Source organism: Pristiophorus japonicus, chromosome 22 (assembly GCF_044704955.1).
Source record: "Pristiophorus japonicus isolate sPriJap1 chromosome 22, sPriJap1.hap1, whole genome shotgun sequence".
Taxonomy (NCBI): domain Eukaryota; kingdom Metazoa; phylum Chordata; class Chondrichthyes; family Pristiophoridae; genus Pristiophorus; species Pristiophorus japonicus.
Genome location: NC_091998.1, coordinates 60,229,553 through 60,373,731, shown reverse-complemented (window position 1 = coordinate 60,373,731; position 144,179 = coordinate 60,229,553). Strand labels below are relative to the sequence as shown.

The window sequence follows — 144,179 nt, the reverse complement described above, 5'->3', positions numbered from 1 at the left end:
AGAGAGAGAAAGATAGAGAGAGAAATAATCTAGTGTGGTTGACAAACCAGTGTACCACTAAAAGGAATGGAGACAGAGAGATCACGCAACAACAATAGGAAGACTGAGACAGACAGCATCAAGCAGACAGGGTGATAAGAGAGGATTAAAGTGCTGGAGGCACTCAGGATAGAGGTATACAACCGATAGAGGCATTTCAGGGAAAGTTCAAGGAGGTACAAAAAGTGGGTAAGTCATTTCAGGGGTTTTCTCTTCGCACAGACATAAAAAAAGTTTATGAGAAAGATAAACTGTGATCAGAGGGCGAATGGGATGAGAGAATATTGCAGAACAATAGAATCTAACAGGTGTGTTGTCTGTTTTACTTCATTTCTTTGAAACAGACCTGGAGTAGAAGGACTCCCCCTGTTCCATTCACCATCATGTTTCTGAACTCCTAGACATGCAGTAGTAGCAGTCCCTCTGCTCTATGTGCAGGATTAATGACCAAGTTATGAGGCTGATTTCGGGCATAAATGCGAACCCCTTTCACGGTGGCAGAACTCAGGGTAACAGCAGACGAACGGAGAGGTGAAATCAATCCCAAGGTGAGATCATCAACATCATCATAGGCAGTGCCTCCGAATCGAGGAAGACTTGCTTCCATTCTAAAAATGAGTGCTTATGTGGCTGAACAGGCCAATATGAGAGCCACAGTCCCTGTCACATATGGGACAGACCATCGTTGAGGGAAAGGGTGGGTAAGACAATTTGCCACATGCTCGTTCCGCTGCCTGCACTTCATTTCTTCATGCTCTCGGCGATGAGACTCGAGATGCTCAGCACTCTCCTTGATGCACTTTCTCCACTAGCGGCAATCTTTGGCCAGGGACTCCCAGGTGTCAGTGCGGATGTTGTATTTTTTCAGGGAGACTTTGAGAGTGTCCCTGTAACATTTCCTCTGCCTACTTTTGGCGCGTTTTCCGTGAAGGAGTTCCGAGCAGAGTGCTTGCTTTGGAAGTCTCATGTCTGGCATTCGAATTATGTGGCCTGGCCAGCGGAGCTGATCAAGTGTGGTCAGTGCTTCAACTACTGGGGATGTTGGCCTGGTCGAAGATTCTAATGTTGGTGCCTCAGTCCTCGCAGGGGATTTGTAGCATCTCGCGGAGGCATCGTTGGTGATATTTCTCCAGTGACTTGAGGTGTCTACTGTACATGGTCCATGCCTCGGAGCCATACAGGAGGGCAAATATTACCATAGCTCTGTAGACCATGAGCTTGGTGGCAGTTTTGAGGGCCTTATATTCAAAAACTCTTTTCCTCAGGTGGCCGAAGGCTATTTTGGCGCACTGGAGGCAGTGTTGAATCTTGTCGTCAATGTCTGCTCTTGTTAATAAGAAGTTCCCGAGGTATGGGAAATGGTCCATGTTGTCCAGGGCCGCGTCATGGATCTTGATGATTGGGGGGGGCAGTGCTGTGCGGCGAGGACAGGCTGGTGGAGGACCTTTGTCTTATGGGTGTTTTGCATAAGGCCCATGCTTTTGTACGCCTCAGTAAATACGTGGCATATGTCTTGGATTTCAGCCTCTGAATATCCACAGGCACAGGCATCATCCACATACTGTAGCTCGACAACAGAGGTTGGGGTAGTCTTGGTCCTGGCCTGGAGACAGCAAAGTTTGAACAGGTTTCCACTGGTTCTGAGGTTTGTTCCACTCCAGTGGGGAGCTTGTTGACTGTGAGGTGGAACATTGCAGCAAGGAAGATTGAGAAGATTGTTGTGGCAATGATGCAGCCCGGTTTGACCCCGACCCCGAGTCTGGATGCAAGGTGAGAACACCGCTGTTAAACGCCTGAAATGGGGCCATGTATTTTCAATTTCATAGCTGCTGGTGCGTGACTCATAGAAACATAGAAAATATGTGCAGGAGTAGAAACATAGAAACATAGAAAATAGGTGCAGGAGTAGGCCATTCGGCCCTTCTAGCCTGCACCGCCATTCAATGAGTTCATGGCTGAACTTGCAACTTCAGTACCCCATTCCTGCTTTCTCGCCATACCCCTTGATCCCGCTAGTAGTAAGGACTACATCTAACTCCTTTTTGAATATATTTAATGAATTGGCCTCAACAACTTTCTGTGGCAGAGAATTCCACAGCTTCACCACTCTCTGGGTGAAGAAGTTTCTCCTCATCTCGGTCCTAAATGGCTTACCCCTTATCCTTAGACTGTGACCCCTGGTTCTGGACTTCCCTAACATTGGGAATATTCTTCCTGCATCTAACCTGTCTAAACCCATCAGAATTTTAATCGTTTCTATGAGATCCCCTCTCATTCTTCTGAACTCCAGTGAATACAAGCCCAGTTGATCCAATCTTTCTTGATATGTCAGTCCCGTCATCCCGGGAATCAGTCTAGTGACTCAGTACTGTAAATAATTTTCTCGAACATTGGGATGGATGACACTCTGGCAGCGGCTCTCTGCAGCCCCATCCACTGCACTGAATGCAGTCCCAACTTGTGGCGAAAGGGCAAACTCGAAGACTCAGGAAGGCAGCAGCATTACCTGGAGGATGAACTGCAAGAAGCATCCCAGTTTTGGGATACGGTCCCAGTCCTCTGGATAATCCCCAGTAGGAAACTTGGACACATGGCGATCCATAATCCTTGGTTCTATCAAGCTGCATCTAAACTCTCCGCGTTAAGGAAAATAGAATACGTATATTAGTGACAGCGTGAGTACTGAAAGCGCAAGATAGTGCAAATGACTGCGTGGCTGGAGTAGTGATGCAGGATGGAAGTCTTCAGATTCCTGGGACATTGGCACCTGTTATGGGAATGGAGGCACCTGCACAAGCTGGACAGGTTGCACCTGAACAGGAATGGGTCCAATGACACAGCCACGGGAGGGTGTAAACTCAGTTGGCAGAGGGAGGGGCACCAGGACGAACCAGAAGAGAAAAGAGACAATGTATATAGAAAACTATGAGTAACAAACAGCAACAGAACAAGGATCATGCAGTAAGAGCAGGAAGTAAAGGTAGTAAAATTGCAATGCCGACTAGCAGGCGCAAGTTGCCACATGGGGTTATGGTATAAAATGGCAATAACGGAGATCTGGCTTAAACATCGGCAAAAATAGGAACTAATCATTCCTGGCTAACATGAATCAATGAGGGATAGGGAAGCGGAAAGGAAAGGATGGATGTGGCAGTATTGATCAAGGATAATATTAAAGTTCTACAGAGGGACGATGTACTAAATGGCTGAAAGGCCAAATCTATTTGATAAGCGCTAAGGAACATAAAAGGTGCTGTTACATTACTGGGTGTTTTATATAGAGCCCCAAGTAGTGAGTAGAAGATTGAGGAGCAAATCTGGAGGCAAAAGTCAGAGGAATTTAAAAATAATAGAGCAGTGATGATGGGGGATTTCAGTTACCCCAACTGCGGAAAACTTACTAAAGGGCAAGGAGGGTGAAGAATTCCGAAAGTATGTGGAACAGAACTTTCCTAATCGATAGTTCCCAGCAGAACGAGGAATGTAACTGTGCTGGATCTAACTCGGTCGAGTGAAATACATGTATCAGGCCGAGAAATCTACGTAATAGTGATAAGAATATAAATTAGCCTAATTTGATTTTGAAAGGGAAAAACAAGCATCAAATGTGAAACAAGCCAATTCCAGTAATTTGAGAAGCTATCTAGCACAGGTGGACTTAAAAAAGATTGGACAGGAAATGACAATGACAGGCCTTCAAAGCAGAAATCGTTCCTGTACAAACTAAGCATATACCCATAACGAGGAAAGACGGGATGTCCAAAGCTAGAGCTCCCGAAATGACGAAGGAAGTAAAGGATAAAATAAAACAGAAAACGGAGATTCATGACAAATGTGAGGTGAAGAATTCAATCGAAAACCAGGCCAAATTGAAAGAGTGCCGAGGGCATTTGTGAAAACCATACAAAAAGGCACAGAGAAAGTATGAGAAAAGATTAGCATGTAACATGAAGGGTAACCCTAAAGTTTTTTATAGGAATGTAGGACAGCTAATTCAAAGAACCGACTCAGGCATATTGAACCGATAGGCCTAAGTCTGTGCTGTAATATTCTCTGATTCTCCGATTCTGAGATCCAGTTGCAATTCGGTGACTCATTTCCATTTCAGACTCTTACAGGTCATTGGCCACTCAAGTGAAGGCGTTGGATGCAACTTGGGCTCATTGCATATATTATTGTGCAAGGTCCTTCTCATTGGTGTATTTTACCAAACTGCAATTCACGGTTTATATCTTTCAAAATCTATTGGTTGTTTGGAAGGAACCACTTGTTTCTGTTTAAATTTGTGTCAAAGAATTAACTCCCAGTTCAATCGGGGTGTCAGAATTTGCTGGCGGGAGAGCTCGGTATCTGCGAACAGCTTTCGGTTCATGTTCAGATCCCATCGCTGTAACTGGCTCCCGGGATGATGCTGCGGTCCTTCCTGATCCTTTTTCTACCGCAGCTTCTGAACTGTGAGTTATTGATCATTGACAGTATTCGGTTATCTGTAGATACGCATATTATTATTAAAACATGTACCTCGTTGATACAATTATTGGTATTTACTGTGAACACATTGAGGTTTTGTGGAAAGTAAAAGCTGTTTGGTTTAACAGTGTCATGCAGAGTTTTTAGGAGGTTTCAGGACTGGTTCCTCCATCGCATTCCGCCTGCGGCTCTTGTACAGAGCAGACTGGACTTGAAAATCTTACGGGATTTTTTTTTAATGAGTCGGTTAGAAGTCGAACGCCTTCACTGATAGAATATAGAGTATCGGAGCGTGCGGTCAATTTATAGAATACTGGTATATTTTATTCAAATTTCTCATTCACTGGGATCGTATGAAGTTAACATTGAAATTGTGTATTTAATTTATAGAAGTTTAATGTAATACATATTTCGGGTTGTTTGATTCATTTTAAGTTTCATAGAGTTCAAATAGGCAATTAATTCGCCATTTTTCTTGGTGTCAGTGAACGCGTTCAAACACTTTTACATATTTTACGATGAGAATTGTATCAATCTTACATTTCGAACACAAATACCGAGACAGTTTTGTGTCATTGTGTCCCCTGCTTCTCTTGTACAGACAGAGCTGGTTTGAGTTGAAATTCTAACCGGATTATTTAAACCGAGATTGCTGGAAATAGAGCGCTGTCGCTTTTAGAATAGAGTTTGTCGGAGTCTGGGATGTAAGTTAACTCACTCAGTGTAGAACACCAGTCAATGCTGCACCTACTGTTCATTGAATCCACATACAAATTTCTGTCACAGATATTTCTCAGTAGAAGTGCTGCCTAACCACCGTGTGATACAATGAACTGAACTACTTCATACAGTACATTGAGCATTAGAATGTTGGATAAGGTTAATCAATATTGCCTAATAAAATATTCACCAGTGGTGGAATCAATATTGTTTCAATTAGCATTCATCATTTGTAAAATTATTATTAAATCGACTCTCCACATAATGATGTTAATAAAATGTCCGAGAACTTTGGCGAATTTGCTGTTGGTGTGTTGTTTAGTTCGTGAATATCTTCAAAATTATGAGCATTTGATATCAAATTAAGTTTTCTATTTCATACCTTTATTGAGGCATGCAATTATTAAGCTTGCTCAATCTCCTTCCGCTTGCCCCATACTTTTTACACAATGGCATGTAGTATATAATGTGATATCGAGACTTGTTTCTCAATCTCCTTCCACTTGCTGCGTTTTTCGGTCGGTGACTGCTTTCCGTTTCTTTCTGTGTCTGTGGATTCAGTCGGCGGCAGGTGCAGCCTTGACTGGTGTTCTAGACTCAGTGAGTTAACTTACACCCAAGACTGCGATACACTCTGTTCTAACAGTGAACGCGCTTTATTTTTCTCGGATCTATTGAAATAATTGGATTTGAATTTCAACCCCAGTCTGCAATATCTGAACAAGAAGCGCAGGGGACAAAATAAATCAAAAGTGCCGCGGTATTTGTGTCCGAGTTAGGGATAAACATAGAAAATGAAAGACAAGCAGGCACATTGCAAATTGAAGAAGCGCATGAATGTATTTTGAAGAGTTTGTTCTTGGTCGGAAGTCTTGGCTTCCAAGCCGCCTTTTCATAATTTTTAGATGAAGCTTCCTCCTTTATATCCTTGGTGTGTCCTCTTTCTCCCGCTATTCATTGTCCCCGAGCAGCCTTAATTCATCTAAGTTTCTGGGTGACTCTTCCTGATTACTCGTGTTATTATTGAGACAGTTTTCTATACCTGTATGTCCCTGAGCAACTTCAGTTACAGGTCACTCTTTGTTCCTAAACCTTTTGGCACTTGCTATGTGAGCGTTGTTTTTTTAGTTCGTGATTAACTTCAAAATTATGACCACTTTATATCAAATTAATTTTCTAATTGACACATATATATATATCTTCATGATCATCATAGGCAGTCCCTCGGAATCGAGGAAGACTTGTTCCACTCTTAAAAAGAGTCCTTAGGTGGCTGAACAGTCCAATACGAGAGTCACAGTGCCTGTCACAGGTATAAACACCGTGCCATATAATAATGAAATTTTCTCTGTCTCCTTAGACATGCCCCATATATTGATATAGAGTCAGGTAGAATTTATTGAGGCATTGGGACTTGTTTTTTTAATTCTTTCCACACGCTCAGACATGTTATACAATGTCATAAGATATCGGGACGTATTTCTCCGTCTCCTTTCAACTGCTCGATAGTTTTTGCTGAGGTTTTCGGTCGATGGCTCCGTTCAATTTCTCACTGTTTGTTTGGTTATATTTATTAATCTCGATCAATAACTGATGCTGTTTTACTGACATGCGCAGGTTCTCGCACTGTTATCAGACACATCATTTGTTTAATGAAAGATATTTCCGCGAATCTTTTTATTTTACCAAACTGATTGGATACTAAAATCCTGTTTTGTGGATAATTTAAAGAACATTTTCTGCAATTCATTGAACACAAAAAACAGGAGATATATATTAATCCTTAACACATTTTCACAAACGGCATGCTGATCATAATCAAGTTACAGCAAACCGGCTTATTTTATTCAAATGTCTGTACACGAAGCGCAGGGGCAAAATAAATCAAAACTGCCGCGGTATTTGTGTCTGAGTTCGGTTTCAACATAGAAAATGAAAGGCAATCATACTAACTGAATATTGAACTGGATAACGTCATTTGTAGGAGTTGCTTTTAATACTTATTTTGGTTTGTTTTATTTTAAATTCATCAACTTCTTATAGGCTTTCAAATCTCCATTTCTATCGTTAATAGCAAACCCGCTCGAATATTTTACATTGGATTAACACTTATTTTAAATTCCCAGTTGAGATTTCTGTCAAACTTAGATTTAAAGCCGAAACCGAAAACAAATATCGCGGCAGATTTCTTTATTTTTGTCTTTTGCGGCTCTTGTACAGACAGAGCAGGCTGGAGTTGATGGAATTATTTAATGGAATTATTTACACTGAGACTGTTGGAAATAAAGCGTTGTTACTGTTGGAATATCGTGTATCGGAGCTTGGGTGTAAGTGAAAAGACTGAGTGCAGAACACCCGCCAAATTCGCACCGACTGCCGACTGAACCCACACAGACATTTCTGTCAGAGATATTTCTCATTAGAATTGATTTCTGGCCCCTGTGTAGAAGTAAAATAAAGTTTGTACAACATTGATGTGCTGGACAATGTCTACAAATATTTTATAATAAAACACTGATCAGAGTTAGACCCAATATTGTTTCAATTAGCAATAATTATTAATGCAATTATTTTGAAATACACGCTCAAAAATTATGTTACTGAAATTTCCTAAATCTGGCAGAATCTGCCGTGTGAGTATTGTTGTTTAGTTAGTGATGATGTTTAAAATAATGAATTTTAATATTAAATTAATATTTCTATTATTTTAAGATGGAGTTAGATTTTTGAACGATAAGGGAGTTATGGAAATGGAATGGAGGACAAGAGCAGATCAGCCATGGTCTTATTGAATGGTGGAGTAGGCTTGAGGCGCCAGATGGCCTACACCTGCTCTAAATTCTTATGTTCTTATGTAGGATAAAGAGTCGGCCATTTGGAACTGAGATGAGGAGGAATTTCTTCACTTAGAGGGTTGTGAATCCTTGAAATTCTCCACACAAAGGATTGTGGATGTTGAGTCCTTGAATGTATTCAAGGCTGAGAGCGATAGATTTTTGGACTCTAGAGGAATCAAGGGCTATGAGGATGAGGCGGAAAAGTGGAGTTGAGATCGAAGATCAGCCATGATCTAATTGAATGGCAGAGCAGGTTCGTGGGGCCATACGGCCTACTCCCGCTCCTAATTCTTATTTCATGTAGATATAAGTAGAGTTTATTGTAATAATTACCTTTTCGCATTCACCTTCCACATTCCATACATTTTACACAATGGCATGTATGGTTAATGAGATTTCGGAGCATGTTTCTCTAGCTCCTTTCATTTGGTCGTTGTTTTTTGCTGAGAATGTCGTTCGATGACTCTGCTTATTTTCCGCTGTGTGTTTCTTTATATTTATTAATCCCTGTCAGTAACAAAACTGGTTCACTTACTTGGAAATATACCAGCTTGGTTACTTTATGTATCGAGGGAAATATATTTACGTGAATGATCGTCTTGTATTAATAAAACTGATTGGATGCTAAAATCCAATTTATGTAGATAATTTAATGGGCATTTTCTGCAAATCGTAGAACTGAGAAAAAAAAAACATGAACGGTGCATTACTCCCTGAAACATTTTCATCAATCGTGCGCTTTTTCAATGTCAATTTACAGGAAAATGGTATATGTTATTCAAATTTCTCATCTATTGCGATTTATGAAGTGAATACTGAAATGGATTTTGCCATTTACAGAATTCTCTTTTAATACATAATTTGGGTAGTTTGTTTGACTTTATATTTATGTCGATAATTTAATGGGCATTTTCTGCAAATCATAGAACTGAGAAAAAAGTATATTCCATCAACTTCAAATGGGAAATTATTTCTCAAATTCTGTCAGCGACAGTGAACGTGTTTGTATTATTTTCAACTTATTAACACTTACTTAAAATTCCCAGTTGAGAATTGTGTCAAACTGAAATGGACTCACTGAGTGCAGAACACCAGACAAAGCTGCATCCACTGCCGACTGATCCCGCACAATATTACTGTGACCGATATTTCTCAGGTCTTGTGCTCTCTGACCGAAGTGTGATACAGAGAAATGAAGTAAAATATTTAAATAATTGGTTCAAGTTTAGACTGTTGGAGAAATACTCTAAAAACATTCAGTTATAGACTAATTAGAGGTGAAACCAATATTGTTTCAACTGAATTAATTATTACAATAATTATTGATAATTACACTCTCCAAAAATGATGTTACTGGAAGTTCCAAAAGCTCTGGTGGATTTGCGTGGTGCGTGTTGTTGTTTAGTAAGTGAAGTTCTTCAAAATTATTGATTTTTAACTGAAATTAATGTCATACATTAAATGAACAATATCATTTAGAGGTTACTGCATAAGATAAAAGCTCGCGGAGTTGGGGGTAAGATATTAGCATTGATAGAGGATTGGTTAACTAACAATAAACAGAGAGTCGGAATAAATGGGTAATGATCCGGTTGGCGAACAGTGAAACAGTGATTAATGGGGTGCCGCAGGGATCGGTGCTGGGTCCTCAACTATTTACAATCTGATTTGAACAAGGGACCGAGTGTAATGTAGCCAAGTTTGCTGATGGTACAAAGATAGGCGGCAAAGCAAATTGTTAGGAGGAGACACAAAATATGCAAGGGGATATAGACAGGCTAATTAGTGGGAAACAATTTGGCACATGGAGTATAATGTGGCAACATGTGAGGTTATCCACTTTGGCAGAAACAATAGAAAAGCAAATTATAATTTAAATGGAGAAGAATTGCAAAACGCTTGTGCATGGAACAGGAAAAGTTACAGCAGGAACAGCAATTCATCAGGAAGGCAAATGGAATATTGGACTGTATTGCAAGGGGGATAGAGTATAAAAGCAGAGAAGTCCTGCTACACCTGTACAGGATATTGGTGAGGTCACACCTGGAGTACTAGTACAGTTTTTGCCTCCGCATTTGAAGAAGGATATACTGGCAATGGAGGCTGTTCAGAGAAGGTTCGCTAGGTTCATTCCAGAGATGAGCGAATTGACTTATGAGAATAGGTTGCATAAGTTAGGACTATACACATTTGAGTTCAGAAGAATGAGATGTGATCTTATTGAAACCTATAAGATAATGAGGCAGCTTGACAATATGGATGCAGAGAGGGTATTTCCACTCATAGCGGAAAATAAAACTAAAGGACATAGAATAAGGGGCCACTTATTTAAAACTGAGATAAGAAGAAATTTATTCTTCCAGAGGGTTGTGAATCTATGGAATTATCTGCCCCAGAAAGCTGTGGAGGCTGGGTCATTCAATATATTTAAGGCAGAGATAGACAGATTTTAGAGTTATAAGGGAGTAAAGAGTTAAGGGAATGGGACATGGAAGTGGAGCTGAGTCCATGATCAGATCAGCCATGATCTTATTGAATGGTGGAACAGGCTCGAGGTGCCAAATGGCCGACTCCTGCTCCTATTTCTTATTTTTTTTAAGTAATGATGAACGTTTCAAAATCTCGTTCCACATTCTCCATGTTTTATATTATTCATGTAGCATTTAATGAGATATGCGGATTTGTTTCTCTAACCTCTTTCAAATGCTCAATAGATTTTTTGCTGAATTTGTTGGTGGATGACTCCATTCACTTTCTCAATGTTTCCACTTTGTGCTTGGTTATAGTCATTAATTTATATCAATAAAAATCTGGTTCTCACATATTCATCAAATACATTATTCGTTGAATGAGATATATTTCACAGTTATTTATTTTATTTTATGTTATAAAACTAATTGGATACTAAAATGTTGTTTTTATAGTTAATTTAAAGAACATTTTCTGTAAAGTGTAGAACGGAGAAAAAATATTTAATTATCACAAACCGCACGCTGATCACAATCAATTTACAGAAAACGGGTATATTTTATTCAAATTTGTCATTCTTTGGGATCGTATGAAGTCAATATTCAAATTGTTTATTTAAGTTCTAACATTTTACATTTCGTTTATATTTTGAATTCTTTGTTTGATTTTAAATTCAATCAACTTCAAATAGGGAACCACATCTGATTAAAACTTTGATTTTCAAAGGAGGTTTGTGTTTCATTTAGATTTAAAGCCTAAATCGAACACAAATACTGCGCCAGTTTGTTTTATTTTGCTCCCTGCGGCTGTCGTACAGACGAGGCAGACAGGAGCTGATATTCCAGTCGGTGTTTTAAACCGAGCCTATTGGAAGTAGAGCGCGGTCACGGTTAGAATAGAAGGTCTCGGAGCTCGGCATTTAATTTCCCTCACTGAGTGTAGAACACCAGTCAAAGCTGCACACACTGCCGACTGATCCCACACATAGATTTATTTTCTCAATAGTTCTCAGTAGAAGTGCTGTCTGACCCCCATGTGAGACAATGAATGGAATTAAAATATTTTAAATAGTGTGTTCAGCGTTACAGTGTTGCAAAGGATTAAAAATATTGTACATTTAAATATTAGCTAGAACTTGAACGTCTATTGCTTCAATTATTAATATCACTCTTATCAAGTACACTCTCCAAAAAGTGATGCTATTGAAACATCCTCAATCTCTCGCGGATTTGCTGTAGGAGTATTTTGTTCAGCTACCGACGATCGTCAAAACAATGACTTTTTATATAAAATTAAGCATTCTGATTCATATATTCATAAGTAGCGTGCCATATAATAATCATGCTTCTCAGTCTTTTTCTACATGCTCCATCATTTTTATGTAGTGCGATGTATTGTTTAATGAGATATCGGGACTTGTTTCCCGATCTCCTTCCGCCCGCTCCATGCTTGGTCGCTTTGTGTAACAAATCCTGAATTGGTTTGTATATTTATCTTCGGCAGATGGCGATCAGAGTCATTTATCCTGGTCTTATAAATAGTCGGTGCGTATTTGGTATTTCTGACCGAGGTAACGTTTATTCAGGCAACTGTTAAGCGATATAGAGATACTCTTGAAATTACTGTTATCGCGTTTAACGCACAATCTGGATTGTTTGGTGTGAGTTCCCTCTGATGTTTTAATGGAAGTTTTAACCTATAATTAATGTGTTTAAAAGTCATTTGCTTCCTAAATCGAACAGGAACTCATTTAAGTGTGAAAGCTGTTCACATCGACCTGAAATATTCATGTAAAATAATATTTCAATTCTTGATACATCTAATAATCTGTAATGATAAGAATGTCCATATATACTCTGTATTGACTGTATTTTTAAATCCCTAAATCAGCCCTGTAGTCAACTTCAAGGAACTGAAAATTTCGCGGCTTTGCATCCAATTCAGGAAGTTAAATTCGCGGCAGAGAATATCGCTAAATTCTCACATTTTAGTTCTCGTCCTTTGAGTACTGGAGGAGTTCTCAGATATGAGGAGCCGTGTAAATAAATGGGAAAAGAGTACCGACTGAGAAAGGACAGGATGGCCAGTTATCCCTGATAATATGAGAAAAACTCGACAAATGGAGGACCATGCGAGTCTCGGTTGTAGATTGATTTTTAATTATTCTGGGGTCAGGGTTACACGATGGGATCTGTGGTTGGGGAAATATTGGAGTCCATTATTAAAGAAGCAGTAGCAGGACATTTGGAAAAACAATATTCGGTCAGGCAGAGTCAGCATGGATTTATGAAGGGAAGTCATGTTTGACAAATTTGCTGGAATTCTTTGTGGATGTAATGAACAGGGTGGATGAAGGGAAACCAGTGGATGTGGTATATTTGGACTTCCAGAAGGCATTTGACAAGGTGCCACGTAAAAGGTTATTGCACAAGATAAAATTCACGGGGTTGGAGGTAATATATTAGCAAGGATAGAGGATTGGCTAATGAACAGAAAACAGAGAGCCGGGATAAATGGTTCATTCTCGGGTTGGCAATCAGTAGCCAGCGGGGTGCCACAGGGACCAGTTAAGGGATCCCAACTATTTACAATCGACATTAATGAATTGGAAGAACCAAGTTTGCTGATGATACAAAGATGGAAGGAAAAGCAATTTGAGAGGAGGACGCAAAAATCTGCAAAAGGATATACACAGGCTAATTGAGTGTGCAAACATTTGGCAGATGGAGTATTAAGTTGGAATGTGTGAGGTCACTTTGGAAGAAAAAAATAAAAGAGCAAGTTATTATTTAAATGGAGAAAGATTGCAAATTACAACGGGACCTGGGGGTACTTGTGCATAAAACATAAAAGGTTAGTTTGCAGGTACAGCAAGTGATCAGGAAGGCCAATGGCATCTTGGCCTTTATTGCAAAGGGGATGGAGTACAAAAGCAAGGAAGTCATCAGGGTCATCAGTATTCGTGAGGAATACTGTGTGCAGTTTTGGTTTCCATATTTATGAAAGGATATACTTGCTTTGCAGGCAGTTCAGAGAAAGTTTAAAAGGTTGATTCCGGAGATGAGGGGGTTGACCTATGAGGGAAGTTTGAGTAGGTTGGGCCTCTACTCATTGGAATTCAGAAGAATGAGAGGTGATCTTATCGAAACGTATAAGATTATGAGGGGGCTTGACAAGGTGGATGCAGAGTGGATGTTTCCACTGATAGGGGAGACTAGAACTAGAGGGCCTAATCTTAGAATAAGCGGCGACCTGTTTAAAGCTGAGATGAGGAGAAATTTCTTCTCTCAGAAGGTTGTGGATCTGTGGAATTCGCAGCCTCAGAGAACTGTGGAAGCTGTGACGTTGAATACATTAAAGACTGTTTCTTAAACGATAAGGGAATAAGAGGTTATATAGAGCGGGCAGTGAAGTGGAGCTGCGTCCATGATCGGATCAGCCATGATCATGTTAAATGGCGGAAAGCTCGAGGGGCCATATGGCCTACTCCTGCTTCTATTTCTTATCTTCTTATGATCAGGCCGGCGTTTATTCCCCACCCTAGTTGCTCTGAGAAGATGGTTCTTATATTTAAACCACTGCAGTCCCTGTGCTGATAGTGTTCTGGGACTCCACAGTTCATTGTATTCGTGATTTTTCTTTCTAACAGTTTCATTCATTTCTTGTCCCAGTGAATTCTGATTCTCAATGTTTCATTTCAGGCGCACCTGCGGACAGTCAGGCTGACCCGGCAGGTAATCGCCGTTATATTGACATTATCTGGTATCTCTCTGCTCTAATTCATCTCATTGAATATTAAGGCTGGGTGACAACCTCAGGGCATTTTTCATCACCGATTAGCCTCAGAGGGGAAAGGAGCCTCCCGCGGTCCGTTACTAAAGATCTTTAATTGCAGTTGAGATGCGGCTGCTGACTTTACGCGGGCCGATAATAAACGGGATCCCTGAAGGGCAGGGAGTGAAGGTCCGGTTCCACTGACACTACTGCCGGTCCCAAAGGGCGGCTCACTTTCCAACTCACCAATCAGAGCTGACATGAATATCACATGGCTATCAAGGCCCATCTCTTTTTCTATTGGCTCCGGGGGTCTTCCAATCCTGACCTGGTCTGGGCTCGCGTTATCTTCGGCGCATCCGCACTAAGCAGGACGGTCAGCTGACCTTTGCAGCCACGCCCATCTCCCGAGGTGTGAAGGCTGCAATATATTCTGCGCCAATATCCCAACCCTTCCCCGTGGGAGACGCTTCGGTGCTGGGAACTTCCCGCCGACACCAGGTCCCCTGCTCGCTTACACCGTTAATTGTTATGTTCCTCTCCCTTTTGCCATGTTTAATGTTGACTCCGGATTTTATTCGGGGTCTGGGCACAATCTGATGTTCCCACTGATTCCTCACATGACCCCCGCCTTGCCCGTCGAATGGGGGGCGGGGGGTCCGCGAGCTGGGAGACTGCGGGTTTAATACACTGCAACCGCTTGATGTTATTGCTGATATTTTACAGAGCCGGTGAAGCTGAGACTGGTGAATGGGGGCGGCCCGTGCGCTGGGAGACTGGAGGTTTACTACAGGAGAAAGTGGGGGACTGTGGATGATGATCTCTGGGACCTGCGGGACGCCGCTGTTGTGTGTCGGGAGCTGGGCTGCGGGACCGCGCTGTCAGCACCGGGCCGGGCTCACTTTGGGGAAGGGTCCGGACCCATTGTGACGACATATGTTAAGTGCGGCGGGACCGAGGCCGCTCTGCGGGAATGTGAGTCATATTCATGGGATCACTATTCCTGGTCACACTCCTATGATGCCGGCGTCATCTGCTCAGGTAAACATCTTTCTCAGGACTCTCATCTCCCGTCGCGTTTGATGATTTCCGGGAAAAAAACGGATATAAAGTTACCTGCGACTGTCCGTCCCCGGAAAGTGAGATTTTATAATTCCTGCATTGTCCGGTTATTATTGTTATATTATTAATATTAGGATCACTGTTTGGCTTGTGGTAACATCACTATTATTATATGTGATACACATCCCCCACAGCGAGCAGTAATTACCTGAAACGCGGCACATTTACAATGCAGACAGAACAAGCTCCCATTGAGATTTGACCCAAAGCCGCAGTGAATGAGCGGAACCGCTGGAAATGTCACAATCTCCAGCCAACTCTCCATTCTCAACCCGGCAGCTATCGGGCATGCGCCGTGAGTCCGCCTGTGCGCCTGCGCTCATCGCTTGATGTGCGATGTGATATTTTGCACAGACTGTGAATCTGAGACTGGGAAGGGAGGTTTCTCAGCCTCGGGGAGCCTGGGCAATGGGTCCGCGGGTACTGTGGGCAGCACGGGAGGAAACTAAACAGTAAGATTCCACAGCTGCCTAAGTTTCCAATTAGTTTGCTATTTAGAAGGGTATTGAAACACCAAGGAGGACAGAATCTTAGACGAGAATAGTTAGCTGTTCGAATAAATGAATACATTCTCGTGGAACTGCTGGAAATAACGGATAATTCCCTTGCAAACCTGACCCATAGTTCTCGTGATCGCTATCTAAACAGATAAAATAGCTATTTACCAATGAGCTAATTACGTCATTTCCTGGTTGTGGGAACTTGCTGTGCGCAACATGGATGTTTTAGAAAAAAGATCGTCTGGTCTTGTTGATGGAGGTTCAATTTACCCATGTACTACTTTAGAACAAGTCTCCCTACCAGTAAGAATAAATAAATAAATGTATGTATGTACAGGACCGGAGAATCCTGGTTATTTGATACATTTGCAGCTCCCCCTTGCAATTGCCGCATCTCATTATTTCATGTCACACGATTCAGTTGAAGCTCATATTCTTAATGATCCCGTCTGTGTGAGTGAGTTAAACGCCTAACCTTCCCACAATAATTAGACATGTTCGCTCGTTTGTGACAGAAGCATTTTGATTTAAATTAATTCAAATTTGACCATCTCCGTGCGAATTATGTTTCGGTTCCTGGATTACATTTTCAACGTTCAAATGAAAACACAAAATAGAAGGGGCTATCTAAAAGAACGTTCATAAGATACACGGCGATAAGATAGAAACTGATAACATCAATACTTCCTCTAACATATTTATACAATATGATCCCAGTGTATACGATGCCTCTCACCTGACTGTAAATAAACGGCAATCGGATTATTGATGAGATAACAGAATCTCTGACAGCATTTTAATACAAAGCGCTTTACAATGCTATCTGTTTATTTAAATATAATTCTCAGGAAGCGCTAAGCCCAGACTGGTGAATGGAAGCAGTGCCTGTGCGGGGAGACTGGAGATTTATGGGAATGGAATCTGGAGGACAGTTTGCGGCGATCGGTCCTGGGACTTAGCGACTGCGGAAGCTGTTTGTAATGAGCTGGGCTGTGGCTCAGTGGCAGCACCGCTTGATGCTCACTTTGGAGAAGGTTCAGGGCCTGTTATTGGTCCAGCTGGCTGCGGACACCAGCGGGATGTTGGAGTTATCTGTTCAGGTACAAATTGATCTTCATGTGAACATACGGATTACAGTGCGGCCACATCTGGATAGATAGTGACGGATTAGAAACATTCACATGTTCTGCTTGATGAAGGGGCGGATTTTAAACATGGTTTAGTATTACATTTCTTCACTTTCGGGTGAAATTGGCTGGTTTGTCCAATCAGAAGTTCGAAGCTAATTTTCAATCCTGTTAGTTTGACTGGACACTGCGTACTGATAGGTCAGTTAAATGAGATTGAGAAACGAATGTTCAATTCAGTCCCACCTGCAAAGTAAAATGACTTGACCGGTGCAAAGAATAGAGCAGTTCCAGAGCATTTGCTGCCCCTACTGCTGAGCGGTCTCTCACTGTGCCTGCTATTTTTGCACCTTGCGCTGAGCGGTCTCAGTGCCTTTCAGTAAAGCTACTGTTGGCTGGACTAGTATAGTAACTATTGTTCAATGGGCTCTAACAGTATCTCCTATTTACTGGCCTTCCATTGTACGTCCTCTTGTCTGGGCTTTCACGGTATCACTTGTTGGGGTTTTCACTGTTCTTATATCGACGAGGATTTCACTACGCCAGCTATTGACTGGGTGACAAACCTGCACATTTGATTATTTGGTTCTGGGTTTTCATGCACCAACTGTTTAGTGGGCAGTTACTGCTCCAGCGGATAATTGTGTTCTCACCTCACGCTCTAATTAAAATTATAATGTTAGAAATGAACGTAAGAATAATACATGTAAGTGATGTTGTTAACGATGTTAATGAGTAACCAATTCCTGTAATATAATCAGTCAATACTGATCTTGGCCAGGTTGGTCGATATTTTTGCACTTGGGGAATTAATTGATTCCATTATACATCAAACTTCATGGTTTTCTACGCCACAACAATGACCTCCTTTCAATCCATTTCGTCCAGAAGCAGACTTCAGTTTATCTTTAATTAATTGTGCTCACCTTTCATTCATACATATTTCTACAGCAGTCTAATTGTTTCAGGCGTCTCTGTTCTTTTCTAATTATAAAACGTCTGAATCAGTGAACACTACTCACCTACTAAAGTTCAGAGACTACAAGGTTGCCCGGCCCAGTACCTGATTTCTGTGACATGGACAGTGATCAATGCCGAGCATTTCAAGATAGTAAATTAAACAAATAAACTATTCATGTTAAAGAATGCAAATATTTGAACCGTTACACATAATCACTGTAGCATTTTCTGTTCTTAGTAAACAGTTCCCATTCTGCCAATAGATTAGGAAAAATATCTGTATCCTTAGAAAAAGCAGAAAACCAGCACGGTTTGATCATTTTATTATTTTAAAACCATCTCACTTCCATTAAAAGGAGCAGTAGAAATGCAGCAACGTTTGACTATTTTAATATATTTAACATCCATCTCAAATTCCGCTACAAGAGCTCTGAAATCATATATTAAATAATTGTTACCCTTGTTATATCCCATGAAAGGAGCATTAAACTAAACAGAGTTTGATTATTTATTAATGTTTGATGTCCACCTCACATTCCAGTAATGGAGCATGAATAACCTGCAGTGTTTGATTATTTTGTTCTATTTAACATTCAATGTATAACCCTGCAACGGAAAACGACACGGCTGAATTGATTTATGTTTAATTATATATGAACAGCAAGCTGGTTATAAATAAGAAATCAGAGGGTCGGGGTTAAAGACAGTTACTTATATTGACAAATGGTGGAAGAGGTGTTCCAGAAGAATCGGTGCTGGGACCACTTTTGTTCATCTTTTACATAAATGATTTGGACTTGGCGAATGAAATTACAATTTCAAAATTTGCGGATTACACACAATTATGAGTTGTAGTTCATATGGAAGAGGACTGCGACTAAATACAGCAATACATTAATAAACTTCTATAATGCGCGTGGAATTGACAAATGTAATTCAGTATAGATAAGTGTGAGCTAGTTCATTTTAGTAGGAGGAATAAGGAGACCACATATCCCTTAGAAAGTAAGTGTCGAACTGGTAATGAGGAACAGTGGGATCTGGGCATAAAGATACACAGATGCATAAAAGTGGCGACGCAGGTTAATAACACCATTAAAAGACCAAACAAAGCACTGGGGTTCATTTCTGGAGGGCTGTAACTGAAAATAGAGAAGCTATGTCAAAATTGTATAGAACTTTGGTTAGATCGCACTTGGACTACGATGAACAGGTCTGGTCTCCATATTATAAAATGATAGAGGCATGAGAGAATAATAAAAGATTAAATAGAGTATCAGAACTGAGAGGTTAAAGCTATCAGGAAATATTTGAACATATTGGGGCTATTTTCTCCACAAAAGAGAAGACTGTGGTTTCAATGCCCCTCCGCCCCCCCCCCTCCACCACCATGCTTGAAGTGGGTGTTGCCACTCTGCACCACCTCTGATTGGCTTCACTGGGCGAGAAGCGCATCATGATTTTGGGGCTGCGAAACCAAAACTGAGTACGGCGCTGTACGATAGCAGCCTGGACCACACAAAGGGGCATGAATTGGGCAGACTGGTAAATCGGCAAAACCGCCAAGATGGTGGACCGTGTCACTCGTGACCTCCACTTTATCTTCCGTCCCGCGAGTGGAAGTCTGCACGCTTCATGACCCACGAGGCTGGAGCTGACACCCACATGCGCCAGCATCATGGGGCATGAGGCATATCTGCCGTGGGTTGTCAAATGTCGGTGCATGCCACATACTGGGATGACTTTATCACCTGGTGCACAATAGTCCGTGGGGCCTCTGCAATCTCCTGGGTAATTTTGTGGTAGCTGGTAACCCCACACTGACAGTGTTTCATGCCCCGTTAGCGTCCTGCGGAGGTGCTAATGGACATCGCCAAGAGCGGCAATTTCGAACCCAATAATCTGCAACAAAATGCATTGACATTTGGAATAATATGGGTCAATCAATAAAAGCCTATATGAAGTTGTTACATAAGAACATAAGAACACAACAAATAGGAGCAGAAGTAGGCTATACAGTCCCTCGAGCCTGCTCCGCCATTCAATAAGAAAATGGCTGATCTGATCATGGACTCAGCTCCACTTCCCCGCCCGCTCCCCATAACTCCTTATCCCCTTATCAGTCTATTTCTGTCACATTTAATCAATGTCCCAGCTTCCACTGCTCTCCGAGACAGCAAATTCCACAGACTGGGAACCCTCTGAGAGAAGAAATTCCTCTTCATCTCTGTTTTAAATGGGCGGCCCCTTATTCAAAGACCATCGAATTCTCATCTCCCCCATCAGTGGAAACATCCTCTCTGCATCCACCTTGTCAAGCAACCTCATAATCATACTTTTCGAAAAGATCACCTCTCATTCTTCTGAATTCCAATGAATAGAGGCCCAACCTACTCAATCTTTCCTCATAATTCAAAACCCTCATCCCCGGAATCAACCTAGTGAACCTTCTCTGAACTGCCTCCAATGCAAGTATATCTTTTCCTAAATATGGAAACCAAAACTGCATGCAGTGTTCCAGGTGTGGACTCACCAATACCTTGTAAAGTTGTAGCAAGACTTCCCTGCCTTTATACTCCATCCCCTTTGCAATAAAGGCCAAGACACCATTGGCCTTCCTGATCACTTGCTGTACCTGCATACAATCTTTCTGTGTTTCATGCACAAGTAGCCCAGGTCCCGCTGTACTGCGGCACTTTTCAATCTTTCTCCATTTAAATAATAACTTGCTGTTTGATTTTTTTCTGCCAATATGCATGACCTCACACTGTATTCCTCATATAATGCTCCATCTGCCAAATTCTTGCCCACTCACTGAGCCTGTCTGAGTCCTTTTTCAGATTTTTTGTGTGTTCACACATTCCTGTTCCTCCCATCTTATATGCCAGCAAACTTGGCTACGTTACACTGTGTCCCTTCTTCCAAGTCGTTAATATAGATTGTAAATAGTTGGGGTCCAAGCACTGATCCCTGCGGCACCCAACTAGTTACTGGTTGCCAACCAGAGAATGAAGCATTTATCCCGATTCTCTGTTTTCTGTTTGTTAGCCAATCCTCTATCCATGCTAATGTATTAACCCCAACCCCGTGAAATGTTATCTTGTGCAGAGCCTTTTATGTGGCATCTTTTCAAATGCCTTCTGCAAGTCCAAATGCACAACATCCACTGGTTCCCCTTTATCCATCCTGTTCGTTACATCCTCAAAGAACTCCAGCATATTTGTCAAACATGACTTCTCCTTCATAAATCAATGCTGACTTTGCCTGACCGAATTTTTCTAATCCAAATATCCTGCTACTGCTTCTTTAATAATGGATTCCAACATTTTCCTAACCATAGATGTTAGGCTAACTGGTCTATAGTTTCCTGCTTTTTGTCTGTCTCCTTTTTTTAAATCGGGCCATTACATTTGCATTTATCCAATTTGCTGGGATCTCCCCAGAATCCAGGGATTTTTGGTAAATTACAACCAATGCATCCACAATCCCTACCGCTACTTCTCTCAAGACACTAGGATGCAATTCATCAGGTCAAGGTATTTTTCTACCTTTAGTCCAATCATCTTACTGAGTACCACCTCCTTAGTGATTGTGATTGTGTTAAGTTCCTCCCCCCTATAGCCCCTTGACTATCCGCTGTTGGAATATTGTTAGTGTCCTCCAACATAAAGCCTGATACAAAATATTGGTTCAGAGTTTCTGCCATCTCCGTGTTCCCCTTTACTAGTTCCCCGGTCTCGTCCTCTAAGGGACCAACATTTACTTTAGCCACTAATTTCCTTTTTGTATACCTGTAGAAACTCTAGCTATCTGCTTTTATATTTTGTGCACGTTTACTTTCATAATCTATCTTCCCTTTCTTAATCATTTTTTTAGACGTACTTTGCTGGCTTTTTCAAACTTCCCAGTCTTCTGTCCTCCCAGTAGTTTTGGCCACTTTGTATGCCCTTGTTTTTAATTGGATACCGTCTTTTATTTCTTTAGTTAGCCACGGATGGCTATCTTTTCTCTTACACCCTTTCCTCCTCACTGGAATATATTTTTTTGAGAGTTGTGAAATATCTCCTTAAATGTACACCACTATTCATCAACCTTCCTACACATTAATCTATTTTCCGAGTCCACTTTACCCAACTCTGCCCTCATACCTTCAGTTTCATTAATTTAAGCTGGTTAGAGATCCAACTTCCTCACCTTCCATCTGAATCTGAAATTCAATTTCAATTGATCACTCATTCCGAGAGGATCCTTTATTAGCAGATTGTTTATTAATCCTGTCTCATTACACAGGACCACATCTAAAATAGCATGCCCCCTGGTTGGTTCCATTACATACTGCTCAAGGAACCTGTCCCTTAAGCACTCTATGAATTCTTCCTCAAGGCTACCCTGACCAATTTGATTTGTCCAAATAATATGGAGCATAAAATCACCCATGATTATTGCTGTTCCCTTTTTATAAGCCCCCACTATTTCCTGGTTTATGCTCCGGCCAACAGAGTTGTTACTGTTAGGGAACTACGGCCACCAATGACTTTTTCCCCTTATTGTTCCTTATCTCCACCCAAACTGTTTCAACACCCTTATCATTTGAGCCAATATCACTTCGTAATATTGCAGTGAGTCCATCCTTTATCAATAGAGCTACCCCACCTCCTTTTCCTTTCTGTCTGTCCTTGCGTATTGTCAAGTAGCCCTGAATATTTACCTTGCATCCACGTCTCTGTCATGGCTATCAGATCATACCCGTTTGTCTCAATTTGTGCGGTCAACTCATCTATTTTGTTACAAATGCTACATGCATTTAGACAAAGTGCCTTTAAGATTGTTTTTTTTACCCTTTGTTCCTGCTTATTTCCTCTCTCCTTCAAATTCACTTTCTTTATTTTTGCTTGCTAATTTCAGCTTTTCTCATCTCCCTACTGCATCTATTTTCACTTTCCCATCCCTCTGCCAAGCTAGTTTAAAGCCTCCCCAAAAGCACTAGCAACCCCCGCCGCCCTGGCACCCGCGAGGATATTGCTCCCGGCTCTGTTGATGTGCAACCCGTCTGGCTTGTACAGATCCCACCTCCCCCAGAAGCGATCCCAAAGCCTCAGCAAACTAAAGACCTCACGCCTGCACCATCTCTCCAACCACGTATTCATCTGCTCCATCCTCCTATTTCTGTGCTCACTAGCTCGGGCACTGGGAATAATCCGGGGATTACTACCTTTTACGGCCTGCTTTTTAATCTCTCTCCTAGCTCCCTAAACTCTGCCTGCAGGACCTCATCCCTCTTCCTGCCTATGTCATTGGTACCGATGTGGACCACGACCTCTGGCTGTTCACCCTCACCCCCCAGAATTCCCTGCAGCCGCTCAGTGACATCCTTGACCCTGGCACCAGGGGGACAATATACTATCCCTGAGTCATGTCTGCAGACGAATAAACACCTGTCTGCTTTCCTGACTATTGACTCCCCTACCACTTCCATTCTTCTTCCTCCTCTCCCCCCCCTCCCCCCCGCCCCTGCACAGCTGAGCCACCCATGGTGCTGTGGACTTGTCTCTGGCTGCACTCCCCAGAGCCACCATACCCCCACCGGTACTCAGAACAGAATACTGGTTGGAGAGCGAGAAGGACTCAGGGGATTCCTGCACTACCTGCCTAGTCTTCCTCTTCTGTCCGGTGGTCACCCACTCCCTCTCTGCCTGCACACTCTTAAGCTGTGTGGTGAACGCATCTAGAAATGTGCTATCCACGTTGCTCTCAATCTCGCGCATGCACCGCAGTGACCCCAGCTGCCGCTCAAGCTCCAAAACACGGAGCTCCAGTTGTTGCAGCCGGAGACAATTCCCGCAGACGTGGTCGCCCTGGCAACGAGAAGCACCCGGGACTTCCCACATGCCACAGGATTTGCAATCCACGGGACTGAGCTGCCCTGCCATCCCTCTAGTTGTACTTGCAACTATCGAGTAGAACTAAACTCTAAACCTTTGCACAGCCGCTACTCAGCAAACAGTGATTTAATTAACTCGCTCTCCTTAGATAATAAATATCACATACATTTACTGGCAGATCCTACTTACCACAATGCCAAAGATTTCCTACTGAAAAGAAAAAGAACAAGAAAAGAAAAATACTCACCAGTCCACCAGCCAATCACTTACCTGCTCGGCTGTGACATCACAGTTCGATTTTGATTTTTCTTTTAACTTTTTGTCCCTGCACCAGTTGGCTCCTCCGACCGCTGCTGGCCTTTTTGCAGGCCTCAACCTCCCGTTCGCGCTCCTATAGCTCCTCCGACTGCTGCTGGCCTTTTTATAGGCCTCGACCTCCCATTATTTTACTCTTTGATGAATTACCTGAGAGGGTTGATGATGATAGTTCGGTTCATGTTGTGTACATGGACTTTCAAAATACGCTTGATAAAGTACCACATATTAGACGTGTTAGAAAAATAATGCCCATGGGATTAAAGTGGCAGTGGCTGCGTGGATACGCAAATGGCTAAGGGACAAAACCGCAGAGCATCGTGGTGAATTTATGTTTTTTCAGACTGGATGGAGGGGCGCAGTTGTGTCCCGCAGGGGTTGGTGTTTATTCTACTATTCTGTTAGTTATATATTAATCACCTGCACTTGTTTATACAGCATATAATTTCAAACTTTGCAACTGACACAAAACTTGGAAATGCATTAATCATTTTACGAGGCATAGTAATAGAATTCAGCGGGACATAGGCAGACTGGTGAAATTGGCAGACACTTGGCATATGACAATTATTACAGAGAAGTGTGACGTGATTCATTTTAGTAGTAAGAAGAAGCAAAGGCAATATGTATTAAATGTCACAATGTTAAAGATGCGGACAGGAGCATAGGGATCCGGAGGGTTACGTATTTTATGGTGGCAGGAGAAGTTGAATATTAAAGTATGGGGATGCTTGGCTTTATAAGTGGAGGCCCAAAGTATAAAAGAAAGGAAGTTATGCTAATTCTGCATAAAACTCTGTGTAGGCCGCAGATGGAGCGTTTTGGCCAACTCACTTCACCATATTTAGTTAATATTTTGAGGCCTTGGAGAGGGTGCCAAGGAGATTGATTTGAATAGTACCATGGATTAAAAAAATCAGTTATGTGGAGAGAATAGATGAACTGTAATTATTCTCTTTCGAGAAGGAAAGATGAAGAGGTGATTTGTTAAGATGTTCGAAATCATGAAATTTTTTATAAAGTAAAGAAAAATATTTTCTAGTTGTAGAAAGTTTAGTAACTAGGGGAGACAGATTTAGACCCAGACGTAGCATCAGGAAAAACACTTTATACAGGGAGCTGTTTTGATCTGGAAAGCATGACTGGAAAGGCTGGTGGAAGCAGAGCCAATAATATCTTTCAAGTGAGAATTTCAGAAATATTTGGTGAGAAAGCAAATTGCTGGGCTATGCAGAAAGAGCAGGAGTGTGGTACTAATCAAATATCACTTTAAAGGAGCTGGCACAGGCACGGTGGCTGACTGGTCTCCTTCTGTACTGTATTATTCTATGATTCTAGGTACTTGTTTTTTTATGTGGTCCCAAAAAAGAAAAATGTCTTTGGATGTTGTCTCTATGGTTTTCCAGAAAAGAGTAGATAAGGTTCCGCAAAGAGATTATTAGCAAAAAAGAACTTGCACGGGATTGCAGGTAACCTTGTAACATGAGTTGGAAATTGTTTGGGAGGTAGTACACAGGGAGTACAGATAAAAGGAAAATCTCTGATTAGCGGGATGTGGCAAATGTTGTTGTTAATTGGATCTGTACTGGGGTCTTACCTTTTCACCATATCTAGTAATGACTTGGATAAAAGAATTGAGAGTTTAGGACCAAGTTTGCAGATGACATTAAGTTAGCAGGCAAAGTAACTTGTGTAGATGGGATTAAAAAGCTACAACATGGCGCTAACCGATCACGTGAGTGGGCGGGTCCGTGGCAGGTGTAGGTAAATGTGCAGCAAATGCGAGACCATCGAAGAAAAAGCAATCAAAATGTTGTCTTAATGGTGGTTGCCGAGAATCTTTGGAGGAGCAAAGGAAGTTGGGGGCCCAGGCAGAATAATAACACAAAGTTTGTGCAAAGGTGCAAAAAGTAGTAAAAATGGCTAATGAACTGTCAGTCTTCATATCAAGCAGACTGGAATGTAAATGTGAGGAAGTGAAGCTTCCATCTGGTCAGACCCCATCTGAAGTATTGTTTTAAGCCAAGTTCACCGCACATCAGGAAGAGTATATTGGCCGTGGAGATGGTGCAGCGCAGATTCGCCAGTGTGATACTAGGACTAAAAGTGTTAAACTATGAAGACAAGTCCATAAGTTTGGTTCGGATTCCCTTGAGTTTAGATAGTTAAGGGGTGGTGTAATTGTGATGGTTAAAATTATAAAACGTTCGAGGAATCGGCACCGAGAAAATATTTCCCTGATGTGGAAATCCAGAACATAATGCAAGAAGGTTAATGTTGGAGCTAGGCCAGTCAGAAGTAAAATCAAAAATATGGAATTTGCTCCACCAAAATACAGTTGTAATTTTCAAAACTGAGATTCATAGATTTGTTTTAGGTAATAGTGTCAAGGATTATGGGGCAAAGTTTGGAAAATTGAATTGTGTTTCAGATGAGCTATGATCTAATTGAATGGAGGAACTGGGGCTGTGTGGTCCACTCCTGTACCTATATCCCAGCTAGTTATAGTAGTAGTAACAGTAGTATTAGTGTAATATTAGTGCTAATAGTTCTGGTAGTAGGAATAGCACTATCAGTAGTAATGGTAGTCATAGCAGTAGTAATAGCAGCAGTAATAATATAATAATAGTACGAGCAGTAGTAGTGTTAGCAGCTGTGGTAGTAATAGCAGCAGAAGATTTCGTAGAAGCAGTAATGGTGGCAGTATTAATAGTTCTTTTTATTGAGCTGTCACCAGAATTCATCTTAAATCATTACAATGGTAACAATGATCATTATGACGTTATTAGTATTTATTAATATAATAAAAATAATTATTGTTATTATTACTATTTAGGTCACAGAGATCTCAGCTTGGTATCTGGGGGCTCCCGATGCTCCGGTCGGGTCGAAATTCAATACGGAGCGCAGTGGGGGACAGTGTGTGATCTTTACTTCGGTTTAAAGGACGCGAGCGTGGTCTGTGAGCACCTTCAGTGCGGGGCAGTAACCGCAACCCCGGGAGGAGCTCACTTTGGGGAGGGAACCAGCCCAGTATGGAAGGACAACTACAGGTGCCGGGGGAACGAGTCTCGATTGTGGAATTGTCCGGTTTCATCCTGGGATCAGTTTAGCTGCTCACATGGAAATGATGCCAGTGTCATCTGCTCGGGTGAGTCCTCTCATTCTATTGAACTGTAATACATCAACTGTACATGTTTCCCTTGAATCTGAGAGAGTCTGTGTTTGTCGGTCGAATTGACTCAAGTTAATTAGTAATGAACCAAAGATTTCAAAGCAGCACATATGTAATCAATGAATGTTTCTGCGTTACGGTGTTTATCTCTGTCCGGGTGAATCCACAGCTTTATCCAGAATCCGGACCTAGAGCTGCTGGCAGAACCGTTCAAACAGCAAAACGGGGCAATTGCAATACAATGGTAATGCGAAAATTGTATTGAAAACGCTATAAATTTTAGCAGTTAAAATTTGAAACAAAGGTATAAAATTATGAACTGGCTCCATATGCTACATTTAGAGAAGAGTTTTCTACATGTTTCGCAGCCCAAAACTTGGGGCCATCAATGTAATCCTTATTAGTCAGGAAATTGGTTAGGGAAATTGATGGGATTGAAGGCCGATAAATCCCCACGACCTGAAAGTGTGGATCCCAGAGTACTTAAGCAAGTGGCCCTAGAAATAGTAGATGCATTGTTTGTCATTTTCCAACATTCTATAGACTGTGGATCAGTTCCTATGGATTGAAGTGTAGCTAATGTAAACACACTGTTTATAAAAGGAGGGAGAGAGAAAACGGGGAATTATAGACGGGTTAGCCTAGTAGTGGGGAAACTGTTGGAATCAATTATTAAAGATGTAATAGCAGCGCATTTGGAAAGCTGTGACAGGATTGGTCAAAGTCAGAATGGAATTATGAAACGGGAAATCATGCTTGGCAAATCTAGAATTGTTTGAGGATGTAACTGGTAGAGTGGACAAGGGAGAACCAGTGGATGTGGTTTATTTGGATTTTCAAAATACTTTGGACAAGGTCCCACACAAGAGATTAGTGTACAAAATTAAAGCACATGGTATGGGGGGGTAATGTATTAACGTGGATAGAGAACTGGTTGGAAGGAAGGAAGCAAAGAGTAGGAATAAACGGGTCCTTTTCAGAATGGCAGGCAGTGACGAGTGGGGTATCGCAAGATTCAGTGCTGGGACCCCAGCTATTCACAATATACATTAATGAGTTAGACGAAGGAATTGAATGTAATATCTCCAAGTTTGCAGATGACACTAAGCTGGGTGCCATTTGAGCTGTTAGGAGGATGCTAAGAGGCTACAGGTTGAATTGAACAGGTTTGATGAGTGGGCAAAAGCATGGCAGATGCAGTATAATGTAGATAATTGTGAGGTTATCCACTTTGGTGGCTAAAAAGGAAAGGCAGAATTTTATCTGAATGGTGGCAGATTAGGCAAAGGGGAGGTGCAAAAAGACCTGGGTGTCACGGTACATCAGTCAGTGAAAGTTGGCATGCAGGTACTGCAAGCGATGAAGTAGACAAATGGCATGTTGGCCTTCACAGCGAGAGGAACTTAGTATAGGAGCAGTGAGGTCTTGCTGCTGTTCTATAGGGCCTTGGTGAGGCCTCACCTTGAATATTGTCTGCAGTTTTGGTCTCCTAATCTGAGGAAGGACATTATTGCTATTGAGGGAGTGCAGCGAAGGTTCACCAGACTGATTCCTGTGATAGCAGGACTGAAATAAGAAGCAAGATGGGATCGACTCGGCGTATATTCACTGGAATTTAGAGCAATGAGAGGGGATCTCATCGAAACATTTACAATTCTGACCAGATTGGACAGGTTAGATGCAGGAAGAATGTTCCCACTGTTGGGGTAGCTCAGAACCAGTGGTCACAGTCTAAGGATAAGTGGTAAGCCATTTTGGACCGAGATGAGGAAAAACTTCTTCACTCAGAGAATTGTGAACCTGTGGAATTCTCTACCACAGAAATTTGTTGAGGCCAGTTCGTTACATATATTCAAAATGGAGTTAGATCTGGTCCTTACGGCTGAAGCGATCAAGCGGTTTGGAGAGAAAGCAGGAATGGGGTACTGAAATTGCATGATCAGCCATGATCATATTGAATGGTGGTGCAGGCTCGAAGGGCCGAATGGCGTGCTCCTGCACCTATTTTCTATGCTTCTATGTTTCTATGTAAGTCTGTCACTAATAAAGCCAATAAGGAATTCAGGAGAAACTTCTTTACTCTGTGAGTAGTAAGCATGTGGAAATTGCTACCACGTGGAATTGTTTGGGAGAATAGCATAAATTTATTGAGGAGGAAGCTAGCTAAGTGTATGGGAAACATAGAAACATAGAGAAAAGGTGCAGTAGCATTTGGGTCTTCGAGCCTGTACCGCCATTCAATATGATCATGGATGATCATGCAATCTCAGTGCGCCACCCCTGCCTTCTCTCCATACTCCCTGATCCCTTTCGCCATAAGGGCCACATCTAACTCCCTTTTGAATATGTCCAACGAACTGGACTCAACAACTTACTGTGGCAGAGAATTCTACTGGTGCACAATTCTCTTGGTGAAAACCTTTCTCCTCATCTCAGTCCTATATGGCTTACCCCTTATCTTTAGACTGTGACCCCTGGTTATGGACCTCCCCACCACCGGGAACATTCCACCTGCATCTAACCTGTCCAGTCCCGTCAGAATTACATAAGTTTCTATGAGATCCCCTCTTAATTCTTCGAAATTCCAGTGAGTATAAGCTTAGTTGATCGCGTCTTTCCTCATATGTCAGTCCTGCCATCCCGGGAATCAGTCTGGTGAACCTTCGCTGCACTCCCTCAAAGGCATGCACCCCCTTCCTCACATTAGGGGACCAAAACTGCACACAATACTCAAGGTGTGGTCTCACCAAGGCCCTGTACAACTGCAGTAAGACCTCGCTGTTCCAGTACTCAAATCGCCTCGCTATAAAGGCCAGCATGCCATTTGCTTTCTTTACTGCCTGCTGTACCTGCATGCATACCTTCAATGACTGATGTACCAGGACACCCAGGACTCTTTCCACCTGCCCTTTTCAGATAACAATCTGCCTTCCTGTTTTTGCCACCAAAGTGGATAACGCCACATTTATCCACATTATACTGCATCTGCCATGCATTTGCCCATGCAAGACTGGAATCGATGTATGTGCTGAAAGGTTCGATGTAGCGTGGACCTGTTGAAATGAATCGGCTGCTTCTGGGCTGTAAATACTATATAATATTGTTGTACATACTTTTGAATTGAAACTGTTATAAATACTTTCACATGTCATGCCACCTTTCTCACTATTGCCTCTGACATGTTCATTCTCCCATTTTCTCCGTCTATGTCACATCTGCTCCGGGGACGCCTCCTTTCACACTAGTACTTCTGACATGTCTTCCTTTTTCCTCAAACCAGGATTCTCCACCGCCATGGTTAACAAGGTCCTCGATAGTGTCCATTCTATTTCCCACACCTCTGCTCTCACCCGTTCCCCTCCCTCTCAGAACCACAACAGGGTTCCCCTTGGCCTGAACTTTCATCCCACTAACCTCCACATTCAACAGATCATTCGCCACCATTGTCACAACGTCGAGCATGATCCGACTACAGGTCACATCTACCCCCACCCCCCACTCTCAGCATTCCAAAGAAACCGCTTCCTCTGCGACACCATGGTCCATTCCGCAGTCACCCCCAGTTCACCCTCCCCTTCCCATGGCACCTGCCCGTGCAAGCACAGGAGATGCAACAGCTGCCCTTTTACCTCCTCTCTTCCCATTATCCTGGGCTCCAAATACTTCTTCCAGATGAAGCAGCGATTTACTTGTACTTCTTTCAATTTAGCATACTGTATTTGCTGCTCGCAGTGTGATCTCCTCTACATTGGGGATACCAAGTGCAGATTGGGTGACTGCTTTGCAGAACTCCTCCATTCAGTTCATAAGTGTGCCCCCAAGCTTCCAGTCGCCTGTCACTTTAATTATCCACTCCACGCCCACTCTGATATCTCCATCCTTGGACTCCTGCACTGTTCCAATGAAGCTCAGTGTGAGCTCGAGGAACAGCACTTCATCTTTAGTTTGGGCATTTTACAGCCTTTTGGACACATTGCGTTCAACAATTTCAGAGCAGAACCTCTGACCATCTTTGGATCGATTGACCCCCACCCCCGCCTCAGCCCCCCAAACCTATGTTTTTCTTTCTTTATCTCCATTGGCATCTGGTCATTATTCCGCCATTGACTCCCTCTCTAGACTAACCTTTTTCTAACTCCTGCCATTATCATTTCAATTTGACCCTTCATCTCTTTTGTCTCTCTAATCCTCCTGCCTTCCACCCTATCACAGACCTTCCCTTTTGTTCGTTTTCCCCTCCCCCTTTCAGTGCTTCTAAACAATGTGTTATTTTCGAACATTCGCCAGCTCTGCCGAAGGGTCATCGACCTGAAACATTAACTCTGTTTTTCTCTACACAGACGCTGCCTGTTTTTATTTCAGATTCCAGCATCCGCGGTATATTGATTTTGTGTCCGTTATAAATCCGACCGGGTTAATATATCAATCAACATACAATTCTCCACAGAGATCAGTTGTATTTTCTTTGAAAGCTCTCAGTTTTAATCCGTTGCCTGCGAGATGAGTTTTAATATCCATTACATTGAGCGCAGTATATTGAATACAGTTGGAAATACATCATGATATACATCACGGATTATTTCACGGATTTTACAGTTCTCCCGGCGCCCTGCATAAAACGTATCACTCAACCAGTACTGGCAACTAGTCCGTTATCTCAGTGCTGTCTTCATTGCAACTTCTCTCCCGTGGCTGCTCCGCGCTTTGGCACGCCGTGGGAAGCGCATTGAAACGCTCTGTCACTTGAAACTTCTGTTTGTCTCTCTCCATATTGGATAAAATGAACCGCAGCAATTTAAATGCCTTAGATCACAGCACCACGATGCCTCCCCGGCCCAGGTTAATTTTACCCGCCTTAGCCACCGGAGACTGCAAGGCATCTCTCCCAAATGTATTCACTCAGAAAAGGTAATGGCTTGGAGGATTTGCCTACAAGTCATGAGGGTAATTATTTCAGCAATGCAATCAGTATCATTCATAATAACTGTCAGGGTGAGAGGTCGTAAATTATGGGATATTTGCTTCAGTTTACCCGTTGCTCTCAATGTGTATCTTTTTGTAGATGAAGGTTGGCCGCCGAGACTGACCAATGGGGGAAGCCGCTGTGATGGGCGAGTGGAGATTTACCACAACGGCAGCTGGGGAAGAGTGCGGGACAAGCTCTGGGACATAAATGATGCCAACGTGGTCTGCAGACAGCTGGGCTGCGGCTCTGCAGTAGCCGCTTATAATTCTTCAAAATATGGAGAGAGTGAGGGGCCCGTGTGGGTGAATGATGTCCAGTGTGAAGAAAACGAGGCGCAGCTCCGGAACTGCAGCTCATTTACATTGAATCCGTTTCTCACTGACAGTGTCGGCGTAGGAGTCCTGTGTTCAGGTGAACAAATTGTTCAATGTTACAGAACCATAAAGGGGAATTCCTAATCTGCTGAATACAGTGGTAAAAAAAGATCACTTGTTCCTCGTGTCTCTCCAACCAGTTTTGTAACTCAGGGGTCGAATGCAGAGCGAGTGGACGCAGCAGAACTGAACAACTATGTGATATTGCATTGAAATTGCGCCTTCAACAAATACAAACCTCACATGGTGTATCGCCGGAGCGTATTCATGCACAAAACTAACACAGAGCCAAACAAGGATATTTTGGAATGGATGACTAAAAGCTTGGTCAGATGGATAGATTGCAAGAGGGTGTCTTAATGGATTCTCTACCACAGAAAGTTGTTGAGTCCAGTTCGTTGGCTATATTCAAAATGGAGTTAGTTGTGGCCCTTGCGGCTACAGGGATCAGGGGGCATGGAGAAGGCAGGAGTGGGGTGCTGACGTTGCATGTTCAGCCTTGATCATATTGAATGGTGGTGCAGGCTCGACTGGCCGAATGGCCTGCTCCTGCACCTATCTTCTATGTTTCTATGAGAGGCGGAGATATTTATAGAGTGGTTTCCCATCTGGGGCCGAGACGGCTAAAGGTACGGTCGCTAATTGCGAGCGGAGTAAGTGGGTGATGCACAAGGGGACAAGATATCGAGAAAAAGCAGAGGTCTAGAAATGATTAGTTTTTGAAGCAGCTATAGTGAGAGGGCGAGGCGAGTCCATTAGGATATTTGAACATGAGAATGAGAATTTAAAACTGAAGGCTTGGCGAACGGGAAAACAATGTAGGTCAGCGAGCACGGGGCTGCTGGGGAGTGCGACTTGGTGCGGGTCAGACAACAGATCTTTGGGTGAGCTGCAGTTTTATGGAGTTGCAGGACGGGAGGACAGCTAGAAAACATTGGAATATTTGGTTCTGAGGCAGGGACGGAGGTGAGCGATGAAACGGAGGTGGAAATAGGCGGGCATTGTGACGGAGATCATACGGGATTGGAAGGTCAGTTCGGCGGTCAAAGACGCAACGAGGTTACAAGCAGTTGCATTGAGTAGCAAAGGTCTAGACAGATGTGCTGGAGTTGTATTGGTATATTAAACCGTGCATAAATCTTTTGGTGTAAGTTTCATTATACAGCATCTTAATGCAGGTAGATTTTCTGAAGTTGAAATTTTGTAAATTCCATTATGCAATATATAATTATAGGCAGATGTTCTGAGGTTTTTCTGATGTAAGTTATACTGCCCGTTGAAACGTACATCAGTACAGCCCAGAACATCTTTCTTCACCTAGATACTGTGTACTGGCAAACCAATGTTCAGGTGTTGGACTTGTGTACGTTGTCTTATGCAGGAAGCAGGTGAAGTATTAAGTAGGGATGTGAATAACTCTGTAAACTAGTAAACACCTGTGAACTTTTTGACGTGGAAGCAAGTTATCCTCTATTCAAGAGACTGCCTATGATGAACCTAGTAAGACACAGAGGTGTTTGGCGAAATAAACATGAGACTGAACTTAAAGGAAATGGGAGATGGGTGTAAATGCCAGACAAACTAAAGAATATTTAAGTGTAGGGAGATATTCTGTTATATACTTTCATTTACATGTTACAGGCGCATTAAAAACACAGATTTATTTGGCTGGAGAAGATACAGTGGGTTGTATTGAGTGATGAGGTTAATGTGTAATGGATGTATAACCCTACTGTATTGTTGCCTAACAGAACACGTGCAGTTAAGGCTATCGGACGGTGGAGGCCAATGTGCTGGGCGAGTGGAGGTTTATTACAATGGGACCTGGGGCTCAGTTTGTGACGATTCCTGGGACCGGGCCGACGCTGAGGTGGTTTGCAGACAGCTGGGTTGCGGAAATGTATTGAACGTGACACTTCCTGCTTCTTGTCGACCAGGCTCAGGCCCAGTTTGGTTGGATGAACTGAGCTGTTCGGGTAACGAATCGTTTCTGTGGGAATGTCCATCAACTGGGTGGGGTAATCACGACTGTGATCATAAAGAAGATGTGAGGTTGATGTGCTCAGGTAAGGGCGCTTTCAGTCTGCTCATCTTCTGCAGTGTTATACGTGACGCATCACACGGGAGATAATACATAGCATAACATGCAACTTAGAGTACAGAAACAAGCCATTCGGCCCAATTAGTCGGTGTGGTGTTTATGCTGCACACCAACATCCTACAACCGTGCTTTATCGAACCCAATCTACATATCGATCTATTCCTCTCCCCTTCATGTGCTTATCTAGCTTCACATAAAAGGCATCTGTGCTATCGCCTCAACTATTTCACGTGGTCCAAGTTCCATATTCTAACCATTCTCTGGGTAAAGAACGTTCTCCTGAATTGCCTGTTTTATTTGTGGTCCTTAGCTTTTGTCTCCATTAGTTTTGAGTATTGGTGAATCTGTATCATTTTGCTCCTGTAACCCATTTAGGCTCCTATATTCCAAGGAGTATTATTCCTCCTACCAAATTGCATCAGCTCATACTTATCTATATTAAAATTAATTTGCCAATTACACGCCAAATCCGCCCGTTTATTAATGTCTTCTTGTATTTTGTCGCAGTCTTCCTCAGTATTAACTGTAGCCCAACCACACCACACCCCCGCCCGATTTTACTATCATTCGTAAATCTTGAAGTTGTACTTAAGATTTCCAAGTCCAAATCGTTTATATAAATGATGACTCACAATAGTCCCAGCGCCGATCATTGTGGAACATCAATTTTTACCCTCCACCAGTCTGATTAACTACCTTTAATCACTATTCCGTTTGCTGTTTAGTGGCCAGCTGGCTATCCATTCAGCTACTTGTGATCTGACTACACATCCTCTGGATTAATCATGATTCTACTTTGTGGTACAGAATCGTAGGCCATTTGAAAGTCCACGCATATCACACGTACTGAATTACACTTGTCTACTCATTCTGTAACGTCTTCAAAGAATTCAATAAGGTTGGTCAAGCACGACCTTGCCCTTTGAAATCCGTGTTGACTATTCTTCATTATATGTTCGGATTGTAGCTGTTTTTCTATTAAATTTCTGAAACAATTAGTGACGACCAGTGAAAACAACGGGTGCAACATGTGTTGTGCAATATGAACACACAACGAGTTATCAATAGAACAAATTGGATGTTTCTTGTTTCATTGACAGAGCACAAAGAGATGCGGCTGGTGAAAGGAAAGCATCGCTGTGAGGGGAGAGTGGAAGTGTTCTACAATGGGATATGGGGAACTGTGTGCTCCGAAAAACTGGATCTACATGATGCAGAAGTGATCTGTAAACAGTTACAGTGCGGCGGCCTCCAATCAATTCAGTATAGCACTTCGTCATTCGGAATGGGGTCCGGACCCATTTGGCTCGATGAGATGGAGTGTAATTCACATGAGTCGACACTTTGGCAGTGTCAGTCAGACCCGTGGGGTCAACACAACTGTCATCACGGAGAGGATGCAGGTGTTGTTTGTTCAGGTAAGTCAACAACCTGTCAATGTGCGGGTGTCATTCCAAACATTGAGGACTAATACAGTCAGCATGTTTCTCTTCTCAACAGAAGCCCGAGTGCCGGAGGGATCCCACAGTTCAAGAGTCTGCGTTCCAGAATCTGGTTCTAAACATGGACATTCACCAGGTACTTCCTCCTCTTCATTACACCAACTATCTGACTTGTGTTCCTGGCTTGTACTAAATACATAACAATAAATGATTCCCTTTGATAGACTCGGGACAATCCTTGCGTCTGGTTGGAGGCAACACCAAGTGCTCCGGGAGAGTGGAGATATTGTCCAATAACAGCTGGGGCACGGTGTGTGATGACTCCTGGGATATGGCCGATGCCAATGTTGTCTGCAGACAGTTGGGTTGCGGCCCCGCTCTATTGGCCGCAGGAGGGGCCACATTTGCCCAGGGTGACGGAGTTATCTGGCTGGATGAGGTGAAGTGCACCGGAAGTGAATCCTTTCTGTCCGACTGTCGTTCCTCACCGCCAGGTCAACATGACTGTGATCACAAGGAAGATGCCAGTGTGATTTGTTCCGGTAAGAGTCGCAGGACGTTTCCTCTTCTGTGAACGTGACTCATTGATTTTGGAAATTAAGAACAACGTTAACCATTTTAATGTAAAATCCTAATATTTGAAGGTCATGACATATTTCTACAATATATTCCGCTGATTACCCATTCACATCTGCAGGAAGTTACCATTATTTGTATTATTATTGGTATTAAGGTTAGCGTTCGTATTGGTAGCATTGGTATTACTGACATTTTCTTCGCTTGGTTAATTTTTCAAAAAAATGTGTGCGGTTTCAAATTGACTGAAACATTTTTAAAAATACAATCTAATGTTGTGATTAGGACAGGGAGGTAAAACCACCTCCATCCCTGTTGCCGTCTGCATCACCCTCGGAGTCCTTCTAATCGGTGAGCTGATCGCACTGATGGTGGTAATACAGAGAAAGTCAACAAGAAGAGGTGAGGCTCAAATCTTACAACTGAACAGGCACTTCATCTCAGTCGCTTCATATAGAAACATAGAAACATAGAAAATAGGTGCAGGAGTAGGCCATTCGGCCCTTCGAATCTGCACCACCATTCATGGATGAACATGCAATTTCAGTATCCCATTCCTGCTTTCTCGCCATACCCCTTGATCCCCCGAGTTGTAAGGACTACATCTAACTTCTTTTTGAATATATTTAGTGAATTGGCCTCAACTACTTTCTGTGGTAGAGAATGCCACAGGTTCACCACTCTCTGGGTGAAGAAGTCTCTCCTCATCTCGGTCCTAAATGGCTTACCCCTTATCCTTGGACTGTGACCCCTGGTTCTGGACTTCCCAACATTGGGAACATTCTTCCTGCATCTAACCTGTGTAAACCCATCAGAATTTTAAACATTTCTATTAAATCCCCTCTCATTCTTCTGAATTCCAGTGAATACAAGCCCAGTTGATGCAGTCTTTCTTGATATGTCAGTCCCACCATCCCGGGAATCAGTCTGGTGAAATATCGCAGCACTCCCTCAATAGCAAGAATGTCCTTCCTCAAGTTAGGAGACAACAACTGTACACAATATTCTAGGTGTGGCCTCACCAAGGCCCTGTACAACTGTAGTAACACTTCCCTGCCCCTGTATTCAAACCCCCTCGATATGAAGGCCAACATGCCATTTGCTTTCTTAACCGCCTGCTGTACCTGCATGCCAACCTTCAATGACTGATATACTATGACACCTAGGTCTCGTTGCACCTCACCTTTTCCTAATCTGTCACCATTCAGATAATAGTCTGTCTCTCTGTTTTTACCACCAAAGTGGATAACCTCATATTTATCCACATTATACTTCATCTGCCATGCATTTGCCCACTCACCTAACCTATCCAAGTCGCTCTGCAGCATCACAGCATCCTCCTCACAGCTCACACTGCCACCCAACATAGTGTCATCTGCAAATTTGGAGATGCTACATTTAATCCCCTCGTCTAAATCATTAATGTACAATGTAAACAGCTGGGGCCCCAGCACAGAACCTCGCGGTACCCCACTAGTCACTGCCTGCCATTCTGAAAAGTACCCATTTCCTCCTACTCTTTGCTTCCTGTCTGACAACCAGTTCTCAATGAACGTCAGCACACTACCCCCAATCCCATGTGCATTAATGTTGCACATTAATCTCTTGTGTGGGAACTTGTCGAATGCCTTCTGAAAGTCAAAATACACCACATCAACTGGTTCTCCTTTGACCACTCTACTGGAAACATCCTCAAAAAATTCCAGAAGATTTGTCAAGCATGATTTCCCTTTCACAATTCCATGCTGACTTAGACCTATCATGTCACCTCTTTCCAAATGCGCTGCGATGACATCCTTAATAATTGATTCCATCATTTTACCCACTACTGATGTCAGACTGACCAGTCTATAATTCCCTGTTTTCTCTCTCCCTCCTTTTTTAAAAAGTGGGGTTACATTGGCTATCCTCCACTCCAAAGGAACTGATCCAGAGTCAATGGAATGTTGGAAAATGACTGTCAATGCATCTGCTATTTCCAAGGCCACCTCCTTAAGTACTCTGTGATGCAGTCCATCAGGCCCTGGGGATTTATTGGCCTTCAATCCCATCGATTTCCCCAACACAATTTCCTGACTAATAAGGATTTCCCTCAGTTCCTCCTTCTTACTAGACCCTCTGACTCCTTTTATTTCCAGAAGGTTGTTTGTGTCCTCCTTAGTGAATACCGAACCAAAGTACTTGTTTAATTGGTCTACCATTTCTTTGTTCCCCGTTATGACACCCCCTGATTCTGACTGCAGGGGACCGACATTTGTCTTCACTAACCTTTTTCTCTTTACATATCTATAGAACCTTTTGCAGTCCATCTTAATGTTCCCTGCAACCTTCCTCTCGTACTCTATTTTCCCTGCCTTAATCAAACCCTTTGTCCTCCTCTGCTGAGTTCTAAATTTCTCCCAGTCCCCGGGTTCACTGCTATTTCTGGCCAATTTGTATGTCACTTCCTTGGCTTTAATACTATCCCTGATTTCCCTTGATAGCCACGGTTGAGTCACCTTCCCTTTTTTATTTTTACACCAGACAGGGATGTACAATTTTTGTAGTTCATCCGTGCGGTCTCTAAATGTCTGCCATTGCCCATCCACAGTCAACCCCTTAAGTATCATTCGCCAATCTATCCTACCCAATTCACGCCTCATACCTTCACAGTTACCCTTCTTTAAGTTCTGGACCATGGTCTCTGAATTAACTGTTTCATTCTCCATCCTAATGTAGAATTCCACCATATTATGGTCACTCTTTCCCAAGGCGCCACGCACAATGAGATCCTGGCGAGTCTCCAGTTCATTATAGTTTTCCATGGGGTGCCCCATGGTCTTGTTAGAAATAAATCGTAATCCTCTTTTGGCGATTTATTCCATTGAATTTCCTGCCGGAAATATAACATTGGAAATTTAAAGTGGATAGTTATTTAAACTGTCCACATTCACTCACCCAGTTCATCAGCCGTTACACGAGATTCCAGAAGAATTTGCTAACTGCAACAATGGAACAGAAAGTTTAATTGATCTCTTTGGGCTGTGCGTCAGTTATTATGTGTCTGTAACTCTTCCTGCATCCATTGGGTATCCGGTCCACCTCTTCAGCTTCTGGGTCCCGAAATCTCTGACTGCGTTCTGTCAGTCATTTTGTGAGCTTTATAGGACTTCCTGTATTCGCCAGTGATTATTGTACATCCCAATACAACAATCGCAATCATTTATCACCCACCAACGCACTCCCGCCCTGTGTACACAGAACCTCACTTCTCACACTGACCGGACATGACAAAGAACCATGAGCTCCTCACTCACGGATCCAAACTGATGCTGTCCGCAGAGATCAACCAACTTCACCCAAGCTATTCAGCGGAATTCCCCGTGTGGCCGCTTAACCGAGCGATCAGCTGGAATTCATTTCTCCTGAAACTCGCCACTTCGTCTTTTCCGAGGTCAATACAATTGGCCGCAGTCTGCTGGTGCTGAACATCAGCAGAGGCCTATAAAAGGCCGCGAGAGGCAGCAGGAGTTCGTGGTCGCTGAGGCGTGAGTCCGGGGATCAGCAGAGGCCTATAAAAGGCCGCGAGAGGCAGCGGGAGTTCGTGGTCACTGAGGCGTGAGTCCGGGGATCAGCAGAGGCCTATAAAAGGTGTACTTGTGCAGCTACAGGGAGAAGGCAAAAAAGAAGTAGAAAGAAACAGAAAGGTGACGTCACAGCCTAGGGGGTAAGTGATTGGCTGGTGATTGGTGAGTAGCTTTTCTTTTTCTTTTTTATATTAGTCAGTAACTTTTAACATTGTTGTTGCCAATTTAAGTGTATCTAAGGGTTAAGTCATGGCAGGAGAGCTCGGTCGGGTCTTATGCTCCTCCTGTATCATGTGGGAACTCAGGGACGCTTCTGGTGTCCCTGACGACTACGTGTGCGGGAAGTGTATACGCCTCCAGCTCCTGACGGTCCGCGTTGTGGAATTGGAGCTGAGGGGGGATTCACTCTGGAGCATCCACGATGCTGAGAATGACGTGAGTAGCACATGTAGCGAGTTGGTCTTACCGCAGGAGAAGGGTCCACAGCCAGATAGGAATGGAAGACAAGCAGGAAGAGTAGTGCAAGGAAGGTAGTGCAGGGGTTCCCTGTGGTCATCCCCCTGAAAAACAGATACACTGCTTTGAGTGCTGTTGGGGGGGATGACTCATCAGGGGAGGGCAGTAGCAGCCAAGTTCATGGCACCGTGGCTGGATCTGTTGCACAGGAGTGCAGGAAAAAGAGTGGGAGAGCGATAATGATAGGGGTTTCAATGGTGAGGGGAATAGATAGGTGTTTCTGCGGCCGCAACCGAGAGTCCAGGATGGTATGTTGCCTCCCTGGTGCAAGGGTCAAGGATGTCTCGGAGCAGGTGCAGGACATTCTAAAACGGGAGGGAGAACAGCCAGTTGTCGTGGTGCACATTGGTACCAATGACATAGGTAGAAAAAGGGATGAGGTCCTACAAAACGAATTTAAGGAGCTAGGAGCTAAATTAAAAAGTAGGACCTCAAAAGTAGTAATCTCGAGATTGCTACCAGTGCCACGTGCTAGTCAGAGTAGGAATCGCAGGATAGCGCAGATGAATACGTGGCTTGAGCAGTGGTGCAGCAGGGAGGGATTCAAATTCCTGGGGCATTGGAACCGGTTCTGGGGGAGGTGGGAGCAGTACAAACCGGACGTTCTGCACCTGGGCAGGACCGGAACCAATGTCCTTGGGGGAGTGTTTGCTAGTGCTGTTGGGGAGGAGTTAAACTAATATGGCAGGGGGATGGGAACAAATGCAGGGAGACAGAGGGAAACAAAAAGGAGGCAAAAGCAAAAGACAGAAAGGCGATGAGGAAAAGTGGAGGGCAGAGAAACCCAAGGCAAAGAACAAAAAGGGCCACTGTACAGCAAAATTCTAAAAGGACAAAGGGTGTTAAAAAAACAAGCCTGAAGGCTTTGTGTCTTAATGCAAGGAGTATTCGCAATAAGGTGGATGAATTAACTGTGCAAATAGATGTTAACAAATATGATGTGATTGGGATTACGGAGACGTGGCTCCAGGATGATCAGGGCTGGGAACTCAACATCCAGGGGTATTCAACCTTCAGGAAGGATAGAATAAAAGGAAAAGGAGGTGGGGTAGCATTGCTGGTTAAAGAGGAAATTAATGCAATAGTTCGGAAAGACATTAGCTTGGATGATGTGGAATCTATATGGGTAGAGCTGCAGAAGATCAAAGGGCAAAAAACGTTAGTGGGAGTTGTGTACAGACCTCCAAACAGTAGTAGTGATGTTGGGGAGGGCATCAAACAGGAAATTAGGGCTGCATGCAATAAAGGTGCAGCAGTTATAATGGGTGACTTTAATATGCACATAGATTGGGCTTGCCAAACTGGAAGCAATACTGTGGAGGAGGATTTCCTGGAGTGCATAAGGGATGGTTTTCTCGACCAATATGTCGAGGAACCAACTAGGGGGGAGGCCATCTTAGACTGGGTGTTGTGTAATGAGAGAGGATTAATTAGCAATCTCATTATGCGAGGCCTCTTGGGGAAGAGTGACCATAATATGGTGGAATTCTGCATTAGGATGGAGAATGAAACAGTTAATTCAAAGACCATGGTCCAGAATTAAAGAAGGGTAACTTTGAAGGTATGAGGCATAGATTGGCGAATGATACTTAAGGGGTTGACTGTGGATGGGCAATGGCAGACATTTAGAGACCGCATGGATGAACTACAACAATTGTACATTCCTGTCTGGCGTAAAAATAAAAAAGAGAAGGTGGCTCAACCGTGGCTATCAACGGAAATCAGGGATAGTATTAAAGCCAAGGAAGTGGCATACAAATGGGCCAGAAATAGCAGCGAACACGGGGACTGGGAGAAATTTAGAATTCAGCAGAGGAGGACAAAGGGTTTGATTAGGGCAGGGAAAATGGAGTACGAAAAGAAGCTTGCATGGAACATTAAGGCGGATTGCAAAAGTTTCTATAGATATGTAAAGAGAAAAATGTTAGTAAAGGCAAACGTAGGTCCCCTGCAGTCAGAATCAGGGGAAGTCATAACGGGGAACAAAGAAATGGCAGACCAGTTGAACAAGTACTTTGGTTCGGTATTCACTAAGGAGGACACCAACAACCTTCCGGATATAAAAGGGGTCAGAGGGTCTAGTAAGGAGGAGGAACTGAGGGAAATCCTTATTAGTCAGGAAATTGTACTGGGGAAATTGATGGGATTGAAGGCCGATAAATCCCCAGGGCTGATGGACTGCATCCCAGGGTACTTAAGGAGGTGGCCTTGGAAATAGCGGATGCATTGACAGTCATTTTCCAACATTCCATTGACTCTGGATCAGTTCCTATCGAGTGGAGGGTAGCCAATGTAACCCCACTTTTTAAAAAAGGAGGGAGAGAGAAAACAGGGAATTATAGACTGGTCAGCCGGACTTCAGTAGTGGATAAAATGATGGAATCAATTATTAAGGATGTCATAGCAGCGCATTTGGAAAGAGGTGACATGATAGGTCCAAGTCAGCATGGAAGTGTGAAAGGGAAATCACGCTTGACAAATCTTCTGGAATTTTTTGAGGATGTTTCCAGTCAAGTGGACAAGGGAGAACCAGTTGGTGTGGTCTATTTGGACTTTCACAAGGCTTTCGACAAGGTCCCACATAAGAGATTAATGTGCAAAGTTAAAGCACATGGGATTGGGGGTAGTGTGCTGACGTGGATTGAGAACTGGTTGTCAGACAGGAAGCAAAGAGTAGGAGTAAATGGGTACTTTACAGAATGGCAGGCAGTAACTAGTGGGGTACCGCAAGGTTTTGTGCTGGGGCCCCAGCTGTTTACATTGTACATTCATGATTTAGACGAGGGGATTAAATGTAGTATCTCCAAATTTGCGGATGACACTAAGTTGGGTGGCAGTGTGAGCTGCGAGGAGGATGCTGAGGCTGCAGAGTGACTTGGATAGGTTCGGTGAGTGGGCAAATGCATAGCAGATGAAGTATAATGTGGATAAATGTGAGGTTATCCACTTTGGTGGTAAAAACAGAGAGACAGACTATTATCTGAATGGTGACAGATTAGGAAAAGGGGAGGTGCAACGAGACCTGGGTGTCATGGTACATCAGTCATTGAAGGTTGGCATGCAGGTACAGCAGGCAGTTAAGAAAGCAAATGGCATGTTGGCTTTCATAGCGAGGGGATTTGAGTACAGGGGCAGGGAAGTGTTGCTACAGTTGTACAGGGCCTTGGTGAGGCCACACCTGGAGTATTGTGTACAGTTTTGGTCTCCTAACCTGAAGGACATTCTTGCTATTGAGGGAGTGCAGCGAAGATTCACCAGACTGATTCCCGGGATGGTGGGCTGACCTATCAAGAAAAACTGCATCAACTGGGCTTGTATTCACTGGAGTTCAGAAGAATGAGAGGGAACCTCATAGAAACGTTAAAAATTCTGACGGGTTTAGACAGGTTAGATGCAGGAAGAATGTTCCCAATGTTGGGAAAGTCCAGAACCAGGGGTCACAGTCTAAGGATAAGGGGTAAGCCATTTAGGACCAAGATGAGGAGAAACTTCTTCACCCAGAGAGTGGTGAACCTGTGGAATTCTCTACCACAGAAAGTAGTTGAGGCCAATTCACTAAATATATTCAAAAGGGAGTTAGATGAAGTCCTTACTACTAGGGGGATCAAGGGATATGGCGAGAAAGCAGGAAGGGGGTACTGAAGTTGCATGTTCAGCCATGAACTCATTGAATGGCAGTGCAGGCTAGAAGGGCTGAATGGCCTACTCCTGCACCTATTTTCTATGTTTCTATGTTTCTATGTGTCTAAACAGAGACACACACACAAAACACAGTTCCTTCACATTCACGCTCATTGATTTTGTCCCTTGATTATCATCATCTCAGTGGTTGGAATTATTCGCACATGAATTCATATGAAACGCGCCTGTAGTGCAACAAAATGTTAATCTCCCGCCCTCGCTCCAACAGGTGCTGTCACTGGCAGCAGGGATTCTCCCGCCGGATTGTACCAAGCAATTTATGAAGAGATTGAGAATATTCCACCCGGCGAGGATTCCGCTCAGTCCCAGGGTTCGGGTATGTATTTCCTATCTGATACCAAATCTACACTGGACAAATGTCCTCTCCTTAATTATCCCTTTTAATGGTCAATGTACTGAGTGGACAGCATCAGCAGACTGCTAACTGGCCCCAGGTGAAGGAGTCCTATCACAGTGACAGTGTCTCTGTGTCCGTGTGTACAGTGTGTCTCGCAATGGGATTGGGACAATTCTCACTGGTCGGTATTGCTCAAAGAACAGGTTTTCCGGCCGGTTTTAAATCGCGAGCTGAGTCGCTCAAGTGACAAACCGACTGGATCCATCTTCATCCCTTCACTGTCGCGTATCCTTTATAAGATTTATTGTGTTTACTGACCTTGGACTTTCTGTTACTCACATTTTACTTTACTCCAATTATCCAATCTCAATCTTACTCGCTGCTTTTGAGGCGACAGCCGTTTCGTCGTTGGGAGGAGGTCTCGTGAGGGGGAGGTGGAGAAGTTGGGGGCGAGAGCCGGATACTGAAGTGACCGCGGGCGGTTCTAGAGTCTCCGGAAATGAACGAGTTGGTGGTGAGGGGGCAGGGGGCAAATTGGATCAGGAATCCCCACTCACTCTCTTTATATAAACAGACGCTTTTGTACGGTATTTTTTCTGCTCCGATACCCGAGATATTACCTGTACGAACGGGCGGTACTATGTATTATTATGTTCTATCACTGGGAGGGCCGACGTTTATGAACCAGCCCAAGATTCCCTGCTAATGCTGAGGTGGATCTCCCCCTGAACCACTTCAGGCCTTGTGGTGAACGCTCTCCCACAATGGTGTCCGTTACCAAATTCCAGGATATTGTCACAGAAACAATGATATTGTATTGTCTGTTCCAATATCCCGATCAATCTGTCCAATAACCATCTATTTTTGTGTTTGACAGTGTCTGGTTCTAATGTCTCCCTCAATCATATTGATTATTACACTAGTGACGTTTGGGGTGACGCTGATCCGGGATCAGAAAATCCTCAAAGAAACTCCTCCAGTATTCAGGGTGGGTACAATTTTACTTCCTACAATTTCTTTTTTTGGACATCACACTACCTATAATTAAAAACCAACACCTAAAGATGCCGGAGCTTACTCCCGAAAAGCGACACTGCCAAAGAGCCGTAGAAGTGGAGAGTGATTTTAGTTTGAGATATTCTGGAAATACTTTGGATTTGAAACAAAATCATGTGGATTGGAACCAGTAGTATGATGAATGAAACATTCAGTTCAATCTTTTCCGCAAATGGCTCTGTGTGAAATGTGCGTGCAGGTTGGGTGAGTGATTCATTGGGATATGTATGACTTTAAGGCAGAGGGTAAACTATCTCAACAGGACATGGTCCGATCATTTTCGCCAGCTAACGCCACTTTATCGGAAGTTCACGTTTGGTGCACTCTCCCGCCGCAAGGCCCAGGCAGATTGATTTATAATATCATTCCGGATACTCAGTGCTAGCATTTGGTTTCAGTGGAAATCTCTCTTTGCTCCCAGGACCACTTCCGGGCGATGTTGATAATCAGGGCGGTTACTTGCTGCTGGACGGCGGTCCTGATAATGTCACACTCGGAAGTGCCGGCGGTGATCTGTCCACTCTCGGTGAGTAGAATCTCTGTCAGTCCCGCAGTCACCAGCCCTCTGTCTAGGAATGGACTGGCGCTGTTTGAATGCCATTGCAATGGACGGTGACTGTTGTGATTATAGAAAATGACAATGAACAAAGCTGCACCTGTTCTAGAAAAGAGATGCTGATGCTGTTCAGTGGGGCTGATCTTGCACACTCTCCACGTTGTTATCCTCGTATGGCATCCGGATATTCCATGGCGCACCATCTTGCCGACCAGAGGAGGTGGTGGTCCCCAATGGAGTGGACTCTACACTGGAGTCCTCCCTCTATTTATTAGGGACTTGGCCTCAAGGTTGTTGCATGGAGCAGTCCCGTACAATAAGTTTTTAAGTCGGTTCACAGGCTCCCAAGCCACCTGCAATATCTGTGGTCCGGAAGAGGCCATGTTCCATGTTTTAATCGAATGAGAAAGTTCCAGCCCCTGTTCCATTATTTGCAGGTGCTGCTCCTCAAATTCTGGTTGCACTTCAGTCCAACACCCCTGATCTTTGGGCACCCTGTGCGGAGGGGAGCGTGCAGGTCAGAAGGCCTCCTCTTCAGTCTGCTCCTGGGCATGGCCAATGTGGCCATCAGCCGGTCCAGGCAACGGGCGATCAAGCGGGTCGTTCAGCCCAACTGCCTGCCTCTCTTCCACGGTTACATCTAAGCCAGGATGGCCCTGGAGATGGAGCACACGGTGTCCACTGGTACGCTCGCGGCCTTCCACGAGAGCTGGGCACCGGAAGTACTGGCATGCATCATCACCCCCGGCAACCAAATCTTAAGTTGATCAAATAAGTTTAAAGTTTAATTTATTTAATTTGCCGGTTTTAATGCCCATCTCTTTTCAGCCAGGGGGCAGTTGTATAATTTTTATTGTTAGTGCCCTAAAGCCCCCCTCCCCCCCCCAAAAAAGGGCACTGGAAAACAGTTATTTTGGAGTGAGACCTCCCTTGCAGGGGTCATTTGTTTAAAGTGCACAATTAAAATAGTTAATGCTGTTCAGTGTGTAATATCTCCCTTGTTAACACTTCCAACGGGAATCCTTTTAGTGCTCAATCTGAACCGCCAGTTTCTCCAATATTAGATGCGCGTCGTCTGCTGTCACCCAGCGGTGAAACACAGCACGGGGGTGTGGGTAGGAAACCCATAGACCAACAAGTCGACCTATTGACACACATATAGATCATCCGTAATGATCCCGGTTTTAAAGCCAAACTTAATACATCATCTGTGTCTCTCCACAGCATTCAGCTCTCCGACCCGCGCTAATCCCGGTTTACCAGTTCGTTCCACACCAGGTAACAATGACGACGTTCCACGTGGCACGTTCGCAACCCCGGACATTCCGCCAACGAAGGCCAGTGACTGTGTGCCTCAAAATCTTACAACATCTCCGGCAAGGAGGTAAGAGCAGTGCTGGAGAGTGTCCAATGCCGGGCGGGCTCTGCTGGGTGTTAATGGGCAGTGTGTTCAACTGAAAGTATCAGCGAACATTCTGTCTAATTACTGTTGAAATAAAGTACCCCTTTATACTGGCTGTATTTAAGCCTATTCTCTGATAATAGGGGGTGTATTTATTATAGTTAAGCACCCTGAAAGGATCAGAGAGAACATGCTGTTCATTTATTATTTAACTGATAGGCGAGTTATAGTGAAATAGCAGAGAGCATATTGTACGGAGTGAAGCAATACTACATTTGTTTGCATTGCCTGTTGGTGGGAATTGTTTTAACCTTCCATCTCGGTCTCGGTCTCTCTCTGAATGTGTTTCTTTTATTCATTTCAGGTAAAAGTGAACTTAACTTCCAGAATGACATGTCCTGCGGCGTGCCAGAGCCTAGCGGGAAATATTCTGTTTTAAATCTCAGACAATGTCCATTAACTTTTCCGACAGTGTGAACATGCTGAATGTGCTGCTCCTCACGACATAAACATCCATTTACTTAATTGGCATGTTATTTTGTGTTGAAATCAATAGATTTCGCGTTTCTCCATATCTTGTTTGTGTTCTGTTTAATCACAAATTGTAAAAGAGAGAATGTATTTCGGATCATTACTTTCTCTATATTAATATTGGAAGATAGTGCTCTGCGTAGATTAACCAACTCTGTAACAGAGCTTAAGAACCAGTGCTTATTAATGAAGCGTTCATAGAAAATTCATTTTTTTAATCCTTTCACTTGTTGGTATCCCATTAAAGAATGTTTAGAAGCCGCAGGAGGTCAAATGAATGGTCTTTCTGTTTTATCTCCCTTTTTGTAACTGTTGCGTCTACCGCCGTATACTCGATGTATAAAGACTGCTGCAGTCTCATAATGCAAGCCGCAGGAGGTCAACATAGAAACATAGAAACATAGAAAATAGGTGCAGGAGTAGGCCATTCGGCCCTTCTAGCCTGCACCGCCATTCAATGAGTTCATGGCTGAACATTCAACTTCATTACCCCATTCCTGCTTTCTCGCCATACCCCTTGATCCCCCTAGTAGTAAGGACCTCATCAAACTCCTTTTTGAATATATTTAGTGAATTGGCCTCAACAACTTTCTGTGGTAGAGAATTCCACAGGTTCACCACTCTCTGGGTGAAGAAGTTCCTCCGCATCTCGGTCCTAAATGGCTTACCCCTTATCCTTAGACTGTGACCTCTGGTTCTGGACTTGCCCAACATTGGGAACATTCTTCCTGCATCTAACCTGTCTAACCCCGTCAGAATTTTAAATGTTTCTATGAGGTCCCCTCTCATTCTTCTGAACTCCAGTGAATACAAGCCCAGTCGATCCAGTCTTTCTTGATAGGTCAGTCCCGCCATCCCGGGAATCAGTCTGGTGAACCTTCACTGCACTCCCTCAATAGCAAGAATGTCCTTCCTCAGGTTAGGAGACCAAAACTGTACACAATACTCCAGGTGTGGCCTCACCAAGGCCCTGTACAACTGTAGTAACACCTCCCTGCCCCTGTACTCAAACCCCCTCGCTATGAAGGCCAACATGCCATTTGCTTTCTTAACCGCCTGCTGTACGTGCATGCCAACCTTCAATGACTGATATACTATGACACCTAGGTTTCGTTGCACCTCACCTTTTCCTAATCTGTCACCATTCAGATAGTAGTCTGTCTCTCTGTTTTTACCACCAAAGTGGATAACCTCACATTTATCCACATTATACTTCATCTGCCATGCATTTGCCCACTCACCTAACCTATCCAAGTCACTCTGCAGCCTCATAGCATCCTCCTCGCAGCTCACACTGCCACCCAACTTAGTGTCATCCGCAAATTTGGAGATACTACATTTAATCCCCTCATCTAAATCATTAATGTACAATGTAAACAGCTGGGGCCCCAGCACAGAACCTTGCGGTACCCCACTAGTCACTGCCTGCCATTCTGAAAAGTACCCATTTACTCCTACTCTTTGCTTCCTGTCTGACAACCAGTTCTCAATCCACGTCAGCACACTACCCCCAATCCCATGTGCTTTAACGTTGCACATTAATCTTTTGTGTGGGGCCTTGTCGAAAGCCTTCTGAAAGTCCAAATATATCACATCAACTGGTTCTCCCTTGTCCACTCTACTGGAAACATCCTCAAAAAATTCCAGAAGATTTGTCAAGCATGATTTCCCTTTCACAAATCCATGCTGACTTGGACCTATCATGTCACCTCTTTCCAAATGCACTGCTATGACATCCTTGATAATTGATTCCATCATTTTACCCACTACCGATGTCAGGCTGACCGGTCTATAATTCCCTGTTTTCTCTCTCCCTCCTTTTTTAAAAAGTGGGGTTACATTGGCTACCCTCCACTCCATAGGAACTGATCCAGAGTCAATGGAATGTTGGAAAATGACTGTCAATGCATCCGCTATTTCTAAGGCCACCTCCTTAAGTACTATTAAGTCAAATGAATGGTCTGTCTGTTTTATCTCCCTTTTTTGTAACTGCTGCGTCTACCGCCGTATACTCGATGTATAAAGACTGCTGCAGCCTCATAATGCAAGTGTACAACGTAACAACGTGTTAAAAAATAAAAAATGCATTTATTAAATATTTTAGTTGGAATTTGTGCCTTTGTCGATGAGAAAGTCTTCTTTATATTCCAGTCACTAAACATACAATAATTCCGAGATACACTCCGATCTAGTTTTATTGCACCAATCCCTGGGGATTCCGGAGTATGTCGGGAGACAAGGAGAATCTGATCAAAATTTAACGGTCACTGTTTTTGAACTTTAATTTTAAAAGTTCAATATTTCAGTTGTTCAGCAACAGAGAGGAATAATTACTCAATCAGGATACCGATTGCCCGTGCAGTCCTCCAGCTGCGGGTGATCCTTATTTCATCTGCATTACTGCTGCAATGGACAGTATCGACCAGCAGAAGGCGACAGTTGTAATAAGTAGAAACAGAAAATGCTGGAAACACTCAGCAGGTCAGCAGGATCTTTGAGAGAAACAGAGCTAACGATTCATGTCAATGACCTTCAGTAATGTAAAGTGTTGGAGAATAACCTTTTTTTTACCAAGTAGAGTCTGGAAAAGGGGAGGGGCATGGATAGACCAAATGGGTTAAGGTCTATTAAAGGATGGAGAGAGGGAGTGATTAAATGTATCATTCCCTCACTCACTCTGAGCTGTGTTCCTGTCAATTTTCAGCACTCCATTATCAAAATTCCAGCACTGACAAGGGAGTCGCTGTTATTATTTGGTGAAAAGAACTCTACATTTGAAGCCTAAACACGAACTCTTTGACATCTACTCCTACCTCTAATGCACCATGACCCCATCATCAAACATCAAGCCAACCTTTCCCAGACTGTCATTGATCTCATCTCCTCAGCAGTTCTTCACCCCATGGCTTCCAAACTCATAGTTACCAACTGCGCGCAGCTCCTACTATCTCCTTCCAAAGGGCCACAAACAGGGCCACCCCGGTAGACCCATTCATACCCCACGGCATTGAGTTCTTCCAATCTCAACTCCTTTTTGTTTGCTCCTCTTGTCTAATCCCTTCCGTCACCATTCACCAATTTAACAATTTCAAGTTTCCTGGCCATAACTGTCTCCCTCGTGACATGAACGTCCTGTCCTTTTACATCTCCATCCCCGACATTCAGTCCCCTACACCTCCATCCATCAGCAGGACATTCAGCCCACTGCATCTCACTCTCTCGCCAGGACGTCCAGTCCCTCTACTCGTCCATCACTCTGCAGAATATTCAGTTACTTTAAACCTCTATCTCTCACCAGGGTGTCCAGTCCCTTCATTCATTCATCTCTCTCATGGACATTCCATCCCTCGCCATGAAGTGCTTTCTTCTACACATTTATCCCTCACCAGGACATTAGACTAAGGCTGCTCTCTCAGGTAGGCGTAAAATAATATGTGACACTATTTGGATGAAGGGCAGAGGAGTTACCTCTGATGTTGTGGTCAATATTTATCCCTCACTCAACATTAATAAAAAAACAGATTATCTGGTCAATGTCACATTGTTGTTTGTGGGAGCTGGCTGAGCGCAAATTTGCTGCTGTGTTTCCTATAACACAAAAGTAACTACACTTTAAAAAGTAATTCATTTGTTCAATGTCCCGAGATCATGAAAGGCGCTATATAAATGCAAGAAATTCTTTCTTATTTTAGGTCTCTATTCCATTCTATCAGTTTAGTTGTGCCTGTCACATCTGTTGCGAAGTTACCAGCTTCCACACCTGTATTTCTGAATTGCCTTGCTTTTCGTTCAGCCGAGCAGTTCCTTCCATCTTGGCTGAAAAGGCCCTTAACTGTGTACGTCCCATTTCCTGAAATTTCGCCCTCATCCTTTCTCTCCACAAGAACCATGATAGGATCTTCCTTGTTTTCAACTTCCACAAAACCAGCTTCAGATTCAGCGGATTTCTGCAATTTCAGCCACCTCCAGCGTGATGCCCCCACCAAACACATCTCCTCACCCTCCACGCCCCATTCCCTTTTAGCATTCCGAAGGAGCTGTTCTAGCCGCAATACCTGCTGCACTCCTCGACCAATCATAACTCCACTCCTCTTCCCTCGGAAATATCACATGCAAGTGATGGAGATACAACACCTGCACGTTCCCCTCCTCCCTTCCCATGGTCTCGATATCAATATGCGCCCAGCGATGTTGCCAAGGGGTCTACCTGCTTTCCTGCTGCCACATTCCCGGGCCGCAGGAGGCTTCTCCTCTATGGCCGATGTTCCATGCTCCCTCCCCCGTGCTCCGCTATGCAGCTGTAATCATTTACAGCTCTCCTGGAAGCTGCTGTTGATTCAAATCCAGTCCCAGGAACGCCTCCTCTGCCTTGCATCATCATCACATTTGTAATTTAATCAATTCTGCCTTCGCCCTGTCACTGAATCTGCCCTTTGTCCGATCCCTGTCCCATTTCCTTCGCATTCTCATCCTCAGTCTCTTCCTCCCCTTCTTTCACATTCCGCAGTCTCTCACATCTCCCAAGGTTTCTGGGCAGCATCCGCTCCTGCTGAAAAGCCGCTTCTTCCTCTGCAGTGAACATTGAATCGATACTCCTTGTCAACGGCTGCCCAGCGTTAAATTGGAATATTGTCATGCTTTCTCACAAGTTTTCTTACAACACAAGACAATGATCCTTCATTTCAAATAAGTGATGTTTTCTCATTAGTTGCTCACTTCCTGATTTGACTCGCACTGATACATCAACAATTTCTAATTCAATACAGAGTGAGCAGCACAGGAAGAAGCCATTCAGCCCAAGCAGCACGTGTCAGCAATTACTCCCCAAGTGAGAAGTCGGACGGGCCTCGGGTAAGTAATGAAATGAATGTAATTCAATTCCAGCACCAACGTCGTCCTTTGTTGGTGTTGTGACTTTATTAAGAAAGATTCCAATGAATGATGCCTTCTAAATATTTCTACATGCTATTGAGACGTGGGATTGGGACTCAAGTCTATCGCACAGGACATCTGGAAAGTCCAGCAGCCCGTAATCCAGATCCACATTCCCAGTGCAGTACTATGGGAGCGCTGCACTGTTGGAGGTGCCATATTTTGGATGAGAGCTGAAACCGAGGCTCCGTCTGCATTACTAACCCCTTCTCTCTCCGTCCTTACTCTCATTCCTCTCTTCCTTCGTACAATACTTCGTTGCCTCCCTCCTACCTTGCATTATTCCCTCTCTCCCTCCTCCCCAACTTTTTTCATAACAACTTAAAAACATTAGAAATAGGAGCAGGAGCCTGCTCTGCCATTTAATAAGATCATGGCTGATCTGATCATGTGCTCAACTCTACTTCCCTGACCGCTTCCCATAACCCTTGACTCCGTGATCGTTCAAAAATCTGTCTATCTATCCACCTTAAATATATTCAATGACGCAGCCTGCACAGCTCTCTGGGGCAGAGAATTCCAGATTTACGACCCTCTGAGAGAAGAAATTCCTCCTCCTCTCAGTTCTAAATGGGCGAACTCTTATTCTTAAACTACACACTCTAGTTCTAGATTCCTCCACGAGTGGAAATATCCTCCCTGCATCTACGTTGTCGAGACCCCCGCCCCGCAGTATCATATATTTCAATAAGATCGCTTCTCGTTCTTCTAAACTCTAATGACAACAGGCCCAACCTGCTCAACCTTTTGTCATAAGTCAACCCCTTTATCTCAGCACTCAACCAAGTGAATCTTCTCTGACTGCTTCCAATGCAAGTATATCCCCCCTTAAATAATGAGACCGAAACTGTACACAATACTCTAGGTGTGTTCTCACCAATACCCTGTACAGTTGCAGCAGGATTTCCTTGCTTTTATACTCTATCCCTCTTGCAATAAAGGCCAACATTCCATTTTTTTCCCTCATTACTTGCTGTACCTGCGTAATAACTTTGTGTGTTTCATGCACAAGGCCCCCCAGGTCTCTTTACTGCAGCATTTTGTAATCTCTCTCCATTTAAATAATTCTTGGCTTTTTTATTTTTCCTGCCAAAGTGGATTAACTCCCATTTTCCCACATTATACTCCAGCTGCCAAATGTTTACCCACTCATGTAGCCTGTCTATGTCTCTTTGCAGATTGTTTGTGTCCTCTTCACAACTTGCTTTCCCACCCATCTTTGTATCATCAGCAAATTTGGTTACATTACACTCGGTCCCTTCATCCAGGTCATTAATATAGATTGTAAATATTTGAGACCCCAGCACCGATCCCTGTCGTACCCCATTAGTTACAGTTTGCCAACTGGAAAATTACATATTTATCCCAACTCTCTGTTATCTGTTAGATTTGCATCCTTCCTTCCACTCCTCTCTAATTCACTCCTTCCTTTCTTCGATCCCTCATTTTCTACGCTCCTGTCCCCTTGGAATAGAAATGTCGCTTCATTATTTAAGACGGATGAGAGTGGAGAATTTGGCGATTATAGGCCTATTATTCAACGTGTGTTGTGAGGAAGTGACTAGAATCTGTTATTAGGGACAGAGTGACTGAGCACTTGGACAAATACGAATTGATCAGAAAGAGCCAGCTTGGATTTGTAAAGGGTAAATCATGTCTGACGAACCGAGTTGAATGTTTTCAGGAGGTAACTAATGTGCTAGCTCCGGAAGTGTCTATGGATGTTATTTATTTGGACTTTCAGAATCTCTAAATTGTCAGACTGCTTGTCCAACATCCAGTTCTGAATGCGCAAAAATGTTCTCCAATTAAGTATAGGGAAGACTGAAGCCATTGTTTTTGGTCCCCGCCACAAATTCCGTTCCCTAGCCATTGACTCCATCCCTCGCCCCAACTTTTGCCTGAGGCTGAATCTGCCTGTTCACAAACTTGGTCTCATATTTGACCCTGAAATGAGATTTCGACCACATATCCACAGCATAACTAAGAACGTCCATTTCCACCTCCGTAACATCGCCCATCTCCACCCTTATCTCAGCTCATCTGCTGCTGAAGCCCTCATCCATACCTTTGTTACCCATAGACTTGAGTATTCCAACACACTCCTGGCTGGCCTCCCACATTCTACCCTAAGTAAACTAGAGGTGATCTAAAACTTGGCTGCCCATGTCCTAACACCACCAAGTCCCGCTCACCCATCACCCCTTTGCTCACTGACCTAGATTGTCTTCCGGTTAAGCAATGCCACGACTTCAAAATTCTCATCCTTATTTTCAAATCGCTCCATATCTCACTCTTCCCGATATCTGTAATCTCCTCCAGCCACACAACTCCCCCGCAAGATGTATGCACTCCTCTAATTCTTCCCTCTTGAGCATCCCTGATTGTAATCGTTCAACCATTGGGGCCGAGCCATCTGTTGCCTAGGCCCCAAGCTCTGGAACTCCCTGCCTAAACATCTCGACCTCTCTACCTCTCTTTCCTCCTTCAGGACGCTCCTTCAAACATGCCTCTTTAAAGAAGCTTTTGTTCACCTGCGCTAATTTCTACTTATGCTGCTCGGTGTCAAATTCTTTTTAGCGCATAATACTCTTGTGAAGCGCCTTGGGATGTTTCACTATGTTAAAACTGCTATATAAATACCAGGAGTTGTTGTTGTTATATATCTATAAACGAGTTAATCAAAGGAATAGAGAGCCTTATAACCAAGTTTTCTGATGGCACTATTTAGGTGGCACAGTAAATAGTGTCGATGGGAGCAGAAAGTTGCAAAAGGGCATTGATAGATTAAATGAGTGGGCAAAACTGTGACAGATCGAGTTTCCTTTGGGGAAGTGTGAGGTCATCCATTTTGTAACTAAGAAAGATAGCTCAGAGTATTCTCTAAATGGTGAGAAGCTAGGAACTGTGAATGAGCAGAAAGATTTAGAGGCCCCAAGTACAGAAATCATAGAAAGCTAGCGGACAGGTACAAAAATATTTGAAAAGTTTAACGGAATATTGACCTTTACTCGAAGTGGGCTGGAATACAAAGGGTTAGTTTACATGTACACACGGCTCTGGTTAGACCCCCATCTGGAGTACTGTGTTCAGATCTGGGCAGTACACCTCATGAATGATATATTGGCCACAGAATGCTACTGGGGTTAAAAGTGTTAAATTACGAGGACAGATTAGATCGACTAAGCTTGTATTCCCTGGAGTATAGAAGATTAAGGGGTGACCTTTTTGAGGCATACACGATCATTAAATGATTTTATAGAATCATAGGAATTTTTGGCATGGAAGGAGACCGCATTGGCCCATCATGTTCCTTCCAACCAACAGCGAGCTATCCAGCCTAATCCCATTTTCCAACTCTTGGTCCTTAGGCCTGCAGGTTACGGCACTTCAAGTGCACATCAAACTACTTTTTAAATGTGATGAGGGTTTATGACTCTATCACTCTTTCATGCAGTAAGTTCCAGACCCCCACCACTCTCTGGGTGAAGAAATCGCCAGTCAAATCGCCTCTGAACCACCTACGAATTATTTAAAGCTTTCCCGCTGCTTCTTCACCCCTCTGCTAAGGGAAATAGGTCCTTCATATCCACTCTATCCAGGCCCCTCATAATTTTATATACTTCAATATGGTCTCCACTAGGCCTCCTTTGTTCCAAATATAACAACACCAGCCTATCCCACCTTTCCTCATAACTAACATTCTGCAGTTGAGGCAACATCCTCATAAATCTCCTTTCAACCCTCTCTAATGCAATCTCATCTTTCCTGTAATGTGATAAACAGAACTGCACGCAGTACTCTAGCTCTGGCCTAACTAATGTTTTACACACTTGAAACATAACTCTCTGCTCTTGAATTCTATGCACTGGCTAATAAAGGCAAGTATTTTATATGCCTTCTTATCCACTTTATCTACCTGACCTGCTGCCTTCAGGGATCGGTGCATATGTACTCCAAGACGCCTTTGTTCCTCTACACTTTTCTGTGTCCTACCATTTAATGTATATTCCCTTGCCTTGTTTGCCCTTACCAAATGCATTAGCTCACACTTTCCCGATTGAATTCCATTTGCCACTGTTCAGTGTACCTGGCAAGATCATTGATATCTTCCTGCAGCCTACAGTTTGTTTCTTCATTATCAACCACACAGCCGATTTTAATATCATAGAAACATAGAAACATAGAAAATAGGTGCAGGAGTAGGCCATTCGGCCCTTCGAGCCTGCACTGCCATTCAATGAGTTCATGGCTGAACATGCAACTTCAGTACTCCATTCCTGCTTTGTCGCCATACCCCTTGATCGCCCAAGTAATAAGGACTACATCTAACTCCTTTTTGAATATATTTAGTGAATTGGCCTCAACAACTTTCTGTGGTAGAGTATTCCACAGGTTCACCACTCTCTGGGTGAAGAAGTTTCTCCTCATCTTGGTCCTAAATGGCTTACCCCTTATCCTTAGACTGTGACCCCTGGTTCTGGACTTCCCCAATATTGGGAACATTCTTCCTGCATCTAACCTGTCTAAACCCGTCAGAATTTTAAACGTTTCTATGAGATCCCCTCTCATTCTTCTGCACTCCAGTGAATACAACTTCTTAATCATACCCCATACATTCAAAACTAAATCATTGATATGTACCACAAAAAGCAAGGGACGTAGTACTGAGCCCTGTGGAACCACACTGGAAACAGTCTTCCAGTCACAGAAACATCCATCAATCATTACACTTTCCTTCCTGCCTCCGAGTTAATTTTGGATACAATTTCCCACTTTGCCCATGGGCTTTTACTTTTGTGACCAATCTACCATGTAAGATCAAATCAAACATTGCATTATAAACATTACCCTCATCGACCTTCGTTGTTACCTCCTCAAAAAATTCAATCAAGAGTAGTAGAAATCTGGAAATCACTGCCCTTAAAAAGCTGTTGATGTTGGGTGTCAACTAAACATTTCAAAATTGAGTGGGATAATATTTTTGTTCGGCAACGATATTATGAGTTACATACAAATATAGAAACACAGAAACTAGGTGCAGCAGTAGGCTATTCGGCCCGTCGAGCCTGTACCACCATTAAATATGATCATGGCTGATCATGCAATTTCAGTACCTCATTCCTGCTTTATCTCCATACCTCTTGATCCCTTTAGCCGTAAGGGCCACATCAAACTCCCTTTTGAAGATATCGAATGAACTGGCCTCAACAACTTTCTGTGGTAGAGAATTCCACAGGCTCACAATTCTCTGAGTGAAGAAGTTTCTCCCCATCTCGGTTCTAAATGGCTTACTCCTTATCCTTTCATTGTGACCCCCGGTTCTGGACTTTCCCAACTTCGGGAACATTCTTCCTGCATCTACCCTGTCCAATCCCGTCAGAATTTTATATGTTTCTATGAGATCCCCTTTCATTCTTGTAAATTCCAGTGAATATAAGCCTAGTCAATCCAATCTTTCTTCATATGTCTGTCCTGCCATCCTGTGAATCAGTCTGGTGAATCTTGGCTGTTCTCCCTCAATAGCAAGAATGTCCTTCCTCAGATTAGGAGACTAAAACTGTACACAATATTCAAGGTGTGGCCTCACCAAGGACCTGTACAACTGCGGTAAGACCTCGCTGCTCCTACAATCAAATCCTTAGCTATGAAGGCCAACATGCCATTTACCACCTTGAACGCGTGCTGTACCTGCATGCCAACTTTCAATGACTGATGTTCCATGACCCAGGTCTCGTTGCACCTCCCCTTTTCCTAATTCTGTCACTATTTAGATAATATTCTGCCTTCCTGTTTTGCCACCAAAGTGGATAACCTCACATTTATCTACATTATACTGCATCTGCCATGCATTTGCCCACTCACCCAACCTGTCCAAGTCACCCTGCATCCTCTTAGCATTCTCCTCACAACTCACACTGCCACCCTGCTTAGTGTCATCTGCAAACTTAGAGATATTACATTCAATTCCTTTGTCTAAATCATTAATGTATATTGTAAACATCTGGGGTCCCAGCACAAAACCTTGCAGCACCCCACTAGTCATTCTGCCTGCTGTTCTGAAAAGGACCCGTTTATACCTACTCTTTGCTTCCTGTCTGCCAACCAGTTCTCTATCCACGTCAATATGTTACCCCCAATACCATGTGCTTTAATTTTGCACACTAATCTCTTGTGTGGGACCTTGTCGAAAGCATTTTAAAAGTCAAATACACCACATCCACTGGTTCTCCGTTGTCCACTCTATTGGTCACATCCTCAAACAATTCTGTGGAACCAAAGCAGAATGATGAAGTTAAGAATGAGATCTAGTTGAATGTAGAGCAAGATCGAGTGGCAGAATGTCCCCCTCCTGTTCTTATATAACAACACTATTCAGTATCAATAATTAATCCCAAAACTATTCAGTATCAATAATCAAACCCAACACGCTTCAATATCAATAATCAATGGCTCCAATTGTGGGAGGAATTTTTTAATTGGACACAAAGATACCAAATACAGATCATGCCGATTGTCTCTCTGCTCATTTCCTTTTCTGTTACCGAAGAAAGAGGAGGAGGACCTGGAAAGGAAACCTAACCACTGTATCAATTCATGTAAAGTTCATGATATTTATGCAAACTGCAAGCGTGACGAGAGTCCTGTGTATGGGAATGTGTAACCTGAGCAAGAATGAGAAACACTCGCTCTCGGAACAGCACAGAAGAAGAGAATCATTCGGAACTCCACTTTACCTTCCTTGAAACCAATGGGCTTTAACCCCCTCCCCCCTGCACCCCAACCCCGTCACCAGCACCCAAAAATAGTTTTAAACTGCTTGACATAACGAGATGTAGTTTCTTAGCGCTGATGTTACCTCACAAAGTTGAGTGCTGATATGGCCCAGATCATTGTCACTGGTTTTAATTGTGTACGTGCCCATTCAGCATTGCCCCTCACCGTTTCAGTCATTGTTCTCTCCATTGTGATTGTAAATGTTTTTAGGTATTGATCGATATTCCACCAGGACAGCACATACAAATTCACTCCTGTGTGCGTGTTTGATGGAATTTTCATTTTGGTAATCACTTTCCTGTCTGCGAATGTTTACAGCGTGGTCCTTACCAAGTGTAGACTCCAGGGGAAGTAGGATTCGAGGATAATTGGACCAGGGCAGATCGGAATAATTTACTCGCTATTTACCTGTCATGCCTGCTTCTACTTATATCATACTTTGATTTTATATTACCATTCATAGTTTAATAGCAAATCTAACAGCAATCTGGGAAGCAGCGACGCAAAGTTGGTTGGAGAATTGGGATATCCTCTGCAGTGCAGCCTGACAAACTAGGAGACGTGAAACACTGGTAGCAGGGTGTAATTACAACGTGACATGTTTTCATGTCAGTTCCCATTGTAAAAATGAATAGAGGAAATTATGATAGGGAACGTTGCGTTAGAAGTAAGATTTTTAATATATTGTATATGGATAAAACAGCTTTGATGACAGAATAAACTACTGCTACAATAAACAAATATTTTAGTGTTTCAATCATGGAAAGCTCAATTAGCAACTGCCGTGATGGTTCAGTGGAACCATGTGGTGTGACACAGAATACAGAGGCCAAGGTCCTAGATCCTGGTTCTGAAACAGAAACTTGGGTCAAGGTGTGAGAAAATATGTAATGCTCCTTCTCGTGATGTGTAACTGACAACTCTCTCTGTTAAGGTGGGTTGAGTGAAGCCAAAATTTGGTTGGTGGGTGCTGCCCTCCATGGTCCAACAGCCAATTTGCCACAGACATATAGAATGGCCACATATTTCTGACTATTGGTTGAACTTTAGCTGACTCATAGCAACAGGAGGAGGCCCATTCAGCCCCTATTACAAAAGAACAGCATGAGGCCATTCAGCCCCCTCGAGACTGTGACATAGGAACAGGAGTGGGGTAGTACTGTTGGAGCACTGCACTGGCAGAGGGGCAGTATTGAGGGGGTGCTGCACTGATGCATGGGTAGTAGTGTGTGAGCACTGCACTGTCGAATTGGCAGTATTGAGGGAGTTGCTGCTCTGTCGAAGGTGCCTTCATTCAGCTGGGACATTAAACTACGGCCCTGTCTGGACTCTCAAATAGACGTAAATGTGCCCATGGCCACTAATCGAAGAAGAGCTGAGACGTTCTCCCCAGTGTCCCGAGACCAATATTTATCTCTCAACCAACATCACTAAAAAGCAGATGATCTGGTCATTAACACGTTGATGTTTATTTAGAGCTTGCTGTGCCGTGAATCCAACATTGCAACAGTGACTCCACTTCAAAAGTACTTCATTGGCTGTAAAGCGCTTTGGGACGTCCTGAAGTTGTGAAAGGCGCTGCAGAAATGCAATCTTTCTTTGTTGTCCTTTATTAATACCATGCAACTCACTGCAGAGCAACTTTCATCTCACAGTGAAGCAAATTATGTCGCCAAGACATTGTTTCATTTTTTTTTTATATCTCCAGAGCTGTCAGGCAAGAGGTGAAGTATCTTTTAGACCTTGAGAGTGAGAACTGATGAAATATCTGGGAGAGAACAATGGTCAGGAAATGTGACTTAGCTCCTGTCACTTCTCCAAGGTAACATCATCGTCAGCTCACATACAATTATGGTTAATAGTCTTTGCAAAATATCATATTGAGTTATGATTGGCAACCAAATTAAGCAGTGACCCAGCTTATTAACTCACACCAAGTCCCGTTCATCCATCCTTCCCATGCGTGCTGATCTACTTTGACTCCTAGAAGTTTGCGTGAGTGGAGAGAGGCCATGGAGTGATTTGAAGTGGAGGATGAGGATTTTAAATTTGAGGCATTGTCGGAGCAGGAGCCAATGAAGGTCAACGAGCACAGGGAGTAAAGGTTGAGAAGAGAAGGGGAATAACAACTGGGGGAATAAATCTATCCTGATGCTCGAGCTCCGATAGCACTGTCCTGAGATTTGTGTTTTCTGCTTATTTTGGTGAGATGTTGCCATGAAGACAACAAAGCAGCACGTAGAATAGACAGGCAGTTCAGCCCTCAGCCTAAAGCTCATTGTCGCTATGATAGCAACCATGATAATTAGGCAAAATAATCGAAAGATAGAAAGAAGGCAAACCAGGAAATGTATAAAGGTCTCAAATATACAGGGTTGGAAATTCGGTCACGCCTCGGTTGCAGCGTCAATCTGGGCAGAGCGGTAAATTTGGCGCTGGCAAATGGTTTGCGTCTGCCGTCGCAATATTCATCCGCTGGGCCCTGAGTTTGGAGCGGAGCACTGAGGGAGGCGTTGCACACGATTTTTAGGCCACTAGGCCGGCTGACCAGATGAAAACTGCAAGATAAACAGCTGGTCTCCGAGCAACCTAAGAAAGGCATCGTGGGCGGGGGGGTGGGGTGGAACACACCAAAAACATTCCCAACAAATTACTCACGCCAGCACAATATAAATCGCGAAAAAAAAATCTTAGGCACTTACCTCAGGTTGACATTACTCTCACTGCGGACGATACACCTTGGAACACCACCTAGTGGGGGGACAGAATATTAGGAAGCTTTTGAAAGCCAGCAAAGGATGACTAAAAAAAATGATTAAGAAAGGGAAGTAAACTAGCACGACTCTGAAAGTAAACTCGGACGAAATATAAAAACAGATAGCAAGAGTTTCTATAGGTATGTAAAAAAGGAAAAGAGTGGCTAGAGTAAATGTTGGTCCCTTGGAGGACGAGACCAGGGAATTAGTAATGGGGAATATGGAGATGGCAGAAACTCTGAACAAATATCTTGTATAAGTCTTTATGGTAGAGGACACTAATAACATTCCAGCAGTGGATAGTCAAGGGGATATAAAGTGGGAGGAACTTAACACAATCACAATCACTAAGGAGGTGGTACTCAGTAAGATAATGGGACTAAAGGCAGATAAATCCCACGGACCTGGTGGCTTGCATCCTAGGGTCTTACGAGAAGTAGCGGCAGGGATACTGGATGCATTGGTTGTAATTTACTAAATTTCCTGGATTCTGGGGAGGTCCCAGCAGATTGGAAAACTGCAAATGTAACGCCCCTATTTAAGAAAGGAGGCAGACAAGAAGCAGGAAACTATAGACCAGTTAGCCTAACATCTGTGGTTGGGAAGATGTTGGACTTCATTATTAAGGAAGCTGTAGCAGGACATTTGGAAAAGCAAAATTCGGTCAGGCAGAGTCAGCATGAATTTATAAAGGGGAAGTCATGTTTGACAAATTTGCCAGAATTCTTTGAGCATGTAACGAACAGGGTGGATGAAGGGGAACCAGTGAAGCTAGTATATTTGGACTTCCAGAAGGCATTTGACAAGGTGCCACATAAAAATTAACTTCACAAGATAAAAGATCACGGGGTTCGGGATAATATATTAGCATGGATAGAAGATTGGCTAGCGAACAGAAAACAGAGAGAAGGGATAAATGGTTCATTCTCGGGTTGGCAATCAGAAACCAGTAGGGTGCTGAGGGATCAGTGTTGGGACCCCAACTGTTTACAATCTATATTAACGACTTGGAGGAATGGAAATAGAGTAACGTAACCAAGTTTTCCGACAATATAAAGATGGAAGGAAAAGCAATGTGTGAGGAGGACACACAAAATCTGCAAAAGGACATCGACAGGCTAGTAGTTAAACTAACATGGTTGGGGGATGGGAACCTGTGCAGGGAGACAGAGTGAAATAAAATGGAGGCAGCAGTAAACTGATAGAAAGGAGACTAGTAAAAGTGTAGGGCAGAGAAACCCAAGACAAAAAAGGGCCACATAACATCAACATTCTAAAGGGGCAAAGTGTGTTAAAAAGACAAGCCTGAAGGATCTGTCCCGCAATGTGAGGAGTGTTCGGAATAAGGTGGACAAATTAACTGCGCAGATAGCAGTTAACGGATACGATGTAATTGGCATCACAAAGACAGGGCTCCAGGGTGACCAAGGCTGGGAACTCAGCATCAAGGGGTATTCAACATTTAGGAAGGATAGGCAGAGAGGAAAGGGAGGCGTGGTAGCGTTGCTGGTTAAGAGGAAATTAATGCAATAGTAAGGAGGGACATTAGCCTGGATGATGTGGAATCAGTATGGGTGGCGCTGCGGAATACCAAAGGGCAGAAAACGCGAGTAGGATGTGTGTACAGACCACCAAACAGTCGTAGTGAGGTTGGGGACAGCATCAAACAAGCAATAAGGGATGTGTGCAATAAAGGTACAGCAGTTATCATGGGCGACATTAATCTACATTTGATTGGGCTAACCAAACTGGTAGCAATGCAGTGGAGGAGGATTTCCTGGAGTGTATTAAGGATGGTTTTCTCGACCAATATGTTGAGGAACCAACTAGAGAGCTGGCCACCATAGACTGGGTGATGTGTAATGAAAAGGGACTAATTAGCAATCTTGTTGTGTGAGGCCCCTTGGGGAAGAGTGACCATAATATGGTAGAATTTTTTATTAAGATGGAGAGTGACACAGTTAATTCGGAAACTAGGGTCCTGAACTTAAGGAAAGGTAACTTCGACGGTATGACGTGTGAATTGGCAAGAATAGACTGGCAAAGGATATTAAAGGGTTGACAGTGGATAAACAATGGCAAACATTTAAAGATCACATGGATGAACTTCAGCAATTGTACATCCCTGTTTGGAGTAAAAAATAAAATGGGGAAGGTGGCTCAACCGTGGCTAACAAGGGAAATTAAGGATAGTGTTAAAACCAAGGAAGAGGCATATAAATTGGCTAGAAAAAGCAACAAACCTGAGGACTGGGAGAAGTTTAAAATTCAAAAGAGGAAGACTAAGGGTTTAGTTAAGAGGTGGAAAATAGAGTACGAGATGAAGCTTGCAGGGAACATAACAAACTGACTGCAAAATCTTCTATAAATATATGAAAAGAAAAAGATTAGTGAAGACAACGTAGGTCCCTTGCAGTTGGATTCAGGTGAATGTATAATGGGGAACAAAGAAATGGCAGAGGAATTGAACAAATACTTCGCTTCTATCTTCACAAGGGAAGACACAAATAACCTTCCGACTGTACTAGAGGACAGTAGGTCTGGTGACAAGGAAATTGTCTTCGGGAAATTGATGGGATTGACGGGCGATAAATCCCCGGGGCCTGATAGTCTGCATCCCAGAGTACTTAAGGAAGTGGCCCAAGAAATAGTGGGTGTATTGGTGATCATTTTCCAACCGTCTATCGACTCTGGATCAGTTCCTATGGACTGGAGGGTAGCTAATGTAACACCACTTTTAAAACAAGGAAGGAGAGAGAAAACGGGTAATAAAAACCAGTTAGCCTGACATCAGTAGTGGAGAAAATGTTGGAATCAATCATTAAGGATGAAATAGCAACGCATTTGGAAAGCAGTGACAGGATTGGTCCAAGTCAGCATGGATTTATGAAAGGAAAATCATGCTTGACGAATCTTCTGGAATTTTTTGAGGATGTAACTAGCAGGGTGGACGAGGGAGAACCAGTGGATGTGGTGTATTTAGAATTTCAAAAGGCTTTTGACAAGGTCCTGCTCAAGAAATTGGTGTGCAAAATCAAAGCGCAAGGTATTGGGGGTAATGTACTGATGTGGATAGAGAACCAACTGGTTGGCAGACAGGAAGCAGAGAGTCGGGATAACGGGTCCTTTTCACAATGGCAGGCAGTGACTAGTGGAGTGCCACAGGGCTCAGTGCTGGAACCTCAGCTCTTTACAATATACATTAACGATTTAGATGAAGGAATTGAGTGTAATATCTCCAAGTTTGCAGATGACACTAAACTGGCTGGCGGTGTGAGATGTGAGGAAGACCCTAAGAGGCTGCAGGGTGATTGGACAGGTTAGGTGAGTAGGTAAATGCATGGCAGATGCAGTATAATGTGGATAAATGTGAGGTTATCCATTTTGGGGACAAAAACACGAAGGCAGAATATTATCTGAATGGCGGCAGATTAGGAAAAGGGAAGGTGCAACGAGATCTGGGTGTCATGGTTCATCAGTCATTGAAAGTTGGCATACAGGTACAGCAGGTGCTCAAGGTGGTAAATGGCATGTTGGCCTTCATAGCTAGGGATTTGAGTATAGGAGAAGGGAGGTCTTACTGCAGTTGTACAGGGCCTTAGTGAGGCCTCACCTGGAATATTGTGTTCGGTTTTGGTCTCCTAATCTGAGGAAGGACATTCTTGCTTTTGACGGAGTGCAGCGAAAGTTCAGCAGACTGATTCCAGGGACAGCTGGACTGTCATATGAGGCGAGACTGGATCAACTGGAACTTTATTCACTGGAGTTCATAAGGATGAGAGGGGATCTCATAGAAACATGTAAGATTCTGGTGGGACTGGACAGGTTAGATGCAGGAAGAATGTTCCCGATGTTGGGGAAGTCCAGAACCAGGGGACATCGTCTTAGGATAAGTGGTAGGCCATTTAGGACTGAGATGACGAGAAACTTCTTAACTCAGAGTTGTTAACCTGTGGAATTTCCTGCCGCAGAGAGCTGTTGATACCAATGCATGAGATATATTCAAGAGGGAGTTAGATATGACCCTTACGGCTAAGGGGAACAAGGGGTATGGAGAGAAAGCAGAAAAAGGTTACTGAGGGAGTGATCTGACATGATCTTATTGAAAGGCGGTTCAAGCTCGAAGGGCCGAATGGCCTAATCCTGCACATATTTTCTATGTTTCTCTCCTTCGAAGTGAACGGGAAAAATTTGGCAGATGGAGTATAATGTTGGAAACTGTGAGGTCATGCGCTTTGGCAGAAAGAAATCAACGAGCAAGTCATTATTTAAATGGAGAAAGATTGCAAAATGCTGCAATACAACGGGACCTGTGGGTATAGTGCATGAAACACAAAAGATTACTAAGCAACTGAACAGGAAGGTTAATGGAATCTTAGACTTTGTTGCAATGGGGGTGGAGTATAAAAGCAGGGAAATTTTGCTACAGTTGTACAGGGTTTTGGTGAGGCCTGGAATACTGCATAGAGTTTTGATTTCCATATTTATGAAAGGATATACTTGTTTTGGAGGCAGTTCAGAGAAGGCTCACAAGGTTGATTCCCGATATGAGGGGGTTGACTTATGAGGAAATGTTGAGTAGATTGGGCCTCTATTCATTTTAATTCAGAAGAATGAGAGGTGATCTTATTGAAACGTATAAGATTATGAGGGGGCTTGACAAGGTGGATGCAGAGAGGATGTTTCCGCTGATAGAGAGACTAGAACTAGAGGGCATAATATTAGAATAAGGGGCCATACATTTAAAAAAGATGAGGAGAAATTTCTTCTGAGGGTTGTGGATCTTGGAATTCGCGGCCTCGGAGAGCTGTGGAAGCTGGAACATTGAATACATCTAAGGTAGAAATAGACAGTTTCTTGAACGATAAGTTAATAAGGGGTTATGGAGAGCAGGCAGAGAAGTGGACCTGAGTCCATGATCAGATCAGCCATGATCGTATTAAAGAGTGGAGCAGGCTCGAGGGGGCATATGTGCTCCTATTTCGTATGTTCTTAATAATCTTTCACAGTCACGTTAAATCTCCCCAAAGCACCCTACTGTTCCCATAGGCATGACCATCTGGACTCTTGCAGTTCAGCCAAGTGTGCATGTAAGTTACCATGGATTTTTAGCTGTTAATCCAAACAGAAATGTTTTCAAAGTCTCTCTGTCGGTTGGCTGAATCAGCCACCAACAAACATTTCAGCTTGGTTATCCGATTACCCATTCCTCATCGCCATTGTTATGTTTTCGGCACGACCTCACAAACACACAGTCTGTAAAATGGCTGATAACGTCAAGAAGACAATCACGTGACTTGTTCCCCTTTATTGTTGGAAACAGCAATGGCTGCAATGCCACAGTAGTCCACTGGGTGGAGCTATATATATTACAATTTATATCGGGCCTTTCATGACGTGAGATTGTCCAAAAACTCTTTCCAGTCAGTGAAACACTTTTGAAGTGTAGTCATTGTTGTAATGTAAGAAACAGGGCCGAGCATTTGTGCCCAACAAACTGCCACATACATTGAGCAAATAGAGGAGCAGATAATGTGATTTACTGTTGTTGGTGTGGGATAAATATTGGTCAGGAAATTGGGAATAACTTCACTGCTCTTTTTCAAAATCATGCCAGGGGATTTTTTACATCCCCCTGAAAGAGCAGACGGGCCTCAGTTAAATGTTTCATGCAAAAGACCACACCTCTGACATGCAGTACTCCCTCAGTTCTGCACTGGGAGTATCAGCCTAGATTCTGTGCTCATGTCTCTGGATTGGGAGTTGAACCCACAACATTTTGACTTAGAGGTGGGAGGAGAATGCTACCACTGAGCCATCAATAGTTAAGGGGATGGATGAGAAAATTACAGGCTTTGCAGAGATTAATGAAGCAGCATAAAATTGCTAACTATTTGCTTTTAAGGATCGTTTGGTGAACACTTGGATTAGAAAAACATCACTTATGGAGCTGTTGATAATGTAAACCCGAAACGGCTTACATTTTTCCATGCAGAGGAGCGTCAGAACTCAGAACACCCGGCCAGAAACAATGGTGGATGCAAAATCCACGGCATCTTTTACAATGAGAGTAAATAAATATTTGAACGAGGAAATATTTGCATGGCTGTGGGGGAAGAGCAGAGGAGTGTGAGTGTGAGTAATTGGACAACACTCTTTAAAGAGCTGCCATATTCTTTGAAGAATGGGCAGGAGCATGGGGGAAAGTAAGTAGCTCTTTCAGAGAGCTGGCATAGGTCCGATGCACTCAATGACCTCCTTCCCTCATATAAAATGCTATGATTCCTTACCACACTACCTCCACCACAGAATGCGATATCTGCAACTGCTTCTCCATTAGAAAAGCCTGCTGCAATGCTCTCTGTATTTTTTTAACATGTATTATTCAAACTGGTATTTCGATATACTTATCGATGTCACCAGTATTATTTCATAAAGAATCCACGTTGAATCTTTGGAAACTATAAAATGCGTTTAGAATTTACCTCGAACTTTATTTCTCGTTATTATCTCTCCTATCATTGATACCAGAACGGAGAGGTTATACCCATTAGGAAAGATTGAAAATTCAGTGATAAATCCAAATGGAAATTCAAGAGAAACATCTTGACTCAAAAGGCGGTAAGAAATGTGAAACTCGCTTCCACAATTGTCGGGAACGGCAGCACAGGTACTAGACTAGTAATCCCGAAGCCTGGACCAATGATCTGGAAACGTGCATTGAAATCCCACCGTACCAGCTGGGGAATTTAAATTCAATTCATTAAATTAATCTGGAACAAAAAGCTAGTATCAGTAATGGTGACCATAAAACTACCGGATTGCCATAAAAAACCATATGCTTCACTGACCTCCTTTAGGGAGTGAAATCTGCTACCCTTACTACGACTGGCGTGTATTTGACTCCAGAGCCACAGCAATGTGGTTGACTCATAACTGCCCTCTGACATGGCCGAGCAAGCCATGCAGTTGTACCAAACCACTATGACAAATTCACTGTCGGAGTTCCTTCACCACACTGACTGCAGCGGTTGCAGTAGGGAATGGGTAATAAAAGCTGGCATGTAGTTGAGGCGAATATCCTGGTTTAAGCATTTAAGAGGACGCTAGCTAAACACATGAGGGAGGAAAGAGGCATATTCTAATGGGGTTAGATGGAGAGGAGTGGGAGGAGGCTCTTGTAGGTCATAAACACTGGAAATGTTGGGTCGAATAGCCTGTTTCGGTGCTGCATGTTAAAAGTAATCTTTCACTGGACTGTACCTGGGGCTGTTCCTGCAGGCTTTTACCAGAAGGTGGCTCTCAGTGTCTGAAACGCCAGTGAGATTTTCATATGATGTTGAATTATATGTAAAATTAAAGTTACCAATATCCCTATCTCTCATCTTTTTCAGTCTCACAATCCGACAAGATGTCTGCGCTCCTCAAATTCTGGCCTCTTGAACATCCCTCTTTTTAACTGCTCAACCATCGGTTGCTGTCCCTTCAGCTGCCTGGGCCCTAAGCTCTGGAAATCCCTCCCTAAACCTCTACGTCTCTCTACCTCTCTTTCCTCCTTTAGGACGCTCGTTAAAACCTACCTCTTTAAATAACCTTTTGATCATCTGCCTTTATTTCTTCTGTGGCTCGTGTCAAATTTATTTGTTTGTCTGTTACACTGCTGTGAAGCGCCTTGCGACATTTTACTACATTAAAGGCGCTATATAAATTAAAGTTATTATTATTTATTTACAAAAGCTGAAAAGGAAATATTGCTCCGAACAAATGGTGGCTGTAGTTCTAGGAGCTGTGACTGTGCTCTGTGAAGAACATTGTTGGGACTGTTCTGTATACAAATGAATACACCCTTTGTAATAATCCCTGGTTTCGATAAGTAACAGTTTCACAGTGTGGGCAGCAGTCAAATTTATTTGACATGTGCCAAACCGTTTTGATTACTTCTGATTCTGCTCAACGATTTAACGAGCAGACACATTTTAGTGGCCAGCAGAGCCCACAGGAGACACCGGAGCCTCAGCAGTGGGGAGAGTCCCAGTGACACAGAGATGGAGAGCTGAAGGAAATCCATCGGTTTACTTGACGTAACAACAGGAAATGTCATTGTGTTGATGGCGGATTCGATATGGTCACCAATGTATGACTTGGGACAGCAGTCTGATGAAAGTGCATATATCTGATACGTTAACTCGGGTCCTCTCTCCACATATTTGACCAGCCCTGCTGATTGTTTCCGGCACGTTATGTTTTTATTTCAGATTTCCAGCATCTGCAGTATTTTACTTTTGGAACCTAATTTCCACCTGGGTTTCAACAGGAATTGGGTCTTGGGTTCCAGCTCCTGAGTTGCTGCACATGCCTGATAATCAGAAATCAAGTACCTCTCGTATTCTATGATAATCAGTCCTCGGCCCGCCACTGTACATATTAATGAACTGGACAGTGGTGTCGGGAGCCTGGTCACTATATTTGCAGATGACACCAAAATCTGTGCAAGGATTAAAGCAATTGCTGAGTTCAATCAAATGAAATGAGATTTAAATGTACTAGGTGATGGTGCTATAAAATGAAAAAAAAAATTAATTTAGTTAAATGTAGTGACTTGCATGTTGGTAGGGCCAACACAGCAGACACACATCATTTTCAGGAAATAGTACTGAAACAATTTGAAAGAGAATGATATATAGCTGTTAATGTGCAAAGGTCGCTGAAAGTTTATGATCAATGTAGAAAAACGATAGATAAAGCAGGCAGGATATTGTGTTGTACTAACTGAACACTTCAGTATTATTCAAAGGATATCATTTTGACATTATGCAGGTTGCTGGTCAGTCTGCATCTTGCGCACTGTGCCCAGTTCTGAACTCCACGCCAACATGTCATGAAGTGGCCTTGGAAAATGTCCATAGGAGAGCTATGAGAATGATTCCAAGCTTAAAGAACCTCAGCTACTCGGATAATCTCAAGAGCCTTGTTCTATTTAGTTTGAAGTAGCATAGACTTAGAGGTGACTTGATACAGGTCTATAAAATAATTAAGGGGCTGGATGGTATGTCTATTTGAGAGAATATTTTAGTTTGACAGCTTGGAAAGAAACAAGGAACTCAAGTTTACATTATGTAAGAATGGGCTAGATTTGTCATTATTTTTGCATGCAGAACTACCACTTAGCGTCCATTTTTCTGCTGAAATGAGGAATAATGCCCAGATATCACCCATTTAGGCACAAAATGCAATTTGATGCCCATTTGTTGGACACTTATTACCGAGCATTACTTTCATCATGTACATTTTATAGCATTTTGTTTGGGCGGAATCATGAGAATGGCAAAAACCAACTCCCATAATATCGCCCAGCATTACTTTTGCATGTAATTAATGCAGACATTCAGTAATACCGACCGGCCACTTTTTTTGTCGTAAAGGTCACATTTGCCGAAACTAACACCCAGGAGATCGCCCAGCATCACTTTCACCATTTTGCCCACAGTCTCGCTGGCCCAAAACACCGCTCTGAAAAAGTGGAACTGTTCTGAAGGAATCACAGCGGTGTGGACGCCATTTTTCAAATCGCAGGCCGATTCATTGAATAGGCTGCTTCAACTTTGAGGGAGTTTGGATTGACTCTGGAGATCTTCTCAGGTGAAGTGACCATCTCAACAGACATCTTTTCAGACTCTGAATGAGTTTTACTGTAGGTGTCTTTTAGTGTGGAAATTATTGCTTCTGATCAATCGCTATTATACTTTCATTGGAATGGAGCCAGCCATTTCTCAGCCTGCATCGATTATACGCAGATGCTGCAGAGTGCAAATAGCACAACGCCTAATGCACATCATTATGTGCCAAATCTAAGGCGTACCAGAAATAGGAGGAGGCCCAGTCCATATACACCCTGCACTTACAGGAAAAAGAGGTCTTATCTCGACTTGTCTGAGCACACCTGCCTTCGGAGACTGCCCTTTCACAAGGTGGTGACCACTGAAATATGCGACCTCATCAGCCCAGATATGCAGGCTGCCATCAGAACATCACTGTCGGTCGAGGCCAAGGTCATCGCGGCACAGTCTTTCTATGCATCCGGTTCGTTTCGGGCCTCCGCGGTCGAGATTTTCCCTCTGGCTCACCATGCCACACATTACTGCATTGGACAGGTCACAGAGGCCCTGTATGCGTGTAGGATGGACTTTATCAGCTTCCCCATGACCACGGAGACACAGGCTGACAGGGCTGGATCATTCTACCGCATTGCTAAATTCCCAAGGTGCAGGGAGCAATACAGTGCACTCACATTGCATGCGGGCACCTTCTCAGGACCGAGAGCTTTTTTGTAAAATAGAAGGATTTCACTCCCTGAAGGTCCAACTAGTTGTGGACCACAACCAGATAATAATGGCAGTGAATGCCAATTGTCTGGGCAGCTTCGATGAGGCTCACATTCTGCATGAGTGCGCTGTCCCTGACATGTTTAATAGTCAGCCACAAGGACAATGCTGGATGCTTGGTGACAATACAATATGGCCTAGCCTCCTGGCTGATGACCCCCCTGCTGGTGACACCCACATCGAGGCCAAGAATCGATACATGCAGAGCCACAGAGACACGAGCAAAGTAGTCCAGAAAACAATAATTGCTTAAGCAGCGCTTTAGATGCCTGGAGCACTCAGGAGGGATGGTACAATACAACCACGAGCAAGTAGCTAAATTCGTGGTCGTATGCTTCATGCTGCACAACCTAGATATCAGGTGAGGACAAGAATTGCCAGAAAGGACTGATGCTCCACCAAGAAGAGGACGAGGGGATGGACGCTGAACAGTGGTCCTGGCTATTGCCTCCAAGGCCTCCGCCTCCGTGGAACATACACAGTCATGGTGGTCAGCTGTCGGGATATGCCCCCAAGGCATCGAGATCTGGTCACCAATGTCTACAGTCCTCCTGGACAACTGTACCATCTCTCCTCACTCATGTGGCACTGGTGGACCTGACCTGCCGCATCCATGAAACCTACGCAGTGTTGGCGCCATCCTGGGGACAAATTCGGTTCCCTGTGGCGAGGTGCTTGAGCCCGGTACCTCCATAGTTGAGGCGGGAACGGCCGGAGAAGCACTAGAGGTCCTTGGGGTGGAATACCTTCTGGATCCTGGCGTTGCAGGTACCTTGAAGGTCGCACTCTCATCCGTAGAGAACAGTCCCAGCGGATGGACAGGCGAGAATCGGACCTCCTCAGCACCAGATATAGGATCGTCCGGCGAGTCCAGCCTGTGCCCCCAACTTCTGGCCTCTGAGGTCTTGCATGGTGTCGCACTGCTGGCTGAACTACAATACACAAATGTGGTTATTAGAGGAGAAGGGTCACAAGCTGATTACAGCGCTACACACAGCATATGCACGAAAAAAGCCCCACCGCTATCAAAATCTTTATAGACATCACATGTCATAACCATCAACACATTCTTCATTGCAATGATTTTCATTAGGCAAGCATTATTTATAGGACAATTTTAGAAATCATCTAACATGTATTATTCTTCGGATATGAGTGGGTGTGGTATCTATTGAATTTACATCACGCAATGGTGTAAACTTTACTCTTGTGGCATTACTTCAGAGTCTGCAGCTGCTTGCGTGGCTATCCGGGTGTGCTTCCCCACGAGTGCGAGCAGCCGCTCCTCCAACTTAGTGATGTTAGTGGTGGCCCACCACCCATCCTCCTCTGCATAGACCTCATTGTCAATAGTTTCTTCTGTAAAAGGTAATAGGACGACATGGCATGAGATCATTGCATAATATCATCGCTAGGTACTCTCATAGAGACTTATACAACACATAACCGACAGATGTGATCATGATTATTATAATAATTATCATTCTTTACCTAAAGATGTACACCGTGACTGCAGGCTTTGAGTACAGCATTCCCGGTAAAAGGGAAAGACCTCACATCTGACCATAGTCACTCATGACTCTTACAAATCAAATTATACAAATACATAAGTACATGTAAATAAATATAATACTCTTGCAGATCCCACAAGGTTGTTCCATCATTTGCGGCATTGGTTGCCCTCATGCACCTCGTTGGACAGCGACGAGACCACCTCTGCTATCTCGGCCCATATCTTTTGGTAGGCCTTTGCGGTGCGCTTCCCATGCCCTCCCTGGGACAAATCACCCCAATGTGACTCGACTCCTGCAGGAGGGAGCCATTTGCCTCATCCGAGAACCTCCTCGCTCTTTTGCACCTCTTTTATGCTCCTCTCCCAGCCCACTGCTCTGGCCAGCGAAAGTCTCCACAGTATGCTGTGACACCTCCTCCTCTTCCCTCCATTATAGGCACCAAATTCAGACAAATATCTGGCTGGTAACAGCTTTTTTTCCCCAATTTGCTCTAAAGCTCTAAACTCACCCTCCTTCCTCCCAAAGCAGCTACACCACACCCACACACACCTTCACTCCCTCTCAGCTCCCTCTCTCTCTGTCTCCTCTTGACCTCCTGATTCACGGGAATCTAGCATTGCCATGCCATTGCTCAGGATGGCGACACTTTATGGCAGAAGGTCAGAGAGATTTAGCGCTACCACTCATTTCATATCGCTCACGGTAACGTCCAATTTCAAAAATGAAGACTAGGTGCTTTAAGAATGGGTGACAAGCCGGCGATCTGAAAACCCATGTTTATGGCCCACGCTGGAAATAACACTCATTTTTGGGCGATCTGCACAAATGTGTAAAATCTAGCCCAATATGAGTAAAGTAGGTTTTTTGCCAGAGAGCAGTGAGCCTGTGGAATATACTGCAAACTAGCGTTTTTGGTGCTGATTCTTTTTATGCTTCCAAAAGGGAACTATACCGTTTATTAACTGAGACAGAAATCACTTAATATATAAATGGTAAGCATCTTTAAAGAGAACATTTGGCCCAGTTAGATGTTGGTTTATCCAACATCAAAACCTCTGGTATTAATGGTAATATACTGAGCTGGATTGAGAACTAGTTGGAAGCCGATAGGCAGACAGTAGTTGTAGCTGGATTTGAATATGTTTAGAGACCAGTCACCAGTCGTTTCCCATAGGGATCGTTGTTCAGATCTTTCTTCTTTAGCATTTTAATTAATTATATAGATGCAGGTGGTGCAGGCATGATCTGCAAGTTTCCAGATGGTACTCAGGCTTCTGCGAGTGTCAGGACTGTAGACGATGTTTGATTGCTTCAGGAGGATCTTGATGTGTTGGGGGATTGGGCTTGTGACTGGCAAATGATGTTGAACTTGGACAAGTGCAGTGTTCTGCATGTGTGCAGCGTGAATGCTGAACATACATACGCCCTTCAGGGAAACGCATTAAAGCACATGGAGAAAGAAAGTGATTTGTGCGTTCTAGTGCAAGGATCTAAAGGTTCATGAGCAATAATGTGTCGCAATTGCTGCTGTGAATAAGGTGTTGGGTATAATTGTTGGACAATTAATTTTTGGGCAAAGCAAACTCTTTTGTCCTTGTGCAGGACCATGGTCATGTTTCAGTTGGAATATTGGGTCCAGTTTTGCTCTTCTCGCATGGTGGGTGATTCTGCGCCTTTACAAAGAGGCAGACGAGATGAATTCCTAGTTTGAAGCATTTTAGTTATGAAGATAGGCTGTGATGCTACACTCTATAGGATCATAAACTTAGGGCTGATCTGATTGAGGTATAAATGATGATATATTGCGTTTGAGTTGACAGGCTGCTCCAATTAAATAGCTTGGGCATGACCGGGGTGACAATTTAAAGATATTTAAAGCTAGATCTAGCATAGATGTCAAGAGCTAGAACATCTCCCAGAGAATAGTGGATCTCTGGAATCATCTGCCAGTTTATGCAGTGGATGCTATTTCACTGACTTACTTCAAACCAGGGCTGGACCTCTTCCTGTCTGAGCTGGAGATCACCCCGTACAAAAGTCTGGGTAGAGTATAGAATTATAAGGGCCACAGTGAGCTACTGAACTAGTTTCGATCGGCTAGGGATGACAGAGAGGAATTTCCCAGAATTTTTGTCGCCAAATTGCCCAAGATTTTATCCCAGGGCATCACTGGAAAGTGTATATATTACGATGGACAAGGTATCACAATTGTGTGGGATGTGCTCGATTGACCAGAGGTTATTTTCCTGTGCTTCATTGCTCCCATGTGTTTGTCTGTGTGGCGGGATCGCTTAATCATTCCCCACTCCATTTTTTCATTTAATCCTGTGCAGCATTCCAATGTTTCGCCCATCACTTGTTGCCCTAAGAAGATGGTGACGGGCCTTCTCTTTGAACCGCTGGTGGTGATGGTATTCTGGGCCCATTTATTGCCCATTCATAGATGCCCTTGCAGATGGTGCTGCATTTTCTTCTTGATAGCAGCAGTCATTGTAGTAATGCTGAAGGTATGTAAATAGGAAGAGATTAGTGAAAGTAAGTGTGGGCCCATTAGAGGCAGTGACAGGAGAAATTATAATGGGCAATAACGAAATGGCAGAGACATTAAACACATACTTTGTATCTGTCTTCACGGTAGGAGACACAAAGACATTCTGGAAATAATGGGAAACCAAGGGTGCAGAGAGAATGAGGAACTTAAATAAATCAGTATAAGAAAAGACGTAGTACTGGAGAAATTATAGGGACTAAATGGTGTCAAATCTCCTGCACCTACGACCTGCATCCTAGGGTTTTAAAAGAGGTAGCTGCAGAGATAGTGGATGCAATGGTATTAATGTTCCAGAATCTTTAGACTCTAGAACAGTTCACAAAGATTGGAAGGTAGCAAACATAACCCCGCTATTTAAGACAATAGGCCAGTTAGCCTGACATCAGTCTTGGACGAAATGCTATAATCTATTATTAGGGACGTGGTAATATGGCACTTAGAAAATCTGGAAATGATTGGACAGAATCAACATGATTTTATGAAAGGGAAATTGACAAATCTGTTAGTGTATTTTGAACTAGAAACAGGGGTCACTGTCTTCGAATAAGGGGTCAGCCATTTAGGACTGAGATGAGAAGAAATTTCTTCACTCAAACGGTCGTGAATCTTTGGAATTCTCTACGCCAGCGTGCTCTGGATGTTCAATTGTTAATATATTAAAGACAGATGTCGATACATTTTTGCGAACTAAGAGAATCAAGATATATGGGGACAGTGCAGGAAAGTGCAGTAGTGGTCGAAGATCAGCCATGATTGTGTTAAATGGCGGAGCAGGCTCGAGTGTCCGTATGGCCTACTCCTGCTCCTATTTATGATGTTCTTATGTTATATTGTTGTTATATTACGGGCTAGTTTACTTTCATAGTCTATGTTCCCTTTCTTAATCATTTTTTTTATTCATTCTTTGCTGGCTTTTAAATGCTTCCCAATCTTCCATCCTCCCACTAGTTTTGGCCATTTTGTATGGCCTTGTTTTTAACTGGAAACCATTCTTTATTTTTTAGTAAGCAACGGTACGTTTTGTGGATGTCAAACCGACTTACAACACTGCGACTGTGAGACCTGAGTGCTGTCAGTAACCGGTTGTCACAACAACTTCAAGCACTCGCACAGAAAGATGGATGTTGATAATTTTGGGGATTGCTCTCATATATTCCCGAAAAGCCAGTCACCTTCCTGCTTTTATGGCAGGCAAATGCACTACTTTAAGTGAAGATAGAGTCACAAAAATAGGCAAAGCTTTCCAGCGTGCACAAATATCGCTGTTCATTCATCTTCACTTGGACAAAACACGTTCGTTTTTAACTGACTGCATCATGGGACCATAAGATGTCCGCAGTGGCAGCTTGGAACGATCCAGTGGCATAAATGTTCAGGAATGTAACCTTGAATGTCACGCTCAGGGCTGTCCTCACCCATGTGTGTGGCTCCAAGTCTGCCTGAAGCAGAATGCAGAGCTCGGTCACTATGTCCTTGCGGAATCGTAGTTTGCGCAGGCACTGATGGTTATTCAGGTCTCTGTTTGCCAACTGGTGGTGGAAGACGCTTTGTCAATTTGGTCTTCCACTCCCACGTCTGTGCAGCCGTCTTGCTCTCTCTTGTGCCTCATTGGCTTCTCGCTGCCTCCTGGCCTGCTGGCCCAGTATCTGGTGCGGGGGGACCTGTGTACCTCCTTAGGGGATGCTCTTGCTGAAGGCCTTCCTATAGCAGCTCTCTATCCTCCTCTCTGTCACCATCTCACTGGCCCTTTTCATGCTGGATCACCGTGATTGCTGTGGTCCTTGCCAGCTGCCTCTGCAGCCGTTGGACCCGGTGCCACTTTCACCTGCTTGCCTCGGTGGCACGCACAATGTGCAGGAGGCGTTGCCCTGCCAGCTGTGCCACCATTTCCAAACCTTCCCCAAGCCCAGCCACCTTGATGTCGGATCCCTGTTCTGCAGGTGTAGCTACCTCCAACACTCTTAAACAATCGCGCACTGTAGTCGCGCACTGGTTCTCAAAGACGGGGAAGAAGTCACCGTTACAAATCCATCAAAAACCAACACACCTTGGCGGTGTGCATCAGCCATTACGCTCCACCCAGAAAAATCTACTACCATCGAGCGGTCACAAGGTCTTTAGAGGGAATGTTGATTCTGGCCAGAGAACTCGGTAGTACGCGCTCTGATGATGGACTTAGGAGTGCTGGCCAGCAGCACAGCGGAAGTGGGGGGAAGCGGTGCGGTGATGCTCACTGCCAGGAAACCGTGGCAAGGAAATTGGGTGAGCGGCAGTCATTCCATAAGGTCAGTGCCCATTCGAATCCGCACCGTGGCCGCTGATTTCCAGAGGTAACAGGTCTTAAGGGAATGGGCAATTTCGGCACCATACTCTCCAAAATGAGTTTCTATCTAATGCGCCCCATAACAAGGATCACAGTACTGAATGATTGTCCATTCATATTCCCTGATAATTTTCTCTTGGTACATTTTGTTCCATACAATTTATTGTTTACTTGGTTACTACGCATTTTCTGATAATATATATTGTGTTTCATACAATTTTTGATCATATTTTAACAGTTTTGTATTGGAGCTGACCCAGCTCTGTCTATTATCACCCTGGACTGTGGTGATTCTACATTCACTCACTGTCCAGGGATCACCATTGTTTCTTTCAAAGCTTTGCTGCATTTATCCACTGTAAAACAACGCAGTGTGTCTGAGCCGTGCCGCGCAGACCTGCTTCACGGTCACAGTTCGTACATGGGCTTTGGAACTTTCTCGGGCAACGTGCCAAAGATTTGAGGAAATATGTTGTGTTCAATGTGAGACCATCAGAGAGGCGCAGAGACCACAGACACATTTACTGGTAATCTGAAGTTATACATTTTCACCATCGATGAACTGTACCAGGGAGAGAAGTGCTGTGTTTCCTGTAAACAAAAAGGAGTGTTTTATAGAAGCTGGCCACTTGGAATCGAGGATGACTTAACATAACCCCAGTGTGTGAAAAGCCCCTCGCATTCCGCAGTGCCTCAGAACAGTCGATGTGCGTTTTGCTGTTCTGTTGCACTGACAGGAAGCACCTGGCGTTGTGGTTGAGTTCTGTGCTCGCGTTTTGTTGACTGCTCACCAGAAATATTGACATACTGCTGCTGAACATTTCATCTCGGATTTGAATTTAGGCTGCATATCGTCCAGCGGGTCAATATATCGGGAGAAAGCATATCTGGATAAAGTTATTCATTCACTGGAAATACATGACACTTAGTGTGTGCAAATAAACTTATCCCCAAAAAGTATCAATAGGTCAGGTTAAATAGATTGGTTCCGAGTCCAAATCAATGAGGAAATACAGGAGCAAGAGGAGCACCGATTCTCCCTGTGCTTTTGAAGAGAAATAGAAAAATCCAGGAGAAGATCAGGCATATTTGTGTATTTCTCAATAGAACATTAACGCTGTAAAGTCCCAATACAATCAGGGAGAATGCAGCCTGTATCAATGTAAATAGTTAACTTGCTTAATCCAAACAGAGAGAGTGCAGCCTGTATCAAGGTAAATGCTTAACTTGCTATGCACCAATCAGCAGTTGTGCAGCCTGCATCTATATGAACAGATAACTTGCTGCAGGACAACCAGGGGGATTGCAACCAGCATCAATGTAAATGGTTAACTCACGGTGATCCAATACAAAGAGGAGATCCGGAGGTCCACGGTTGTTTATGTAATCTGTCCATTCTATCTCAATAAATTTAAATGTGGCAAAACAAAAGCAAAAAACTGGGGATGCTGGAATAACATAAGAAATAAGAGCAGGAGTAGGCCATTCGGCCCCTCGAGCCTGCTCCGCCATTTAACACGATCATGGCTAATCTGATCATGAACTCAGGTCCACTTCCCTGCCCGCTCTCCATAACCCCTTATTCCCCTATTGTTCAAGAAAATGTCTATTTCTGTCTAAATTTATTCAATGTCCCAGCGTCCACAGCTCTCTGAGGCAGCTAATTCCACAGACCCACAACCCGCTGAGAGAAGAAATTCCTCCTCATCTCTGTTTTAAATGCACGGCCCCTTATTCTAAGATTATGCCCCATCGAACTAGTCTCCCCTATCAAAGGAAACATCCGCTCTGCATCTACCCTGTCAAGCCCCCTCATAATCTTATGTGTTTCGATAAGATCACCTCACTTTCTTCTGAATTCCAATGAGTAGAGGCCCAACCTACTCAACCTTTCCTCATAATTCAACCCCCTCATCTCCGGTATCAACTTTGTGAACTGTCTCTGAACTGACTCCAAAACAAGTATATCCTTTCTTAAATATGGAAACCTAAACTGCACACAGTATTCTAGGTGTGGTCCCACGAAACCCTTCCCAGTAAGACTTCCCTGCTTTTATATTCCATCCCCTTTGCAATAAAGGCCAAGATTCCATTTGTTTCCTGATCACTTGCTTTGCCTGATCACGACGAACCTTTTGTGTTTCATGCACCAGATGCCCAGGTCCCGCTGTACTGCAGCATTCTGCAATTTTTTCTCCATTTAAATAATGACTTGCTGTTCGATGTTGTCTGCCAAAGTGCATAACCTCGCACTTTCCAACATTATACTCCATCTGCCAAATTTTTGCCTACTCACTTAGCCTGTCTATATCCTCTTGCAGGTTTTTTGTGTCCTCCTCACACATTGCTTTTCCCCCCATCTTTGTATCATCAGTAAACTTGGCTATGTTAAGCTCAGTCCCTTCATCCAAGTCGTTAATATAGATTGTAAATAGTTGGGGTCCCACTGCGGACATCTGCAACATCTCAAAGTTTGCGGCCGATACATCAATACGGGAGGTCACAAATGGTCTCTATTGGAGGAGGCCCGATTACATCTCCTTCCCTATGAGCAGGGACAAACAGTTGGATTCCCACCCATTGCGGGTTTCTGAGGATCGAAGGGAACATTGCTGGCACCCATGTCGGTCTGATGGCACCCTAACAAACTCCTGAGCATTTCCAAAACTGCAAGGGATGCCACTCCATCAATTTAAAACTGGTTTGCGATTCCGCAAAATTATGCAAGTGGATGCCCAATTTCCTGGCAGCAGCCCCGATTCTTTCATACTGCGGCAGATCTCTTCGCTGGTCCGAATCAAGATTGTGGCTAGCTCCTCGGTGACAAGGGTTATGCACTGAGCAGTTGGCTCATGACTCCCCTTCGCAACCCAAGAACTGCTGTGCAGCTCGCCTATAATAGGAACATATGAACATCAGAAATATGAGCAGAAGGCCGCCATACGGCCCCTCGGGCATGCTCTGCCATTTAATACGATAATGGCTGATCCGATCATGGACACAGGTCCACTTCTCTGTCCGCTCCCCATAACCCCTTATTCAATTATCGTTTAAGAAATTGTCTCTTTCTGTCTTAAATTTATTCAATGTCCAAGCTTCCACAGCTCTCTGAGGCAGTGTATTCCACAGATTCACAAACCTCTGAGAGAAGAAATTTCTCCTCATCTCAGTTTTAAATGGGCAGCCCCTTATTCTAAGATTATGCCCTCTAGTTCTAGTCTCCTCTATCAGTGGAAACATCCTATCTGCATCCACCTTGTCAAGCCGCCTCATAATCTTATACGTTTCGATAAGATCACCTCTCATTCTTTTGAATTTCAATAAGTAGTGGCCCAACCTACTCAACCGTTCCTCAGAAGTCAACCCCCTCCTCTCCGGAATCACCCCCGGTATATCCTTTTCTAAATATGGAAACCAAAGCTGCATGCAGCATTCCAGGTGTGGCCTCACCAATACCCGGTATAAGTATAGCAAGACTTCCCTGCTTTTATACTCCATCCCTTTTGCAATAAAGGCCAATATTCCATTGGCCTTCCTGATCAATTGCTGTACCTTCATACTGTCCTTTTGTGTTTCATGCACAAGCACCCCCAGCTCCTGCAGTACTGCAGCAATTTGCAATTTTTCTCCATTTAAATAATAACTTGCTCTTTGATTTTTTTCTGCCAAAGTGTATGACCTAACAATTTCCAACGTTATACTCCATCTGCCAAATGTTTGTCCACTTACTTAGTCTGTCTATGTCCTTTTACAGAATTTTTGTGTCCTCCTCACGTATTGCTTTTCCTCCCATCTTTGTATCGTCAAAAAACATGGCTTCGTTTCACTCCATCCCTTCTTCCAAGTCGTTAATATAGATTGTAAATATTTGAGGTCCCAGAACTGATCCCTGCGGCCCCTCACTAGTTACTGATTGCCAACCCAAGAATGAATCATTTTTGCCAACTCTCTGTTTTCTTGTAGTTAGCCAATCCTCTATCCATGCTAATATATTATCCCCAACCCTGTGAAATTTTATCTTGTGCAGTAACCTTTTTTGTCGCACCTTGTCCAAATACACCACGTCAACTGGTTGCCCTTTATCCGCCCTGTTCGTTACATCTTCAGAGAATTCCAGCAAATTTGTCAAATATGACTTCCTCTTCATCAATCCATGCTGACTCTGCCTGACCAATTTTTGTTTTACCAAATGTCCTGCTACTACTTATTTAATAATGGACTCCAACATTTTCCCAACCACAGATGTTAGGCTAACTGGTCCATAGTTTCCTGCTTTTTTGTCTTCCTCCTTTTTTAAATAGGGGCGTTATATTTGCAGTCTTTCAATCTGCTGGGACCTCCCCAGAATCCAGGGAATTTTGGTGAACTACAACCAATGCATCCACAATCCCTTCCGTTACTTCTCTTAAGACCCTAGGCTGCAAGCCATCAGGTCCAGGGGATTTATCTGCCTTTAGTCCCATTATCTTACTGAGTACCACCTCCTTAGTGATTGTGATTGTGTTAAGATCCTCTCCCTCTATAGCCCCTTGATTATCCACTGTTGGAATATTGTTAATGACCTCTACCATAAAGACTGATACAAATTATTTGTTCAGAGTTTCTGCCATCTCCATGTTCCCCATTACTAATTCCCTGGTCTCGTCCTCTAAGGATGAAAGTCTCTTGGCCACCAGAGCCATCATCGAGCACACAATTGGGATTCTCAAACAGAGGTTCCATTGCCTGGACTGCTTATGGGGTGTGATGCAGTACTCGCCTGAGCATGAATCCATATTCGTGGCGGTGAGCTGCATGCTCCATTACCTGGCCATCATGAGGGCACAGCAGTTGTTGGAAAAGGCAGCCGTGCCACCTGTGGAGGAGAAATAGGAGGAGCAGAATGCGGGTGGGCAGCCATGCAGAAGGCGGCGTCGCTATCGTGACCCTGCAAGGGAATCACACAGCCATCTCATTGCTCACGTTTCACATAACTGAATGCCCAGTTGAGCCTGCTTCTGGCCATGTCCATGGGCCCACCTATGAGCCCTCTCACAGTTCATTCCCGCACAGTTAAATGATTGCCAACCCAAGAATGAATCATTCCAAAACAAAATAAACATTTATTACACCCAAAAAATGGATGGCCAAAACATCAACATATTCAATTATCACCCTTGTGCAACTACTTATTACCCCTCGTACACAGACCTATCCTTACAGTATGCTGCAGTGTCTCCCCTGTGTCTGCCTCATGGCGTTGGGAAGGTTGCTGTGTGCCTGTAGTGGAAGCTGCAGTTGTGCTTATCGGGCGAAATCAACCAGCTCTGGCCCTGGAAAGGCCACTGCAGACTGGGCTGCATCCTCCTCTGTGCCTTCAGTCGGAAGTGGCTGGGGTGATTCCATGTTTGGCAGCAATTGCAGAGTGGGAGTTCTCGGATCAAGTCTGCTGTGAACCGGAGAGCCCACATCAGTATCCTGGTCAGAGAAGCCAGCACCATTCCCCCGAGGCAGCACCCCACCTCCCCCACCAAGCTGCTGGAGCATACGTTGTTGGGGTGTGGTGGCACCATTATATGTTGATGGGCACGGTTGCGTGATACCTTGGGCTGCAAAGCAAAGAAGGATGGATAAGTCGGAGATACCCCAGACCTCGGCAATTATTGCACTTGTGGATCCATTACATGCAGCTGTGAATCTCACTTGCAATAGAGCCTCCATTCTGAGTGTGCACACATACATAAGAACATAAGAAAAAACAAACATAAGAACATAGGAAATAACAGCAGGAGTAGGCCTTTTGGCCCCTCGAACGTGCTCCGCCATTTAATAAGATCATGGCTGATCTGGTCATGGACTCATGCCCTGCTCGCTCCCCATAATCCTTTATTCTCATATCGATCAAAAATCTGTCTCTCCCCGCATGCCTCAGCAATCAAAAGCTACATCAGCTACATTGTTGTGCTGGTGAAAAAGAGGTTAAGGTAAAGGAGTCTTTCAGATGTAAGGTGAGGAGTTAGGGGAACATTTACTCACTTTCATCAGCTGAATAAGGTTGGTGAGTCGTTTCGTGCATTGTGTTGAGGTACGCTGGTGAAGGGAGCTCCCCGAAACCTCCTCTGTAATCTCCCTTCAGGCAGTTAGGAAGAAGCTACTATTTGGTCTGACAGAAGTATCAGTGAAGAATAGCCGTCTCCTTCCCTCCACAGGGGCATCAGGCTTTCCAGCTCAGCGCGGCTGAAGCGGTTGGCCCTGCTCAAAGTTCCTCTGCAGCCATCTCCTCTGAAGCAACTCAGACCGAAGGCACGACACAGCTGCAAAACCTGCCCTTTAAGAAGGCCAAGGAGCAACTGCATGTTTAGGATCAATTGGTTAGGAGTGAAATTTCGCGGTCCAAACACTACTCCACTGTCACACCACTGATACCAGCCCATTACCCCAGTCATTACCACTAACTCCATTTAGATGCCGAAAAATCGGATTTTCGCTCTTAACACCACTCCATCCATATTGGCAGTAAGGGAATCTGTAATGCAGTAGGTGCACCCCGTTTCTGGGGGAGGGCCATTTCGGCCCTTTATCTTCAGAGTGCACTGATTCAATGACTGGGTTTAAACCCGATGAATATCCAATAATACCAATTGTAGGTTTGTATCACGGGATAATGCCAATTTCTATGTTCCACACAAGCCTCCTGCCAGTCTAATTACCTCATCTCACCATGCCCCGTATTCTTCAATTATCTTCCGCATCAATGTTAACTGCTTGACACACACCATTTCTACATTCTTACAAGCAGGGTAACGAGCAGAGTGAATTAGGGGGAACCAGTGGATGTGGTGTATTTAGATTTCCAGAAGGAATGCGAGAGGGTGTCACATAAGAGGTTACTGTAGAAGATAAAGGCTCGCGGGGTTGGGGGTAATATATTAGCATGGATAGAGGATTGGCTAACTAACAGAAAACAGAGAGTCGGGACAAATGGTTCATTTTCCGGTTGGCAAATAGTGACTAGTGGGGTGCCACAGGGATCGGTGCTGGGTCCTCAACTATTTTCAATCTATATTCATGACTTGGATGAAGTGACCGAGTGCTATGTAGCTTAGTTTGCTGATGATACGAAGATGGGTGGGGAAGTAAATTGTGAGGAGGACACTAATAATCTGCAAAGGGATATAGACAGGTTAATGAATGGGCAAAAATTTGGCAGATGGAGTGTAATGTGGGAAAATGTGAGGTTATCCACATTGGCAGAAAAAATAGAAAAGCAAGCTAAAATTTAAAAGGAGAAAAATTGCACAGTGCTGCAGTACAGAAGGATCCCGAGGTCCTTGTGCATGAAACACAAAAAGATAGTTTGCAGGTACAGCAGTAATCAGGAAGGCAAATGGAATGTTGGCATTTATTGCAAGGGGGATAGAGTATAAAAGCAGAGAATCCTGCTGCAACAGTACAGGGTATTGGTGAGGCCACACCTGGAGTACTGCATCCAGTTTTGGTCTCCGTATTTAAGGAAGGATCTACTTGCATTGGAGGCTGTTCAGACAAGGTTCTCAAGATTGATTCCGGAGATAAGGGGGTAGAATTATGAAGATAGGTTGAGTAGGTTGAGTCTATACACATTGGAGTTCAGAAGAATGAGAGGGGATCTTATTGAACCATATAAGATAATGAGGGGACTTGAAAGTTAGATGCAGAGAGGATATTTCCATTCATAGGGGAAACTAAAATTATTAGACATTGTCTCAGAATAATGGGCCGCCTAATTGAGATGAGGAGAAATTTATTTTCTCTGAGGGTTGTAAATCTATGCAATTCTCTGCCAAAGAGAGCTGTGGAGGCTGGGTCATTCAATATATTTGAAGCAGAGATAGACAGATTTTTGAGCGATAAGTGAGTAAAGGGTTATGGGGAGCAGGCAGGGAAGGGGAGCTGAGTCCATGATCAGATCAGCCATGATCTTATTGAATGGCAGAGCAGGCTCGAGGGGCCATGGCCTGCTCCTGCTCCTATTTCTTATGTTCTTATGTTCCCACTGCCTATGTAAAAACAATACTCCTAACTAATTTATCTGATCTGTTAGTGTCTATTTTACATTTATGCCTTCTTGTTCTTGACTTACCCACAAGCAAAAACGTTTTCTCCACATTCACTCAATTGAACTTATTCGTAATTTTGAAGACTTCTGTCATTCCTCATCTTAGCCACAGCCCCAGCCTGCCCAACCTTTCTGATAGTTGTATCCACTCAATTCGTCTAACAACCTTGTACATATTTTTGGCGCTTTCTCTAGTCCTTCAATGTCATTTTTGTTGTCTGGAGACCATAACCGCATACGTTTCTCCTAGTATGTTCTCACCAAGCTTCTATGTAAATTCATAGAAACATAGAAATTAGAAAATAGGTGCAGGAGTAGGCCATTTGGCCCTCCGAGCATGCACCACCATTCAATATAATCATGGCTGATCATGCTGCTTCAGTACCCCATTCCTGCTTTGTCTCCATACCTCTTGATCCCTTTAGCCGTATGAGTCATATCTAACTTCCTTTTGAATATATCTAACGAACTGGCCTCAGCAACTTTCTGTGGTAGAGAATTCCACAGGTTCACAATTCTCTGAGTGAAGAAGTTTCTCCTCATCTCAGTCCTAAATGACATATCCCTTATCCTTAGACTGTGACCCCTGGTTCTGGACTTCCCCAACATCGGGAACATTCTTCCTGCATCTAACCTGTCCAATGCCGTCATAATTTTATATGTTTCTATGAGGTCCACTCTCATTCTTCTAAATTCTTGAATCAGTCTGGTGAACCTTCGCTGCACTTCCTCAATACCAAGAAAGCCTTTCCTCAGATTAGGTGACCAAAACTGTACACAATATTCAAGGTGTGGCCTCATAAAGGCCATGTACAACTGCAGTAAGACTTCCCTGCGCCTATACTCAAATCCTCTCGCTCTGAAGTCCAACATGCCATTCGCTTTCTTCACCACCTGCTGTACCTGCATGCCAACTTTCAATGACTGATGTACCATGACACCCAGGTCTCATTGCACCTCCCCTTTTCCTAATCTGTCACCATTCAGATAATATTCTGCATTCCTGTTTTTGCCACTAAAGTGGATAACCTCACATTTATCTACAATATACTGCATCTGCCATGCATTTTCCCATTCACCTAATCTGTACACCTCAACCTGCAGCTTCTTAGCATCCTCCTCACAGCTCACACTGCCAGCCAGTTTAGTGCCATCTGCAAACCTGGAGATAGTACACTCAATTCCTTCGTCTAAATCATTAATGCATCATGAATATTCAACATAACCTCCCTACTTTTTTATTCTCTTCTTCTCAAAATGAAACCAGTACATTGTTTGGGCTATTGATGGCCATACCAACTTGTGTTGATAGATTTAGTGGAAAATGGATCCTTTCAATGCAACCGCAGGAGATGCAACACCTCGCCATTCATCTCCTCCCTTCCCACCGTTCATATCCCCAAAAATTATTTCCAGGTGAACCAGTGATTTACTTGCATTCTCTTAGTTTAATATAGTGAATTAGATGCTCATGATGCAGGCCGATATACGTTCACGAGACCAAGCACAAATTGGGTGATCGTTTTGATGAACAGCTTCATTCTGTCCGCAAACTTGCCATTTTAATTAACCATCTTACTCCCACTCTGTCCTCGGCCTCCTACATTCGTCCAATGAAGCACAATGGAAGCTCATGGAACAGCATGTCGTCTTTCAATTAGGCACTTTATAACCTTCTGGATTCAACATCGAATTCAACAAGTTTATATTGTAACCATTGCTCCCATTTTTTTGGAAAGCAGGTGCTGGTAATCATTCTGCTCTTCATTTAACCACTCCTGCTTCCACCCTATCACAGACCTTCCCTTTTGTTCTTACATTCCCTCCACTTCTTTCCCCACCTCTGTACTTGCTTAAATCCAGTTAAATCTGCAACATTTTCCAGTTCTGATGAAACACATCGGCCTGAAGCATTAATTATTTTTTCCAGCATTTTATGTTTGCATCTCATTCTTTGTTGGATTATGCTTATTATATCCTTTAATGTATTTCTCCTGAAAGCTATTGGTTTCTCCTTTGAATATTGCCCACTGTTGTTTTATTTCTTTGTTTGTTAATAATTCTGTCCAGCTTATCTTCCTGAGATATATCCCAGCTCTGTCGTAATTGGGTTTTCAGATTTTTTTGGTCTTTCTACTATCTACTTCTCTCTCAATTATTATCTTAATACATCTTCTATCACTGGCCTGTCGATCTTCTCCTACACCTAATTTTCTTATCATATAATCATCGAAATTTACAGCACAGAAGGAGGTCATTTTGGCCCATCGCGTAGGCCGACGAAGAGCTATCCAGCCTAATCCCATTTTCCAGCTCTCGGTCCATAGCCATATAGGTTACAGCACATCAAGTGCATATCCAAATAAATTTTAAATGTGATGAGAATTTCTGCCTCGACCACCCTTTCAGGCCGTGAGTTCCAGACTCTCTGTGTGAAAAAGTTTCCCCTCATATTCCCTTTAAACCTCCAACCAATTACTTTAAATCTATTCCCCCTGTTTGTTAACTTCATCATAGGCAGTCACTCAAAATCGAGGAAGACTTGCTTCCACTCTAAAAATGTGTTCTTAGGTGACTGAACAGTCCAATACAGGAATTACAGTCTCTGTCACAGGCGGGACAGACAGTGGTTGGAGGAAAGGGTGGGTGGGATAGTTTTGTCGCACGCTCTTTCCACTGCCTGAGCTTGATTTCTGCATGCTCTCAGCAACAATTTGCTGAGGTGCTGAGCTCCCTCCCAGATGCACCTCTTCCAAATAGGGTGGTCTTTGTCCAGGTACTCTCAGGTGTCAGTGGGGATGTTGTATTTTATCAAGGACGCTTTGAGGGTATCCGTGAAACGTTTCCTCCACCCACCTAGGGCTCGCTTGCCGTGTAGGAATTCTGAGTAGCGCGCTTGCTTTGTGAGTCTTGTGTCAGGCATGCGAACAATGTGGCCCACCTACTGCAGCTGGTCGAGGGTGGTCAGTGCTTCAATGATGGGGATGTTGGCCTGATGAAGGACGCTAACGTTGCTGTGTCTGTCCTCCCAGGAGATTTGCAGGATCTTGCGAAGACATCGTTGGTGGTATTTCTCCAGCGATTTGAGGTGTCTACTGTATATGGTCCACGTCTATGAGCCATACAGGAGGGCTCTGCTAAGGGAAATACGTCCTCCCTATCCACTCTATCTAGGCCCCTCATAATTGTATACACCTCAATTAGGTCTTCACTCAGCTGCCTCTGTTCCAAAGAAAGCAACCCTAGCTAATCCAATCTTTATTCATTGCTAAAATCCTCCAGTTCTTCTTCATTAGCAACCACACAGCCAATTTTTTTGTATCATCTGCAAAGTTCTTAATGATATCCCCTACATTCAAGTCTAAATCATTGACGGATACCACAAAAGGCAAGAGGCCTGATACTGAGCCCTATAGAACCCCACTAAAAGCAGACTTGCAGTCGCAAAAACACCCATCAACCATTAAGCTTTGCTTCCTGCCTCTGAGACAATTTTGAATCCAACTTGCCACTTTGCCTTGGAACCCAGGGTTTACTTTCGAGACCAGTCTTCCATGTGGGGTCTTATCAAATGGCTTGCTAAATCCATACACATGAGATCATATGCATTACTCTCATTGACCCTCCATGTTACCTCCTCAGAAAATGCAATGAAGTTAGTCAGGCACGACCTTCTCTTAACAAATCCAGGCTGACTGTCCTTGATTAATCTGTGCCTTTATCCTGTGTCTCCCTTTGAATTTTCTGCAATAATTTTCCTACCACCGAGGTTAGGCTGACTCACCTCTAATTGCTCAGTCTATCCCTTTCTCCCTTTTTAAACATAGGTACAATGTTAGCATTCCTACAGTCCTCCGGCAATGCACCTGTAGCCAGAAGGGATTGGAAAATGATGGTAAGAGCCGCTGCTCGATCATCTTTTGCTTCTCTTAATAACCAGGGATATATTTCATCTGGGGCTGGAGATTTATCAAATGTCAAACCTGCTAACTCCCTTAAAACTTCCTCTCTCACCATGGTTATTTCATCTACTGTATTGCATTCCTCCTCCTTGATTGCAGTGTCTGCATCTCTTTTGTCAAAACAGGCACAAAATTTTCATTAAGAACCATTAAGAGTCATGTGCTTCCACAGACAGGTTACCTTTATGGTCTCCAATTGGCCATACCCTTCCTTTTGTTATCCTCTTTCACTTATTGTATTTATAAACCATCTATGTGTTTTCCTTGACTTTACTTGCCAAATTTTTGTCATGTTCTCTCTTTTCTTTCCTAATTTCCTTTTAAATTTCACCACTACACTTGCTATACTCCTCTCGGCTTTCTGCACTATTAAGCCATCGGTATTTGTCATTAGCCTCCCTTTTTTTCTTTATCCTACGCTGTATCCCCTTGACAGCCAGGGGCCTCTAGACTTGATAGTCCCACCCTTTTTCTTTAATGGAAAATACTTGCTCTGAACCCTCAGGATTGCATGCTTTAATGCCTCCCACTGCTCTGACACTGATTCAATTAGCTGTTTCCAGTCCACTTTGGCTAACTCACATCTCAGCTTGGTGAAATTGGCAAACACCAAATTGAAAACCTTTATACCTTGTCTATCTTTATCCGTTTCCATTACTACCCTAAATCTAGCTCAATTATCACCAGCACTAAAATGATCTCCCACTGATACCGCTTCCACCACTAGAGCTAAGTCCAGAACCACCACCCCGCCGCCCCCGCCCCCCCCCCTTTTTGTTGGGCTTGCTACATACTGACTAAAAAAGTTCTACTGAATGCATTTTAAGAATTCTACACCCTCTATACCTTTCACACTAATTATATCCTAGTTAATATTAGGGTAGTTGAAAACCCCTCCTACTACTGCGTAATCGTTTTTGCATTTGTCAAAAATGTTCCGACATATTTGCTCTTCTATCTCCTTCTTACTGTTCGAGCGTCTATAGTCAACTCCCAGCAATGGCTTTGCCCCGCTTTTCTTCGTCAGTTCAACCCATATGGCCTCAATGGCGATGCTTCTAACATAGCATCCCACTTCGCAGTTGTAATTGTTTATTTAATCAATACAGCGATCCTATCCTTTTTATCCCCCTCTCTATTCCGTCTGAAAACCCTGTTTGCTCTAGTTCAGTTCCCATTACTCCATCTCTCAGTGCTTCCCCGCCCCTCCTGTTGATGCGGCTCTTTCTCTGTGTCATGTTTATTTGGGAGCAGTTGAAATCTCCAATGATTATGACATCGTGTTTTCTACTCATTTAACATATTTGCCTGCATATTTTTGACTCTACTTACTTGCCTGTATATGTTGTGCTGTTGTATACCATTAATCGTGTACCTTTCTAAACCGTCATCGCAATCCATTCGATTCTGTTTGTAACTCTCTGTTAGTTATATCCTTTCTTGCTATGGCCATTATATTACTTCTGATCAAACCTCACTCCTTTGTTGCTCGCTATTATTTTTAAATTCAATATAGTTGCAATATTTAAATACCTGTCGAAATTCAGCGTCGCTCTGCCACAATGAATGAAATATGAAATATCACTGCAGGTGTACAACAGCATACTGATCAGAAAAGCCTCGAAAGAAAACTACAAATATCACTCAATTGACACCCGCTCTCTAAAAGGTGAAACGATTTTTGGATTTCTGTTGACAACACATTTATCAACAGTGTAACTGATTCAAGTATTGAGTGAAGTGATGTGTTTTAAATTATCGTGGACACATTATTGAATCGATGCAGTAAGACGTAAAGAGAGCAAGGGACATGAGCTGTATCACAGTACTGGACTGTCCCTCACAATCTAACAACAATAATTAAATACCTTTAGATTAAGAACTTGCTGATCTAACCACCAGAAGTAAACAATTTGAGCTTCACATCACATTCAGACTGAAGGTCATCTCAATTCCAACACTTTGTTGAAAATCCCATATTAGAGTGGTTGCCTTCTCTGAAATGCAAATCGATTACTGAGTATTTCTGTGGAACTTTCATGTGTAATTCGCCATATTCCTTGTGTTTTTCACGAAAGAAACTGATTTGGGATTGTGGAGAATCCACCGAATTCTATAATAATCAAACACGTAAATCCGACATAAAACAAAATATTATCAATACCCGCGCAAATATATCTCTCAGATCCTTTTAAACGTGCCCTGTATGTCATCGAAAAAAGAAAGAAAAAGGTTAAGTAGATATTTCAGCTGGTTATCGCTGTCACTTTCTAACGTGATATAAGGGCCATTGTACAACAGGTATGAATGGGTCAGCTCAGTTCTTGCCTGTGTGTTTAACTGCTTGTTTAACATTTGGTTAAGGACCTTGCAGTCTGTCACTGACAGTAAACACTGAACCACATGCTCTCTCATGTAATACACTGATTGTAATTATGATGCAGACAGGTTTAAAATTGGAAACACAGTAGGTTTAAACTGTAAATTGTTAAATTGCTCAGATATAAATGAAGAACTCTCGCTGAGATTATTAAGTCATCCACATTGCCTATGATACTCATACCTAGGTTTGAAAGGATGATGTTAAGCGAAAGTATTAAACGTTTGAACGGGGTTCTTTTTGCGCTGTTGCCAGCGGGCCGGTGCCCTCTCCTTTCTGAACCCCTCTTCGAGTTGGAGAAGAATAATGCCCCTTGACTTACAAAGCCTGTTACATTTCTGGTGAGATATCTATCTTTTCCAGGACAGCCTCTGACTGTATAATGGCTGTCCAGTACATTTCAGGCGAGATTTCACCCTCTGGGTGTTAATGTGACGGGCGGTTCGTCCGCCTTGTACAGATCCTGGCAGACTTTAATTCCACTGGAATAAAGTAAATCCTGATACATTTACATATACATATCAGCTCGCTATAGAATTTCACGCCTCAACAAAAACAGATCCATTTCCAATCAATAATTGACTGAACAACTGAACCTACATCAGTAGTTGTTATTCGACGTCTCCAAGAAACATAAGAGTCGCAGTGGAATTCACTCTCAATTCACTTGATGCACCACTTGTTCGCCATATTAAAAAAAAAGGACATAGAGGCACTGGAGAGGGCCCTGAGAAGATTGTCAAGGATGATACCAGAAATGCGTGGTCATATCTATCTGGAAATAATGCATAGGCTGGGTCTTTTTTCTCTTGAAAAGAGAAGGCTGAGCCTTGACCTAATAGAGGTCTTTAAAATTATGAAATGTTTTGATAGATTAGACGCAGACAAAATGCTAGAACGTTTGGGAAAGAAGAAGCCAGAGGCCATAAGTATAAGATAGTTACCAAGAAATCAAATAAGGAATTCAGAAGAAACATGATTAACCAGAGAGTAGTGAGAATGTGAAACTCTGTACGACATAGAGTAGTTGAGGCGAATAGAATAGATGCATTCAAGGGGAGGCTAGGTAACCAGATGAGGCAGAAGGGAATAGAGTGTTTTGCTGATGAAATTAGATGAGGAAAGATGGGAGGTTGCTCGAATGGAGCTTTAGCGACGATATGGACTGATTGGGCCAATGGCCTGTATCTGTGCTGTATCTCCTATATAACCCTATATAAATAATATTCTATTTATTGATACAGCAAAAATGACCGAACTATATTCGTGACCAGTGGTGGTGGATTCAGCCTGTCTTATATGGCAAGTTGGATTTCAGATGATTGGGCCCAAATAACCAGTGAGGCCTCATTAAGTACAGAAAATAATTAAACCCAATGTCGAAACTCTATTGGAACAATTCCAAGATTAGTTACTATACACAAGTATTTTTCATAAATACTTCAATAGGTGAGCGGCCTCCACATAATTCACTGTTGGGAACTACATTTAAAAGCAATGAAATACAGTACGAGGTAGCTCTATACGAGAATCAAACGGATGAAGAGAGAGTTGACAGGAAATAACAGAGGGCAAGAGAGAGAGATTTTGAAACACAGAGTGAGCACCAGAGACATCAAAATAGAGAGGGAAAGTGAGAAACCGAAAGGAGAGTGAAATCAATGAACTAGACCACGTGAGAAATCTGTACGCTTATCAGTGGAATGGATAGTGAGTGAGTGAGAGTGTGTGAGTGAGTGAGAGACAGAGAGAGAAAGATAGAGAGAGAAATAATCTAGTGTGGTTGACAAACCAGTGTACCACTAAAAGGAATGGAGACAGAGAGATCACGCAACAACAATAGGAAGACTGAGACAGACAGCATCAAGCAGACAGGGTGATAAGAGAGGATTAAAGTGCTGGAGGCACTCAGGATAGAGGTATACAACCGATAGAGGCATTTCAGGGAAAGTTCAAGGAGGTACAAAAAGTGGGTAAGTCATTTCAGGGGTTTTCTCTTCGCACAGACATAAAAAAAGTTTATGAGAAAGATAAACTGTGATCAGAGGGCGAATGGGATGAGAGAATATTGCAGAACAATAGAATCTAACAGGTGTGTTATCTGTTTTACTTCATTGCTTTGAAACAGACCTGGAGTAGAAGGACTCCCCCTGTTCCATTCACCATCATGTTTCTGAACTCCTAGACATGCAGTAGTAGCAGTCCCTCTGCTCTATGTGCAGGATTAATGACCAAGTTATGAGGCTGATTTCGGGCATAAATGCGAACCCCTTTCACGGTGGCAGAACTCAGGGTAACAGCAGACGAACGGAGAGGTGAAATCAATCCCAAGGTGAGATCATCAACATCATCATAGGCAGTGCCTCCGAATCGAGGAAGACTTGCTTCCATTCTAAAAATGAGTGCTTATTTGGCTGAACAGGCCAATATGAGAGCCACAGTCCCTGTCACATATGGGACAGACCATCGTTGAGGGAAAGGGTGGGTAAGACAATTTGCCACATGCTCGTTCCGCTGCCTGCACTTCATTTCTTCATGCTCTCGGCGATGAGACTCGAGATGCTCAGCACTCTCCTTGATGCACTTTCTCCACTAGCGGCAATCTTTGGCCAGGGACTCCCAGGTGTCAGTGCGGATGTTGTATTTTTTCAGGGAGACTTTGAGAGTGTCCCTGTAACATTTCCTCTGCCTACTTTTGGCGCGTTTTCCGTGAAGGAGTTCCGAGCAGAGTGCTTGCTTTGGAAGTCTCATGTCTGGCATTCGAATTATGTGGCCTGGCCAGCGGAGCTGATCAAGTGTGGTCAGTGCTTCAACTACTGGGGATGTTGGCCTGGTCGAAGATTCTAATGTTGGTGCCTCAGTCCTCGCAGGGGATTTGTAGCATCTCGCGGAGGCATCGTTGGTGATATTTCTCCAGTGACTTGAGGTGTCTACTGTACATGGTCCATGCCTCGGAGCCATACAGGAGGGCAAATATTACCATAGCTCTGTAGACCATGAGCTTGGTGGCAGTTTTGAGGGCCTTATATTCAAAAACTCTTTTCCTCAGGTGGCCGAAGGCTATTTTGGCGCACTGGAGGCAGTGTTGAATCTTGTCGTCAATGTCTGCTCTTGTTAATAAGAAGTTCCCGAGGTATGGGAAATGGTCCATGTTGTCCAGGGCCGCGTCATGGATCTTGATGATTGGGGGGGCAGTGCTGTGCGGCGAGGACAGGCTGGTGGAGGACCTTTGTCTTATGGGTGTTTTGCATAAGGCCCATGCTTTTGTACGCCTCAGTAAATACGTGGCATATGTCTTGGATTTCAGCCTCTGAATATCCACAGGCACAGGCATCATCCACATACTGTAGCTCGACAACAGAGGTTGGGGTAGTCTTGGTCCTGGCCTGGAGACAGCAAAGTTTGAACAGGTTTCCACTGGTTCTGAGGTTTGTTCCACTCCAGTGGGGAGCTTGTTGACTGTGAGGTGGAACATTGCAGCAAGGAAGATTGAGAAGATTGTTGTGGCAATGATGCAGCCCGGTTTGACCCCGACCCCGAGTCTGGATGCAAGGTGAGAACACCGCTGTTAAACGCCTGAAATGGGGCCATGTATTTTCAATTTCATAGCTGCTGGTGCGTGACTCATAGAAACATAGAAAATATGTGCAGGAGTAGAAACATAGAAACATAGAAAATAGGTGCAGGAGTAGGCCATTCGGCCCTTCTAGCCTGCACCGCCATTCAATGAGTTCATGGCTGAACTTGCAACTTCAGTACCCCATTCCTGCTTTCTCGCCATACCCCTTGATCCCGCTAGTAGTAAGGACTACATCTAACTCCTTTTTGAATATATTTAATGAATTGGCCTCAACAACTTTCTGTGGCAGAGAATTCCACAGCTTCACCACTCTCTGGGTGAAGAAGTTTCTCCTCATCTCGGTCCTAAATGGCTTACCACTTATCCTTAGACTGTGACCCCTGGTTCTGGACTTCCCCAACATTGGGAATATTCTTCCTGCATCTAACCTGTCTAAACCCATCAGAATTTTAAACGTTTCTATGAGATCCCCTCTCATTCTTCTGAACTCCAGTGAATACAAGCCCAGTTGATCCAATCTTTCTTGATATGTCAGTCCCGTCATCCCGGGAATCAGTCTAGTGACTCAGTACTGTAAATAATTTTCTCGAACATTGGGATGGATGACACTCTGGCAGCGGCTCTCTGCAGCCCCATCCACTGCACTGAATGCAGTCCCAACTTGTGGCGAAAGGGCAAACTCGAAGACTCAGGAAGGCAGCAGCATTACCTGGAGGATGAACTGCAAGAAGCATCCCAGTTTTGGGATACGGTCCCAGTCCTCTGGATAATCCCCAGTAGGAAACTTGGACACATGGCGATCCATAATCCTTGGTTCTATCAAGCTGCATCTAAACTCTCCGCGTTAAGGAAAATAGAATACGTATATTAGTGACAGCGTGAGTACTGAAAGCGCAAGATAGTGCAAATGACTGCGTGGCTGGAGTAGTGATGCAGGATGGAAGTCTTCAGATTCCTGGGACATTGGCACCTGTTATGGGAATGGAGGCACCTGCACAAGCTGGACAGGTTGCACCTGAACAGGAATGGGTCCAATGACACAGCCACGGGAGGGTGTAAACTAAGTTGGCAGAGGGAGGGGCACCAGGACGAACCAGAAGAGAAAAGAGACAATGTATATAGAAAACTATGAGTAACAAACAGCAACAGAACAAGGATCATGCAGTAAGAGCAGGAAGTAAAGGTAGTAAAATTGCAATGCCGACTAGCAGGCGCAAGTTGCCACATGGGGTTATGGTATAAAATGGCAATAACGGAGATCTGGCTTAAACATCGGCAAAAATAGGAACTAATCATTCCTGGCTAACATGAATCAATGAGGGATAGGGAAGCGGAAAGGAAAGGATGGATGTGGCAGTATTGATCAAGGATAATATTAAAGTTCTACAGAGGGACGATGTACTAAATGGCTGAAAGGCCAAATCTATTTGATAAGCGCTAAGGAACATAAAAGGTGCTGTTACATTACTGGGTGTTTTATATAGAGCCCCAAGTAGTGAGTAGAAGATTGAGGAGCAAATCTGGAGGCAAAAGTCAGAGGAATTTAAAAATAATAGAGCAGTGATGATGGGGGATTTCAGTTACCCCAACTGCGGAAAACTTACTAAAGGGCAAGGAGGGTGAAGAATTCCGAAAGTATGTGGAACAGAACTTTCCTAATCGATAGGTTCCCAGCAGAACGAGGAATGTAACTGTGCTGGATCTAACTCGGTCGAGTGAAATGCATGTATCAGGCCGAGAAATCTACGTAATAGTGATAAGAATATAAATTAGCCTAATTTGATTTTGAAAGGGAAAAACAAGCATCAAATGTGAAACAAGCCAATTCCAGTAATTTGAGAAGCTATCTAGCACAGGTGGACTTAAAAAAGATTGGACAGGAAATGACAATGACAGGCCTTCAAAGCAGAAATCGTTCCTGTACAAACTAAGCATATACCCATAACGAGGAAAGACGGGATGTCCAAAGCTAGAGCTCCCGAAATGACGAAGGAAGTAAAGGATAAAATAAAACAGAAAACGGAGATTCATGACAAATGTGAGGTGAAGAATTCAATCGAAAACCAGGCCAAATTGAAAGAGTGCCGAGGGCATTTGTGAAAACCATACAAAAAGGCACAGAGAAAGTATGAGAAAAGATTAGCATGTAACATGAAGGGTAACCCTAAAGTTTTTTATAGGAATGTAGGACAGCTAATTCAAAGAACCGACTCAGGCATATTGAACCGATAGGCCTAAGTCTGTGCTGTAATATTCTCTGATTCTCCGATTCTGAGATCCAGTTGCAATTCGGTGACTCATTTCCATTTCAGACTCTTACAGGTCATTGGCCACTCAAGTGAAGGCGTTGGATGCAACTTGGGCTCATTGCATATATTATTGTGCAAGGTCCTTCTCATTGGTGTATTTTACCAAACTGCAATTCACGGTTTATATCTTTCAAAATCTATTGGTTGTTTGGAAGGAACCACTTGTTTCTGTTTAAATTTGTGTCAAAGAATTAACTCCCAGTTCAATCGGGGTGTCAGAATTTGCTGGCGGGAGAGCTCGGTATCTGCGAACAGCTTTCGGTTCATGTTCAGATCCCATCGCTGTAACTGGCTCCCGGGATGATGCTGCGGTCCTTCCTGATCCTTTTTCTACCGCAGCTTCTGAACTGTGAGTTATTGATCATTGACAGTATTCGGTTATCTGTAGATACGCATATTATTATTAAAACATGTACCTCGTTGATACAATTATTGGTATTTACTGTGAACACATTGAGGTTTTGTGGAAAGTAAAAGCTGTTTGGTTTAACAGTGTCATGCAGAGTTTTTAGGAGGTTTCAGGACTGGTTCCTCCATCGCATTCCGCCTGCGGCTCTTGTACAGAGCAGACTGGACTTGAAAATCTTACGGGATTTTTTTTTAATGAGTCGGTTAGAAGTCGAACGCCTTCACTGATAGAATATAGAGTATCGGAGCGTGCGGTCAATTTATAGAATACTGGTATATTTTATTCAAATTTCTCATTCACTGGGATCGTATGAAGTTAACATTGAAATTGTGTATTTAATTTATAGAAGTTTAATGTAATACATATTTCGGGTTGTTTGATTCATTTTAAGTTTCATAGAGTTCAAATAGGCAATTAATTCGCCATTTTTCTTGGTGTCAGTGAACGCGTTCAAACACTTTTACATATTTTACGATGAGAATTGTATCAATCTTACATTTCGAACACAAATACCGAGACAGTTTTGTGTCATTGTGTCCCCTGCTTCTCTTGTACAGACAGAGCTGGTTTGAGTTGAAATTCTAACCGGATTATTTAAACCGAGATTGCTGGAAATAGAGCGCTGTCGCTTTTAGAATAGAGTTTGTCGGAGTCTGGGATGTAAGTTAACTCACTCAGTGTAGAACACCAGTCAATGCTGCACCTACAGTTCATTGAATCCACATACAAATTTCTGTCACAGATATTTCTCAGTAGAAGTGCTGCCTAACCACCGTGTGATACAATGAACTGAACTACTTCATACAGTACATTGAGCATTAGAATGTTGGATAAGGTTAATCAATATTGCCTAATAAAATATTCACCAGTGGTGGAATCAATATTGTTTCAATTAGCATTCATCATTTGTAAAATTATTATTAAATCGACTCTCCACATAATGATGTTAATAAAATGTCCGAGAACTTTGGCGAATTTGCTGTTGGTGTGTTGTTTAGTTCGTGAATATCTTCAAAATTATGAGCATTTGATATCAAATTAAGTTTTCTATTTCATACCTTTATTGAGGCATGCAATTATTAAGCTTGCTCAATCTCCTTCCGCTTGCCCCATACTTTTTACACAATGGCATGTAGTATATAATGTGATATCGAGACTTGTTTCTCAATCTCCTTCCACTTGCTGCGTTTTTCGGTCGGTGACTGCTTTCCGTTTCTTTCTGTGTCTGTGGATTCAGTCGGCGGCAGGTGCAGCCTTGACTGGTGTTCTAGACTCAGTGAGTTAACTTACACCCAAGACTGCGATACACTCTGTTCTAACAGTGAACGCGCTTTATTTTTCTCGGATCTATTGAAATAATTGGATTTGAATTTCAACCCCAGTCTGCAATATCTGAACAAGAAGCGCAGGGGACAAAATAAATCAAAAGTGCCGCGGTATTTGTGTCCGAGTTAGGGATAAACATAGAAAATGAAAGACAAGCAGGCACATTGCAAATTGAAGAAGCGCATGAATGTATTTTGAAGAGTTTGTTCTTGGTCGGAAGTCTTGGCTTCCAAGCCGCCTTTTCATAATTTTTAGATGAAGCTTCCTCCTTTATATCCTTGGTGTGTCCTCTTTCTCCCGCTATTCATTGTCCCCGAGCAGCCTTAATTCATCTAAGTTTCTGGGTGACTCTTCCTGATTACTCGTGTTATTATTGAGACAGTTTTCTATACCTGTTTGTCCCTGAGCAACTTCAGTTACAGGTCACTCTTTGTTCCTAAACCTTTTGGAACTTGCTATGTGAGCGTTGTTTTTTTAGTTCGTGATTAACTTCAAAATTATGACCACTTTATATCAAATTAATTTTCTAATTGACACATATATATATATCTTCATGATCATCATAGGCAGTCCCTCGGAATCGAGGAAGACTTGTTCCACTCTTAAAAAGAGTCCTTAGGTGGCTGAACAGTCCAATACGAGAGTCACAGTGCCTGTCACAGGTATAAACACCGTGCCATATAATAATGAAATTTTCTCTGTCTCCTTAGACATGCCCCATATATTGATATAGAGTCAGGTAGAATTTATTGAGGCATTGGGACTTGTTTTTTTAATTCTTTCCACACGCTCAGACATGTTATACAATGTCATAAGATATCGGGACGTATTTCTCCGTCTCCTTTCAACTGCTCGATAGTTTTTGCTGAGGTTTTCGGTCGATGGCTCCGTTCAATTTCTCACTGTTTGTTTGGTTATATTTATTAATCTCGATCAATAACTGATGCTGTTTTACTGACATGCGCAGGTTCTCGCACTGTTATCAGACACATTATTTGTTTAATGAAAGATATTTCCGCGAATCTTTTTATTTTACCAAACTGATTGGATACTAAAATCCTGTTTTGTGGATAATTTAAAGAACATTTTCTGCAATTCATTGAACACAAAAAACAGGAGATATATATTAATCCTTAACACATTTTCACAAACGGCATGCTGATCATAATCAAGTTACAGCAAACCGGCTTATTTTATTCAAATGTCTGTACACGAAGCGCAGGGGCAAAATAAATCAAAACTGCCGCGGTATTTGTGTCTGAGTTCGGTTTCAACATAGAAAATGAAAGGCAATCATACTAACTGAATATTGAACTGGATAACGTCATTTGTAGGAGTTGCTTTTAATACTTATTTTGGTTTGTTTTATTTTAAATTCATCAACTTCTTATAGGCTTTCAAATCTCCATTTCTATCGTTAATAGCAAACCCGCTCGAATATTTTACATTGGATTAACACTTATTTTAAATTCCCAGTTGAGATTTCTGTCAAACTTAGATTTAAAGCCGAAACCGAAAACAAATATCGCGGCAGATTTCTTTATTTTTGTCTTTTGCGGCTCTTGTACAGACAGAGCAGGCTGGAGTTGATGGAATTATTTAATGGAATTATTTACACTGAGACTGTTGGAAATAAAGCGTTGTTACTGTTGGAATATCGTGTATCGGAGCTTGGGTGTAAGTGAAAAGACTGAGTGCAGAACACCCGCCAAATTCGCACCGACTGCCGACTGAACCCACACAGACATTTCTGTCAGAGATATTTCTCATTAGAATTGATTTCTGGCCCCTGTGTAGAAGTAAAATAAAGTTTGTACAACATTGATGTGCTGGACAATGTCTACAAATATTTTATAATAAAACACTGATCAGAGTTAGACCCAATATTGTTTCAATTAGCAATAATTATTAATGCAATTATTTTGAAATACACGCTCAAAAATTATGTTACTGAAATTTCCTAAATCTGGCAGAATCTGCCGTGTGAGTATTGTTGTTTAGTTAGTGATGATGTTTAAAATAATGAATTTTAATATTAAATTAATATTTCTATTATTTTAAGATGGAGTTAGATTTTTGAACGATAAGGGAGTTATGGAAATGGAATGGAGGACAAGAGCAGATCAGCCATGGTCTTATTGAATGGTGGAGTAGGCTTGAGGCGCCAGATGGCCTACACCTGCTCTAAATTCTTATGTTCTTATGTAGGATAAAGGGTCGGCCATTTGGAACTGAGATGAGGAGGAATTTCTTCACTTAGAGGGTTGTGAATCCTTGAAATTCTCCACACAAAGGATTGTGGATGTTGAGTCCTTGAATGTATTCAAGGCTGAGAGCGATAGATTTTTGGACTCTAGAGGAATCAAGGGCTATGAGGATGAGGCGGAAAAGTGGAGTTGAGATCGAAGATCAGCCATGATCTAATTGAATGGCAGAGCAGGTTCGTGGGGCCATACGGCCTACTCCCGCTCCTAATTCTTATTTCATGTAGATATAAGTAGAGTTTATTGTAATAATTACCTTTTCGCATTCACCTTCCACATTCCATACATTTTACACAATGGCATGTATGGTTAATGAGATTTCGGAGCATGTTTCTCTAGCTCCTTTCATTTAGTCGTTGTTTTTTGCTGAGAATGTCGTTCGATGACTCTGCTTATTTTCCGCTGTGTGTTTCTTTATATTTATTAATCCCTGTCAGTAACAAAACTGGTTCACTTACTTGGAAATATACCAGCTTGGTTACTTTATGTATCGAGGGAAATATATTTACGTGAATGATCGTCTTGTATTAATAAAACTGATTGGATGCTAAAATCCAATTTATGTAGATAATTTAATGGGCATTTTCTGCAAATCGTAGAACTGAGAAAAAAAAAACATGAACGGTGCATTACTCCCTGAAACATTTTCATCAATCGTGCGCTTTTTCAATGTCAATTTACAGGAAAATGGTATATGTTATTCAAATTTCTCATCTATTGCGATTTATGAAGTGAATACTGAAATGGATTTTGCCATTTACAGAATTCTCTTTTAATACATAATTTGGGTAGTTTGTTTGACTTTATATTTATGTCGATAATTTAATGGGCATTTTCTGCAAATCATAGAACTGAGAAAAAAGTATATTCCATCAACTTCAAATGGGAAATTATTTCTCAAATTCTGTCAGCGACAGTGAACGTGTTTGTATTATTTTCAACTTATTAACACTTACTTAAAATTCCCAGTTGAGAATTGTGTCAAACTGAAATGGATTCACTGAGTGCAGAACACCAGACAAAGCTGCATCCACTGCCGACTGATCCCGCACAATATTACTGTGACCGATATTTCTCAGATCTTGTGCTCTCTGACCGAAGTGTGATACAGAGAAATGAAGTAAAATATTTAAATAATTGATTCAAGTTTAGACTGTTGGAGAAATACTCTAAAAACATTCAGTTATAGACTAATTAGAGGTGAAACCAATATTGTTTCAACTGAATTAATTATTACTATAATTATTGATAATTACACTCTCCAAAAATGATGTTACTGGAAGTTCCAAAAGCTCTGGTGGATTTGCGTGGTGCGTGTTGTTGTTTAGTAAGTGAAGTTCTTCAAAATTATTGATTTTTAACTGAAATTAATGTCATACATTAAATGAACAGTATCATTTAGAGGTTACTACATAAGATAAAAGCTCGCGGAGTTGGGGGTAAGATACTAGCATTGATAGAGGATTGGTTAACTAACAATAAACAGAGAGTCAGAATAAATGGGTAATGATCCGGTTGGCGAACAGTGAAACAGTGATTAATGGGGTGCCGCAGGGATCGGTGCTGGGTCCTCAACTATTTACAATCTGATTTGAACAAGGGACCGAGTGTAATGTAGCCAAGTTTGCTGATGGTACAAAGATAGGCGGCAAAGCAAATTGTTAGGAGGAGACACAAAATATGCAAGGGGATATAGACAGGCTAATTAGTGGGAAACAATTTGGCACATGGAGTATAATGTGGCAACATGTGAGGTTATCCACTTTGGCAGAAACAATAGAAAAGCAAATTATAATTTAAATGGAGAAGAATTGCAAAACGCTTGTGCATGGAACAGGAAAAGTTACAGCAGGTACAGCAATTCATCAGGAAGGCAAATGGAATATTGGACTGTATTGCAAGGGGGATAGAGTATAAAAGCAGAGAAGTCCTGCTACACCTGTACAGGATATTGGTGAGGTCACACCTGGAGTACTAGTACAGTTTTTGCCTCCGCATTTGAAGAAGGATATACTGGCAATGGAGGCTGTTCAGAGAAGGTTCGCTAGGTTCATTCCAGAGATGAGCGAATTGACTTATGAGAATAGGATGCATAAGTTAGGACTATACACATTTGAGTTCAGAAGAATGAGATGTGATCTTATTGAAACCTATAAGATAATGAGGCAGCTTGACAATATGGATGCAGAGAGGGTATTTCCACTCATAGGGGAAAATAAAACTAAAGGACATAGAATAAGGGGCCACTTATTTAAAACTGAGATAAGAAGAAATTTATTCTTCCAGAGGGTTGTGAATCTATGGAATTATCTGCCCCAGAAAGCTGTGGAGGCTGGGTCATTCAATATATTTAAGGCAGAGATAGACAGATTTTAGAGTTATAAGGGAGTAAAGAGTTAAGGGAATGGGACATGTAAGTGGAGCTGAGTCCATGATCAGATCAGCCATGATCTTATTGAATGGTGGAACAGGCTCGAGGTGCCAAATGGCCGACTCCTGCTCCTATTTCTTATTTTTTTTAAGTAATGATGAACGTTTCAAAATCTCGTTCCACATTCTCCATGTTTTATATTATTCATGTAGCATTTAATGAGATATGCGGATTTGTTTCTCTAACCTCTTTCAAATGCTCAATAGATTTTTTGCTGAATTTGTTGGTGGATGACTCCATTCACTTTCTCAATGTTTCCACTTTGTGCTTGGTTATAGTCATTAATTTATATCAATAAAAATCTGGTTCTCACATATTCATCAAATACATTATTCGTTGAATGAGATATATTTCACAGTTATTTATTTTATTTTATGTTATAAAACTAATTGGATACTAAAATGTTGTTTTTATAGTTAATTTAAAGAACATTTTCTGTAAAGTGTAGAACGGAGAAAAAATATTTAATTATCACAAACCGCACGCTGATCACAATCAATTTACAGAAAACGGGTATATTTTATTCAAATTGGTCATTCTTTGGGATCGTATGAAGTCAATATTCAAATTGTTTATTTAAGTTCTAACATTTTACATTTCGTTTATATTTTGAATTCTTTGTTTGATTTTAAATTCAATCAACTTCAAATAGGGAACCACATCTGATTAAAACTTTGATTTTCAAAGGAGGTTTGTGTTACATTTAGATTTAAAGCCTAAATCGAACACAAATACTGCGCCAGTTTGTTTTATTTTGCTCCCTGCGGCTGTCGTACAGACGAGGCAGACAGGAGCTGATATTCCAGTCGGTGTTTTAAACCGAGCCTATTGGAAGTAGAGCGCGGTCACGGTTAGAATAGAAGGTCTCGGAGCTCGGCATTTAATTTCCCTCACTGAGTGTAGAACACCAGTCAAAGCTGCACACACTGCCGACTGATCCCACACATAGATTTATTTTCTCAATAGTTCTCAGTAGAAGTGCTGTCTGACCCCCATGTGAGACAATGAATGGAATTAAAATATTTTAAATAGTGTGTTCAGCGTTACAGTGTTGCAAAGGATTAAAAATATTGTACATTTAAATATTAGCTAGAACTTGAACGTCTATTGCTTCAATTATTAATATCACTCTTATCAAGTACACTCTCCAAAAAGTGATGCTATTGAAACATCCTCAATCTCTCGCGGATTTGCTGTAGGAGTATTTTGTTCAGCTACCGACGATCGTCAAAACAATGACTTTTTATATAAAATTAAGCATTCTGATTCATATATTCATAAGTAGCGTGCCATATAATAATCATGCTTCTCAGTCTTTTTCTACATGCTCCATAATTTTTATGTAGTGCGATGTATTGTTTAATGAGATATCGGGACTTGTTTCCCGATCTCCTTCCGCCCGCTCCATGCTTGGTCGCTTTGTGTAACAAATCCTGAATTGGTTTGTATATTTATCTTCGGCAGATGGCGATCAGAGTCATTTATCCTGGTCTTATAAATAGTCGGTGCGTATTTGGTATTTCTGACCGAGGTAACGTTTATTCAGGCAACTGTTAAGCGATATAGAGATACTCTTGAAATTACTGTTACCGCGTTTAACGCACAATCTGGATTGTTTGGTGTGAGCTCCCTCTGGTGTTTTAATGGAAGTTTTAACCTATAATTAATGTGTTTAAAAGTCATTTGCTTCCTAAATCGAACAGGAACTCATTTAAGTGTGAAAGCTGTTCACATCGACCTGAAATATTCATGTAAAATAATATTTCAATTCTTGATACATCTAATAATCTGTAATGATAAGAATGTCCATATATACTCTGTATTGACTGTATTTTTAAATCCCTAAATCAGCCCTGTAGTCAACTTCAAGGAACTGAAAATTTCGTGGCTTTGCATCCAATTCAGGAAGTTAAATTCGCGGCAGAGAATATCGCTAAATTCTCACATTTTAGTTCTCGTCCTTTGAGTACTGGAGGAGTTCTCAGATATGAGGAGCCGTGTAAATAAATGGGAAAAGAATACCGACTGAGAAAGGACAGGATGGCCAGTTATCCCTGATAATATGAGAAAAACTCGACAAATGCAGGACCATGCGAGTCTCGGTTGTAGATTGATTTTTAATTATTCTGGGGTCAGGGTTACACGATGGGATCTGTGGTTGGGGAAATATTGGAGTCCATTATTAAAGAAGCAGTAGCAGGACATTTGGAAAAACAATATTCGGTCAGGCAGAGTCAGCATGGATTTATGAAGGGAAGTCATGTTTGACAAATTTGCTGGAATTCTTTGTGGATGTAATGAACAGGGTGGATAAAGGGAAACCAGTGGATGTGGTATATTTGGACTTCCAGAAGGCATTTGACAAGGTGCCACGTAAAAGGTTATTGCACAAGATAAAATTCACGGGGTTGGAGGTAATATATTAGCAAGGATAGAGGATTGGCTAATGAACAGAAAACAGAGAGTCGGGATAAATGGTTCATTCTCGGGTTGGCAATCAGTAGCCAGCGGGGTGCCACAGGGACCAGTTAAGGGATCCCAACTATTTACAATCGACATTAATGAATTGGAAGAACCAAGTTTGCTGATGATACAAAGATGGAAGGAAAAGCAATTTGAGAGGAGGACGCAAAAATCTGCAAAAGGATATACACAGGCTAATTGAGTGTGCAAACATTTGGCAGATGGAGTATTAAGTTGGAAAGTGTGAGGTCACTTTGGAAGAAAAAAATAAAAGAGCAAGTTATTATTTAAATGGAGAAAGATTGCAAATTACAACGGGACCTGGGGGTACTTGTGCATAAAACATAAAAGGTTAGTTTGCAGGTACAGCAAGTGATCAGGAAGGCCAATGGCATCTTGGCCTTTATTGCAAAGGGGATGGAGTACAAAAGCAAGGAAGTCATCAGGGTCATCAGTATTCGTGAGGAATACTGTGTGCAGTTTTGGTTTCCATATTTATGAAAGGATATACTTGCTTTGCAGGCAGTTCAGAGAAAGTTTAAAAGGTTGATTCCGGAGATGAGGGGGTTGACCTATGAGGGAAGTTTGAGTAGGTTGGGCCTCTACTCATTGGAATTCAGAAGAATGAGAGGTGATCTTATCGAAACGTATAAGATTATGAGGGGGCTTGACAAGGTGGATGCAGAGTGGATGTTTCCACTGATAGGGGAGACTAGAACTAGAGGGCCTAATCTTAGAATAAGCGGCGACCTGTTTAAAACTGAGATGAGGAGAAATTTCTTCTCTCAGAAGGTTGTGGATCTGTGGAATTCGCAGCCTCAGAGAACTGTGGAAGCTGTGACGTTGAATACATTAAAGACTGTTTCTTAAACGATAAGGGAATAAGAGGTTATATGGAGCGGGCAGTGAAGTGGAGCTGCGTCCATGATCGGATCAGCCATGATCATGTTAAATGGCGGAAAGCTCGAGGGGCCATATGGCCTACTCCTGCTTCTATTTCTTATCTTCTTATGATCAGGCCGGCGTTTATTCCCCACCCTAGTTGCTCTGAGAAGATGGTTCTTATATTTAAACCACTGCAGTCCCTGTGCTGATAGTGTTCTGGGACTCCACAGTTCATTGTATTCGTGATTTTTCTTTCTAACAGTTTCATTCATTTCTTGTCCCAGTGAATTCTGATTCTCAATGTTTCATTTCAGGCGAACCTGCGGACAGTCAGGCTGACCCGGCAGGTAATCGCCGTTATATTGACATTATCTGGTATCTCTCTGCTCTAATTCATCTCATTGAATATTAAGGCTGGGTGACAACCTCAGGGCATTTTTCATCACCGATTAGCCTCAGAGGGGAAAGGAGCCTCCCGCGGTCCGTTACTAAAGATCTTTAATTGCAGTTGAGAGGCGGCTGCTGACTTTACGCGGGCCGATAATAAACGGGATCCCTGAAGGGCAGGGAGTGAAGGTCCGGCTCCACTGACACTACTGCCGGTCCCAAAGGGCGGCTCACTTTCCAACTCACCAATCAGAGCTGACATGAATATCACATGGCTATCAAGGCCCATCTCTTTTTCTATTGGCTCCGGGGGTCTTCCAATCCTGACCTGGTCTGGGCTCGCGTTATCTTCGGCGCATCCGCACTAAGCAGGACGGTCAGCTGACCTTTGCAGCCACGCCCATCTCCCGAGGTGTGAAGGCTGCAATATATTCTGCGCCAATAACCCAACCCTTCCCCGTGGGAGCCGCTTCGGTGCTGGGAACTTCCCGCCGACACCAGGTCCCCTGCTCGCTTACACCGTTAATTGGTATGTTCCTCTGCCTTTTGCCATGTTTAATGTTGACTCCGGATTTTATTCGGAGTCTGGGCACAATCTGATGTTCCCACTGATTCCTCACATGACCCCCGCCTTGCCCGTCGAATGGGGTGGCGGTCCGCGAGCTGGGAGACTGTGGGTTTAATACACTGCAACCGCTTGATGTTATTGCTGATATTTTACAGAGCCGGTGAAGCTGAGACTGGTGAATGGGGGCGGCCCGTGCGCTGGGAGACTGGAGGTTTACTACAGGAGAAAGTGGGGGACTGTGGATGATGATCTCTGGGACCTGCGGGACGCCGCTGTTGTGTGTCGGGAGCTGGGCTGCGGGACCGCGCTGTCAGCACTGGGCCGGGCTCACTTTGGGGAAGGGTCCGGACCCATTGTGACGACATATGTTAAGTGCGGCGGGACCGAGGCCGCTCTGCGGGAATGTGAGTCATATTCATGGGATCACTATTCCTGGTCACACTCCTATGATGCCGGCGTCATCTGCTCAGGTAAACATCTTTCTCAGAACTCTCATCTCCCGTCGCGTTTGATGATTTCCGGGAAAAAAATGGATATAAAGTTACCTACGACTGTCCGTCCCTGGAAAGTGAGATTTTATAATTCCTGCATTGTCCGGTTATTATTGTTATATTATTATTAGGATCACTGTTTGTCTTGTGGTAACATCAATATTATTATATGTGATACACATCCCCCACAGCGAGCAGTAATTACCTGAAACGCGGCACATTTACAATGCAGACAGAACAAGCTCCCATTGAGATTTGACCCAAAGCCGCAGTGAATGAGCGGAACCGCTGGAAATGTCACAATCTCCAGCCAACTCTCCATTCTCAACCCGGCAGCTATCGGGCATGCGCCGTGAGTCCGCCTGTGCGCCTGCGCTCACCGCTTGATGTGCGATGTGATATTTTGCACAGACTGTGAATCTGAGACTGGGGAGGGAGGTTTCTCAGCCTCGGGGAGCCTGGGCAATGGGTCCGCGGGTACTGTGGGCAGCACGGGAGGAAACTAAACAGTAAGATTCCACAGCTGCCTAAGTTTCCAATTAGTTTGCTATTTAGAAGGGTATTGAAACACCAAGGAGGACAGAATCTTAGACGAGAATAGTTAGCTGTTCGAATAAATGAACACATTCTCGTGGAACTGCTGGAAATAACGGATAATTCCCTTGCAAACCTGACCCATAGTTCTCGTGATCGCTATCTAAACAGATTAAATAGCTATTTACCAATGAGCTAATTACGTCATTTCCTGGTTGTGGGAACTTGCTGTGCGCAACATGGATGTTTTAGAAAAAAGCTCGTCTAGTCTTGTTGATGGAGGTCCAATTTACCCATGTACTACTTTAGAACAAGTCTCCCTACCAGTAAGAATAAATAAATAAATAAATGTATGTATGTACAGGACCGGAGAATCCTGGTTATTTGGTACATTTGCAGCTCCCCCTTGCAATTGCCGCATCACATTATTTCATGTCACACGATTCAGTTGAAGCTCATATTCTTAATGATCCCGTCTGTGTGAGTGAGTTAAACGCCTAACCTTCCCACAATAATTAGACTTGTTCGCTCGTTTGTGACAGAAGCATTTTGATTTAAATTAATTCAAATTTGACCATCTCCGTGCGAATTATGTTTCGGTTCCTGGATTATATTTTCAACGTTCAAATGAAAACACAAAATAGAAGGGGCTATCTAAAAAAACGTTCATAACATACACGGCGATAAGATAGAAACTGATAACATCAATACTTCCTCTAACATATTTATACAATATGATCCCAGTGTATACGATGCCTCTCACTTGAGTGTAAATAAACAGGGCAATCGGATTATTGATGAGATAACAGAATCTGTGACAACATTTTAATACAAAGCGCCTTACAATGCTATCTGTTTATTTAAATATAATTCTTAGGAAGCGCTAAGCCCAGACTGGTGAATGGAAGCAGTGCCTGTGCGGGGAGACTGGAGATTTATGGGAATGGAATCTGGAGGACAGTTTGCGGCGATCGGTCCTGGGACTTAGCGACTGCGGAAGCTGTTTGTAACGAGCTGGGCTGTGGCTCAGTGGCAGCAGCGCCGGTTGATGCTCACTTTGGAGAAGGTTCAGGGCCTGTTATTGGTCCAGCTGGCTGCGGACACCAGCGGGATGTGGGAGTTATCTGTTCAGGTACAAATTGATCTTTATGTGAACATACGGATTACAGTGCGGCCACATCTAGATAGATAGTGACGGATTAGAAACATTTACATGTTCTGCTTGATGAAGGGGCGGATTTTAAACAGGATTTAGTATTACATTTCTTCACTTTTGGGTGAAATTGGCTGGTTTGTCCAATCAGAAGTTCGAAGCTAATTTTCAATCCTGTTAGTTTGACTGGACACTGCGTACTGATAGGTCAGTAGGTCAGTTAAATGAGATTGAGAAACGAATGTTCAATTCAGTCCCACCTGCAAAGTAAAATGACTTGACCGGTGCAAAGAATAGAGCAGTTTCAGAGCATTTGCTGCCCCTACTGCTGAGCGGTCTCTCACTGCGCCTGCTATTTTTGCACCTTGCGCTGAGCGGTCTCAGTGCCTTTCAGTAAAGCTACTGTAGGCTGGACTAGTATAGTAAATCTTGTTCAATGGGCTCTAACAGTATCTCATATTTACTGGCCTTCCATTGTACGTCCTCTTGTCTGGGCTCTCACGGTATCTCTTGTTGGGGTTTTCACTGTTCTTATATCGACGAGGATTTCACTACGCCAGCTATTGACTGGGTGACAAACCTGCACATTTGATTATTTGGTTCTGGGTTTTCATGCACCAACTGTTTAGTGGGCAGTTACTCTCCAGCGGATAATTGTGTTCTCACCTCACGCTCTAATTAAAATTATAATGTTAGAAATGAACGTAAGAATAATACATGTAAGTGCCGTTGTTAACGATGTTAATGAGTAACCAATTCCTGTAATATAATCGGTCAATACTGATCTTGGCCAGGTTGGTCGATATTTTTGCACTTGGGGAATTAATTGATTCCATTATGCATCAAACTTCATGGTTTTCTACGCTACAACAATGACCTCCGTTCAATCCATTTAGTCCAGAAGCAGACTTCAGTTTATCTTTAATTAATTGTGCTCACCTTTCATTCATACATATTTCTACAACAGTCTAATTGTTTCAGGCGTCTCTGTTCTTTTCTAATTATAAAACGTCTGAACCAATGAACACTACTCCCCTACTAAAGTTCAGAGATTACAAGGTTGCCCGGCCCAGCACCTGATTTCTGTGACATGGACAGTGATCAATGCCGAGCATTTCAAGATAGTAAATTAAACAAATAAACTATTCATGTTAAAGAATGAAAATATTTGAACAGTTACACATAATCACTGTAGCATTTTCTGTTCTTAAAAAACAGCTCCCATTCTGCCAATAGATTAGGAGAAATATCTGTATCCTTAGAAAAAGCAGAAAACCAGCAAGGTTTGATCATTTCATTATTTTAAAACCATCTCACTTCCATTAAAAGGAGCAGTAGAAATGCAGCAACGTTTGACTATTTTAATATATTTAACATCCATCTCAAATTCCGCTACAAGAGCTCTGAAATCATATATTAAATAATTGTTACCCTTGTTATATCCCATGAAAGGAGCATTAAACCCAACAGAGTTTGATTATTTATTAATGTTTGATGTCTACCTCACATTCCAGTAATGGAGCAGGAATAACCTGCAGTGTTTGATTATTTTGTTCTATTTAACATTCAATGTATAACCCTGCAACGGAAAACGACACAGCTGAATTGATTTATGTTTAATTATATATGAACAGCAAGCTGGTTATAAATAAGAAATCAGAGGGTCGGGGTAAAAGACAGTTACTTATATTGACAAATGGTGGAAGAGGTGTTCCAGAAGAATCGGTGCTGGGACCACTTTTGTTCATCTTTTACATAAATGATTTGGACTTGGCGAATGAAATTACAATTTCAAAATTTGCGGATTACACACAATTATGAGTTGTAGTTCATATGGAAGAGGACTGCGACTAAATACAGCAATACATTAATAAACTTCTATAATGCGCTTGGAATTGACAAATGTAATTCAGTATAGATAATTATGAGGCAGTACATTTTAGTAGGAGGAATAAGGAGACCACATATCCCTTAGAAAATAAGTGTCGTACTGGTAATGAGGAACATTGGGATCTGGGCATAAAGATACACAGATGCATAAAAGTGGCGACGCAGGTTAATAACACCATTAAAAGACAAAACAAAGCACTGGGGTTCATTTCTGGAGGGCTGTAACTGGAAGTAGAGAAGATATGTCAAAACTGTATAGAGCTTTGGTTAGATCACACTTGGAATACGATGAACAGGTCTGGTCTCCATATTATAAAATGATAGAGGCATGAGAGAATAATAAAAGATTAAATAGAATATCAGAACTGAGAGGTTAAAGCTATCAGGAAATATTGAACATGTTGGGGCTATTTTCTCCACAAAAGGGAAGACTGCGGTTTTAATGCCCCTCCACCCCACCCCACCCCCCCCCCCCCCTTCACCACCATGCTTGAAGTGGGTGTTGCCAATCTGCACGACCTCTGATTGTCTCCACTGGGCCAGAAGCGCATCATGATTTTGGGGCTGCAAAACCAAAACTGAGTATGGCGCTGCACGATAGCAGCCTGGACCACACAAGGGGGCATGAATTGGGCAGACTGGTGAATCGGCAAAACCGCCAAGATGGTGGACCATGTCACTCGTGACCTCCCCTTTATCTTCCGTCCCGCGAGTGGAAGTCTGCACGCTTCATGACCCAGGAGGCTGGAGCTGACACCCACATGCGCCAGCATCATGGGGCGTGAGGCATATCTGCCGTCGTTTGTCAAATGTTGGTGCATGCCACATACTGGGATGACTTTATCACCTGGTGCACAATAGTCCGTGGGGCCTCTGCAATCTCCTGGGTAATTTTGTGGTAGCTGGTAACCCCACACTGACAAAGTGTTTCACGCCCCGTTAGCGTCCTGTGGAGGTGCTAATGGACATCTCCAAGAGCGGCAATTTCGAACCCAACAATCTGCAACAAAATGCATTGACATTTGGAATAATATGGGTCAATCAATGAAAGCCTACATGAACTTGTTACATAAGAACATAAGAACACAACAAATAGGAGCAGGAGTAGGCTATACAGTCGCTCGAGCCTGCTCCGCCATTCAATAAGAAACTGGCTGATCTGATCATGGACTCAGCTCCACTTCCCCGCCTGCTCCCCATAACTCCTTATCCCCTTATCAGTCTATTTCTGTCACATTTATTCAATGTCCCAGCTTCCACTGCTCTCCGAGACAGCAAATTCCACAGACTGGGAACCCTCTAAGAGAAGAAATTCCTCTTGATCTCTGTTTTAAATGGGCGGCCCCTTATTCAAAGACCATCGAATTCTCATCTCCCCCATCAGTGGAAACATCCTCTCTGCATCCACCTTGTCAAGCAACCTCATAATCATACTTTTCGAAAAGAACACCTCTCATTCTTCTGAATTCCAATGAATAGAGGCCCAACCTACTCAATCTTTCCTCATAAGTCAAAACCCTCATCTCCGGAATCAACCTAGTGAACCTTCTCTGAACTGCCTCTAATGCAAGTATATCTTTTCCTAAATATGGAAACCAAAACAGCATGCAATGTTCCAGGTGTGGCCTCACCAATACCTTATCAAGTTGTAGCAAGACTTCCCTGCCTTTATACTCCGTCCCCTTTGCAATAAAGGTCAAGACACCATTGGCCTTCCTGATCACTTGCTGTACCTGCATACTATCCTTCTGTGTTTCATGCACAAGTAGCCCCAGGTCCCGCTGTACTGCGGCACTTTGCAATCTTTCTCCATTTAAATAATAACTTGCTGTTTGATTTTTTTCTGCCAATATGCATGACCTCACACTGTATTCCTCATATAATGCTCCATCTGCCAAATTCTTGCCCACTCACTGAGCCTGTCTGAGTCCTTTTTCAGATTTTTTGCGTGATCACACATTCCTGTTCCTCCCATCTTATATGCCAGCAAACTTGGCTACGTTACACTGTGTCCCTTCTTCCAAGTCGTTAATATAGATTGTGAATAGTTGGGGTCCAAGCACTGATCCCTGCGGCACCCCACTAGTTATTGGTTGCCAACCAGAGAATGAAGCATTTATCACGATTCTCTGTTTTCTGTTTGTTAGCCAATCCTCTATCCATGCTAATGTATTAACCCCAACCACGTGAAATGTTATCTTGTGCAGAGCCTTTTATGTGGCATCTTTTCAAATGCCTTCTGCAAGTCCAAATGCACAACATCCACTCGTTCCCCTTTATCCATCCTGTTCGTTACATCCTCAAAGAACTCCAGCATATTTGTCAAACATGACTTCCCCTTCATAAATCAATGCTGACTTTGCCTGACCGAATTTTTCTAATCCAAATATCCTGCTACTGCTTCTTTAATAATGGATTCCAACATTTTCCTAACCATAGATGTTAGGCTAACTGGTCTATAGTTTCCTGCTTTTTGTCTGTCTCCTTTTTTTAAAATCGGGCCATTACATTTGCATTTATCCAATTTGCTGGGATCTCCCCAGAATCCAGGGATTTTTGGTAAATTACAACCAATGCATCCACAATCCCTGCCGCTCCTTCTCTCAAGACCCTAGGATGCAATTCATCAGGTCAGGGGATTTTTCTACCTTTAATCCAATCATCTTACTGAGTACCACCTCCTTAGTGATTGTGATTGTGTTAAGTTCTTCCCCCCTATAGCCCCTTGACTATCCGCTGTTGGAATATTGTTAGTGTCCTCTAACATAAAGCCTGATACAAAATATTGGTTCAGAGTTTCTGCCATCTCCGTGTTCCCCTTTACTAGTTCCCCGGTCTCGTCCTCTAAGGGACCAACATTTACTTTAGCCACTAATTTCCTTTTTGTATACCTATAGAAACTCTTGCTATCTGCTTTTATATTTTGTGCACGTTTACTTTCATAATCTATCTTCCCTTTCTTAATCATTTTTTTAGACGTACTTTGCTGGCTTTTTAAAAGTTCCCAGTCTTCTGTCCTCCTAGTAGTTTTGGCCACTTTGTATGCCCTTGTTTTTAATTGGATACCGTCCTTTATTTCTTTAGTTAGCCACGGATGGCTATCTTTTCTCTTACACCCTTTCCTCCTCACTGGAATATATTTTTTTGAGAGTTGTGAAATATCTCCTTAAATGTACACCACTATTCATCAACCTTCCTACACATTAATCTATTTTCCGAGTCCATTTTACCCAACTCTGCCCTTATACCTTCAGTCTCATTAATTTAAGCTGGTTAGAGATCCAACTTCCTCACCTTCCATCTGAATTTGAAATTCAATTTCAATTGATCACTCATTCCGAGAGGATCCTTTATTAGCAGATTGTTTATTAATCCTGTCTCATTACACAGGACCACATCTAAAATAGCATGCCCCCTGGTTGGTTCCATTACATACTGCTCAAGGAACCTGTCCCTTAAGCACTCTATGAACTCTTCCTCAAGGCTACCCTGACCAATTTGATTTGTGCAAATAATATGGAGCATAAAATCACCCATGATTATTGCTGTTCCCTTTTTATAAGCCCCCACTATTTCCTGGTTTATGCTCCGGCCAACAGAGTTGTTACTGTTAGGGAACTACGGCCACCAATGACTTTTTCCCCTTATTGTTCCTTATCTCCACCCAAACTGTTTCAACACCCTTATCATTTGAGCCAATATCACTTCGTAATATTGCAGTGAGTCCATCCTTTATCAATAGAGCTACCCCACCTCCTTTTCCTTTCCATCTGTCCTTCCGTATTGTCAAGTAGCCCTGAATATTTACCTTGCATCCACGTCTGTCATGGCTATCAGATCATACTCGTTTGTCTCAATTTGTGCCGTCAACTCATCTATTTTGTTACAAATGCTACATGCATTTAGACAAAGTGCCTTTAAGATTGTTTTTTTTACCCTTTGTTCCTGCTTATTTCCTCTCTCCTTCAAATTCACTTTCTTTATTTTTGCTTGCTAATTTCAGCTTTTTTCCTCTCCCTACTGCATCTATTTTCACTTTCCCATCCCTCTGCCAAGCTAGTTTAAAGCCTCCCCAAAAGCACTAGCAACCCCCGCCGCCCTGGCACCCGCGAGGATATTGCTCCCGGCTCTGTTGATGTGCAACCCGTCTGGCTTGTACAGGTCCCACCTCCCCCAGAAGCGATCCCAAAGCCTCAGCAAACTAAAGACCTCACGCCTGCACCATCTCTCCAGCCACGTATTCATCTGCTCTATCCTCCTATTTCTGTGCTCACTAGCTCGTGGCACTGGGAGTAATCCGGGGATTACTACCTTTTACGGCCTGCTTTTTAATCTCTCTCCTAGCTCCCTAAACTCTGCCTGCAGGACCTCATCCCTCTTCCTGCCTATGTCATTGGTACCGATGTGGACCACGACCTCTGGCTGTTCACCCTCACCCCCCAGAATTCCCTGCAGCCGCTCAGTGACATCCTTGACCTGGCACCAGGGGGACAATATACCATCCCGGAGTCACGTCTGCAGACGAATAAACACCTGTCTGCTTTCCTGACTATTGACTCCCTACCACTTCCATTCTTCTTCCTCCTCCCCCCCCTCCCCCCCCCCCCCCGCCCCTGCACAGCTGAGCCACCCATGGTGCTGTGGACTTGTCTCTGGCTGCACTCCCCAGATCCACCATACCCCCACCGGTACTCAGAACAGAATACTGGTTGGAGAGCGAGAAGGACTCAGGGGATTCCTGCACTACCTGCCTAGTCTTCCTCTTCTGTCCGGTGGTCACCCACTCCCTCTCTGCCTGCACACTCTTAAGCTGTGTGGTGAACGCATCTAGAAATGTGCTATCCACGTTGCTCTCAATCTCGCGCATGCACCGCAGTGACCCCAGCTGCCGCTCAAGCTCCAAAACACGGAGCTCCAGTTGTTGCAGCCGGAGACAATTCCCGCAGACGTGGTCGCCCTGGCAACGAGAAGCACCCGGGACTTCCCACATGCCACAGGATTTGCAATCCACGGGACTGAGCTGCCCTGCCATCCCTCTAGTTGTACTTGCAACTATCGAGTAGAACTAAACTCTAAACCTTTGCACAGCCGCTACTCAGCAAACAGTGATTTAATTAACTCGCTCTCCTTAGATAATAAATATCACATACATTTACTGGCAGATCCTACTTACCACAATGCCAAAGATTTCCTACTGAAAAGAAAAAGAACAAGAAAAGAAAAATACTCACCAGTCCACCAGCCAATCACTTACCTGCTCGGCTGTGACATCACAGTTCGATTTTGATTTTTGTTTTAACTTTTTGTCCCTGCACCAGTTGGCTCCTCCGACCGCTGCTGGCCTTTTTATAGGCCTCGACCTCCCATTATTTTACTCTTTGATGAATTACCTGAGAGGTTTGATGATGGTAGCTCGGTTCATGTTGTGTACATGGACTTTCAAAATGCGCTTGATAAAGTATCAGACGTGTTAGAAAAATAATGCCCATGGGATTAAAGTGGCAGTGGCTGCGTGGATACGCAAATGGCTAAGGGACAAAACCGCAGAGCATCGTGGTGAATTTATGTTTTTTCAGACTGGATGGAGGGGCGCAGTTGTGTCCCGCAGGGGTTGGTGTTTATTCTACTATTCTGTTAGTTATATATTAATCACCTGCACTTGTTTATACAGTGTATAATTTCAAACTTTGCAACTGACACAAAACTTGGAAATGCATTAATCATTTTACGAGGCATAGTAATAGAATTCAGCGGGACATAGGCAGACTGGTGAAATTGGCAGACACTTGGCATATGACAATTATTACAGAGAAGTGTGACGTGATTCATTTTAGTAGTAAGAAGAAGCAAAGGCAATATATATTAAATGCCACAATGTTAAAGATGCGGACAGGAGCATAGGGATCTGGAGGGTTACGTATTTTATGGTGGCAGGAGAAGTTGAATATTAAAGTATGGGGATGCTTGGCTTTATAAGTGGAGGCCCAAAGTATAAAAGAAAGGAAGTTATGCTAATTCTTCATAAAACTCTGTGTAGGCCGCAGATGGAGCGTTTTGGCCAACTCACTTCACCATATTTAGTTAATATTTTGAGGCCTTGGAGAGGGTGCCAAGGAGATTGATTTGAATAGTACCATGGATTTAAAAAATCAGTTATGTGGAGATAATAGATGAACTGTAATTATTCTCTTTCGAGAAGGAAAGATGAAGGGGTGATTTGTTAAGATGTTCGAAATCATGAAGTTTTTTATAAAGTAAAGAAAAATATTTTCTATTTGTAGAAAGTTTAGTAACTAGGGGAGACAGATTTAGACCCAGACATAGCATCAGGAAAAACAAATTATACAGGGAGCTGATTTGATCTGGAAAGCATGACTGGAAAGGCTGGTGGAAGCAGAGCCAATACTATCTTTCAAATGAGAATTTCAGAAATATTTGGTGAGGAAGCAAATTGCTGGGCTATGCAGAAAGAGCAGGAGTGTGGTACTAATCAAATATCACTTTCAAGGAGCTGGCACAGGCACGGTGGCTGACTGACCTCCTTCTGTACTGTATTATTCTATGATTCTAGGAACTTTTTTTTTTATGTGGTCCCAAAAAAGAAAAATGTCTTTGGATGTTGTCTCTATGGTCTTCCAGAAAACAGTAGATAAGGTTCCGCAAAGAGATTATTAGCAAAAAAGAACTTGCACGGGATTGCAGGTAACCTTGTAACATGAGTTGGAAATTGTTTGGGAGATAGTACACAGGGAGTACAGATAAAAGGAAAATCTCTGATTAGCGGGATGTGGCAAATGTTGTTGTTAATTGGATCTGTACTGGGGTCTTACCGTTTCACCATATCTAGTAATGACTTGGATGAAAGAATTGAGAGTTTAGGACCAAGTTTGCAGATGACATTAAGTTAGCAGGCAAAGTAACTTGTGTAGATGGGATTAAAAAGCTACAACGTGGCGCTAACCGATCACGTGAGTGGGCGGGTCCGTGGCAGGTGTAGGTAAATGTGCAGCAAATGCGAGACCATCGAAGAAAAAGCAATCAAAATGTTGTCTTAATGGTGGTTGCCGAGAATCTTTGGAGGAGCAAAGGAAGTTGGGGGCCCAGGCAGAATAACACAAAGTTTGTGCAAAGGTGCAAAAAGTACTGAAAATGGCTAATGAACTGTCAGTCTTCATATCAAGCAGACTGGAATGTAAATGTGAGGAAGTGAAGCTTCATTGTACGGACCCTTGGTCAGACCCCATCCGGAGTATTGTTTTAAGCCAAGTTCACCGCACATCAGGAAGAGTATATTGGCCTTGGAGAGGGTGCAGCGCAGATTCGCCAGGGTGATACTAGGACTAAAAGTGTTAAACTATGAAGACAAGTCCATAAGTTTGGTTCGGATGCCCTTGAGTTTAGATAGTTAAGGGGTGGTGTAATTGCGATGGTTAAAATTATAAAAGGTTCGAGGAATCGGCACCGAGAAAATATTTCCCTGATGTGGAAATCCAGAACATAATGCAAGAAGGTTAATGTTGGAGCTAGGCCAGTCAGAAGTAAAATCAGAAATATGGAATTTGCTCCACCAAAATACAGTTGTAATTTTCAAAACTGAGATTCATAGATTTGTTTTAGGTAATAGTGTCAAGGATTATGGGGCAAAGTTTGGAAAATTGAATTGTGTTTCAGATGAGCTATGATCTAATTGAATGGAGGAACTGGGGCTGTGTGGTCCACTCCTGTACCTATATCCCAGCTAGTTATAGTAGTAGTAACAGTAGTATTAGTGTAATATTAGTGCTAATAGTTCTGGTAGTAGGAATAGCACTATCAGTAGTAATGGTAGTCATAGCAGTAGTAATAGCAGCAGTAATAATATAATAATAGTACGAGCAGTAGTAGTGTTAGCAGCTGTGGTAGTAATAGCAGCAGAGGATTTCGTAGAAGCAGTAATGGTAGCAATATTAATAGTTCTTTTTTTTGAGCTGTCACCAGAATTCATCTTAAATCATTACAATGGTAACAATGATCATTATGACGTTATTAGTATTTATTAATATAATAAAAATAATTATTGTTATTATTACTATTTAGGTCACAGAGATCTCAGCTTGGTATCTGGGGGCTCCCGATGCTCCGGTCGGGTCGAAATTCAATACGGAGCGCAGTGGGGGACTGTGTGTGATCTTTACTTCGGTTTAAAGGACGCGAGCGTGGTCTGTGAGCACCTTCAGTGCGGGGCAGTAACCGCAACCCCGGGAGGAGCTCACTTTGGGGAGGGAACCAGCCCAGTGTGGAAGGAGAACTACAGGTGCCGGGGGAACGAGTCTCGATTGTGGAATTGTCCGGTTTCATCCTGGGATCAGTTTAGCTGCTCACATGGAAATGATGCCAGTGTCATCTGCTCGGGTGAGTCCTCTCATTCTATTCAACTGTAATACACCAACTGTACATGTTTCCCTTGAAACTGAGAGAGTCTGTGTTTGTCGGTCGAATTGACTCAAGTTAATTAGTACTGAACCAAAGCTTTTCAATGCAGCACATATGTAATCAATGAATGTTTCTGCGTTACGGTGTTTATCTCTGTCCGGGTGAATCCACAGCTTTATCCAGAATCCGCACCTGGAGCTGCTGGCAGAACCGTTCAAACAGCAAAACGGGGCAATTGCAATACAATGGTAATGCGACAATTGTATTGAAAACGCTATAAATTTTAGCAGTTAAAATTTGAAACAAAGGTATAAAATTATGAACTGGCTCCATATGCTACATTTAGAGAAGATTTTTCTACATGTTTCGCAGCCCAAAACTTGGGGCCATCAATGTAATCCTTATTAGTCAGGAAATTGCGTTAGGGAAATTGATGGGATTGAAGGCCGATAAATCCCCACGACCTGAAAGTGTGGATCCCAGAGTACTTAAGCAAGTGGCCCTAGAAATAGTGGATACATTGTTTGTCATTTTCCAACATTCTATAGACTGTGGATCAGTTCCTATGGATTGAAGTGTAGCTAATGTAAACACACTGTTTATAAAAGGAGGGAGAGAGAAAACGGGGCATTATAGACGGGTTAGCCTAGTAGTGGGGAAACTGTTGCAATCAATTATTAAAGATGTAATAGCAGCGCATTTGGAAAGCTGTGACAGGATTGGTCAAAGTCAGAATGGAATTATGAAAGGGGAAATCATGCTTGGCAAATCTAGAATTTTTTGAGGATGTAATTGGTAGAGTGGACAAGGGAGAACCAGTGGATGTGGTTTATTTGGATTTTCAAAACGCTTTGGACAAGGTCCCACACAAGAGATTAGTGTACAAAATTAAAGCACATGATATGAGGGTAATGTATTAACGTGGATAGAGAACTGGTTGGAAGGCAGGAAGCAAAGAGTAGGAATAAACAGGTCCTTTTCAGAATGGCAGGCAGTGACGAGTGGGGTATCGCAAGATTCAGTGCTGGGACCCTAGCTATTCACAATATACATTAATGAGTTAGACGAAGGAATTGAATGTAATATCTCCAAGTTTGCAGATGACACTAAGCTGGGTGCCATTTGAGCTGTTAGGAGGATGCTAAGAGGCTACAGGTTGAATTGAACAGGTTTGATGAGTGGGCAAAAGCATGGCAGATGCAGTATAATGTAGATAATTGTGAGGTTACCCACTTTGGTGGCTAAAAAAGAAAGGCAGAATTTTATCTGAATGGTGGCAGATTAGGCAAAGGGGAGGTGCAAAAAGACCTGGGTGTCACGGTACATCAGTCAGTGAAAGTTGGCATGCAGGTACTGCACGCGATGAAGTAGACAAATGGCATGTTGGACTTCACAGCGAGAGGAACTTAGTATAGGAGCAGTGAGGTCTTGCTGCTGTTCTATGGGGCCTTGGTGAGGCCTCACCTTGAATATTGTCTGCAGTTTTGGTCTCCTAATCTGAGGAAGGACATTATTGCTATTGAGGGAGTGCAGCGAAGGTTCACCAGACTGATTCCTGTGATAGCAGGACTGAAATAAGAAGCAAGATGGGATCGACTAGGCTTATATTCACTGGAATTTAGAGCAATGAGAGGGGATCTCATCGAAACATTTACAATTCTGACCAGATTGGACAGGTTAGATGCAGGAAGAATGTTCCCACTGTTGGGGTAGCTCAGAACCAGTGGTCACAGTCTAAGGATAAGTGGTAAGCCATTTTGGACCGAGATGAGGAAAAACTTCTTCACTCATAGAATTGTGAACCTGTGGAATTCTCTACCACAGAAAGTTGTTGAGGCCAGTTCGTTACATATATTCAAAATGGAGTTAGATGTGGTCCTTACGGCTGAAGCGATCAAGCGGTTTGGAGAGAAAGCAGGAATGGGGTACTGAAATTGCATGATCAGCCATGATCATATTGAATGGTGGTGCAGGCTCGAAGGGCCGAATGGCCTACTCCTGCACCTATTTTCTATGCTTCTATGTTTCTATGTAAGTCTGTCACTAATAAAGCCAATAATGAATTCAGGAGAAACTTCTTTACTCTGTGAGTAGTAAGCATGTGGAAATTGCTACCACGTGGAATTGTTTGGGAGAATAGCATAAATTTATTGAAGAGGAAGCTAGCTAAGTGTATGGGAAACATAGAAACATAGAGAAAAGGTGCAGTAGCATTTGGGTCTTCGAGCCTGCAACGCCATTCAATATGATCATGGATGATCATGCAACCTCAGTGCGCCACCCCTGCCTTCTCTCCATACTCCCTGATCCCTTTCGCCATAAGGGCCACATCTAACTCCCTTTTGAATATGTCCAACGAACTGGACTCAACAACTTACTGTGGCAGAGAATTCTACTGGTGCACAATTCTCTTGGTGAAAACCTTTCTCCTCATCTCAGTCCTATATGGCTTACCCCTTATCTTTAGACTGTGACCCCTGGTTATGGACTTCCCCAACATCGGGCACATTCTACCTGCATCTAACCTGTCCAGTCCCGAAGTTTCTATGAGATCCCCTCTTAATTCTTCGAAATTCCAGTGAGTATAAGCCTAGTTGATCGCGTCTTTCCTCATATGTCAGTCCTGCCATCCCGGGAATCAGTCTGATGAACCTTCGCTGCACTCCCTCAAAGGCATGCACCTCCTTCCTCAGATTAGGGGACCAAAACTGCACACAATACTCAAGGTGTGGTCTCACCAAGGCCCTGTACAACTGCAGTAAGACCTCGCTGTTCCTATACTCAAATTGCCTCGCTATGAAGGCCAGCATGTCATTTGCTTTCTTTACTCCCTGCTGTACCTGCATGCGTACCTTCAATGACTGATGTAGCATGACACCCAGGACTCTTTCCACCTGCCCTTTTGCTAATTTGTCACCATTCAGATAACAATCTGCCTTCCTGTTTTTGCCACCAAAGTGGATAACGTCATATTTATTCACATTATACTGCATCTGCCATGCATTTGCCCATGCAAGACTGGAATCGATGTATGTGCTGAAAGGTTCGATGTAGCGTGGACCTGTTGAAATTAATCGGCTGCTTCTGGGCTGTAAATACTATATAATATTGTTGTAAATACTTTTGAATTGAAACTGTTATAAATACTTTCACATGTCATGCCACCTTTCACACTATTGCCTCTGACATGTTCATTCTCCCATTTTCTCCGTCTATGTCACATCTGCTCCGGGGATGCCTCCTTTCACACTAGTACTTCTGACATGTCTTCCTTTTTCCTCAAACCAGGATTCTCCACCGCCATGGTTAACATGGTCCTCGATAGTGTCCATTCTATTTCCCACACCTCTGCTCTCAGCCCTTCCCCTCCCTCTCAGAACCACAACAGGGTTCCCCTTGGCCTGAACTTTCATCCCACTAGCCTCCACATTCAACAGATCATTCGCCACCATTGTCACCACGTCCAGCGTGATCCGACTACAGATCACATCTACTCCCACCCCCCACTCTCAGCATTCCAAAGAAACCGCTTCCTCTGCGACACCATGGTCCATTCCGCAGTCACCCCCAGTTCCCCCTCCCCTTCCCATGGCACCTGCCCGTGCAAGCACAGGAGCTGCAACAGCTGCCCTTTTACCTCCTCTCTTCCCATTATCCTGGGCTCCAAATACTTCTTCCAGATGAAGCAGCGATTTACTTGTACTTCTTTCAATTTAGTATACTGTATTCGCTGCTCGCAGTGTGATCTCCTCTACATTGGGGATACCAAGTGCAGATTGGGTGACTGCTTTGCGGAACTCCTCCGTTCAGTTCATAAGTGTGCCCCCAAGCTTCCAGTCGCCTGTCACTTTAATTCTCCACTCCACGCCCACTCTGATATCTCCTTGGACTCCTGCACTGTTCCAATGAAGCTCAGTGTGAGCTCGAGGAACAGCACTTCATCTTTAGTTTGGGCATTTTACAGCCTTTTGGACACATTGCGTTCAACAATTTCAGAGCAGAACCTCTGACCATCTTTGGATCGATTGACCCCCACCTCCACACCCCCCCCCCCCCCAGCCTCAGCCCCCCAAACCTATGTTTTTCTTTCTTTATCTCCATTGGCATCTGGTCATTATTCCGCCATTGACTCCCTCTCTAGACTAACCTTTTTCTAACTCCTGCCATTATCATTTCAATTTGACCCTTCATCTCTTTTGTCTCTCTAATCCTCCTGCCTTTCACCCTATCACAGGCCTTCCCTTTTGTTCGTTTTCCCCTCCCCCTTTCAGTGCTTCTAAACAATGTGTTATTTTCGAACATTCGCCAGCTCTGCCGAAGGGTCATCGACCTGAAACATTAACTCTGTTTTTCTCTACACAGACGCTGCCTGTTTTTATTTCAGATTCCAGCATCCGCGGTATATTGATTTTGTGTCCGTTATAAATCCGACCGGGTTAATATATCAATCAACATACAATTCTCCACAGAGATCAGTTGTATTTTCTTTGAAAGCTCTCAGTTTTAATCCGTTGCCTGCGAGATGAGTTTTAATATCCATTACATTGAGCGCAGTATATTGAATACAGTTGGAAATACATCATGATATACATCACGGATTATTTCACGGATTTTACAGTTCTCCCGGCGCCCTGCATAAAACGTATCACTCAACCAGTACTGGCAACTAGTCCGTTATCTCAGTGCTGTCTTCATTGCAACTTCTCTCCCGTGGCTGCTCCGCGCTTTGGCACGCCGTGGGAAGCGCATTGAAACGCTCTGTCACTTGAAACTTCTGTTTGTCTCTCTCCATATTGGATAAAATGAACCGCAGCAATTTAAATGCCTTAGATCACAGCACCACGATGCCTCCCCGGCCCAGGTTAATTTTACCCGCCTTAGCCACCGGAGACTGCAAGGCATCTCTCCCAAATGTATTCACTCAGAAAAGGTAATGGCTTGGAGGATTTGCCTACAAGTCATGAGGGTAATTATTTCAGCAATGCAATCAGTATCATTCATAATAACTGTCAGGGTGAGAGGTCGTAAATTATGGGATATTTGCTTCAGTTTACCCGTTGCTCTCAATGTGTATCTTTTTGTAGATGAAGGTTGGCCGCCGAGACTGACCAATGGGGGAAGCCGCTGTGATGGGCGAGTGGAGATTTACCACAACGGCAGCTGGGGGAGAGTGCGGGACAAGCTGTGGGATATAAATGATGCCAAAGTGGTCTGCAGACAGCTGGGCTGCGGCTCTGCAGTAGCCGCTTATAATTCTTCAAAATATGGAGAGAGTGAGGGGCCCGTGTGGGTGAATGATGTCCAGTGTGAAGGAAACGAGGCGCAGCTCCGGAACTGCAGCTCATTTACATTGAATCCGTTTCTCACTGACAGTGTCGGCGTAGGAGTCCTATGTTCAGGTGAACAAATTGTTCAATGTTACAGAACCATAAAGGGGAATTCCTAATCTGATGAATACAGTGGTAAAAAAAGATCACTTGTTCCTCGTGTCTCTCCAACCAGTTTTGTAACTCAGGGGTCGAATGCAGAGCGAGTGGACGCGGCAGAACTGAACAACTGTGTGATATTGCATTGAAATTGCGCCTTCAACAAATACAAACCTCACATGGTGTATCGCCGGAGCGTATTCATGCACAAAACTAACACAGAGCCAAACAAGGATATATTGGAATGGATGACTAAAAGCTTGGTCAGATGGATAGATTGCAAGAGGGTGTCTTAATGGATTCTCTACCACAGAAAGTTGTTGAGTCCAGTTCGTTGGCTATATTCAAAATGGAGTTAGTTGTGGCCCTTGCGGCTACAGGGATCAGGGGGCATGGAGAAGGCAGGAGTGGGGTGCTGACGTTGCATGTTCAGCCTTGATCATATTGAATGGTGGTTCAGGCTCGACTGGCCGAATGGCCTGCTCCTGCACCTATCTTCTATGTTTCTATGAGAGGCGGAGATGTTTATAGAGTGGTTTCCCATCCGAGGCCGAGACGGCTAAAGGTACGGTCGCTAATTGCGAGCGGAGTAAGTGGGTGATGCACAAGGGGACAAGATATGGAGAAAAAGCAGAGGTCTAGAAATGATTAGTTTTTGAAGCAGCTATAGTGAGAGGGCGAGGCGAGTCCATTAGGATATTTGAACATGAGAATGAGAATTTAAAACTGAAGGCTTGGCGAACGGGAAAACAATGTAGGTCAGCGAGCACGGGGCTGCTGGGGAGTGCGACTTGGTGCGGGTCAGACAACAGATCTTTGGGTCAGCTGCAGTTTTATGGAGTTGCAGGACGGGAGGACAGCTAGAAAACATTGGAATATTTGGTTCTGAGGCAGGGACGGAGGTGAGCGATGAAACGGAGGTGGAAATAGGCGGGCATTGTGACGGAGATCATACGGGATTGGAAGGTCAGTTCGGCGGTCAAAGACGCAACGAGGTTACAAGCAGTTGCATTGAGTAGCAAAGGTCTAGACAGATGTGCTGGAGTTGTATTGGTATATTAAACCGTGCATAAATCGTTTGGTGTAAGTTTCATTATACAGCATCTTAATGCAGGTAGATTTTCTGAAGTTGAAATTTTGTAAATTCCATTATGCAATATATAATTCTAGGCAGATGTTCTGAGGTTTTTCTGATGTAAGTTATACTGCCCGTTGAAACGTACATCAGTACAGCCCAGAACATCTTTCTTCACCTAGATACTGTGTACTGGCAAACCAATGTTCAGGTGTTGGACTTGTGTACGTTGTCTTATGCAGGAAGCAGGTGAAGTATTAAGTAGGGATGTGAATAACTCTGTAAACTAGTAAACACCTGTGAACTTTTTGACGTGGAAGCAAGTTATCCTCTATTCGAGAGACTGCCTATGATGAACCTAGTAAGACACAGAGGTGTTTGGCGAAATAAACATGAGACTGAACTTAAAGGAAATGGGAGATGGGTGTAAATGCCAACAAACTAAAGAATATTTAAGTGTAGGGAGATATTCTGTTATATAGTTTCATTTACATGTTACAGGCGCATTAAAAACACAGATTTATTTGGCTGGAGAAGATACAGTGGGTTGTATTGAGTGATGAGGTTAATGTGTAATGGATGTATAACCCTCCTGTATTGTTGCCTAACAGAACACGTGCAGTTAAGGCTATCGGACGGTGGAGGCCCATGTGCTGGGCGAGTGGAGGTTTATTACAATGGGACCTGGGGCTCAGTTTGTGACGATTCCTGGGACCGGGCCGACGCTGAGGTGGTTTGCAGACAGCTGGGTTGCGGAAATGTATTGAACGTGACACTTCCTGCTTCTTGTCGACCAGGCTCAGGCCCAGTTTGGTTGGATGAGCTGAGCTGTTCGGGTAACGAATCGTTTCTGTGGGAATGTCCATCAACTGGGTGGGGTAATCACGACTGTGATCATAAAGAAGATGTGAGGTTGATGTGCTCAGGTAAGGGCGCTTTCAGTCTGCTCACCATCTGCAGTGTTATACGTGAGGCATCACACGGGAGATAATACATAGCATAACATACAACTTAGAGTACAGAAACAAGCCATTCGGCCCAACTAGTCGGTGTGGTGTTTATGCTGCACACCAACATCCTACAACCGTGCTTTATCGAACCCAATCTACATATCGATCTATTCCTCTCCCCTTCATGTGCTTATCTAGCTTCACATAAAAGGCATCTGTGCTATCGCCTCAACTATTTCACGTGGTCCAAGTTCCATATTCTAACCATTCTCTGGGTAAAGAACGTTCTCCTGAATTGCCTGTTTTATTTATGGTCCTTAGCTTTTGTCTCCATTAGTTTTGAGTATTGGTGAATCTGTATCATTTTGCTCCTGTAACCCATTTAGGCTCCTGTATTCCAAGGAGTATTATTCCTCCTACCAAATTGCATCAGCTCATACTTATCTATATTAAAATTAATTTGCCAATTACACGCCAAATCCGCCCGTTTATTAATGTCTTCTTGTATTTTGTCGCAGTCTTCCTCAGTATTAACTGTAGCCCAACTACACCCCACCCCCGCCCGATTTTACTGTCATTCGTAAATCTTGAAGTTGTACTTAAGATTTCCAAGTCCAAATCGTTTATATAAATGATGACTCACAATAGTCCCAGCGCCGATCATTGTGGAACATCAATTTTTACCCTCCACCAGTCTGATTAACTACCTTTAATCACTATTCCGTTTGCTGTTTAGTGGCCAGCTGGCTATCCATTCAGCTACTTGTGATCTGACTACACATCCTCTGGATTAATCATGATTCTACTTTGTGGTACAGAATCGTAGGCCATTTGAAAGTCCACGCATATCACACGTACTGAATTACACTTGTCTACTCTTTCTGTAACGTCTTCAAAGAATTCAATAAGGTTGGTCAAGCACGACCTTGCCCTTTGAAATCCGTGTTGACTATTCTTCATTATATGTTCGGATTGTAGCTGTTTTTCTATTAAATTTCTGAAACAATTAGTGACGACCAGTGAAAACAACCGGTGCAACATGTGTTGTGCAATATGAACACACAACGAGTTATCAATAGATCAAATTGGATGTTTCTTGTTTCATTGACAGAGCACAAAGAGATGCGGCTAGTGAAAGGAAAGCATCGCTGTGAGGGAAGAGTGGAAGTGTTCTATAATGGGACCTGGGGAACTGTGTGCTCCGAAAAACTGGATCTACATGATGCAGAAGTGATCTGTAAACAGTTACAGTGCGGCGGCCTCCAATCAATTCAGTATAGCACTTCGTCATTCGGAATGGGATCCGGACCCATTTGGCTCGATGAGATGGAGTGTAATTCACATGAGTCGACACTTTGGCAGTGTCAGTCAGACCCGTGGGGTCAACACAACTGTCATCACGGAGAGGATGCAGGTGTTGTTTGTTCAGGTAAGTCAACAAACCTGTCAATGTGCGGGTGTCATTCCAAACATTGAGGACTAATAGTCAGCATGTGTCTCTTCTCAATAGAAGCCCGAGTGCCGGAGGGATCCCACAGTTCAAGGGTCTGCGTTCCAGAATCTGGTTCTAAACATGGACATTCACCAGGTACTTCCTCCTCTTCATTACACCAACTATCTGACTTGTGTTCCTGGCTTGTACTAAATACATAACAATAAATGATTCCCTTTGATAGACTCGGGACAATCCTTGCGTCTGGTTGGAGGCAACACCAAGTGCTCCGGGAGAGTGGAGATATTGTCCAATAACAGCTGGGGCACGGTGTGTGATGACTCCTGGGATATGGCCGATGCCAATGTTGTCTGCAGACAGCTGGGTTGCGGCCCCGCTCTATTGGCCGCAGGAGGGGCCACATTTGCCCAGGGTGACGGAGTTATCTGGCTGGATGAGGTGAAGTGCACCGGAAGTGAATCCTTTCTGTCCGACTGTCGTTCCTCACCGCCAGGTCAACATGACTGTGATCACAAGGAAGATGCCAATGTGATTTGTTCTGGTAAGAGTCGCAGGACGTTTCCTTGTTCTGTGAACGTGACTCATTGATTTTGGAAATTAAGAACAACGTGAACCATTTTAATGTAAAATCCTAATATTTGAAGGTCATGACATATTTCTACAATATATTCTGCTGATTACCCATTCACATCTGCAGGAACTTACCATTATTAGTACTATTATTGGTATGAAGGTTAGCGTTCGTATTGGTAGCATTGGTATTATTGACATTTTCTTCGCTTTGTTAATTTTTCTAAAAAATGTGTGCGGTTTCAAATTGACTGAAACATTTTAAAAAATACAATCTACTGTTGTGATTAGGACAGGGAGGTAAAACCACCTCCATCCCTGTTGCCGTCTGCATCACCCTCGGAGTCCTTCTAATCGGTGAGCTGATCGCACTGATGGTGGTAATACAGAGAAAGTCAACAAGAAGAGGTGAGGCTCAAATCTTACAACTTAACAGACACTTCATCTCAGTCGCTTCATATAGAAACATAGAAACATAGAAAATAGGTGCAGCAGTAGGCCATTCTGCCCTTCGAATCTGCACCACCATTCATGGCTGAACATGCAACTTCAGTACCCCATTCCTGCTTTCTCGCCATACCCCTTGATCCCCCGAGTAGTAAGGACTACATCTAACTCCTTTTACAATATATTTAGTGAATTGGCCTCAACAACTTTCTGTGGTAGAGAATGCCACAGGTTCACCACTCTCTGGGTGAAGAAGTTTCTCCTGATCTCGGTCCTAAATGGCTTACCCCTTATCCTTGGACTGTGACCCCTGGTTCTGGACTTCCCAACATTGGGAACATTCTTCCTGCACCTAACCTGTCTAAACCCATCAGAATTTTAAACGTTTCTATGAGATCCCCTCTCATTCTTCTGAATTCCAGTGAATACAAGTCCAGTTGATCCAGTCTTTCTTGATATGTCAGTCCCGCCATCCCAGGAATCAGCCTGGTGAACTATCGCTGCACTCCCTCAATAGCAAGAATGTCCTTCCTCAAGTTAGGAGACAAAAAGTGTACACAATATTCTAGGTGTGGCCTCACCAAGGCCCTGTACAACTGTAGTAACACCTCCCTGCCCCTGTACTCAAACCCCCTCGCTATGAATGCCAACATGCCATTTGCTTTGTTAACCGCCTGCTGTACCTGCATGCCAACCTTCAATGACTGATATACCTTGACACCTAGGTCTCGTTGCACCTCACCTTTTCCTAATCTGTCACCATTCAGATAATAGTCTGTCTCTCTGTTTTTACCACCAAAGTGGATAACCTCACATTTATCCACATTATACTTCATCTGCCATGCATTTGCCCACTCACCTAACCTATCTAAGTCACTCTGCAGCCTCATAGCATCCTCCTCACAGCTCACACTGCCACCCAACATAGTGTCATCTGCAAATTTGGAGATACTACATTTAATCCCCTCATCTAAATCATTAATGTACAATGTAAACAGCTGGGGCCCCAGCACAGAACCTCGCGGTACCCCACTAGTCACTGCCTGCCATTCTGAAAAGTACCCATTTACTCCTACTCTTTGCTTCTTGTCTGACAACCAGTTCTCAATGAACGTCAGCACACTACCCCCAATCCCATGTGCTTTAATGTTGCACATTAATCTCTTGTGTGGGACCTTGTCGAAAGCCTTCTGAAAGTCAAAATACACCACATCAACTGGTTCTCCCTTGACCACTCTACTGGAAACATCCTCAAAAAATTCCAGAAGATTTGTCAAGCATGATTTCCTTTTCACAATTCCATGCTGACTTGGACATATCATGTCACCTCTTTCCAAATGCGCTGCTATGACATCCTTAATAATTGATTCCATCATTTTACCCACTACTGATGTCAGGCTGACCAGTCTATAATTCTCTGTTTTCTCTCCCTCCTTTTTTAAAAAGTGGGGTTACATTGGCTATCCTCCACTCCATAGAAACTGATCCAGAGTCTATGGAATGTTGGAAAATGACTGTCAATGCATCTGCTATTTCCAAGGCCACCTCCTTAAGTACTCTGGGATGCAGTCCATCAGGCCCTGGGGATTTATCGGCCTTCAATCCCATCAATTTCCCCAACACAATTTCCTGACTAATAAGGATTTCCCTCAGTTCCTCCTTCTTACTAGACCCTCTGACCCCTTTTATATCCAGAAGCTTGTTTGTGTCCTCCTTAGTGAATACTGAACCAAAGTACTTGTTCAATTGGTCTACCATTTCTTTGTTCCCCGTTATGACTTCCCCTGATTCTGACTGCAGGGGACCTACATTTGTCTTTACTAACCTTTTTCTCTTTACATATCTATAGAACCTTTTGCAGTCCATCTTAATGTTCCCTGCAACCTTCCTCTCGTACTCTATTTTCCCTGCCCTAATCAAACCCTTTGTCCTCCTCTGCTGAGTTCTAAATTTCTCCCAGTCCCCGGGTTCACTGCTATTTCTGGCCAATTTGTATGTCACTTCCTTGGCTTTAATACTATCCCTGATTTCCCTTGATAGCCACGGTTGAGCCACCTTCCCTTTTTTATTTTTACGCCAGACAGGGATGTACAATTGTTGTAGTTCATCCGTGCGGTCTCTAAATGTCTGCCATTGCCCATCCACAGTCAACCCCTTAAGTATCATTCGCTAATCTATCCTAGCCAATTCACACCTCATACCTTCAAAGTTACCCTTCTTTCAGTTCTGGACCATGGTCTCTGAATTAACTGTTTCATTCTCCATCCTAATGTAGAATTCCACCATATTATGGTCACTCTTTCCCAAGGCACCTCGCACAATGAGATCCTGGCGAGTCTCCAGTTCATTACAGTTTTCCATGGGGTGCCCCATGGTCTTGTTAGAAATAAATCGTAATCATCTTTTGGCAATTTATTCCATTGAATTTCCTGCCGGAAATATAAAATTGGAAATTTAAAGTGGATAGTTATTTAAAGTTCATCAGCCGTTACATAAGATTCCAGAAGAATTTGCTAACTGCAACAATGGAACAGCAAGTTTAATTGATCTCTTTGGGCTGTGCGTCAGTTATTATTTGTCTGTAACTCTTCCTGCATCCATTGGGTATCCGGTCCACCTCTTCAGCTTCTGGGTCCCGAAATCACTGACTGCGATCTGTCGGTCATTTTGCAAGCTTCATAAGACTTTCTGCATTCGCCAGTGATTATTGTACATCCCAACACAACTATCGCACTCATATCTCACCCACCAACACACTCCCGCCCTGTGCACACAGAACCTCACTTCTCACACTGACCGGACATGACAAAGAACCATGAGCTCCTCACTCACGGATCCAAACTGATGCTGTCCGCAGAGATCAGCCAACTTCACCAACGTCTTCAGCGGAATTCCCCGTGTGGCCCCTTAACCGAGCGAGCAGCTGGAATTCATTTCTCCTGAAACTCGCCACTTCGTCTTTCCCGAGGTCAATACAATTGGCCGCAGTCTGCTGGCGCTGAACATCAGCAGAGGCCTATAAAAGGCCACGAGAGGCAGCGGGAGTTCTTGGTCACTGAGGCGTGAGTCCGGGGATCAGCAGAGGCCTATAAAAGGCCGCGAGAGGCAGCGGGAGTTCTTGGTCACTGAGGCGTGAGTCCGGGGATCAGCAGAGGCCTATAAAAGGCCGTGAGAGGCATCGGGAGTTCGTTGGTGAGGCGTATTTGTGAAGCTACAGGGAGAAGACAAAAAAGTAGTAGAAAGAAACAGAAAGGTGACGTCACAGCCTAAGGGGTAAGTGATTGGCTGGTGATTGGTGAGTAGCTTTTCTTTTTCTTTTTTATATTAGTCAGTAACTTTTAACATTGTTGTTGCCAATTTAAGTGTATCTAAGGGTTAAGTCATGGCAGGAGAGCTCGGTCGGGTGTTATGCTCCTCCTGTACCATGTGGGAACTCAGGGACACTTCCGGTGTCCCTGACGACTACGTGTGCTGGAAGTGCATCTGCCTCCAGCTCCTGACGGTCCGTGTTGCGGAATTGGAGCTGAGGGTGGATTCACTCTGGAGCATCCACGATGCTGAGAATGACGTGAGTAGCACGTGTAGCGAGTTGGTCTTACCGCAGGAGAAGGGTCCACAGCCAGATAGGGAATGGAAGACCAGCAGGAAGAGCAGTGCAAGGAAGGTAGTGCAGGGGTCCCCTGTGGTCATCCCCCTGCAAAACAGATACACTGCTTTGAGTGCTGTTGGGGGGGATGACTCATCAGGGGAGGGCAGCAGCAGCCAAGTTCATGGCACCGTGGCTGGCTCTGTTGCACAGGAGGGCAGGAAAAAGAGTGGGAGAGTGATAGTGATAGGGAATTCAAGGGTGAGGGGAATAGATAGGCGTTTCTGCGGCCGCAACCGAGACTCCAGGATGGTATGTTGCCTCCCTGCTGCAAGGGTCAAGGATGTCTCGGAGCAGGTACAGGACATTCTAAAAAGGGAGGGAGAACAGCCAGTTGTTGTAGTACACATTGCTCCCAACAACATAGGTAAAAAGAAGGGATGAGGTCCTACGAACCGAATTTAAGGAGCTAGGAGCTAAATTAAAAAGTAGGACCTCAAAAGTAGTAATCTCAGGATTGCTACCAGTGTCACGTGCTAGTCAGAGTAGGAATTGCAGGATAGCACAGATGAATACGTGGCTTGAGCAGTGGTGCAGCAGGGAGGGATTCAAATTCCTGGGGCATTGGAACCGGTTCTGGGGGAGGTGGGACCAGTACAAACTGGACGGTCTGCACCTGGGCAGGACCGGAACCAATGTCCTAGAGGGAGTGTTTGCTAGTGCTGTTGGGGAGGAGTTAAACAAATATGGCAGGGGGATGGGAACCAATGCAGGGAGACAGAGGGAAACAAAAAGGAGGCAAAAGCAAAAGACAGAAAGGAGATGAGGAAAAGTGGAGGGCAGAGAAACCCAAGGCAAAGAACAAAAAGGGCCACTGTATAGCAAAATTCTAAAAGGACAAAGGGTGTTAAAAAAACAAGCCTGAAGGCTTTGTGTCTTAATGCAAGGAGTATTCGCAATAAGGTGGATGAATTAACTGTGCAAATAGATGTTAACAAATATGATGTGATTGGGATTACGGAGACGTGGCTCCAGGATGATCAGGGCTGGGAACTCAACATCCAGGGGTATTCAACCTTCAGGAAGGATAGAATAAAAGGAAAAGGAGGTGGGGTAGCATTGCTGGTTAAAGAGGAAATTAATGCAATAGTTAGGAAAGACATCAGCTTGGATGATGTGGAATCTATATGGGTAGAGCTGCAGAACACCAAAGGGCAAAAAACTTTCGACAGGAGTTGTGTACAGACCTCCAAACAGTAGTAGTGATGTTGGGGAGGGCATCAAACAGGAAATTAGGGGTGCATGCAATAAAGGTGCAGCAGTTATAATGGGTGACTTTAATATGCACATAGATTGGGCTAGCCAAACTGGAAGCAATACTGTGGAAGAGGATTTCCTGGAGTGCAGAAGGGATGGTTTTCTCGACCAATATGTCGAGGAACCAACTAGGGGGGAGGCCATCTTAGACTGGGTGTTGTGTAATGAGAGAGGATTAATTCGCAATCTCATTATGCGAGGCCCCTTGGGGAAGAGTGACCATAATATGGTGGAATTCTGCATTAGGATGGAGAATTAAACAGTTAATTCAAAGACCATGATCCAGAACTTAAAGAAGGGTAACTTTGAAGGTATGAGGTGTAAATTGGCTAGGATAGATTGGCGAATGATACTTAAGAGGTTGACTGTGGATGGGCAATGGCAGACATTTAGAGACCGCATGGATGAAGTACAACAATTGTACATTCCTGTCTGGTGTAAAAATAAAAAAGGGAAGGTGGCTCAACCGTGGCTATCAAGGAAAATCAGGGATAGTATTAAAGCCAAGGAAGTGGCATACAAATTGGCCAGAAATAGCAGCGAACCCGGGGACTGGGAGAAATTTAGAACTCAGCAGAGGAGGACAAAGGGTTTGATTAGGGCAGGGAAAATAGAGTACGAGAAGAAGCTTGCAGGCAACATTAAGGCGGATTGCAAAAGTTTCTATAGATATGTAAAGAGAAAAAGGTTAGTAAAGACAAACGTAGGTCCCCTGCAGTCAGAATCAGGGGAAGTCATAACGGGGAACAAAGAAATGGTAGACCAATTGAACAAGTACTTTGGTTCGGTATTCACTAAGGAGGACACAAACAACCTTCCGGATATAAAAGGGGTCAGAGGGTCTCGTAAGGAGGAGGAACTGAGGGAAATCTTTATTAGTCGGGAAATTGTGTTGGGGAAATTGAGGGGATTGAAGGCCGATAAATCCCCAGGGCCTGATGGACTGCATCCCAGGGTACTTAAGGAGGTGGCCTTGGAAATAGCGGATGCATTGACAGTCATTTTCCAACATTCCATAGACTCTGGATCAGTTCCTATCGAGTGGAGGGTAGCCAATTTAACCCCACTTTTTAAAAAAGGAGGGAAAGAGAAAACAGGGAATTATAGACTGGTCAGCCTGACATCAGTAGTGGGTAAAATGATGGAATCAATTATTAAGGATGTCATAGCAGCGCATTTGGAAAGAGGTAACATGATAGGTCCAAGTCAGCATGGAATTGTGAAAGGGAAATCATGCTTGACAAATCTTCTGGAATTTTTTGAGGATGTTTCCAGTAAAGTGGACAAGGGAGAACCAGTTGATGTGGTATATTTGGACTTTCAGAAGGCTTTCGACAAGGTCCCACACAAGAGATTAATGTGCAACATTAAAGCACATGGGATTGGGGGTAGTGTGCTGACGTGGATTGAGAACTGGTTGGCAGACAGGAAGCAAAGAGTAGGAGTAAATGGGTACTTTTCAGAATGGCAGGCAGTGACTAGTGGGGTACCGCAAGGTTCTGTGCTGGGGCCACAACTCTTTACATTGTACATGAATGATTTAGACGAGGGGATTAAATGTAGTATCTCCAAATTTGCGGATGACTACGTTGGGTGGCAGTGTGAGCTGCGAGGAGGATGCTATGAGGCTGCAGAGTGACTTAGATAGGTTAGGTGAGTGGGCAAATGCATGGCAGATGAAGTATAATGTGGATAAATGTGAGGTTATCCACTTTGGTGGTAAAAACAGAGAGACAGACTATTATCTGAATGGTGACAGATTAGGAAAAGGGGAGGTGCAACGAGACCTGGGTGTCATGGTACATCAGTCATTAAAGGTTGGCATGCAGGTACAGCAGGCAGTTAAGAAAGCCAATGGCATGTTGGTCTTCATAGCGAGGGGATTTGAGTACAGGGGCAGGGAGGTGTTGCTACAGGGCCTTGGTGAGGCCACACCTGGAGTATTGTGTACAGTTTTTGTCTCCTAACTTGAGGAAGGACATTCTTGCTATTGAGGGAGTGCAGCGAAGATTCACCAGACTGATTCCCGGGATGGTGGGACTGATATATCAAGAAAGACTGGATCAACTGGGCTTGTATTCACTGGAGTTCAGAAGAATGAGAGGGGATCTCATAGAAACGTTTAAAATTCTGATGGGTTTAAACAGGTTAGATGCAGGAAGAATGTTCCCAATGTTGGGGAAGTCCAGAACCAGGGGTCACAGTCTAAGGATAAGGGGTAAGCCTTTTAGGACCAAGATGAGGAGAAAGTTCTTCACCCAGAGAGTGGTGAACCTGTGGAATTCTCTACCACAGAAAGTAGTTGAGGACAATTCACTAAATATATTCAAAAGGGAGTTAGATGAAGTCCTTACTACTAGGGGGATCAAGGGATATGGTGAGAAAGCAGGAAGGGTGTGCTGAAGTTGCATGTTCAGCCATGAACTCATTGAATGGCGGTGCAGGCTAGAAGGGCTGAATGGCCTACTCCTGCACCTATTTTCTATGTTTCTATGTGTCTATACAGAAACACACACACAAAACACAGCTCCTTCACATTAACGCTCATTGATTTTGTCCCTTGATTATCATCATCTCAGTGGTTGGAATTATTCGCACATGAATTCATATGAAACGCGCCTGTAGTGCAACAAAATGTTAATCTCCCGCCCTCGCTCCAACAGGTGCTGTCACTGGCGGCAGGGAGTCTCCCGCCGGATTGTACCAAGCAATTTATGAAGAGATTGAGAATATTCCACCCGGTGAGGATTCTGCTCAGTCCGAGGGTTCAGGTATCTATTTCCTGTCTGATACCAAATCTACACTGGACAAATGTCCTCTCCTTAATTATCCCTTTTAATGGTCAATGTACTGAGTGGACAGGATCAGCAGTCCGCTCACTGGCCCCAGGTGAAAGAGTCCTATCACAGTGACAGTGTCTCTGTGTCCGTGTGTACAGTGTGTCTCGCAATGGGATTGGGACAATTCTCACTGGTCGGTATTGCTCAAAGAACAGGTTTTCCGGCCGGTTTTAAATCGCGAGCAGAGTCGCTCAAGTGACAAACCGACTGGATCCATCTTCATCCCTTCACTGTCGCGTATCCTTTATAAGATTTATTGTGTTTACTGACCTTGGACTTTCTGTTACTCACATTTCATTTTACTCCAATTATCCAATCTCAATCTTCTCGCTGCTTTTGAGGTGACAGCCGTTTCGTCGTTGGGAGGAGGTTTCGTGAGGGGGAGGTGGAGAAGTTGGGGGCGAAAGCCGGATTCTGAAGTGACCGCGGGCGGTTTTAGAGTCTCCGGAAATGAAAGAGTTGGTGTTGAGGGGGCAGGGGGCAAATTGGATCAGGAATCCCCACTCACTCTCTCTGTATAAACAGACTCTTTTATAAGGTATTTTTTCTGCTCCGATACCCGAGATATTACCTGTATGAACGGGCGGTACTATGTATTATTGTGTTCTATCACTGGGAGGGCCGACGTTTATGAACCAGCCCAAGATTCCCTGCTAATGCTGAGGTGGATCTCCCCCTGAACCACTTCAGGCCTTGTGGTGAACGCTCTCCCACAATGGTGCCCGTTACCAAATTCCAGGATATTGTCACAGAGACAATGATATTGTATTGTCTGTTCCAATATCCCGATCAATCTGTCCAATAACCATCTATTTTTGTGTTTGACAGTGCCTGGTTCTAATGTCTCCCTCAATCATATTGATTATTACACCAGTGACGTTTGGGGGGACGCTGATCCGGGATCAGAAAATCCTCAAAGGAACTCCTCCAGTATTCAGGGTGGGTACAATTTTACTTCCTACAATTTCTTTTTTTGGACATCACACTACCTATAATTAAAAACCAACACCTAAAGATGCTGGAGCTTACTCCCGAAAAGCAACACTGCCAAGGAGCCGTAGAAGTGGAGAGTGATTTTAGTTTGAGATATTCTGGAAATACTTTGGATTTGAAACAAAATCATGTGGATTGCAACCAATAGTATGATGAATGAAACATTCAGTTCAATCTGTTTCCGCAAATGGCTCTGTGTGAAATGTGCGTGCAGGTTGGGTGAGTGATTCATTGGGATATGTGTGACTTTAAGGCAGAGGGTAAACTATCTCAACAGGACATGGTCCGATCATTCCCCGCCAGCCAATGCCACTTCACCGGAAGTTCACGTTTGGTGCACTCTCCCGCCTGCAAGGCCCGGGCAGATTGATTTATAATATCATTCCGGATACTCCGTGCTAGCATTTGGTTTCAGTGGAAATCTCTCTTTGCTCCCAGGACCGCTTCCGGGCGATTATGACGATGTTGAGACTGGAGTCACTGATACTCAGGGCGGTCACTTGCTGCTGGACGGCGGGCCTGATGATGTCACACTCAGAAATGCCGGCGGTGATCTGTCCACTCTCGGTGAGTAGAATCTCTGTCAGTCCCGCAATCACCATCCCTCTGTCTAGGAATGGACTGGCGCTGTTTGAATGCCATTGCAATGGACGGTGACTGTTGTGATTATAGAAAATGACAATAAACAAAGCTGCACCTGTTCTTGAAAAGAGATGCTGATGCTGTTCAGTAGGTTGCTCTTGCACACTCTCCACCTTGCTATCCTCGTCTGGCTTCCGGATATGCCATGGCGCACCATCTTACCGACCAGAGGAGGCGGGGGTCCCCAATGGAGTGCACTCTACACTGGAGTCCTCCCTCTATTTATTGGGGACTTGGCCTTGAGGTTGTGGCATTGAGCAGTCCCGTGCAATAAGTTTTTAAGTCGGTTCACAGGCTCCCAGGCCACCTGCAATTTCTACGGTCCGGAAGAGGCCATGTTCCATGTTTTAATCGAATGAGCGAAGTTGCAGCCCCTGTTCCATTATTTGAAGGTGCTGCTCCTCAAATTCTGGTTGCACTTCAGTCCCACACTCCTGATCTTTGGGCACCCTGTGCGGAGGGGAGTGGGCAGGTCAGAAGGCCTCCTCTTCAGTCTGCTCCTGGACATGGCCAATGTGGCCATCAGCCGGTCCAGGCAGCGGGCGATCAAGCGGGTCGTTCAGCCCAACTGCCTGCCTCTCTTCCATGGTTACATCTAAGCCAGGATGGCCCTGGAGATGGAGCATGCGGTGTCCACTGGTACGCCCGCGGCCTCCCGCGAGAGTTGGGCACCGGAAGTACTGGCATGCATCATCACCCCCAGCAACCAAATTATAAGTTGATCAAATAAGTTTAAAGTTTAATTTGTTTAATTTGCCGGTTTTAATGCCCATCTCTTTTCAGCCAGGGGACAGTTGTATAATTTTTGTTCATGCCCTAAACCCCCCCCCCCCCCCCCCAAAAAAAGGCCACTGGAAAACTGTTATTTTGGAGTGTGACCTCCCTTGCAGGGGTCATTTGTTTAAAGTGCACAATTAAAATAGTTGATGCTGTTCAGTGTGTAATATCTCCCTTTTTTACACTTCCAACGAGAAGCCTTTTAGTGCTCAATCTGAACCGCCAGGTTCTCCAATATTAGATGCACGTCGTCTGCTGTCACCCAGCGGTAAAACACAGCACGGGGGTGTGGGTAGGAAACCCACAGACCAACAAATCGACCTATTGACACACATATAGATCATCCGCTATGATCCCGGTTTTAAAGCCAAACTTAATACATCATCTGTGCCTCTCCACAGCATTCGGCTCTCCGACCTGCGCTAATCCCGGTTTACCGGTTCGTTCCCCACCAGGTAACAATGACGACGCTCCACGCGTCACGTTCGCAACCCCGGACATTCCGCCCAGCTACTGTGTGCCTCAAAATCTTACAACATCTCCGGCAAGCCGGTAAGAGCAGTGCTGGAGAGTGTCCAATCCCGGGCGGGCTCTGCTGGGTGTTAATGGGCAATGTGTTCAACCGTCAGTGATACTGAAAGTATCAGAGAACATGCTGTGTATTTACTGTTGAAATAAAGTACCCCTTTATACTGGCTGTATTTAATCCTATTCTCTGATAATAGGGGGTGTATTTATTACAGTTAAGCACCCTGAAAGAATCAGAGAACATGCTGTTCATTTATTATTTAACTTAAAGGCGAGTTGTAGTGAAATAGCAGAGAGCATATTC

The 144,179-nt window shown here is 43.3% G+C and overlaps 1 protein-coding gene across 1 annotated transcript; it reads left to right on the top strand.

Annotated features, from left to right (window-relative positions):
- The first annotated feature begins 36,116 nt into the window (after window positions 1–36,116).
- On the top strand, window positions 36,117–135,589 carry LOC139234645 (scavenger receptor cysteine-rich domain-containing protein DMBT1-like). The gene is made up of 13 exons (XM_070865330.1): window positions 36,117–36,249; window positions 36,498–36,815; window positions 41,794–41,798; window positions 110,958–111,261; window positions 112,694–112,948; window positions 122,936–123,250; window positions 128,356–128,670; window positions 130,384–130,698; window positions 131,834–132,151; window positions 132,233–132,310; window positions 132,399–132,716; window positions 133,037–133,153; window positions 135,468–135,589. Exons 1-13 carry the CDS (start codon window positions 36,117–36,119, stop codon window positions 135,587–135,589), a joined length of 2,913 nt encoding a protein of 970 aa, XP_070721431.1.
- Window positions 135,590–144,179: the final 8,590 nt, after the last annotated feature.

Coding starts and splice junctions, on each gene's coding strand:
- LOC139234645 (XM_070865330.1), top strand. CDS start 36,117: ATGGGGTCCGGACCCATTTGGCTCGATGAGATGGAGTGTAATTCACAT. Junction 130,699..131,833: donor TGTGAGGTTGATGTGCTCAG/GTAAGGGCGCTT, acceptor TTTCATTGACAG/AGCACAAAGAGATGCGGCTA. Junction 132,311..132,398: donor TAAACATGGACATTCACCAG/GTACTTCCTCCT, acceptor TCCCTTTGATAG/ACTCGGGACAATCCTTGCGT.